The sequence below is a fragment of the Calypte anna genome, chromosome 4A (genome assembly GCF_003957555.1).
Source record: "Calypte anna isolate BGI_N300 chromosome 4A, bCalAnn1_v1.p, whole genome shotgun sequence".
Taxonomy (NCBI): Eukaryota; Metazoa; Chordata; class Aves; order Apodiformes; family Trochilidae; genus Calypte; species Calypte anna.
Genome location: NC_044248.1, coordinates 13,951,468 through 14,095,646, shown reverse-complemented (window position 1 = coordinate 14,095,646; position 144,179 = coordinate 13,951,468). Strand labels below are relative to the sequence as shown.

General features: G+C 37.8%; 2 protein-coding genes across 2 annotated transcripts; one reads left to right on the top strand and one right to left on the bottom strand.

Annotated features, from left to right (window-relative positions):
* Positions 1-7,261: 7,261 nt before the first annotated feature.
* On the bottom strand, positions 7,262-38,933 carry N4BP2 (NEDD4 binding protein 2). The gene is made up of 19 exons (XM_030449999.1): positions 38,842-38,933; positions 38,382-38,555; positions 33,072-33,414; positions 31,551-32,772; positions 30,628-30,752; positions 29,320-29,408; positions 28,522-28,598; positions 26,655-26,810; positions 22,055-24,384; positions 20,608-20,693; positions 19,858-19,900; positions 18,606-18,850; positions 18,352-18,375; positions 17,104-17,222; positions 15,624-15,762; positions 15,333-15,518; positions 12,983-13,151; positions 11,230-11,353; positions 7,262-10,413 (listed from the first exon to the last, which is right to left on the bottom strand). Exons 3-19 carry the CDS (start codon positions 33,289-33,291, stop codon positions 10,368-10,370), a joined length of 5,400 nt encoding a protein of 1,799 aa, XP_030305859.1. The 5' UTR covers positions 33,292-33,414; positions 38,382-38,555; positions 38,842-38,933; the 3' UTR covers positions 7,262-10,367.
* A 26,888-nt stretch (positions 38,934-65,821) lies between these two features.
* PDS5A (PDS5 cohesin associated factor A) lies at positions 65,822-143,910 on the top strand. The gene is given in 37 exon segments (XM_030450000.1): positions 65,822-65,947; positions 66,763-66,933; positions 96,856-96,871; positions 96,874-97,058; positions 97,450-97,536; positions 98,327-98,424; positions 98,890-98,909; positions 98,912-98,959; positions 98,962-99,014; positions 103,259-103,339; positions 104,250-104,390; positions 105,504-105,619; positions 106,350-106,444; positions 107,324-107,469; positions 112,194-112,345; positions 115,976-116,089; positions 116,721-116,802; positions 117,500-117,548; positions 117,668-117,807; positions 119,344-119,459; positions 120,237-120,342; positions 121,758-121,918; positions 124,736-124,859; positions 125,986-126,144; positions 126,391-126,459; positions 127,143-127,279; positions 128,030-128,153; positions 128,417-128,621; positions 129,124-129,238; positions 132,339-132,471; positions 133,087-133,206; positions 134,333-134,395; positions 136,530-136,675; positions 137,865-137,970; positions 140,580-140,932; positions 141,997-142,147; positions 142,710-143,910. Coding segments are annotated over 37 exon segments (4,245 nt in total). The 5' UTR covers positions 65,822-65,920; the 3' UTR covers positions 142,746-143,910.
* The last annotated feature ends 269 nt before the right edge of the window (positions 143,911-144,179 follow it).

Below are 144,179 nucleotides of genomic sequence, written 5' to 3'. Positions count from 1 at the left end.
GCATCCCTTCTGAATTACAGACTCAGTTACCAAGCTAAACCCTCAGCGAAACTCAGCTCTTGAGCCCCTTTCCAAGGCATTGCCTCTTCCCTGGGACATGTGAAAGAAGACAATACAGCTCTGGTACAGAAGGAGAGAGGTTACAGCAGCAGAGGTGCTATGCTGCTAGCAGGGAGCCAAGGATATAGCTGCAGATCCCCACTGTGAAGACATGGGCTCCATGGTACCACCTCCAGCCACCTTTTCTGCTGGCTGCCATCCCACAGCTGGCAGGGCCATCAAGAGGCAGCATGGGACGGTCACATCCTGGGCACCACTGGTGTATCTAGCAGGTAGAGTTGGCCAAGGGGTGTCCCTACAAAAGCAGATCTGTCCCCCCTGTAACAGGAGAATGGAGCTGCCTTTGGTGACAAACTTGTCTTATGCTTCAGGTGGCCACAGAGAAGCCACTGGGGGATTTGGCACTGGGCCACTCAGTTTCTGGGTGCAAATAGTGCTGAGATGGCAAGGCACTGAGCAGCTCAGACCTGAGCAGCAGAGACCTCTTGAGCCCACTGAAAACACTGAGCTGTGCATATGAGCATTAAATTTGGGTTTTGCATTAACATTTAACATCTACATTTATCCAGCTTCTTTTCAAGATTGTTATAGCTCTGTTCCATAAATTAAACTCAGGGGCTTGTGCCAACAAGGCAGGCAGAGATCTCCCCACAGCCATCTGCAACCTCAACTGCAGAACTGCTGTTTACTGCTTTTATGTTTTCCTGTTTCTCGAGGATATTCCTCTTGAGATCAGGTGGCCAGACTGTGTGCCAAAACTAACCTTCTCACACTTCTTTTTTCTTGGTATCTAATAAGCAGAAAACAGTGTGCTAACTTCTCAGCACAATTCCTGCTGTGACGCAGAGCAGAGCTGGTGATCAGGTGTGGGAAGTGCTTTCCCCCAGGGCAGCATGCAAACCTACTTCCCTTTTCTTGAAAGGGAAGTGTGCTTAGGAACTGCACTGAAGGTTACTTAATTCTCTCATGTCTTGTTTTAAGACAAGCATAAACATACGGGCAAAGTCCAGCATAAACACAATCACACCTCTGAGAATAAATTCTACCTCCTTCCCCCAAATCAGATATAAATTTCCAACATACCCATCCGCCTTATGAAGGAAACAAGATTTTTATTGCATTTGCTCACTGTTGTTATTTTGTCCTGGAGCTCTTAGGAGATGTTTGCAGCCCCAGGGAGCTCCCCCCGGGAGAGGGCCAGCATGGCAGGGCAGGCAGAGGAGAGCCCAGGCAGAGGTTGGTGGGGCAGGCAGGACCCCAGGGTCTGAGGGACAGGACAGCACTTTCCTGCCAGCAAACACTTGCATAGCGTGCAAACCTACATCTGTTTCTGTAAATTGTCTGAGTTTTCTAATTTTCTCTTCCCCCAGGGATGTTCACACTTCCATTCCCCATCTGGATATAATGAAGAAATAATCCCAGTGACTTGGCTGAAACTGTGGTTTTCTCTGTGAAATCACACCCAGCCTGAAGCTACCACTCATGGCTTTCCAGTGAAGTTGGCTTCCCACACTCAGTCCCTGACCACTGAGGGCAGCTGAGAAGCAGGAAGTGCAGATAGATGTCAGAAGCACTGAGGAAACACTGCTTGCTCCTTTTGTTCTGCTGAGGGGGACAAAGAGCTGAGCTCTGTCAGAGCAAGGAAGGGCTGTAGGAGGGAAGCAGCTTTCCTCACCATCCCTCCTGTGAGGTGGCCCCATGGCCTGCTCACCTCAGGGCTCCCTCTTCCCTGCCTTCTGCCAGCCATGCAACAGTGCCCCAGGACACAGTGACTGTCCTGGCACAATGGGTCCTGGCCCTGGCACAGCAACACCAGCACCAACACCAGCACAAGGCACCCAGATCCCCAGCTGCTGGGATTGGGTGCTCCTCCCTCCCCAAGAGATGCTCTGGCCCCTGCCCTGCACACCTTCCCATCCCACAGCAATGCCCTGTCCTGCTATTTCTGTACAGTCTGCCAGGAGAAGGAATGCCAGTACAAACCAGGGCTCCAGCAAAGTTAGATGCCACTGGAGTTGCCCTTGGCAAAATCAGTGAGATGAAGGCAGCAGCTGTTTTTCTTTGGAATGCCCTTTCCCTGCTTCCTCCTGTTTTGAAGATGGGGATAATCAGTGTGCAGTCTCAGGCTCCCCACTTCACCAGACGGTTTTCTCCTTCCTAGTTCTTGAACATGGAGATGTTTCCCCAGGAGAAGGCTCAGAATAGAAGCCTGACAGAAGTGGCCTGAATTGCTCCCATAACACTCTTTGGGGGAAGCCCCCCTGCCAGCCAGGGTGTATCAACCTTTCTGGGAGATTCTGCTCTCTGATAAACATCTCTGACTTGATAAATGCTGAAAAGCTGAAGCCCCCCAGTCACCTGTGGCTTGCCTATATGGCACTGCAAAACAGAAAAAGGGGGATAATCTGGAAAGGCAAGGACATACAAGCAATTAAGGCTACATTTACTTGACTTAGAGGTGGGAATCCAAGGTAATGCATCGTGAGTTATCTGACATAGGTTAAACACCATTATAGCTCCTGTAGCCCAGACTGACAGGACTAGCATTCCTTCATTTACACACCAAATTAACTGAATTTGTGGTGTAGGCATTGTTTTTCCATTGCTTGCTCTCCTATCCAGTGTGTACAACCAGCCATGGATGTGTAAGAAGGAGGAGAGTCCTGCTTCTCAATAGAACACAAAAATAATGATGATCCATACAGTTGCTTACCAAGGTTGTAGAAAGAGCAGTGGTCACAGCAGCACTGCCACACGTAGATGTCCTACTGCCCAAAGAAAGTCACAGCTTTCACATCCTGATCACACAGAGGATATTATCAGCATTTAATATTTTTACTATTGCTTTAGTGCTCTCCGTAGAGATGTAAGATGTCTCTTGGAGACATATGAGGAAATGTTCCCTACTCACAACCAGTACACAAATCTAGTTTAAGACCCAACACCATAACAGAGGCCACTGAACAGCTTAGGACAACAGGGGGGAAAGCAAGATGGTGGCTTTTAAACTGTGCTCCCACTCAGTCTATTTCAGCAGCTCGGGTTAGGGATCACACAGTGTAAAGGCTTCACACCGTGGTGACCTCTGGTGGCCCTGGGGCCACATGGCTGCCTTTTTCAAACTCCGAAATGTCCATCGTGGAATGGATGTCAAAAGCCTCAACTATTCACAAAAAATCTACCAGAACTTCAAGTTTTCCCCTCCCCCTAAGTCTGTAACATGGCTGTTGCCTCAGTCAATACAAAGATCTATAGCATTTTGAAAATATGGAAGCTACATAAATAAAGCTAAAAGAAAACCTCAGACCTGAGTGCAGTATAAAACAAGCTGCTCACAGGATGTGATGGATTGAAAGGAAGCTGAACATGAGCCAGCAGTGTGCCCAGGTGGCCAAGAAAGCCAATGGCATCCTGGCCTGCATCAGGAACAGCGTGGCCAGCAGGTCCAAGGAAGTGATTCTGCCCCTGTATTCAGCCCTGGTGAGGCCACACCTCGAGTACTGTGTCCAGTTCTGGGCCCCTCAGTTTAGGAAGGATATCGAGGTCCTGGAGCGGGTCCAAAGGAGGGCAACCAGGCTGGTGAAGGGACTAGAGCACAGACCCTATGAGGAGAGGCTGAGGGAGCTGGGGCTGTTCAGCCTGAAGGAGGCTCAGAGGAGACCTCATCACTCTCTACAACTCCCTGAAAGGAGGTTGGAGCCAAGTGGGGGTTAGTCTATTTTCCCAGGCAACTCTCAGCAAGACAAGAGGGCACGGTCTCAAGTTGTGCCAGGGGAGGTTTAGGTTGGACATTAGAAAGAATTTCTTCACCGAGAGGGTGATCAAGCATTGGAATGGGCTGCCCAGGGAAGTAGTGGATTCTCCGTCCCTGGAGATATTTAAAAAGAGACTGGATGTGGCACTCAGTGCCATGGTCTAGTAACTGCAGCGGTAGTGGATCAAGGGTTGGACTTGATGATCTCAGAGGTCCCTTCCAACCCAGATGATTCTATGATTCTATGTTGAGCCCTATCTACTACATTTAATTCAGCAAGACCTCTGAATCTCACCAATAGTCTGCTTTGAGTTGTTGGTGTGGATACACCAGCATTGCTCTACCTGAGCTGGAGGAACCTGCCCCAGGAGCAGTGCCCATCATGCACAGTGTACCCACCTTACAACAATGCCTCAACAGCACCTGTTGCTGTACCTACCTTACAGCAACACCTCAGGGCCTCCAGGACACCTCTGCACTGTCCCTCTGCTGCAAGATGCCTTTCCCCATCTGCTTTTGCCGACCCCTTCTAGTGTTTGCCACCCTCCCAGATACACTGGCATGTCCCTGTTCCATGCTCCCATCCACCCTCTGGCACAAGACCCCTCATGCTATACCATGACTTTCCTCATCACCACAGCAGCCTCTTGGTGCTGGTCCAGATCCAGATGCCAACCTTCCCCACAGCTTTTTCAGGGCCTGTGCCTGGAAAGAAAGCCCCCTCAGATGTGGCCTATCCACATGCCTCCATAGATCTTATCCACAAGACTCCTGGAGTTACAGAATATCTTCATGCCTCATAGGTTCTCTCACCATGTCCCTGATGTATTTGACATGGAGTTGTGGAAGAGAAAGGCTGCAGACCCAATTCAGTGTCCCAAGGGCCCTCCAGCACTCAGGGACATAGGGCAGACCAGCCAAGGGGATGGCAAAGCCTCCTTTATCCTGTATCCTATCCTGACAGAAGGTCCTGTCATTCAGGACAAATACAGGCCCTGCTCATGGGAAAGGCTCTCTGAAATAATTGTCAAAAGACAGCACCTCTCAGTTCCATGCCATGTAGAAGCCACTCAAACTGTAGGAAAAAAGAAACTTTATCTCCTGACCTGTCCTGCAGAATTAATGATGGCTCCCAATAAGAAGCTATTGATATCCCAGCTGGGCCCCAGATGCAGAAAGCCAAACATCTAGAGGGTCTTTCCCACAAGGGTTTTCAAGAAGACTGTGCCACCAGCAACACCAGTGTCACAGGACTTCACCAAATAGCACAATGTCTTTGTGTCAGTCTCTGAACAGACTGATTCACCCAAGTGTCCAGACAGCCAACCTACAAAAAACACAGTGTAGCTAAAGGAGAAACCCAAATGTTATCATCTCCAAATCTGAGTGCAAAAATGAGCTTGTCTTGCCCATCTTCAGCACATAGCAGCAACTATATTTTGAAAACAAACTACCCCACCCATCTGTAAAGTAGGAAAAAAGTTACCAAAACAATACTCCAAGTACAGCATTCTCCCTCTGAAGAAGAAAGGAAAAGCATGTGATGTGTGGTAACGTCCTTTAGTGCATGTCCCACAGAGAAACAACAGCTCTGGTAAGAGCAGAGTAAATGCTGCTGCCACCACCACTCTATGCCATTGGCAAGGGCACCACCTATTGTTGAGTTACCTGATGCATTCCACCAGCAGACACAACATTTAATTACACTTCAATGATTTGGCCTGAAAAATTCTGTTTGCCTTACACAGTATTTTTATTTTACCTCACTTCAGTTTTCAGCCTTAAAGTTCCAATCATTTCAATAAGTAAGGACAAATTAAAATATTCCACTTCTTACATGTAAATAGGAGGACTCTAAGAAATCCCCACAGCGCCATCAAGAAGCAGGCAAGCAAACCAGCTGCAGGCAGGGAGGAGCTCAGAGCTAGCCCAGCACACAGATTAAATAAAGGCATAAACAGAAGCTGCTGAGTCAGGGTAGGAGTTAAGATGGGTGTCCATGTTGAACTGCTGCCCGGACTCCAGAGAAGGTAAGTCCTGTAGTATCCATACCTCCTGTAGTATCCATACCTTAAAACATTACCATTTCAGACTGTCCCAACACAGATCTTAAGCCACACTGCCAGAGCACAGAGTCTTGTATGTAAGGGGCATACAACTGACCTGATATTCACTGACTTTGTGATCTAGTAGCTGTGTGATCAGAATCAGCCATGTCAGGCCTAAACCAGCATCTGCCAAGCTTCCTAGTGTTGCCAAAACTTGTCTTCCCTGCTTTCTGCCAAAGGAATGACCCTGCAGGAGTTAATTCAGGTCAAAGCTGGTTGCTCTCAACTCCAGGTCACAAAATAGGCTGGACTCCAGACAGCACTTTGCTTTCAGGTGTCTTTCCATGCTTCCAGGACACAACACAGGAATATCTGCACTTGCACAGAGCAGGCTTGAGGAAAGTCAGGCTTACTGCCTCTGAACCCACAGTGATGAAGCAGTTGTGATGAAGCTTCCCCAGGATCCAAGCTGCTGCTGCTGCCTCTGACCTCAGGGGTCTTGCTACACGAGGTCGAACCAGAGCAGCCTCATCTCTCCAGTGATAAGTCCTGCCCTCTCCTTGGCATGCACCACTGCCCTCACTCTCCCACACAAAGTAAGCCAGGCCTGAACAGCACCTCTGCAGCTACTTCAGGACAAAAGAAATCTGAAACAATGACCCTCATTGTCAGTAATGTGAGCATTCAGCTCCCACTTGCAACACTTAAAACCAAGCCACAAATCTGTTCCTTTTTATGCCTGCAGATGGTTGCTTCAGCTCCCTACAGATGGTATCCTGAAGTCAAGGCAAGTGGCTTTCGTGCAGAACTCCAAGACAAAATATGATACATGCTGAAACATAAGTATTCCAAGGAAAGACAGAAGGCTGTACTTGTGGCAAAAATCCTTTATTAAACTAGATTTTGTAAATTTACAATTTTTGTAAATTCCTTTTCACATTAGAAATTCTAAATGCAAATTATAAAACTGTATTCCAGTAAAAAATGAAAGTTATAGTTAACAGCAAAATCACAACTTTATACAAATAAAAAATATATTTTAAAATTTTAATTTAAAAATAGACATTTATATCTTCCAATATACTGGTCCTAACAGCTTTTATAACTGGTAGCTGCAGTGCTAGGTCTTTCCACATGCATATTCACATATAGTAATTTAAACCTCTGTATAGTTTATTTGGCTGAAATAGCATTAACAGTGGGGCTTTGGTTGGGGCTTGGGGGGGGGGGGGGGGGGGGAGGTTCTGAAAAGAACATGAATTGTGGTAAATCAACGAATTCTTTGTTACAGTGTTCACACTCTGTCCTCCCCTCAGGTCTGCAAAGAGGGGACTATTATTCTGGAAATGTGAATTGCATTTGAAGACATAAGCAGCAGCAACATAAAGTCTATGTATAATTTCCTGTATTACATTTATGGTGATCCTTCTTTGCCATTATAAAGAATAAAATTATCCTCATCTATCCACCATGTTTTGTGGCAATATTTCATAACAATGTTTACATTTTACCTTCTCAAGCAAAGCCTTCTAAAATACACATCCTGCTAAGTTCATAAAATCTTCCTTGACATTGTACATGGGCACAGCAGCAAGGTTCCAGATGTTCTAGGGATGTTCCAGGTTATGACTCGAGCACCTGGACATCATTTAAGCTGGGATTCCCAAGTCACAATGATTTCTAATAGCCACAAAAAATCCCAGCTAAACTTTGCCTGAGGTGTCCTTCAACAGACCTACAAAAACACCGTTTAAATAATATCGTACCACGTTTTATTAGAAGCAAAGGCCGAGGATATTGAAGTATTATCAAGTTATCTTGAAATATTTTTTTTAATTACTTTTGCCCTATTACTTTCCCAATCAACTGAAACCTATTTTCAAACGCTCACTTTACTTAGAAGAACAACTTTCTTCATTGCACCTCCAGGCCTTTTTTTTTCTTTACTGTAAGGTTACTGACCTGCTAGCACAAGCAGTAAGTTTTATATATTAAGAAAAAAGACAGCTTTTCTGCGTTAAAAATTGGGATGTTTTGTAAAGAAGAAAACAAATGTCAGATATTAAATGCTACCAGTCATCACAACCACATGCTGTTGAAGAATAGAATAAAAAGTGGTACACAATATAGGTATCTTAACAGTCACATATCTCAGAGTGCTGGTGGCAATACTGCTAGAAGCCATTTTAATTACAAATATAAAACGATACAGGATTTACACAATACCTCAAGATTCTCACTGATGTAACTGTGAAAAACATCCGAAAGGCTGCAAGTTCTAAAATGTAACCTACTTTGAAATACCATTTTGGAACAATTAGATTTGATGTAATTAATCTCACTATACATTATAAAAACAAATACTGTAAGTCCAGTGGTCCTTTTCTGGACAGTTTGGCAAGTAGCTGAAGGCTTGGAGATCCTTACCAATAAAAGTTTACGTCCTTTCTCTCTGAGCTTTGATCTTCTGCTCCATTCTATATCCAACCCAGCACAGCTTCTAAGCACATGCTTAAGGTTTTGTGAAAGAAAAAGGCTGAGCTGCCCTTCCATTCATAGCTCTAAGGAAAACCTGATCAGGAGCAGAAGGAAGTTCCCTAGTCCAAAAGAAAGACACCAGCTGCACTGAAGCAATTCCAGCATCTGCAACCCTGGACAGCTGATAAGTCTGAACTACTAAATGACATCTCAGTCCCTTTTAGGCATTGTCACAGAGGGTGGAGCACAGGCTTCACCACACAGAACATTGTATGGTGGCAGAAACAGCTCTGCTAGTGCTGTCTGGGGAGCACTGAGCTTTCGTATTTTACCTTCTGTTTATCAAAGCCCAGAGAAAAAGAAAAAGGTCACAATTCAGATGAACTAAGAACTCACAAAAATATAAAATGTATTATCATAGTCTATTATGCCAGTAAGAGTAACTTTGATTAACTATTATTCAAGCTGCTCTTACACTTGAAATTACCATGAAAAAGATTATTGTATCTGTTGAAGCATGACACTCATTTTTAAGTCTACTGTATCACTGCATTCACTGTGTATATATTACAGTAAATACGGATTCTCAGGAAGCATCATGTCTTTCAGTTTGTCAGCAAATTACACATACACAGTTTCTAGTGAAACCTATTTCTGTGCACAGCTCTTCCCACAGAAGTTCCTTATTACTATCCATTCATACAAATGGCAGAACTTGCACACACATACAGATTCTTACACAAATCCTTTGTGCATTCAGTTCCTCAATATAATTTACTGCAAAAGTGGTTTAAAATGAAAAAAAGCACTCTCATTAATCCTTAGCCTGTTAATATTGCTCATAACACACAACTCGTATCTGTTCTGAAAAATGCTTAACAAAAATTTGTATGCTTTCAAGAGGCAAATATTTAAATAATAGTAGTAATGCATTCTAGAATATATATCTAATAAAAAAAAAGGTTCTGATTGCTTACTAGAAACATTTGCCAAAGTAGAGATGTTTATATTTAATTGGGGTTTGGAAAGAAGGTGTTGGTCTGGGTTTATTTTTTTATGTTTTGGTTTGGTTTTTTTACACAGGTGTTTCTAGATGCTGACACAAAACCAACACAGTAACTTCTGTACTCACAGACCTTCCAGATAAGGTAGATATGGTAGTATTACCATTTGCTTTGATATTAAAAATATGCTTTAAACATCTCACAGAATATCATTATTTTCTACAAGGAAATCATCAAATTTAATACACACAGAATGAAAACACATCACTATTAGACACCTGTGAAACAGTACTTGATTTGCTCCATTTGAAAACCTATAAAGAAACACTTTTAATCCAGTAGATGTTGAAAAAATTAAGGGCATTTCCACAAAATCCTGGTATCAACGCACAGTCCTTTGTATGCAACTTCTGTCGGTATCAGAAGTTTAGAATGGAGTAAGGACAAGAGAGTTGGCCATCCCATTACAAAACAACAATGAAAAAAAAAATCTGACTTTTGAAGAAACCTGGAAATATTTAGCACTCAGCCATAACTGCATTTTAAATATCAGTAATTGCTGAGTTCTCACCTCCCCTGTGTTCCTCTGAAGGGCTTAGCATGAAATTCTGAATCCCAAAATAACTTTGTACAAGGTACTGCGTTTTAAAAGCACAGAATCCACAGCAATTAAAATGTGTGAGAGTCAAAAGATGTAGACTGGGTATGCTGAGAAGATAGCTATATTTAAAAAAGGTACTTTAACTTTCCTTTAAAACATCATATACTGCTCAGCAGAGTTCTTAATCTGCATTTCTAAGACTTCAAATCCTGTGTTCTTTTTGCAGGTTTAAAAAAGGAACAATTCCACATAAAAATTTTCTTGGAAACATGCTGTCAAAACCACTTGCTGTAAATTGAGAACATGTCTAATAAAATATCATCCTTTAAAACTGACTACAAAATACTGTTGCAGTTCAAAAAGTTTTTAGCTACAACCTAACTCCTCAGTTTCTACATTCCACTTTTCTTCTTGACAACTCTTCAGTTCAGCATGACTTTCAGGCAGCCTGGTTTTATTTCTGTGAACCTGTAAAATGAGAAAAGATGAAGCTACAACATGAACACTGTATGCAATGCATACAGCCCTCATCAAATGTATGGAAGATAAGGTTCTCAGTCAGGTATGTGTGCCTGTGAGTCAGGAAATCAGCATCATGTCCTATGGATGTGAAAGTGAAGAAAGATTTTACAAGGTCCGGAGAGGTGAAGAGCAGGAACTAGGAGGAAGATTTAGGGAAAAAAATTTAAAAGCTGCCCAATATTCTTGGTTATATCCATTCTGCTCGCCTTTCATTCCCCCCCTTATTTCAAAACATGTTTTCTTCCTTGTTTTCTGTAGAAAGTAAAAAGGAAATGGAAATGGAAATCTTCACTATTTCCAAGTCCTACCTTCACAATCACTTTCATACCTTCCTGTAAAGAAAAAGCAGCAAGCACACTGATGCCAGCCTGGACTTGCTAAACTGCAGTTCCACACAAGGAGCTGAGAGCTAGAACAGGTACTGGAGACCTATAAAAAGCAGGATTAACAACTATTCACAGTAAAGTTAGCAACCTTGAAAGGAAATACGTAATTAAACTATGCTAGATGAGTTAATACGTAGTGCTTTTATTGACCTCAGAGGAAAGGATCTAATGTTTCATAGGTGTCCCATGTAAGATGATTTTGTGTCACACAGTAGCATTAGATTTATGAATGACCAGACCTACTTTAATCTGAAACAGCAGACCTGCCTTAACCTACATTAACCTTTAGTAATTTAACAGTACTGTAAAACTAACTCCAATTTACCGTTAAATGCAGGTTAAGAAAAATGTATCAGTAACAAAAATCTAAACTCACCTGAAGTTGTGGCTTGTGAGGTATCTGATAGCTGCTGGTCTGATGCGAGCAACCCCTCCCTGACTATGGCTTCCTCTTCCCGTGATAACACAGAGATAAGCTTTACCACCAGTCTGCTGGTACTCTGCAACAGCAGGGATTGTAACAGTTAATGCTTTCCCTTCCCATCCACTCTTCTGAAAACTCTCACTAGTGACTTAGAACTTTGCTTTCTCAGGCTGGCGATGTATCTTTTACATAAACATAGCCGTTTTCCCTCTCTACTAAAAAAGATATTCTGGAAAAAAATATAGTCAAGTTTTTCAAATCTAGATTGCTTGTAGTATGAATGGTGTGATCATTTAAAAAATTGTTCCAATTTCATAGCAGAAATTTCATGCAATCTTCACTTGGAATTCACATACACTGATGTAAATTAAAACTGCAAAACTGAAAGAGGTAGGTGTAATTTAGTTTTATCTTAATGTGCATAAAGAAATAACATTTTATTGGATAAAAAAAAAAGGAAGAAGGAAAATGTAAATTCACACAGTTTTTGACATTTAGGTCACATTTATTTGGACTAATATCTGCTATGCTGGAACACGTGAATCAAGAGATTGAAACCTCACATCACGTTTATTAGGGCATCTAGCCCTGATAATCAAAGAAATTGCTCTTCTCCTAGAAACTACAGCAACCTAAATTGATTAAAGAGTTTGAAAAAGAGTAAAAATTATAAATTAAGCTGGATTCTCACAATATGCCAAGACTTGCCGGTTTGAGATTATCAGTTCACATGACATCTTCCCTCAATTACCTTCTCTCTCTCTCTTGCTTAACTTAATTTGGGTTTTAGAGTAGTTTACTATTAATTCTGCTAGCACTTAATATGCTCAGAATTGATTCCTTTTCTGTGCATACACTCTGAAACGAACTTGTTTTATTTTTTCACCTATTTATTCACCTAAGTTGTGAATGGATTGAACATCACTCCAGGACTCCTGACTTATATGCAGCCCAGGAAATTCAGCTCTAAAAAGCATTAGATTACACCTTAAAGTATACAAATGTCATTTTAGGAATAGCAAAAGATAATGCAAGTGTTTCTTTCAATGTATACCAGAGATAATTAAATTGCTTCTACTGTGTGGAGTCAGTGCTTCAAAAAATCAGGTTTATGCAGTGGTACCTTACATAAGAAATATTTCATATAAAAGCATTCCCAGGGTGTTTAATTTTATAGGGTAAACTAGTAATGCAGACAATTTATCTTTTTACAGCATGAGCACTCATGAGGTACTTGAGCACTCCACTGGGAGAAAAAACAAGCCCTCAAGCACAACTGTACACAATGACACTTATGGAAGCAGCGGAATTCTGATCCCAGGAGATCCTGCTGATAAATCGATATGGAAGTTAAGGAAAGATAGCTCAAATCCCACACTTTCATGTAAAAGGTGAAGACAATATAATAATTTTGGTTAGAATTCCAACGTAATGATTTTTCTTTAAAGATTAAAAAAGCAATTTAGCTCTGACGAAGCAATGCAAACACGACACGGGGGACAGACAGCAAAAACAATCACTGCCATGTTAAAGAAAAGAAATTCCATGGGATAACTGAAAGTAAAGCAACACAAAAGCCTGTTGTTTATTTACATGTTATTAAATTACCTTCATTCCCTCCAATACTGCCATATGTCATGATCTCTTACTAAAAAAAATTAGGAGAATAACTTCTAGCAGGCAAGAATTATTAGCTCGTTCCCACCTTCACTTTTTTCCTGGAGCACCCTGGACAAGTGATTCACAGCTTCATCCACATGCAGACCATGCAGATCCAGCACGTTCATAGGCAGCAAGGAAGTATTTGCTTTTTCAAAGATTTGCAAAGCAGCAGCATGGTTGGCTTCCTTCATCTTCTGCTCATGGAGGTGACCCTGTATTCATAAGCACAACAGCTGTTACACCCGGAGGCACAGTGGTCACTGGGTTCAAAATGACAATCCTGGCAGGGTGCTTTTAGCCCAGTTTGAAGCAGTAAAATTTGTAACTGCAACAGAACTTCTGGAAGAGGCTCAGTGAGATCTACTCACACAGAGATTTAATGAAATCTGTTCTTAAGAAACTGCTCAAATCTGGCACGAAGAAGGAATTATAACAAAAGCCTTAGAAGGCAGCAAAGGCACAAACCCATAAGGTTTTTATGTAAGCTATAAAGTTGCACCCCATGCTGGTTTTCAGACTTCTTATCCTAACAATAGAATTTTAATTTCTGAAAGTATTTTGCTAAAATTTATATGGAGCAATAATGGAGAAACTGGCTAACAGCCCAGGAAAAACCTGCTGAGTGTTACTCTTGAGGTTAATTCTTCTGAATGCATTCCATAATATCAGACAAGCCAAGGGCAAACAATTGGGGTTTTGTTTTTGGCTTTGTGGGGTTTTTTTAATAGTTATCCATTATCTCTCCCAATATTTTTGACAGAGATTTTACAACTGACAAGGTCAGTACAGTCCCTATTGGAATTAGGGTTATTCACATTACACAGTGAACAACTACCAACTATTTCCCATGAATCTTGCAGTGGTAATATCTGAGAGACTGGAGAGATAAATTATGTCTTCGAAGGTCTGTAGGACCTGTCTGAAAAAGGAACAGAAGACTTAACTCCAGGTTTTGGACTGACAAGGGCTCAAGAGAACAGAGGTGACAGTCAATTTTACACTTTCTTAAAACAGATCCTCTGAAGCTCATTAGTGTCACACCAGAAAAACTCTTAACTTGCAGAGGATTTCCAAGATAGCCTGAGGCCACCAAGCAAAAAGTGGAATTTTTTCATGAATAAAAGGTAGCTTAGTTTGCATTTTTATTACCTAAAAGAAAACATACAATAAAGTTCCTGATTGTACTTGTTGTTATAAGCTACGAACAAAAGAGAGGATTTGAAATTACATTTCTATTTTAAACCACGCAGACCTTTGTTTAGAATCTCACCAAACTTCAAGAATATACAAACCACAAAATAGCTCATTAGAAAGACAGAAAATCAGTATTTCCTACATGCATGGTAAAAATGTAAACATTTAAGAGTTATACATTATACCAATTGTGTGAAATCTTTAAGATAACCAAATTCAATTGATTCACTAATATATTTTTCTTCTGTTGGAAAGCAATTGATATTTTAGAATTAAATGTTCTATAATGTGAATTCTTACCAAACTTTTACATGCTGTTAGCTACAAGCTTGGAAGATACTTGTAACAGAATTTTTAGGAGTGATCTCAGAAGCGTGAATAGAAGGGGCTGGTGCAAAGGCACCAAGAAAGGAATGTACAGAACAGTTATAAGAGCATTTGATACTTAGAATCAAGAATAAAATCCAGCAGTAGCTGAATTAGTATATACCAAGAAACCTTCTTGAATCAAGATCACAAAGCTTGTGGTCCAAAGCCAGAAAACTCAAGACTGATAGGCAGCAGATCTACACTTCAAAATCATATAGATGGCAAAAAAGATGGCATTTCATGTTCATCCCAACCCAAGACAGATTGCAGCCTACACGACTGTAGACAGTCAGAATGAGGAATTGCTAACAACAGACAGCAACCTTGCCTAAGTTTTACGGAGGATAAAGGAAGCAAGATTCTGAGGCAAATGATCACATCTTAATGCCTATCCGACTCTAAGTATAGAAAACATTTCCAAACCCAGTTCATCGTTAATTAAGAGGAACCCAAAAGACATCCAGAGGATTCAGTGTCTGCAGCAGCCCACGTCACATGAGTGAACCACAGGCCAGACCACACGGACACAAACCTTGCTGATTACAAGCACATGGATGCCAGAAAGGGATCTATGAGAAAAGGTGTGTGGCTAAGCACTAAATACAACTTTTCATTAGGTTTCCCACTGAACCTGGTTACATTAGCTTCCTGTATCAACATTACTATTGAAAAGGAGTTTACTTGTAAGGTGATTCTTGATAAAACACACAGGCAACAATAACTGAACAAATTTATCAACTCTAGTAAATACAATGCTTTTCTTATCACTTCCAATTCAGCACTGAAGTACCTCTTTAAATTCAAGCAAAAGGCTCAATATTTATGTTTACCTGATGTGCATAGAATGCTGCCACAGACCTCATACCCATGTGAAAGGCCTCTCCAGCCTTTTTCAGACATTCTTGCCTCTTCTGCTGGTGACAAAAAGCTTCTGCTCTTAAGTCATCATATTGTGGATACTCAAAATCTTGAAATATTTCAGTCAAAGGATCATCTTCTTCCTTACTTTTTTTTGCCTGTAGGAATTTGCAATGTGGAAGCTAAGTACGCATTGTAGGGCGTTTTCATTAACATTGGGGTTCTAACTACATGTTTTTAACTACTATTAAAAAGAAAAATACCTTCTTCTCTCGGTTCTTTGCACCACTGTAGGAAGAAACTATTTCAGTTTGCAGAACAGTCCCATGAGCTATAACAGTTTTCACAGGATCTCCCTCCAGAACACAGTTCAGAAATTGTTCAGTTTGTTCTAAAGAGTAGCTGTAAAGGATAAGTAAAATCTGTGACTCTAAAAATACATTAATAGCTGCTACATTTATTCAAATGTGTATTATAAAACTTGGTATTTGTTACGGAATTAATATATACAATAAACAATAGAAACAAGGCACTAGAGTGGAATTTTCCGTATTATTACAAATAAGGGTTGCAGACTGCATTACTGGCATCAACACACATGCAGTCTTGTTTAATTGAAACATAACTGAGGGGGTACTTGAATATTAAAAGGACAATTAAATACTAAAGTAAATTGTACCCTACCTTAATCAAACAGACACTAGTTTAGAAGCAAACACTGTTTTTTGGGCTGGATAAGTTACTTCATCTTAAATCTTCTCTGGTTAGGGCTGGATAGTACAAACTAGTTTAAAACTAGCTCAGTTTTCTGAAACCATTATGCAGGAAAATCCTTATATTTCCAGTCAAGATTTGTTATTAAATTTAATGAAACAGGAATAGGACATCAATTGCTACCAGATTTCTAATACACCTTTCTTCTTTATTCTTCTTGCTGTTCAGTAAGCAGGAAGAGTGATCAAAGTAAAGGCAGAGAACACTATGAAGAGCATTTAGTATGTGAAGAACAGGAGATGGTGAAATATTTGAGCCACAGAGATGGATGAAGGATATATTTTCAACATCACAAGAGGAAATGTTTTTATAACAACCTGGGCAAGCAGAAACACTGACAAGGTGGCATGGAAACCCATAAGTGGAGGCAGAAACTCAACTGGACAAAGATGTAAAAGTAAGTTTTGCTTGGAAAAAAGTTCATTTCTCAGGAATTTTGATTTAAAAAGGTAGCCACATGCCCCAGAAAGATAATGCAGGAAAGAAAAAGAGAATGCCAGCAGGAAGAAATGGAGAGATGCTCATTCCTTCAGATCTGCTGTGAAAGTTCTCACAGCTAACATCAGGTGATGACAGTTTCCCTCTTGGGCCATTTTCTCTGAACCCACTGTTACCACTCCCACTAATTTCTCCCACTTTTTTCAAGCTTCAGCTCTAGAGCAAACACACAGTTCCTGATAGTCTGACAGAGCTCAGTAACCAGAGACATGAGACTCTCCCAATGAGAGAAACTGTCTACTCCCAAGAAAAAAGAAAACAAGTCTACACATGGAGTTGTTATGCCTTTTTTGCTTTTAAGACCAGCAAGTTTTGCCTTCATTTAGACCTATAAAAAGTGGGCTAGCTTGGAAAAAAAACATTCTTCAGCAGTAATGGTTAACTATTAACATGTAAGAGCATAACCATGCTTAACTAACTACAGAGTGTTACCGAGTACCATTTTTAGGAAGGACTTCAAAGACTTCTTACTTGTTGTCCTTGAAGATGTCCATTAAGAAATTTTGATTAATAGTTGGAAACATTGCAAAAAGTTGCTTCTCCTTTAGTTTAGCAGCACAGTCTTTCCTAGACATAGAAGGAACACGATTCTACCCAGAAGACAAAGGGAAAATATTAAAAATTCTTTATTATAAAAATATATAGTAACAGCATTGCCAATCCAACTTTATTGCTATTTATTAAGATTTTTAAAAATACCTAATCAGTAGGTATGTACCCACAGCAGTGACAACATGCCAATATCAGTCTGCCACATTGATTTGATGAGAATAAAGTAGGGACAGGTGAGCTGTATTATATATCAGTGTAGTAGTACTCAACAATCATTTGAACTCCCTCATGGCTTGGACAAAGCAAATGGAGGATTTCTTAAGAGGAATTTAAGCTTTGGAATGCCTTCCTTACTGGTCATTCTAGCCCAAAGCAAAGCTTGTGCAAAGTCCACCCCTTTATATTGAGAGTCTGGGGTTCAAATACATTTTATTATTAAACAGGGTATATTTGTTTTGGTGTATGTGAATCTGTACTGGTATAAATATTCATATTTATGAAGCCATGCTGAGAAGAAAACATAATTATAGCACAAAACAAATCAGACTGATCATTCCAATACTCAGTTGTTTTTTTACAGTGTGTTCAAAACAAAGCAAAGCTCCATGAATCCAAACTGAAAATAAGCTGCATTTGTTATTATCAGTAAGCCACATACATGCAGTTCAAAGAAAGAATTCACAAGCCATTCTTTCAAAGTACAGGCTAATCCATGCAACTTCCTATATCAGTAAAAGCAAAGCTCTTTTTCAGGACAGCTACTTGAAAGCAACAACTGTAATAAAATGCCTGTTCTGAATAGCTGCCAGGCTGTGGAGGGCAGCATTATGCACAGGCCAACCAGACAGGGCACTGGAACTGTGTGGAAGATACAGAATTAATAAAACTTTTTTAAAAATTACTATTTTCTAACAAGTGGCTGCCGCAACCTGTTTGAAATTAACCTCAAGTACTTCTTTAAACATTTCATCTATTACAAATATTGCTGGTTCTCCTTACAAAAAGTATTAAATTCATTTCAATTCACATCTAAACAAACAAGGCATAGAGCTATGTAATGATTTTTTTTGTATCACTGTCCCAGTAAAAACTGTGGAAAATCACTGATCATCTCTCTGTTTTTAGGTGAGCAATCAAAAAACAATTCAACCAAACAGAAATGCTAACCTGTATAGTGAAATGCACCATGATCTGTTTGTGAAACAATCAAAATATTACATTTGTGAGATTTATATATTAAAAAAAAATATCTACCACAAGCAAACTCCTGTATCACAGTAATCAACAATAGTAATTGGCATGCATTTGTCTCAATTTGGGCTCTAATTAGCAGCACAGAGATGAGCCATCAGATAAGATATATTCTGCTTCATTAATAGTTACAAATTTAAATTGCATTAAAAAAATGGTAGAGTCCCTACCAGGTCCTGTTTCTCCTGCATAGCTATTTCTTCAGAAATTATTTGTCTGAGAGAAACTTTCTGAATCTGAGCATTCCAGTGATCCATAGCAGGAAAAATGTCTGATGTTGCTGTTCTTTTAGTCTGTATATCATTAGATGAGCCTGAAACCCAGCCCATTTTTTTCTTCTGTATTTTACTGTCTGCATTTGGAGGTAACAGCATTTCTGAGCCATCTGTATCTATCTGCTGAATCACAGGAGGACCTTCAAAAGCAATAAAAATGAGGTGATGAAACAACTATTAGCTTATTTATATATGCAAAGCCAAAATAATTAAGATATGTTTTTCAACCCAAATGTTTTTTAAAACAATATTAATACTAAAACAGAAAACATACTGCTTTCACCTTCCTCACTTCCATTTTCCAAAGACTGTCTGATCATCCTTATCTATTTTGTAAAACATTTGCAAAACCATCAGACCACCTCACAAAATTTTCAAGCACAAAAACATACCCTACAGCTGTTAACGCCCTTGCATGTATGTTATGAGGTTGGTTTTCTTTTAAAAGAGACTTACAAGTCTGTATGTTTACCTGTCTTTCCTCTACAACTTAAGGACAAGTGTTTAACCATCTGGTTTTAAACTTCCAGGAGGTAATGCTAATGAGCACTGTTCGATCACTCAAGTGGGAAGTCTGCACTCACACTGCAATCCAAGTCTTTACCCAAGTGCCATGCAAGAGTAGTGGGGTTCTGCTGCAGGGGAACATTTCTTCTGAGAGCTGAATGACAAGTAGATTGCTAGGGATCTTAACAGGTTTTGAGCACACACATACTTCCCCCTGCTACAACTGACAACAACGTGTGAATGTTGTATTCCTGACTCCCACACCTGCAGAAATCTTACTCTGCTGCTAATTCTATGGCTGCACCTTTTCTCATCACAGAAATTAAAAGAATCCTACCAAATAGCTCTCTGATCCAGTTGGAGCTTCTCTTAATTCTCTGAATAAAATGATAGGCTTTTTAATTGCAAATACCTGGGACAAGCAAGTCTGTTTATAATGAACTTTTTTCCCAACACACACACCACTACAAGAAAATGTTAATGGAGCCAAGTGCAGTAAGTAAAAGCTTAGCTTAATAAAAGAATCCACCATTTTTTTCAGCAGACAGATTATCTGCAACCTTACTGAAGTTCTAAAGAACTAAATATTTTTACAATGCAAACTAAATATTTTTAGGAGTAAGAGAAGTATGTAACATACCTTCTGCAGACAACTTACACGATTCATCTCTCCTCCGACGCTTCTAAATAAAAATAGTAAAGCCATGAACGTTGTAAGCAAACTATAAATTCTGCAGTGAAACTTTGCAAGTTTTAGCTTTTAAGTAAGTCAGCTTCAAAACACTGACTCACAGTGTTTCTTAAAGATAGGGTATTTTACAAGAAATACATTAAAGAAAAATAATAAAAATGTGAAGTTTAAAAGATACAACTATCTTTCCAAGATCAGAATAAATTAGAAGAACATGTCCTGCTGCTACGTCTTCATAACCTTAATTAACTAAAATAAAAAATTTTGCAATAAGCATTCCAAGTTTCATTAGGCTATAGAGGAGCAGAGGTTAGAGAACTCTTCTCAACTAATGTACATCAACATGTTTTGTATGTTTTGTTTACATAATTCTTATTATATGTAAGAAAGCCAGAAATTATTTTTTGGTGAGTGGAATTTTTTATAATCCAACATTGTGGATTATAATCCTTTTTTAAAGAAAACTGGTTTTGTGATGAGGCACTCTAGACATGCAGTTTCTTCATCCCTTAAAACAGTTTTTAAGCAGCTGCGATGATTACAACATGCTGCTACACTGCACATATTTTACAAACTACTATTTTATTTTATCATTGCTCTAGCAAAGATAATTCTTATTTTATACATTCAGGCCAAAGCATAGAAGACAAATGATCTGACAAAACACAAGCATGCCATACCATAACATAATCTACTAACCACAACAGATTCTTTCCATTTTTCATGAATCACTCTTGCCAAATTCAGATCAATATGAACCACGCAATCCTCAAGAGTTAGTGATCCTTATGGAAGAAAGAAAATGCATTAATTAAAGCATTCTATAGAATCTTACCTAAGCAAGAAAAGTAGTCACCTTGATTTATTAATTTGAATTCTGGAGATTCTGTACAAACTGTCATGCCCCCCCCCCCCCAAAAAAAAACAACTTAGCAACTGCAAAGTTAAAAAAAAAAGGGAAAAAGAAAGAAAAAGTAACTCCACATAGAATTCATTATTTGCTGTTCAAAAACTCAAAGAGTAGCAAAAGCCAAGTTAGCATTATTTGTATATTGTTGAAATAGGACTACCTGAGCAACTCCACTTTTTATTCTTTTTCATTTTTCTAGAACTTCCTTTTACAAAGCCACTGATCATTTACAAGCACTGTTTCATTTATTAAACTGTGATTTTCCCCATTTTACTGCAACTCTCAGGCAGCTGCTTTGATGTAACACAACATACTTGCCACTGCCCAGAAAAACTCGCATCCCTCCTTTCAAACTCAGAGAGGTAAACCCCAACAACCCCTCCAACTCTCAAGAAAACTGAGGGAACTTTCATGGCATTATAATGACACATCTTTAAAGATCTTTCTGATATTATTTCTCAGCCTTTCAAAAATAAGAGGGCAAGAAACAAATATGTATCAAATTAAAAGGCAGGACATATTTCAGACTTTTTTTTTTTTTTTTTTTGAGGAGATGGGATTGGAAGGCAAAGAGGTCAGCAGTAAAAGCCACCAATAAATAAAGTATCCCAGGCTCTACATTAAGTAATCTTCATAAGAGAAAAAAAAAAAGAAAATAGAAAACTATCTACATATTCCTTGCATTTCCTTTCTTCCTTTTTTCATCAGTCTTTAACTTTTGTGATTGACATTCAAGCTGCTTATGGCCCCTTTCATCACAGCCTCTCAGCAGACTCATCTGTTTTCATCTGTTAAGTACAGCCACACTTTATCTTCACTCAGAATCACTCATATTCCCCTTCCCTGATTTAACTGATGCCTAGAGGTTTCTTTATTCCTAACCACTCATAATTTGCATCTTCCTCATCATCTTAATATCCTTTCAGAGTCTGAATATAGGCTCAAAGGCCTGTTGCTCAAAATGCAAATAAGCCAACATATTTTCTTACTCTTTTAAAAAGTCCAAGCATATACAAAAAGGCAGAAGGTAGCACTACTGCATTTTTATTTTTTGCCACGCTTAGTTCAGTTCCATTTTTGGATTCACAAAAGCATGCGACAGTATCAAGAGGAACTGTACAAGTCTATTCCCTAAAAATCAAGCATGAGGAGAAATAAAGAACAGGCAAATGAAGAAAGGTTTTCTTATGCAAACTGAGTTTTTTCATTAAAATGTGGATAATATTATGCCCATACCTGCATCAATGCCAACAGGCCCAAATATTTCATTCAATTGGAGGGCCAGTTCAGGAGGCAATGTTAGTTCTAGGCAATCTATATTGAAGTTTGCATGTGATTCTGGTATAGGTCTGTGTATCTTGGCTTTAGTGTCATCCCAGCTTGGAGTTTCAACTTCTCTACCATGTATCTCCCTGGAACTCCCCTGGATTTCTTTATCTGTCTCCAGTTCTTTATCAGTCCTAGGATCCACCAGAGGTGCATGATCGATTTCCAGCAATGGAGTCACTTTGGAGTTTTCTGCATTGCTTTCTGAAGAGTTACTGTCACTTTCATTATTTAATTCAAATTTTAAATTAGCAGAAGTCATGTTAGGACTGTGAGGCAAAGTCATGGGTATACATAAACCTGTATCAAATTGTGAGACTGATGGATTATTTGTATTTTCTTCAACAGGACTCTCACACTCTATCTTCTGCTTTCCTGAAATGGGTATCTCAGGGATACCTTCTACTGAACTGCCTCCATCAGTTTGAGGGGATGCATCTCCAGAATTTTTCAGTTCTGCTGAATCATGCAATGAGGCAGCAGTCAACAAGCCAGGCACATCACCATCTGTCACAGTTGCCTTGGTAGCTCTACTTTCTGCAATGCTGAGTGATGAGCTCATATCTTCTGAATGCTCAGAAGTACCAGCAGCCCCAGTTATTTGAGACATTTGTTCAGAGTCTTTGCAGTTCTCATCATAGTTTGTACCTGTCTTGAAATCAAAGTCTTTGACAATTGGTTCATCTTCTCTTACTTGAAAGCATTCAGTATCAACATCTTTGCATAATTTCTCATTGCAGTCTAACAGCAGACCCGTGGTCCAGTCTAAGTCTTTGTTACATCTTTCATACAGATCTTTCAGAGCTTCAAATGACACAGATTCAAAAAGCTTACACAGTGTATTCAGCTTTTCGGACTCATCAATATTGGTAAGTTCACTTTCTTCCACAAATGTACTTTTATCATACATAACTTGATAGGGTACTTTTTCCAGAGGATCTGAAACATTATCTATGTTTTTTGATTTGAAGCCATCTAGTCTACCATGTAACACTTTGGTAGTCTCAGGAAAAAGCATTTTCTTTTCTAATCTCCATAGGATTGCAAAGTCCTGTGACTCAGTCTGTGAATAGCTACTTCTTTGTCCACATGAGCTTGTGTCATGTCCCTCTTCTGCTGTGTTTGGTACAGACAAGTGTTCCTCTTCCCTGGGATGTGGCAAATTGTTGTTTGTAAAAGTGAGAGCTAATTTGTGATGTTTCCTCATTCTCTTATTTTGCTGGGTTTTTTTCTCACTAACAGTTTCACTAGCTACTGTTTCAGATTCGTGCATATGCAAACTCTTTGCATCTGGTTGCTCTGCAATGTTTGCAGGTGTCCCACAAATCACATCTACTGTCTCAAGAACATTTCTATTAATGTCACCTTCACTATTTCTACCTTCATCAGACTGATTTAGACTTGTCTTTCTTATTCTCCTTGACCTTTGTTGTCTCTGTTCTAAGGAGCCTGAGACAGGCCAATGTCCTATCATTTGAAATTCCAGTGTAACTTTATCTGAACTAGCTGAGGAACAACTAGAGGCTACATTTCCTTCCTCCTGTGCTTTTTCAAGGGTACAGGTCCCATGCAAGCCTGCCTGTTCTTCTTTATGTAACTCAGTATACTGCTGATTGGGAGTTTTATTTTCCTTATCACTCTTTTCAGAAGATTTTTCTAGTCTTCTAGCTCTTTTGATTCTCTGGCCCATCGTTTGTTCTACAGGCCAGTCACCCAGGAAGTTTAGTACTTGTGGTTTTTCTGACATGTCAGAAGCTGAGCTACTTGGTTCCAGTATGCTACTACTTTGTGCTGATTCTGGGTCCACACATGTATTACCCAACTGTTCAACTTCAGTTTGAACTTTGAGAAACCTGTTATTGTCGTGTTCCTCGACTCTTCCTGTATGCAAACACACAGTCTCTTCAGCTGTGGTCATATCAACCTCATTCATTTCTGTTACAGTATTTTTTTCTGTATTTTCTCCCTTTACATCTTTCTTCTCCATGGCCTGTTCTTTTTCTACAGAATCTGATAAAGAAACATTGAAGTCATCTTGAACAGTGCTGTTCTCAGAACTGTGTTCCACTGTGTTCATTTTCATTTCTTTTTCCTCTTTCTGAAGATGTCCAGGATCACAGTTACTTTCTGATGCTGGAGAAGTACTGGGAAAATTTTTATTATCTTCAGTTAATTCAAGAGGCTCCACATCACAAGCAAAAGATTTTTCTTCCTTTACATCAGAATGTGCCTCTCTCTTTCTGAAAGACAAATTGCAATGAAAGATAAATCTATTTCAAACCTTCTTTATGAACTTGTCCACATTTTTCATTTTGGGTTGTCTATTTAATATTTTCAAATTAAAGACCAGAAATGACCTTTTAGTACACTAATCATCCAGTTAAGAATTCCAGTGAGAGAACAACAAATTTAAGACTTATCCCTAAACTCAACACTACTTTCTAGAAAAGGAGCTAAGCAAAGCAGACCAGCAAAACTGGTAAGTATGCTTTTATTTAATGACTATTGCTCTTTATTGATGGCTAAATGCTAAACAAAGTTTCTAATTTAAAAATGATATGGCATGTGATTTCCTAGCTATGTTTATACCATTATCATACCATTTTTCACAATCTACTACATTCCATTAGTTATCAGTGCTCACTGCATTTTCAAATACATTAAACATGAAAAACACAAATACTAAATACAGTAAGATCTGTTTTTCTATGCCTTGTTACGGTGCTTATACAGCACCATTCAATCAGCCACTACAAAATAGTTATGAATTTAACCAGTATAGATCTAGACAAGTCTAAATTAAATATACTAAAGACCAGGTAGGGAACTCATTACTACTGCACAAAGAATTCACCTTATATAACAAAAAAAATCATCTAATACCAACACACAGACTCAAGAATAGTGATTTGTTCATATTTGGGACATTTTTCTGATAAGCATTTCACAGATTTCAAGTGTTTTGTATCTACAAGACACATCCAACAGCACATTTCTAAGATAAGAGAAAGTCACTTAATTGTCTTATTGAGAAGTAACACACAGCCATACCAGGAAGTTTTCAGAAAGCATCAGAGAGTTGACTATATGCCTTGACCAGTCGCTTCTAGAAAACATGAAATTCTTAAAAATTAAGAAAACTATGTAGTGCATTTCTTTTTATTATTTATATATATTTTTAAAATGTATTCACTGCTCAACAGCATTACTTGGGTTCTGTTGCTGTGGTGGTAAATTCCTCCTTTCACTGAACCAGCCAACACTGTTCTTGCTTTAGTTACAAGGGCAGTGAGCCCAACAGTGTTCTTGTTTCAATAGCAAATGCAGCAGGGTGAGCTAACTAGGGCAGTAAATTGACACAATCTGGTAACTCCTTGTCCTAGTGCAAATGCACTCAGTTGGGATGACTGGGCACTCCTTAAATCCACCTGGAACTCCTGTTGCCTGGGAAACATCCCCAAGATGCCTCCTGCTTGGATCATAAGCCCACTCTGAAAGTTGCTAAAGATTTCCTTACTCAAATTGTGGCCACAATGGAAAAATACTGACCAAAGTCAACCATCTTGTGATGCTTACAAATAATGATCCTAAAATGAGGCCCTTTGGAGCTCTCTGGGACTTCAGCAGATTGCTACCCTATGTCTAATGAAGGAAGCTGGTGTATCCGAAAGAAAACAGTGAGCAGTCTCCTACTTAGAATTTTGCAGCAAAAAGATTGAATCACAGTCATTTATTATAACTCAGTCTTGCAGAGATAAGTCAGAAGAATATTTCACTGCAAGTTTTTTCTTGGTGCAGTTTGAAGATCAGTAGGCACCAAAATTCATTAACATCTTGACACGGGTTAACATCTATATCTCTGTGTGTGTGTGTAAGCAATTTAGTTTAGAAACTCTGTTAAATTTTTAATTAAACCACTTTGATTATATAAGTTGTTGATCCCTGATTAAGAGTTGCTACTAATTAAATATTGCTAAAAAATTATACAACCTAATTTTGTTATTTGTTATAATAGTGTAAATCAATCTCAACTGTTGCTATTCCAAATCACACCAAACCCATAATAATGTGTTGAAGCACTACAATGAAATTCCTATATCTAAACCCTTTAGTGATAAACCATTGACCAAGTCTGGGACCAGGAGTGGATTCAGTTGCACCTTGCTTGCTCTCTGAGAAGGAGTTGAGAAAGCAAGGAGCTTCACTTGAAACCTCAGGACTCAATGGGAAGGTCTCAGTAAATACCAATTCCTCTGATCCTCAGTAAATCACTTCAATCCAATTCCAACCCATACAGGTCTCTTTCACATAGTAAGAAAGTGATCTTTGCCATCAAACTCTGTTAAGTCTGGCTTTTGTAAATCTGTACTAAAATCACCTTTTCCTAATACCTTTGTCAGGGATTCTTTAAGTGACCTTAAGATCTGCCACTCGGGTCCATGACAGATGCTATGAAGTTTGAAGTTTTAGCCTTTTGTTTGAGACTATAAAAGTAGTAAAAGAATCTAACCTATGGCTTTCCTCCTGATAAGGATCTTCACTCCAGCCAGCAGCTTCTGATTTGTCTGGGACAGAAGAATCCAATATTGAGCTGACAGAAAGGCAGAATTCATATCGTTCCAACATTCTTCTGATCTTTTCTTTAGACACACCATGAATGTTTCGCCTGTGAATTAAAAAAAAATAAAAAGAAGTGTTTCAGATTTGTATAATACAATGACAGAAGATAATAATTCAATAACAAATTTAATTATAGTAAGTTTACTAACCAGAGAATTCAGGGGGACACAAAAGCTGTGAAACAGCAATTCTTTCTGTATCAGTGCACTAAGGCATTCCAAACAGGGAATGTTAGACAAATCATGACTCCACTTGACCTCTCCACCCCACCTGGTGGTCTTGCTCTGCAATAGGATGTTTGGCTCAATCCTAAAATCTAAACCTGTACTAATAATTCACCTTCTTCAAGTAAGTATCAAAAACACACCACATCAGATTCTGACAATGATGTAGGAAATCAAAATGGGTGTGGAAGCTTTCTGAATTCAGTCTTCCTTCACTGGTTTTGCTAAAACTAAGAACTCCTTGAGCCTTGAGGAAAACCTGTTCACCTATCATTTTGGACATCCTAGTAATTTTCACTAACTTAGAACAAAAACTGAAGGTACAGGAGGAAATGTTTAAGTTCTGTTTTAAGAAAGAAAACAACCTTCCTTACCTCATTTGAAAAGTGGCCACCTTTAAGCTAGGCATTCAAATTGAGATGACAACAGGTATTGTGAAATCACAAAATAATTTATGTTGAAAGGGGCATAGTCCAAGCTCCTCCTCAGAAGAGGTACAGCTAGATCAGGTTGCACAGAGATTTGTCAAATTCTGAATGTCCCTAATGACTGAAAGTCTACAAATTCTCTAGGAAGCCTCTTTCAGTGCCTGATCACCCTTTCAAACTAAGCTCTAGTTTTTTAAGTAATCAAAATTTCCCAATTCTGACTTGCTTTTGGTTTTGTCCTATCCCAGCACAATCCTCAGAAAATATATTTTCAGTCTTCTCTATAACCTCCCAAAAGGCAGTAGAACACAACAACACATTCCTCCCTTAACTTCCTCTTCTTAAGGCTCAAAAAACTACTCTTGCTCAATTCAGTACCATCTGCAACTCTGCTGAGAGTGCACTTTGTCCCAACATCCTAGTTGTAAAAAGGACATTAAATGGTAGTGGTCTTAATATTAATCCTAGAGAAACATCAGCCTGCTCTTGGACTTGGAAACACTGATCATAACCTTTGAACCTGGCATGCAGCCAGTCTTCCAGTTACCTTATTATTCACTTATATAGGGTTTATGTCTTGTCTGTTTTGGCCCTAAGGAATGGGTGACTGTGTAGAAGGTCCCGCTAAAGAAGAGGCAAACATCAATGGTAATGCACAGGGATTTGCCCCTCCCATACCATAAGGTGCTGATTGTCATAAACTCAGTAACAGCAGAAATATTTCAAATAAGGCAACAGACCAGCCAGATACAAAACCAGCCTATTCTTACACCATTTTTGCAACACCAGGAACCCAAAGGAGCAGACACTGTGCCTTAAATTCAGAAGATTTGCAGTCATGATAATATCACATAGTATCTAGTGATAGTAAGTCTCTTTTGTACCTAATCAGAACAAAATGACAGAAAAAAAAATCATAACAGATAAAACACCATAATACATTGAAGGAAAAAAATACTAAAATGCCATTTACTATTGCAAAGATCTTGACTAGTATTTTACTGCTTCCTCAGCCATTGTACTAAGTTGTATCTTTTTAAAAATAATAGGTTTTGGGCTGTGAACTATGTATCATCTAATATGAATTTTTCCATTATATTCTTACCTTTCAAGTTCTTTTGGCTTAAACTTCCACCAAGTGTCTGGTTCTCGGAAAATGACTTTGTAATTGAACTGCTGAGCCTGAACAAAACAGATATAAACAAGAACAAGCCACATCATCCATTTCTTATTTCTGTGAAAAAGCACACAAAATGTACAGCCTGCTTCTTTAAAACTGGTTTTTTATAGTTTTTGAAAACAATTAGACATTTGGAATTACATACTTTTAGTTCAGAGTTTCACCTATGACTATGTAAAATGGAGATTTAAAAAAAATACACATATTCATCACTTCAATTAAAAATATTAAGTAAATCTGCATAACCTCAAGCAAGCTAGCAACATTTGATAATTCTAGACCTCCAAATGGTCAACTGGTATCTGTCTCATTTATGATGAAGCTAAGATCGAGTTTTCAAAGTTTCAAGTAGCATCAAACATCACTCATTAATGTGTTAATTAATGTGTTAATAATGTGTTAATTAAACTATATTCTAAAAGTAACTTGTAATTTTACTGTTCATATAAAATGAGAGCAGAATGCAGTTTCCTCAACAATTGTTTCTGTGCCAAAGAGCATAGCACTTGACTTTGTCACTGGAAACTAGGCTAGGTCAGTGCTCAGGAATGCACAAAATATGACACTGGGTAATACAATTTCCATTTAACACTTTTGGGTTTTTTACCCCAAACTTCCATGTGGAATAACAGCTAGGCTGAGAAAGACAATCTCATTTTAAAACATATATTGTTGCCATGCCGATCAATAATCCCTTTCCACACTAATCAAACTGATACTAACCAAAGTAACATAAGGCTTCATCTCCCATGCTTGTGTGTTTGTGTTGTCTATTATTATAGGAGAGATTCTCATTTCAAATGCTTCTTTGGCTGAAAGACACATATGTACAAGAGAAAGTCATATGGTTCATTTCATTATAATAGGATGGGTGTGTAACATTTATATTAATTCTCTAAATTTGTAATATTTTTAAAGTACATAATCCAAAATTATTATCCACTGTGTAAAGAAGTCTTGCCATGGCTTGTTCTGTTTCAAGGACATCATTTCAGTAATTCCTCCCCTCACATGTAAAGCCACTGAGATACAGCATCGTTTTTTTAAAGTAATGTATGTATGATAATCAAGGATGGAAAATGCAAATGTAAAATACACCAAGAAGACTAAACAATCAGTAAATTAAACTAAAAGTAACTACATGATCACCTTAAAGTGGATTTCTCTGTTGCATACAAAAGTCTTGGCTTTGTAACAGTCTTAAGATTAGTCTACTTTGTATATAAAATATGAAAAATCAAAACAATTATGGTAATTTAAATAAACAGTAATTAAATGTTTAGAATCACTAACTTTTAGAATCACTAGCTTTAGTGTTTAGAATCACTGGCGTTTTTTATGACTAGCTAGAATCACTAGGTACAGAACCATGCTTTTGTAGCTATGTTACAATACATTTGAACAATTAAAGTTATCACTGACTCACATGTTTCTTATTAACCCACTTCTCCACTGATTAGAAAAGTAGAAAAGTGATCATGGTTCAAATTTAGCAAATAAGAGAGTTGTTCTGTAGTGGGATTATTGGAAGCCACTATCAAAAACCATACTGATTATGGAAAAAAAAAAACCCTCATTAATTCTGCCTTGCCCTTATGATTTTGTTATAAATTTGTCACATGTTTACTGCTCATGAGAAAAAATAATCACGAGCCAAAAATATCTGTGTGTTATTTCTATCAACATCCTCATCACTTACTGCATATGCTCATATAATGGCTCATCTCAAATGAAGTACTTCTGGGAGACAGCACAAATTACCACTCCAGAAATGGGACACCACCCAAAATACATACTGTGATAAAATCTGAATACAAAACAGTCTTTGGACAAAGACACTGGGATTTTTAATCACACAATGGACAGATGACTTCTGAATTTGTGCTCATATTATTTTTCCACATACATATTAAGAAATATTTCTCTGATGGGATAACTGCTTGTCCTGTGACACAGGCACTGCAAGACAGGCAGCTTTTTGAACAGCACACATGCACTTAACTGCAAGCTAATCCCTTATTTATTTCTCACCTCGTTTCCTGTTCCAGTCATGTGCTTCCCCTAAGCAATCAGGATCATAATGGTATTGTCCGTGTTTATAAAAGTAATCATCAGTACTAAGAATTATTCCATCTGGATTATCCTCAAGCAAAGTCCTGTGAAAGATCAAAAAGTAAATAGCTTTTATCCCTTCTCCTTCCAAGCTCTGCTGACACATACACGCATGTAGTCACTTGCACAAAACCAAGATTATATGGAATGGAAGCAGCAAATTCAGGTAAAGGGGTGAAAATCATGCTGCAGGCAAGTGTGATCTGCCATAGTTTCACTCAGTTGCCAAATGCTGAGGATATCTAGGGGAAAGGTTCTCTAGAAGTCTCATTTTCTAATTATGGAAGTGTTTTTCCATCTATACCTAGTGACATACTTTTGCACTGACAAATACATACGCAGTCTTAATTGTACCAAATATTTCATCTGCTGGACAAAACAGTCTAAGCTCAATCTAGGCTTTTGGAGAGTTAGAAAAGAAATCAGTAATTCATTCCAAAAAGCTCCACCTGTACTACTTACACAAATTCCAACAGTGGAAGGGGAATTGCTGCCTATAAAGAGCTGGCATTATTTCCATCCATGTTATTGGACTGAAATACCTGAAATGAACTGTGACAGAAAGAACATAGCACATCTAATACTACTACAAGGATCCTCTGCTGACACAAATGCTTTTGGTAAGTGCTGGAAGTTAAAGGTAACCCCTCCTATTTCTATTTTCACTACAGGTCAGTGAGCTCAGCAGCTCAGCTCAGCTGCAATAATTATTACTCATCATGTATGGCAATTAGGGTATAAGCATAACTACTTGCAAATGTCAAAAAATTGCTTCTGCCTGCACTAAATCCTGTACACAATTATGCAATTTATTTTAAAAGCTCACAATATAGATGTTCTACCTTGCCAAATACGATTTTCCTGATCCTGGAACACCTCTGAGAAGAACAAGTACTTGACCTACAAGATGCATCTTTTTTCTCATCATGTGACAAACAGGCGGCTGCTGTGCTTGCGAGAGGTTCAATTTTGAGTTTCTATCTTGATTTCCCCATACCTTCAGAGAAGGGTTGTTATCCCAGGCATTTGAAACCACTGGAGAGGGAAAAAAAGGTCCTTTTTCCAAAGTCCTAGAGTCTGAAACAGGTCTCCATTGCCCTGGACCTACAGCCACAGGAATTACAAAACTGTTATTTCCACTGCAAGGATAAAAAGCGGGAGCCATGAGATTCCAGTCCTGTTGAAGCTGACACGATGGTGTCAAGTTACAACCCTGCTGAGTGTGCTGAAAATCAGCAGGTTCTGGGGTTTTGAAACTGAATGTTTGAAGAGAGACAGAAGGTTCTGGAAGAGAAGTGCTTTGGTGGCTGCTTAAGGCAGTCACTACCTCTTCATGCTGTTCTAAGCATCCTGAATTAGAACTTGCAGTGCCAGCTACTCCAGATTCCAGAGGTCTTTGGGAGGCCACAACAGGAGCCGCTGTCACATTTTTTTGATCCAAAACAGTATCTTGAGTTTGTTCAGAATTTCCAGATGATATTTCTCCATTTGATTGCTTATAGGCTTCTGAAGGTACATCATGTTGAACATGTATGTCTGACACATCAGCATCTTCCAGTATCTGTTCGAAATCATCTGTTGCAGCTGGGGAGTTTGTTTGGGTTCTCAGCTGACTCCTGGGTGGCTGAAAACAGGCAAAGTTTTCTAAAAACTCATTATTTGTCCCTGTTTGCTGTGGGAAAAGTAGGTCACCGCAACCTGAATCAGATTTTTCCCACTCAAGAAATTCATTAAAGCCATCATGTTCCACACAGTACTTTTGTACTACTTGGTCATTTGTAGAATCAGTCAATTCATCACTCAAGTTGTATTTCCAAACGGCATTTTCTATTAATGAATCCAGTTCTTCAGTCAGCTCCACATCAGGTGATAGGACCCTTTCTTTATCTTCCTTGGAATTACTTTGTTCTGCAGTACTTCCCCCCATTCTTTCATTTGCAACAGATCTTTGCTGATTAATAAGAGCTAGTGATGATGCTACTGAATCATAACTCAAGGTTTTTGAAGATGCTACTCCTTTGGCATGGGTGGACAGCTCTAGCAGATAATCCATAGCATTTTCTACTGTTGAATAAGGTAAAGAGAATAAAGTATGGTCAACTAAGCAAAGAAAAGCTGATGTGAATGCAATTTTTTTTTTACTTGAAGAGGGATTTATCACAACTAAAGAGACAAACAAATAACAGGTCACTGATTCATCTTTTAACACAGCTTCTTCAACTCCCTTGATCTGTGTCTCATTAAAGGCAGGCATCAATACAGACATATTGCAAAATAATAATATAATAAGCATAAAAAATATTATGAAAATATTTTCTAAAAATTATTAGAGTTAGCTGGGGGAAAAAAATATTATTATTTACCTTTAAAATCACATTCAGACAGAACCATATAAACCACACTAGGATCTAGGTCAGAAAACATCTCTGACATGCTGTTCAAGAGCTCTTCCTTATGGACACTACGCACTGCTTGTGACACCAAGTGGCTTGGGTCCCCTTGGGATACAGCAACAGCTGACGTTCTGTCACAATTGCCATTCTTTGGAGAAGGACTCCCACCAGTTTTCTTCCTTCGTGGCATTTTCCTTAATAAAAATAAACTTGCTTTTTGTTTTAGTTTGTTCACACGGAGCTGACAGCACCAAGCTCAGAAATCACACAAAAACCTCTCATAACTGGGATATGTATAACAGAAACAACAGACCTGGAAAAAAGAGAACAGAGAAATTTTAATAAAATACACAGTCGCATGTCCATGTTTCCTATTTAGGTAGCTAACAGATAAAAAAAATCCATAAGCATCCAGGAAAGCATTTTCTCAAAAACTGGCTTTTTTCTTTTCAATTTGCTGATGGATAAATAGTAACCTTATTTTCCAGGTAACTAGGTATTGAATCTGCATCTGGAAGAGAGGACAAATAAAATTAAGTTCAAAAGAGAAATCCAGAGAAGGAAAGGAAGTAATGCAAGGCAGCCAGTTCACAAATACTCCTCTGCTAACACCTGACATCATGGAACACCTATAATCTGATAAAATTCAAAAGTTTTGCTCCTCTTACAGAAGTGCTAGATAATATAACAGATCCATACCTTCCAGACATCCTTCATGGCTTCCCACCCCTATATTTTTCAGACTAAACAGCTGAAGTTCTACATTCAAACACTGGTACAGGTTGCTCAAAGAGCAACCTGGTCTCCAACCATGCAGATTCTCACCACCTGACCAAATAGGCCCTGAGCAACCTGCTTCATTCAAGGGACCATGCTTGGGTGGGTGGGTAGGTTGAACCAGTGTCTCCCCCCCAACTACCACCATAGAGCCTTTGAATACATCCAGTTAAAACATTACAGCATCTGTAATAACTGTAATTACTGCATTAATCTCATACAGAAAAGGAAAGCAATTACAGTATTGTACAGTAATTGTCATATTCTCTACTTGTACTACAATTGTACAGTATTGTACAATCTCTTTTTCTTTATACCAAATAATGCCAAGGCTCTGTTGTATTCTAGTGATGCTCACAATATAGTAATTTATAATTTTTATGAATTATTGAGAAGACTAACAAACCTTGGTAAGGCTGAGGATCTGAAGTTAATTACAGAAGAGTCCCTATTTAGTAATAACAGTTACTGATTAGGCTATGAAGTATCTGTTTCTATATAAAAGTTACTATGCCAGTAATGACCAACTCAACATATGCAGATAAATCCATGGCAGCACTTTCAAGTTCACTTGGTCCTTCTCTTCCTGGATCATTGGCACACAAATGATGATGCCAGATCAGTGCCAGATTCAGACAGACTTCTCTGTTTTTCTCCAGCAATCTCTTCCAGCAATCATGAGAAGTATCATTTAGAAGAGGGGGACTGTTACATTCCCAAGTCACAGAAATTTATGTAAGAAAACCCAACAACTCCAGAATCCCAGGAGTTTCTACCATATGTAATATGGACCTTAGATGGACAAATGTGATGGGTGTCTGAAACAATGAAGATGTCAAGCAAGTCTGAAATGTAACACAAGGAAAACAATACAAATGAAAAGGAAGAGGCAGACTTGCAAAAATAAAAAAGAAACAACAGTGGAAGATGCCAGGGAGACAGACTGAGCTACAACAATTGCAACTGGTTTTTTTGTTACACTTTTTTTTTAGTTCATCTCTCTGACCAGCTATTCTTACACCATTCTTTACTGACACAAAAAAAGTACTCAAGCAAAACAATTTTTTAAAAAAGCTGTAGCAAGTCATGTTTTTCAATACTGTATTTCTAATTGATTCATCCTCTAGCCAGTTAAGCTGTTCCTCACTGAAAGAGGTCCAGTAACAAATAAAAGATCCTGCAAGGCAGAAAAGATATTAATGGACCTTGACATTACTGAGTATCCAGAGACCTTAAGCAGAATGCTCCAAGTGTTGTTGATGTTTTAATCTGACTCTCTTATAATGATCAATAAAACACATTCTGTAGCCTAGACTTATAACAACCAGTTGCCTTACTCCACCATAGGCTACTCCCTTCCCAGTGTCTTGCATCAGGCTATGTATCCCACTATATATATTACAATGCCTTACTCTGACCCAATGGAGCCACATGCTTCTGTCTGTGTGAAACTTAATCAGTGAATTCACAGTGCATGGGGTAAAGATTATTGATGCCTAATGTGTTTATCATATTTAATCACAGAGGTGAAAAGAACACAGAAGGGAAAAAGACATCAGTCACCTCAGAACTTATATACAGATCAAAACCTTGGGATTCCCACTACATCCATGTATGCTAAGGCAAAACACAGATCCACATTTTGTCCCATCTCTCAATCTAAAGTCTTAGTATAATTGTAAAAATTGTTAAACCTACCAGAAACACAGATCAGCATTGCCTATGATTTAATTTAAATAAGGTATTTACACAGGCCAGATATTGCATACAGGTATTTTGACAGAATCTCTTGTTTACCACAATATTTCAATGAAATTCCTTGATGCATTCCTGAGCAGTATCTTCTGTTGATATTACCAAACACAATAAAATTATATAAAAACAGGTGCCTGCACACATACAAAGCAGACTGCACTGTATTGTATAAGAGATAACAATAACATGCTTAACAGAAAGGAATAATTTTCACTTGCTTTTTAAGAGCATGCCCTGAACTTCACAGAGATTTTTATCTACTGACTTGCTTTTTCAGATATTTAAGTTTCTTTTTGAAAATTGGTTCACTATAAAAGAGGAAATAATTTTGAATAACCCAATATCAAGACTTGCAGGTCAGCTATATTTTCATTGGTTCTGATAATATAATATGAAACAGTCAGTAACTTTCTGTGAAGGGTTTTTTTCCTCTAAGATTAAAATGGAGTTATAATAACATAATGATTTAGAAGAGCAGGGCTGTGCTGTAGACACTGAAAGGGAATTCTAGACAATTAGCCAGAGGCTGCAATACACTTGGAAGTTCACTAGTCAGTTCTGGATACCATGGTTCAACACACATCCAAGTAGACCAAACAGCTGTTTCATTTCAGCAGTGAGGAAAAACAATATTGCTGCTGCAGTCTCAGCTTCACCTTTAAAAACAAAATCCATGATCCATTTTGGTTTTTTAAAAACAAAATCCACAAAAATCCTCACTCACAGTTCTTCAGAAATACACACTTCCTGAAAATAAGGATCTTCTCCCACTGTAATTCAATTACCACAAGCAAGAATATGTATAAAAACCTGCCCATATCAAAATTACCTTTCAAAGTAAGCAATCTTACGAATATATTTGTCAAGTTAGTGGGCTTTAATATGATCATCTTTCTAGTTGGCCAGTGCTTACTTTTAAGCACTCATATCATACCTGATATGAGCCTCAGGTGTTTCAGTACTGCTACCCCTAGGGAGCTGGATGGGTGTATCACAGACATTCTGTAGGCACAGGCACCCGTGGCCACAGTTCAGGATTCATGACAGGCAAGCCTGTCACTACAGAAACAGGCAGGCACTGAAGTAATCTACCTAACACAACAAATTTTTCTTTCTCCTTCAACAGACAGACCAATGAAGTGTAGATGAGTGGTTGACTTGGCACAGCAAGAGGATGGGCCAAGATCTCAGTCCTTCTGAGTCTTTCAGTCCACTGAACTTTCCATTCTAGTGAAAGGAAAACCAAGCTCCATAAACTAGTTCTAAGAATGTGCTTATAATTCCCTGGGGGAAAGAAAGATGACCAATGTGTCTGTCAGTTACAGAGAAGAAGACAAATATGCAAGTCTTTTTCCCCCTTCCTGTCTGCTTTTTGCATGCTTATACTGCACTGATGAACTAACTGATGAAGCATTACAGTCTTAGGAAAATATGTAAGAAAATTCTCCCATAAAGCGTGAAGTGAATTTGAATCACTTTGAAGACATTAAAAAGCACAGGCTACAAAAAAATGTAATTTTCTAAAATCAAGCAAAAAGGCAGGAGTGATGTTTACACTAAGGCTGCATTAAATTTGTCCACTTAAATATATTTTGTTTTCCATAGCAAAAGCTAGATTTTTTCCACCAATTTCTAAGAACTGCTATATCTTGTTGAATCACACAGAATGTCTTTGGTTGGAAGAGACCTTCAAGATCATCCAATCCAACTTTTGACAAACACTGTAGTTGAAGTTTGCAGTTTGAAGAACTGTATTTTTACAGAATCAGATGAAAGCTACCATAAAACAATATTAGGCACCATCTGACTGTTCTAAAATGTCTGAAAAAACAATCTAAGTCTAAGGCTTGAGACATGTATTACGGTTTCATTTCTAGTGTAATAACGAAATGTAGATGCAGTGGCTGATTAAAGATCAGTTGGAAGCCTGACTCACCTAACACTTCTTTTACACTGGGATGGCTCCTTAGAAGCCACACGTGGTATCTTGCATTTTCAAAACATGTCAAAATTCTTGAGTGGACTGACTGCAAGTCTTCTTACATACATAATCTCAAGTTAAGGAAGAGAAAGAAACAGGTAGTGTTCAAGAACACACAAAACAAGAGAATAAATATGCTAAACTACTTTTTAAGTGATATAGGTAGATGATATCAAAGTATTCACAAAGCTTTTTACATCTTAGAATCATAGAATGGTTTGGGTTGGAATAGACCTTAAAAGGTCACCTAGTCCAGTCCTCCCCCTGCAGTTAGCAGGGACACCTTCAACTAGACTAGGTTGCTCAGAGATACTGCACTAGGAAGCAATCAGCACTGAAGATAATTTTTCAAGGTCATTATGAGAACTTATTCTTTAAGCAAAGACCAGAAAAATATTCTCACTATGAAGTATTCACCAGCACAGGTAGATGACAAGTTACCAGTATTACTTCACTTCCTTTTTTAAGAACAAGGGAAGCCTCCAGCCTTGACACAATGTAACATGCAACCAATATAACCAAAGCTATCCAATTTATAAACAATCTTACATTTTTCTGATTAATTTAAGGAATTTAACACCATACATATAAAAGTGGTTGGTTTGGGGGTTGGTTGGTTGTGGGGGTTTTTTTCCTTTTTTTCCCCAGCTACATAAGATACTTAAAACATGTTTCATTTGAATTTTCTGACTGAAAAAAATAAAACAAAAAACCAAACCACAAGTATATTTGTAATTCAAATAAAACAGTAATGGCACAGAACTTACATTTTCATCTTCAAGGAGTTGCCCTGCAGCGGGTCCCTTCTCATCTTTCCAAAAACCACTACTGATGCCACATTTAGTACAGATCTGCTGTTAAAAAATATAATGCACTCTTCTGTCAGGAAACCATGCTTTCAAACATATAAATCAGACACTAGAAGAAGTGGATGCTCCCTCCTGACAAAGAAATTATCAGAACACAAATGAAAATTGTTATTTTGCTCACAGACCATACAACTTTAAGCAAACTTTTTACACTGATATACATAATTGATTTATTAGATGATGCACAACTAACATTTTACTAACAAGTACCCAACATACAAAGCTGAGATCAAATGTAAGTTTCCCTAACAATAAGAACAGTACTTAATTTCATCTACTGATTTCTTACCTAAAAAAGCTGACTTACATCAGGTAAAGAAATAACATAATAGTAAGGAATAAAAGTAAGTTTTCTCACTTGTCATTCCATTGGGCTCTTCACCATAGTTCTGAACCATCTTGAAAAGGTTTACAAAGTCATACAGGTCAAGAAGGTTAATTCCATCACATGGAGAATTAGGCAACGAAAACCTGGTACATCAAAATCAGAATGTTAAGTACAGATACATCACTAATTTGCAATGCCCAAGCAACGCTAAAAAAAGGCACTTCTGTTTCATGGAAGCAGCTGCAAACTCTTAATCTACTCTATGAACACTGAAAATGTAAGGTCTATTCAAATCCTGACTTAATTCAAGTGTACATATTAGCCTGGATGTCAGTTTCCTGAGAACAGTCTTATGGATCATCCAATGCCCCACTCTGCATCTAACCTCATTCCACTGCTCTAAAGCATTAAGAATTGCCATCAAAACATACACAACACTTAACAAGAAATCGCTGATGAGGGTGAAAATTTACAAAGTTTACAGGTTGCAGGCAAAGAATGCAATCTACCACATTCTCAAACACATGGTGTCACAAAAAATACAACAGGAAAGGCTGAAAAGCCATGCAGGAATTTTACAGAAAACTTCATTTCTGAATATGAATTCAGCCTAGCGTACCTTGTAATGCTACATTATTTCCACTACTCAAGGTTTCTCCATTCTGAAACAGGCTCTAATAACACATACTAAAACACAAAGCAAATGTGGAAATACCCACATTTGTTCACTTTCACTTTGAAATCACATTAATGCAACAAAACAGGTAAGTATTTAAATACAAGCACAAGAAAAAAGCAAATGAAACCAAACCAAAACCAAATCATTGTACTCTTCAGTTATACAAGAAGCCTTTATTTTTGGACAGCATTCAAGTCCCCTCTCAAAAAAGACACAAGGTACAAAAAGAAAGGAAAAAAAAAAAAAGGAAATCCCTTACAGCAGATTTTTCAAAATAAGCATAAGAGTAGAAAAAGAGGCTGCTTGGGAACCTTTTGTGTTCTGGTATTTCTTTCTGCCAGAAGTCAGCAACATAACACGCCATCTAAATGCGTTGTGAAAATCTATACCCAGATAGAAAGAAAACACTTCAAGGATTGTTTCTCATCTTTTCCTCCTCCCACTCAGTGCTCTTCCCACTGCTTGTTCCAAGGGCTTTGGCTATTTCAACAGTTTTAACTAAGGTCCTCTTTTTCCCATCAAATTCTGTCAAAGTGCAAGATACTGAAGACTATGTCTCAATGCACCTGCTTTAGGCAGCCTGCTCTGCCAGGGCATTTTTCCATTTGTGTGATTTTTAAGTCTTGTGTATGACTTGGGCCAGAGATGAATTTAAGGCAGCAGCAGAAAATAAAACTTGTTTTGACTACAAAACAAAAACTTTGTCCATTAAGTGTACACATGGTTTAAGAGCACAAAACAAGCACAAATTCATCCAAAGTAGATGCTTAGGAAGCAAATACAATTTAGAGGAAGAGCAGATCCCTGTTTACTGGGAAGAACTCAAAGGCTCTTTTAGCCATGCCATGGCATGAGGAGTTGTGAATGTGCAGTGGCAATCAGCTGCTGTTTTGACAGATGACACAAACTGCTGAACCCCATATTATGCCACTTCCTTACAAGCCAGGAAGGTGCTCTTGCTAAAGACCTTCCATACAGGAGAGGGCTGGCTTCCAGATCTCAAGTGACAAGCAGAGCTCCTGGTAAGTGTACATGACTAAAGCAGTAAGGTGGGAGGAGGAGACCCACCATTAAGCACATTCTTCAGCACCAAGCCCGCTTGCCAAGAACTGCTTTTGTACTCATCTCCCTTTACTGTGTGCTTAAGGTCAAAGACTGAGATTTGTCAAAAAGACAAGTGGCCTTGGAATTACAGAATACATACATAAGCAGCTCAACAACCTACAAAAATAGAAAAGTAGGGGGTTTTCCTATTTTAAGTTGACAGTGTTCTTGCTTGGTTGTTAGGTTTTGGTGGGTTTGGTATTTTTTTCCCAGAAAATGAGTAGCTGCACAATGTCTTTCCAGTCCTAGCAGAGCTTAGAGATCAGGACCCTTCTATAGCTTCCCTCCTACATTCTTTGGTAGCCTCCCATACACCTCACAGCCCTGCTCAAGCATGCTGAAGGGTTACCCACACTGAACTCGGGACATCTTCCAGGAGTCTGAGCTCCTAGGCTACCCAGGAGCCTAGACTCCAGACAGCCCTGCAGCTCCATGACCTACACTCAGCTCCCCGAGCAATGGAACAGGCTGCAGTGAAGGATACCACACTTGTAGTTACAGTGGTTCTGCAGTTTCAAACCTGCAATCAGTACTACTGTTTAAGATTGAAGATTGTGTTCCTGCTCCACATTATAAAACAGTGAGAGAGGGAGGTATTTGGAAAGAGAAAACTTGCCAAATGGAGTTGTGACTAGCCCACACTATGGTTCCAGAGACTCTGTCCGAAAGTCAGGCTGAAGGGAAGGGAAGTGAAGAAAACCAACATGTCTTTGCAGAACTTCCTTTCACATCCTCTCCAAAAAACCTTCATACAGGCAGCATGCAACTCTGGTAATGTCTAGCTAAGAAACTACAATATAGTCTAATGCACAAACTATCAGAGGCTGACCAAAAAAAACACAAAAAAACAAAAAAACATTTTAAGGCTGAGCATGGTGCTTCTAATGAGGTTAGTTTTAATTCTGAGGTTAGTTTTAATTCTGCCGTATTATCCTGATTCTTAAGGATTTGTTTTGCTGTGGGGTTTGGTTTTTGGTTCGGTTTTCTTTTTCCTGTGACTGAGACCTGGCCAAAGGATAAGCATTTATTTTAGTGCTTGGAAAGCCAGCCAAAGGGCAGCAGGAAGAGTGAGGACTGCTTGTCAAGATGAGAAGATACTATAAAAACATTACTGAAGATCAAAGGTGATGTTTATTGCTTGGGCAGGCACATGCAGGTGGTATTATGGAGGAAGGAAAAGCAGAACATTTATTAATATTTTTTAAGGGTTTCTGCACTGGCAGCAGCCAGAGTTAGCAATAAATGCCAATCTACTTCCCCAGATCTTGACCTGCTGTAGCTCTTGATGCAAATGAAGACAGGTTTACTTTCTTCTTACAGGTGATGCTGCAACTCTGACATGGTTGGGAATAAAGGGAATTGGCTGTCAAAGACTCAGGCTCCAGAGCATGAATCTTCAGACCTATGAAGACACCTAACAATTCTTATGCAATGTCACCAGGTTTTGGTTTTGGTGCTGCCACATACAAAGCCTGCTCAGGTCCACATTTTTCCCTTGTGCATGACAACACAAAATAACTCAAAGGCAGAACTGTCTGGCCACTTTACTGCAGTACCCTGAAGGTCTGCTTAAGACCTTCAAGTCCGTGAGGCATTCTGGTGATCCTCAGCTGCCACTTCCCTCCTTACAATTTTCAGTTCTGTCATTCTAAATGAAGGTGTTTGGCACACTGAAACAAAGCTGAAGAACAAGATATTCCTGAGCTTCGGCATGGACTCAAATACAGAAAACAAAATGAGGACACATGTTTGCAGAAAGCACTTGTAAGAACAGGAGACTGACAAGAATATGATGACTGCAAGAACATCATAGCACAAGGTACGATGGAAGATAAAGCAGATTTTTCACCAAGGTGTTATGTATTAACCTGTGACCTCAGAATAGCAGCAGCCACATCAGTAAGCTGAGAAGTCATGTTGGAAAGACGAAGTGATAAAGTAGTTTGTTAACTTTGCTACTGATCCACATGCAACAGCATTGTGAGAACCACTCCAGAATTCCCCAAACAAACATACTATAGTGACACATAATACACTTAGCCAACTCACACTGATTCAAGTTGCATCATACAGTTACAACTTAAATACAAAAGCAAGACACCAAATCACATAAAGAAACCAAGATAGGAGTGAGATTACCTTGTTCATGTAGACATGCTAGGTATTGGATTTTTTGGGGAAACAAAAAAAAAAAAAAATCACAGATCAGGCCCTAGGCTGGAAACTACATTACACTGATCTATGAGGGCAATTATATTTACTTCATAAGACCAAATGCATCTCCAATGCTGAAGGCATTATGTCAGTTAATACAGCACACACCCAGCCACCACAAAGATAAAAACTTTCAGTCTGAAAATTATGACCTCATCCTGACGTAGGTACATCAACAAAAAGCTTATGGCCTCCAAATGACTGTCATTATTTACCTGATAGAGACGTAAGTCATGGATGAAACATTTAGACATGGTTATTGACTTAGCAGTAATTCAAAATTTATTAATGGTATGAGGCAGATCAAAAGGTGGGATTTTAGCAGCACCTAATGATTAACCAAATTGAAGTTTAATAAGTGATTCAATAGATTATAAATAAAATAGCAACTTATTTACAGATTTGAGGATTATAAGATCCACACTAACTTACTACAAGGCATCCTAAATCCTATATATAAATCCTATATATAAATATACACATATATGTATATATGTGTTAAACACAAAGCATGCAGACACACACAGACAGAAATATCTAGATCCTGTGAAATACACAGACACCCACACTAGTGAACACAAATGTGTATATTCAAACAGGTGGAGAGGTAGATGGAAGAGAGTTAGAATTTCCCTCTTCTTGAGATCAGAACAAATACAAAGTGTCAGCATCCCTGCTGACAAGCAATAATTGAGCCTCAAGAAGGTGGAGTTGCCTTGGCCTTCCCTCAGCTTTTTAGACAGATGGTCCTTGAGGGGTTTATGCCTATGGCATCCCAGCTCAGGGTAGACTCTGGTCATAGCAGATTGCAGTCCAGTAGAGCTCAAAGGGTCTTGCTTAGAATCGCTGTTTTATAGGGTCAGAGATAAGTGACTTTTGTCAGGTACTTCTCCATTTCAGCCCAACTCAGATGATGAAATATTTTGGTACTTTCTGCCAGTTGTGCAGGCCCAGAACTTGCTACATTTTCGAGTTCTGGTTTCACTCCCTTAGGGCCATGACCCAAGTAAAGATGTGCTAGGCTGTCAGGAGGTGACTTGACTGCCATTACTGTTCTCATGAGATAAGGGGAGCAGGAGCCAGCTGTGTAAATGGGGTGCCTTAACACTCTGGTCCTCTGCTTACAATCTATAGACACAGATGTGTTAGGTTGTCAGGAAGTAAGAGATTGTCATTATTGTCCCCAAAAGAACAGGGGAAGCAGAAGGCTGATATGTTAAGAGGACAGCTTAATGCTTTGGTACACTGCCTTTCGAAATCCATACCTGACTCATCCTAGTATGGTGTGTGGCCCAGGGAGGGGGGATCACACCAAGTAACCCAAGAGGGGAAGAGTTTGCACCACCACAACATAGATCTGTCATTTACTCTCAGAAAGTAGCTCACATGGGTTCACCTTATATGACTTAAAAAAAAAAAAAAAAAAAGTCATCCAGGTCCATTGAAATAGTGGTTTAAATGGTGGTTTGAGTAAACACAGGTAAATTTTTAGATGGAACACAGATCAGTCACATAAACCAACCCACTTGAAGCTGAAAACTCCCAAGTGGAGTCACGAGAAGAAACAGCAAGAAAACGACCTCTTCAATAACCTTGGCTGCATATCAATGTATGCATCCTCACATACTTCTGAGAGGCACTGTTACTGACAGCTAATTAACATCCCACTGACATTTTCTTAGTAGCAGAGTCTAAGAAATATAAAGGTACCAACTTCCTAAAACTAAAAAACTGAATTCACAGGCAGAAGAACTCTACTTAAAATAATGATTAGACTGATTATGTCAGCCATTTCGCATAGACTACAGATCAGTACACGGGTAGGAGTGAAAGATGAGACTGTGCAACACCTCAGAACTATGATCCCCCCCCCCCTAAGTCTCCATTACAACATATTTGGACACTAACTCAAAACAACATAATTCTCTTTTGTAAAATGGACAGTGTAATAACCCATCTACACCATAGAGTTGAACAGCTGTAAGTAAACCATGCAAGTTTCCCAATACAAAGCTAACATTTTTGTCAGGTACTACTGCAGTTTCACATTGGTAACACTAAGAACCTGCCCACATCACTGCCTTCCTCAGCTGAACTGCATTACTATTAATACAACAGAGGGAGAGTTCTTTAAAAAACAAAAACAAAACAAAAAAACAACAACAAAAAAAAGCCTAAACAAGATCACAAAAAAAAAAAAACAGGGCAATTCCACAAAACCAAATCGAAAGGCAACAGAAGAAAACCTATAAAGAAGAAATGAAAGGATTAAGATATTCTTTGATGTTGTTAAATTTCCTTTACACATTCTTCACATACTTTATAGGAATATAAACTGTTGCAACTTGTGCAACTTGAAAGTGTGGCAAACACATGACGCAGGCAAGCCCCGCCTCAGTCATGATGACTGTACCCAAATGAATCAGGGTTAAGACTCTCATTCTTACCAACATACACCATATTTAAATTTTTCTGCTCGTTTATAATTTGGTTCAGGTTTTAATCTCAACCTTCAGCTCTCTAGTCACATCCCAATACATATTGTCTCAACATTTTACTCCAGCGAGAGTGAGATGGACAAAGAATAAGCTGATTATCTTCTCTGTGTGCTTTTTTGCTTTACCCGAAATATACAAAATACTTTTGGAGGTCTAAGCTTCAATTCTATATGAACTATTCTCATCTTTTCACTGCAAGGTCCAACTGAAAGACGTGAGACAGACACTAAACTTTTTCAAGACACCGTATAAAAACATTTTGTGTTTCTTAAGAAGCTGTTCTTAATTACTTAGAAGAAGCTTTAAAAGAAGTAACGATAAATATAGGGTATTTTTCCTCTCCTTTGAAGTCAGGCTCCCCTGAAGCCCCAGTGACCTTATGGCACTCGACCAGAACTGCGGACCGCGTCCAAGGCACGCGGGAATACTACGCTAGAAAGGACACAAATAACCACACGATAAACACAACAGCGGCTCCCGACTGTTCAAAACGAACAAAACCTAAAGTACTAAAAACCTTTTGCTTTCCTTTTTCACGGGGTGGATCTATTTATCAGGGCTCTACTCTTGGGAGACGATTTTAGTGTTGAAGGATACTCCTCATCGTTTGGCTCAGGACAAACGGGCCAAGGGTTTCTACCGACTTCCCAGCCCTGACCCGCCACACCGGCCCCAGCTGCCGGCAGGCCAGGCCGGAGCCCTCCCCGGGACTACCGGGAGCAGGACTCGGTATTCCAAGAGGCCGCTGCCGAGTGCTCTTACACAGTGACGGGCGAGGAGGAAGCACCGAAGGCGCATGGCAGGCGGCCGGTGCCTCACGCCCGTACAGCCGCTCCCCACAGCGGCAGCTGCGCCCGTGGGGCCCACGGGAAGGCCCGAGCAGCGGCCTCAGCACGCAGGAGGAAGGGCCCACCCGCCGCTACCAACGATGCTCGCCCGGCTCGTTCTCCGGGTACGGGAACCGCCATGGGCGCCCGTGACCGACGGCTGAGGCCCCGGCTGGCGGGCGGGCCCGCCGCGCAGCACCCGCCCCGCTGCCTCTCCTCCCACCCGCAAGCAACTCCTCTGTGACACCCGGGAGCGGGCCCCTCAGCGCCGCCGGCCCCGAGACAAAGTGGGGACGCAGCAAGGGGTCCCCGCCCGCCTGTCTGCGGAACAGGTAAAGCTTCCCGCGGAGGCCGGCCGCCTCTCCTCCCTCCCGAGATGGCGGAGGCCGCAGCGAGCGGCGCAGGCCCCGCGCCCTATCGGGAGCAGGGGGAGGGAGAGGCTCCTCCCCGGTCCCGCCGCTTCGCGCCAGACCCCTACGGCCTTTACCTCCCGCCGCTCGGCTCGATCGCTTCCGCCGGCGGCGGATGCAGGGACTGCGGGGCTGCTCGGCGGCTGCCGGGGAGAAGGGGAGGCTCCGGCCGAGAGTGCGCCGCGGGAACACAGTGCCGCTCTCTGTCCGGCCGGGGAAGAACAGCCCGGGAGGAGGCTCCACGCCCCACTGCTCTCCTCACCCCTTGCCCGGGCGGCTCCCGACTCGACACGTCTTGAGAGGCCGCCTGGGCTGCTGGGCTCGCAGTGGGCGTGGGCAGCGCCTTCTCCCGGCTTCAGGTGTGCAGACAGCTAGGCCGGACAGGACCGGACCGCCGGCGTCCTCCGAGAGTTCACCAGCACTTGCCCTCCTGCCAAGGGATCGTTTCAGAAGGAAAGAGGCTTGGGAGGATGGGAGGAGCCGCCTCCTGCCAGCTATGGGCCGGTTCGGCCCGGCTTAGGGTAGCTCGCCTCCTCAGCGTCGGCCCTCGCCACTTTTTCCAGTGGTTACGGATAAACGTGGCTGCCGGTGCGGCCTCGCGTGTTCACCGGTGGAAGGGGTGACGGTGCGCTCTACCGGTACGGGAAAAACAAACAGTGCGAAAAGACAAACCTTGCCTGTACAGGCCATACTGCTGGCTACGGGGCCCCAGGTGAGTTCAGAGAAAAGTATAGCTACATCTATGAGCCGTGTGGTGAGGCGTTTCACATTTGTGCCAAAAAGGATGATTAACGCCCGGTGCTGCTGCCCGGTGCTACCGAGCTGTTTGTAACGTGGCAAGAGGAGAGAAAGCTGCAGACCAGAATGGAGCAGTGGATCTCCGGGCTGATGTTAAGAGAAGAAACAGCGTTGTCAGCGGCAGACGAGAGAGATCAAGAGTTAAGGAAGCTGAGGAGAGTCTGGTGGAATCTGGCATCAGTAACAGCGGTGATTTTGGGAAGAGGAAAGGGAAGAGAGACGTGCTGCTCAGAGGCTGAGATGAGGGCAGGCAGCTCTTAAATCAGAACCTGTGTGAAGCCACCACGAAGGGAACTAGGCGCCTGAAGTAGAGTTTTGAACTTACCAACACAAGAAAGGGGGCAGAGCTCTTAAAATTAAAAAAAAAAAAAAAAGAATTCAAACCAAACGCCAGCACTCTGACAACTTGAGATGAGGAGATTCTTCTGGGAAACTTTCCCATAATTTTATAAAAGTTTATTGATCTGAGATATTTTAGGGTCAACAAACAGGCATTAAAATATAACTGGAAAATTTCTGATGTTGACCCTTTACTGATTTCTAAGAATAGGACTTAATTACATGGCCATGGGCATCCTTGCCAGCTCATCCTTGTCTCCTTGCCTGTCTGAGCAAGATTACAAGCAGCATCTTCACTTCTTCCACCTTATTCGTCTGATTCCCAGGAGGAGATGGGTGCTTTCTCACCTTTCATTGTCTTTAGATACCTCCCTGCCATCTGTATTCAACCACTTCCCATCAGGACACAAAGCTTCAGGAGGACGTTGGTTGTGATTTTCCCACTGTGATTTTCCCAGGGAACAGAAGGAATGAGATTCCTTTAAAAGGGGGGAATTACCGCCCTCCCCCCGCCCAGGGGACTAAGGTTGTCTCCCAGCCTAGAGGTCCCCTCACATTGTCATTCATCACATTCAATGACGAGGTGGCATCCTCGGGCCTCATTTGTCCTTCGTTTTCCTCCAAAGGGAGAAAGAAGATGCCTGTAGCAGAGTCCTGAATCTCCACTTATTTAGCACCGAATCTTATTAACATGTTTCTCGAGAAAGACCGTGAAGCCACAGTGAGCTTGATGTTCCAGTAACTCGAACTCATATTGCTGTTTCCTTCTGGAGCCTGAAGACCACCATAACATCTAATTTTACAGTGAACTAACCCTGCACAGGTAGCTCACTGTAACTGTCTTGAGAAAACTGCAGAAAATTGCTCAGAGTAATTTCTCTTGTGGAGATCGCAGTCCTGGAGTGCTGCACATCAACTGAAAAGTAAATCGTTTTTATATGTAGGCTTGTATATATTTTGCAATAAAAATAATATTAGACAATTTGAAATTAATATTGAAAGCATTTAATAGTTTAGGAATTAAACTGATTTAAGCGTTGTTAATTTGCCTGTCACTTTGCTATTTCAGTGCTTATCTTGTAGTTACATAGTGTGCAATATTTAAATAAACAAGGACAAACATTTACATTTCTAATACAATCCATAAAGCATATGCATACTCATCCACAGGACATGCTATTAAGTTTCAAGAGACATGCTGTCATGTGACTCATGAAAGGAAAAAAAAATATATTCAGTACCCTGATACGGTACATGTCCCTAAATCTGGAAGAAAATCCTTGATCAGAATCGGTGTGTGCATGTAGCGTCAAGTCACAGCTTTGTGCATGTAACAGGAACTGCTTCCTTACTTCATGTTCAGTGTCTGAACAAGCATCAAAACCAAAATCGTTTTTCTTTAAGGGTATGATGCTGGTAATGTCTTAATCATATGTTTGGAAAAATAGGTCATGTAAATTTCAGAATAATGACTGTGTCTTTATATAAGGTTGCCAAAAAAAAAAAAAAAAAAAAGAGGAAGAGAGAAGTTTTCAGACAGTCGAACCTGATAGCCTCTCTTAAACTGCACTGCTGGAGGAGTGTTCCTGTTGGCACACGATGTGTGAAACTATTTTGTTCTTTGCCAGTTGTAGATCTTACATTATTTGACACCATGAAAATGCCAGACTAATTCGGGTTCTGGCAGATTTCTCACTACCACAGTTAACATTTTAAATAGGGATTTCAGTATCTAGATAATTATAACCACTGTAATAGAGGTTCTTTCATGTGAAATATGTGTGTCCATTTTTTTTTAATTTTCACACAGCTATCAAACAGAACACAATAATTACAGGTTATCTGCTATTGTTTTGTTGCTTGTTTTAGTTTTGTTGTTTGTTCTGTTGTGTGCTTTTTTTTTTTTAATTCCTTTATTTCTCTTTATGTCTACAGTTGGCTTGTTTTTACTTGGAGTGCCTTGAACATACAACATGTAATCTGTGCCGTTTGGCTGAAGTGTTTAGTCTGGTCTTTCACTGAATGCTTTAGCAACAGATTTGCAATTTCACTTTCTACAATGCTTCTTAGCATGTAAATGTCTTCTTAGAGTAAAAATACTCGGTATGTTCTTGCTTTTGTTGTTATAAGCCATACTAAAATAGCATTATTACCAGAATGGGCCATAAAACCAAGGAAATGTCAGTCTCTTAATATTTCTGATTATATACAGCCTAAGTCTACTCCATAAATTATGATTTGCTTTCTTCTACATCCAAATTGTCTTTGAAGGTCTATAGTTAAAAAAGATTAGATCAGTTTTTGATTTGCAAGAACAATTTGCAGCTAAATTTTTGGTTTGAAGAACATTCTGGTGTGGCAAGGAAGGCATGTTTAATTTTGTCAATTTTTAAGACTTACTTCTGCTTCCAGTAACATTTTAAATATACAACAATAAATACTGTAGAAAAATGTTGGAAAAATTTGGGTGAATTAAAAATTCATGCCTACCTGCAGTAAATATGAAATAAGTTATGTCTCCAGGAACTTAAGGTATAGTTTTTATCATTATTCAGAATTTTACTTTGTACCATTAATATATGCAATTATACCCCTGAATTATTTTTCCATCCTTCTGGGAAAAGAAATTAAAAGAGCTCTCATCTAGTTCCTGCAGAAAACAGGAAAAGTTGATTCAGTTCCCCCATGCTATAACCCTTCCTTTTCCAAAGAAGCTTTCACATTCTGTTGCTGGCTTTAGGTTTCAGTTACCATCAAGGGAAATAAAAATTGTTAGCTTTTACTATTTTTTTTCCCTAATGGATTTACCATTATGCTGACTTAAGATGCATAACTTGGTTTCTTAGAATGTCTGTGTTTCCAGTTAATATTACTTCATCCATGTTCTTGGAGTTTGTGTCCCTACAAAAGATTAACTCTTCCCTCAGTCAGAATATGATTTCCAAAGCAGAAATTTAATTACTTGAATCAAATATGAAAAAAAAAAAAAAAAGAGGGGGTGTGGGGAAGAAGGACAGGTATTTATAAAATAAATGTTTGCAGAGTAAGTCATATTGTGGTGTTTTAGGTCTCCAAAGGAACTCCACATGTGCCTTCTATACTTGGAAATATACTGATCTTCTGTTCCATGTAGGTAATGTCTCGGGTAGTTACCGGTAGGAACTGTCCGGTCGAGTATCACTGCAGTAATGTTAATTCACATATATAATTTTTAATTCCAAATTGTACATTTTTACTACATTTACATTAAAATAATGTTTTAATTCCCTTCATACAGTATTCTATTTTTATCATTATTTTAAATGGGGAAAACATAGCATGCAGAAGAAGCAAAAATCTAGATTAAGACGAGCGAAATTTCTGCTGGTTTCAATAGGATCACATTTTAGGGACCAGATCACACTAACTCCAGCATTACCACCACTGAATTGAGAAGTTATTTAACAAATTAGTACTTAGGTTTGATCAGGACTTAATAAACTATCACAGTAGTTTATAAGGTTACTGCTGAAAGTTAATAGTTGTACATTTTCAAATTTTCGTTTAATGGCATTCTAAAGCAGCATATTACTTGTCTCCATAAACTACTTGTATGCTTCATAAATATAGCAGAACAGAAATAAAATTTGCTTACTATACCTGATATGCTGAACATCACCAGAACATACAAAGATGCTTAGATTTTTGGAAAGGAGATGCAGAAACATGATGACACAAAATGCTGTAATCCAAGAAGTAATGGATTACACTTAATTGCATCTTCTCTGCAAGCAAAGAATGAGGTCATGCTTCTATAGCTGATGGAAGCCTCACTGCTACAAGAAACTTCTGAATTTGAAATAAGCTCACACTTCAGTTTTGATTTGTGGTGAATGTGATTCCTGTATTGGATGTTCTCCACTATGCTGCTTTTATCAATCTGATATGTCAGATTTAATGGATATCAAAAATCCATCCCCATCGGTTTAAAATGCAGAAGGGAAAAACAAATAATGTCTAATATGTCCCCTTGGCATGTGATAAAAAGCAATAAGCTGATTTTCATTGTAAATATCATGTTTTAGATATATATCTGTTGAATAGATATCTGTTGAATATCACTGCCTTTATTTTTAAAAACTGCATTGATCCTACCCCATAGCAAATTTAATAGCAGAGAACTTAGAGGTCAGTGTATTTAAGATATGGTCTAAGAACAAGACTAGCAGTAAAACTACATACCTGTGTAACTTTTAAAAATTAGAATTCATTTATATCACTGCAGTAATTAGGCCAAGCTTAATATTAGGGGGAAAAAAAAGTTTGACACTTCTTTAGAATCCCCAAAGCATCTTGCAAAAAACCCCAACCCTTGGGAATCCACTTTATACATGATTTTGCTGTGGCCACCTCTCAAACCAAATGCAGCAGCTGTTTCACTACACCATGCAATACCACAGAACAGGTTAGCAGACATCAATATGCTAAACAGAACTGTAGAACTCTAAGCAAGGTGATGTTACCTGACCTGGGATTTGAGTAGTAAGTGAAAGTTTACTTACTGTTTTTTTTACAAAACTGTTTTTATATGCTGATCAAGAAAGAGGATGTTTCCAAGGAACAGTATCATTAATGGCCTCCATTCATTGGTAATGCCAGAACTGTAAAAAAACAAAGGTGTCCCAGGCAGAAATCTGTCTTCAGGCATTTGTTACCACAGATGCAGAAGAAACTGGTTTTGAACAGGGCTAAATTTTTCTAGTATAACTCAAGAATTTGCATTGAGCCTTGAACATCTTATTTTCTGATTATTTTATTCAAAGTCCCCATCACAGGCAATAATTACTGAATCCAAATCACCCCATATTGGGCTTTGTCTTCACTTAGTTAAAAACGGGGCAGAGGCCCAAAGGGAAAGAGGTTTGTTTCTTTTAGTTAAAACAATATCATATCAAATGTATTAGAGGTTTAAAATTGTCTTATATTCCTACCCGTTTACCTTCACTGTGATAGCACGTAAAAACTACAAACTACTTTGTATTTGGGTTTTATCACATTAAGGTATTCCGTATCACCTAAGGTAACTGTTTTCCTTAGGGCAAATCAAATGCATTTCCTCAAACTTATTAATGCCCAAGTCACTAATTTCACTAAGTCATGCTGTGATGTAGAATTAAACACTTGAAAGCAAACCATTAATCAGAAAAGTAATTTATCAGAATTTGACATTATCAAGAAAAGTAAAAAAACCCCAACTTTATTATTGTTTTCTTTTGCCTATTTGGCTTCTTCTAGTTTATACATTTTTGTATTATATGGTTTTTGTGATGTCATAGGTTATCAATAAATTTCACCTTACTAAAATATTGGGGGGAAAAAATCAATAAAAATGTTCAGTGATTGTAAATAAAACCAATGGTGTCATTCTAGTGTATTGTTTGCTGCAATTCAGAAATTTTTAAATGTTAAAACATTGGACCTTGCTGCAGAACGGAATTTCTAAGTAGACCTAGTGTTAAGTATAAGCCTGAATTTCGGGCTACGTTCAGTCATCTATTATTGTCACTTGAATGAACAAATGCTTTTACCTGTCAAGATAGACTACTCCACTGTCTCTGTAATTCATTTACCAGAAGTTAGTTGCTTGCCAATCATAAATGATTCATAAATCCTTTTACCTCACAGTAACTGACCTTCAATAAACAGAGGATTAAAACAATATAAACATCTATATTATTTCTTTACCCAAAGAGTTTCACAGAGGCCTTATTTCCAAGTACAGATCCTACCCAGACCTGTGTATTTTACAAATTTGACTGACACCACAACTCAATGACTTAAAATTTCCATGATATGTAAGTTTCTTGCAGATAACTATGGTTAGGGTCCATTTTACTTACTCATCATTTGTTATACAAAAAGTGGCTACCTACAGCAACCCCTGTGCTTGACCTCTGTCTCAAATGTCTGAAAATTACTCCAACTGCTTACAAAAATAAATCAGGGAACTTGCTATGGTCTAAACCCGCTAGCATTCCTTTATGAATTAAATTTCACTAACTAGTTTCTAAACTTGAATAACTTGTATGCTGCGTTTATGCTGAAACAAGCCAAGAGATGGGGGAAGGGAATAGGGAGTGATGTGCCTTTAAAAACAGCTGTACTTTTCTTTAAGGAAATCCTTTGCTCCTTTGCTAGAAATGTCATTCTTTGTAGCTGTCACATGATTCAATCTAATTATTTAGACAGGAAATGGACTCCATGGCTATTTGGTTGGCCTCTGCTGAATTAGGAATAGGGCCTTCTCTTGCTTTCCTCCAAATTCTGACCTCTTTTTATTTTTTGGTCCCTTTAAAATCCACCTACCTCTTCTACTTTTTTAACATTTCACACCCTCAGTCACTGGAAATGGGGCCACATTCTTTCCCAGTGATAAAGACCAGCAACAAAAGAAACTCAAATTTAGAAAGTTGCAGGCAGCTAAGGACCACCTTAGGGTTTCAGAGACATAAAAGTCACTCCTTGTAGCACGACCTTCTACAGTTTCCAAGTTATTTGAGGACTAGGAAAAAATAAGTTACCTCGGACCTGCCAAATTCATGCCACTTCCAAGTCCAGAGAATGAAGGAGTCAGATTGTAAGACAAGCTCCACTTCACCCTGCCCAAGCTCATCATATTCAGATTGGTATCTGTAACCAGATTTAGTTCACAAACAATTCAGGATGGAGGAGAGGTGGTATCATTTGGATCTGGGCCCATCTGTAATAGATAACTTATTTTAAAAAATCCAAAACAAACAAACCAGCAACAAACTCGTTGTTTGTTTGTAAAACCAGCATGAAAGCACATTTAAGCTTTCTTCAAAAAGATGATCAAACACTGAACTCTTCCAATTACTTCATTTCTCTGTTTATATTCTCCAAAACCTGGAAGAAAGAACACACTACCTTAAAAGAACATGGAAGCATGAATAGTTTATATTTTCTATGTAGTTCTTCAGTTTCTGAGCTATGGTTTCTTTTTCTGTGCATGGTGATGGTTAGGAGTGATCAATGCATACCTCAAAACCAAGTACCAATTTTGTCTTTACATCAGCATTATGAACTTACTTGTTTTCCAAATACAAAACATATATATACCACTGAAGTACTGAAGAGAAGAAAGTGAAAAGGTTAAATACTCATCACAAGAATAAATTGCCAATTTTCCCTTCATCTATATATAGGTGGCTATTTTCCTCAGCACCATTATGCAGTTTGTGACTATGATGACTATGACTCTCCAAATGTTCTGGGACTCTCCAAATTGTTGCTGGTTATACACCTACTTTTCAAATTCCGCAGTGATCAAAGGCACATACAAATAAAACCCTATCAGGATTATATTTAAATCTATTATTAGGATTGAAACAGAAAACAAACAACACTTCCATAACTGAACCACATTTCATTTACCTGTCAACACTCCACACTGTCAGGTTCACCTCTTAGTGGATGCCAGGTTGCATCACTCCCAAGTCCAACTGTAGCTACTGTCACACATATGTTCTACCCCAGCCTCAGCAAGAAGGTAGTTACTAACCATGGCAGCAGCAAAACAGCAGGCAGGACACAGACATACAGAAACAAAATCTCCCAATATATTTTGATGCAGCTCTCCAGTTGACCTGAAACTGCCTCATACGTAGACAAGAGGCAAAAGAAATCCACACAATCTTTTGGAGTTTTAATAGTATACTCTGGCTTGTTTTGGTTTTGATTTCGTTTTTTAAATCTTGCAAGCTTGTTCAGCTACTTTTAGAAAATATTATTTTTATAGCTTCCAAATACAGAAAGCCAAAATCTTAACTCAAAAGGAGCTATTATATCAAGTAAATATGAAGTGCAGGTGTAATTAGTTTTAAGATATATACCAGAACATTTAATCGTACTGGTCTCAGAATCTCGCTTCTCCAATTCAGCTTGAATTCAGCAAAATTATATTTACTGATCACAAATAATGATATTTAAGATATGTTTGCTATTCACTCAGGACTACTTATTTAATCTTTTATGTCTGCATTCTTTGTTTGCTCTCAAGAAACTCCCTAATGCTTGGCTAGCTGCAGATTCTCTACCACGTGTGTTCATCTTTCTCCTTTCAATTTCTCCTGTTCATCCATACCCTTTCTTTCATTCCCATTTCTCATAGCCAGCAATGGGTCAAAGGACAAACCTTTTAGGAAGGAACACTGAGAAAAATAAGGGTTTGGTAAAACAGACTAAATGTTACTGCAAATTTGCTTAAATTCAGGAAAGTATAAAGTCCCTTTTTTTTTTCTATTAATAGATTATGCCAGCATCTGTGTATTTCCTTTAGTGTTACTTCTTTCTTGCTATATGAAGCTGCTTCCTTAGGGGGTTTAAGGATCTATTGCTATAGAAGTTTTCCTCCCCTTGAAGTTATTGTTTTGCTCTCTTATCAGAATCTGATAGACTTGTCAATGTATTTTTTCATTTAATTTAAATCTTTTTTAATAGTAACTGTGTGAGAGGATGCTTTGTCACAGTTTTTGAAGCAAGGATACAAGACTTGTAGGCAGAGTCAAGCTAAAAGATACTAAAAATGGATGAAAAAAAATAGTTCACTCAAGTCTTCTTCTCTATGTGCTGGATTAGAGATGGCTGCTGAGCAGATTTTGAAAGAAGTTTTAAAAATACTGATTAAATAGAGATCAATGGCATTCCATAAGCAAAAACTGCGTACACCTAAAGTGGCGACTTAAATGTTCACATGCTGGCTAAAACCTCTTTGTCTGCCTTTTTAATGGTCTCAGATAAAGAAGTTTACAATTTTTGCATGTGGTTCCCTGGAAGTATAAATTATTAGGTGCAAGTATGCAGTGTCTGGAAGATAAAAAAAACCGTACATAGATATACTTAAAAAAGCAAGTGTTTATGTGCTTGATACAGTGTAGGTCTATTACACAGAGTACACATGAGCTGCCTTGCCAAATTCAGATAGGATATAAATAGTGGTTTTAGATGTTAGCAAAATTGTAAGTGGATACATATCAGTCTACTTTACAAGCAGTAATCCCTCTGTGGCATTTAATATCATCACTTTCAGCAATCACTCTACAATTGTGGACTTTCTTATGTTCTGTCATGGAAAATTTTTTGTTTAGAAATCTGACTATTGTGAACACAGCTTTTGTATTACAAAGCATTTGTCAAGATTATGCTTTTCTCATTTCTATATTTGCTTTTGCCTTGTCGAGCCTACTTCTGGCTTTGTTTACTCAATATCTGATATTCTGTCCTCTCTTAGGCACCAATTCATTGTCTGCTTTGTTAAATACCCATTCAAGTACTGGATCAAATAACCTTCCCTGCTGCAACATATCCTGAATTTAGGAAAACATTCTGCCACTGATACTCAGTATAAGCTGCTGCTGCTGCTGCTTGATCACTGTGTTGTCAGTGAGCTCCCCTACCTGATGGCCTGTGTGGATGCAAACCTGCAGTGTGTTTACTGAAGCTGAATCATAAGGATGAAGTGGACAGAGCTACACAATCCAAAGAAGTGATTTTATTTTGTTAATTCAAATGCAAATTGCTCTTTACAAGGGTTTGAAATTCCAACCTTCATATTCAAGTTCCCAAATGGTGTAGTGGTGTAACATTTTAATGATTGTCCCCCCAAGCTGTTCACAAAACACATTGATTAAATCATCATTAGTTGCTTTCCTAGCAGCATAAACCTGTATATCAATATATTTCCTGACTTTGTTCAAAGGCAAATTGTGATGGTTCTATTGTTCAGAGTCATACCCAACCACTTTGATGTTTCCCTGAGTTTGATAAATGCAACCCCTTTTTAAGCCTTTGAATAGTACACCAGATACTATCCATCATCATGAAATGACCCCATCATTATAGTACAGCTCTGAGATTGCACATCCATTCATCAAACATCTTTCTTTGACCATAATGGTAAATTCCAAGTTCATATTCATTTGTAAAGTCTCATAAAATTCTCTTCTTTACTGCAAGCAGACATTGTATCTGTGAAAGAATCAGAAGCATCAGCATTACAAATACAGTCAATACTTTTCACAAAGGAGCCTCTTCATCAGAATTTGTCAGCACACACACGTTCTTTTTTACCAGATCATAGGACAGTTCTCATCTCCCAGGGCAGACGAAAGACTCCACTCACATTGTCTTCTCTTCAGTAGATAGCTACCATGGGCTAAATATATTAACAAACTTTCTTTTTCCTCAGTGGTACTTCTTCTAAGCAGACAAATACATGCAGAAACTTCCCTGATCTGCCTTATTCAAAATAATACCAAGCAAACATAATGAGCCCTATGCTACTATTACAGCTGCAGGTAACTGTAGATTTCCTTGCAGTCTGGGTCAGGAAAAAAAACAATCTGGGAAGGACTTTTCAGAATGGAAAAGCTAAATTTTAAATAGACTCTTTTTAAGTGATCTTTGGCTGATGACACAATGGTCTTTGTTACAACTGCTTATGCTGTGCAGTGTTGGAGAGCCAATAAAAGGCTAATGAAAAATACAAGCTGTTCTTGATTGTGCTAAAAATTAATAAAAATTGAATTTAAGGCTAACTTCATGGTTAATGGTCTAGCTACACACTGTTTATAAATTCAGTTACAAGATAAAATTTATCCAATCAGAACCTGTCCAACTGGAAAAATTTGAAGAATAGCTGGTCTATTCCTGGCTTTCCTTATAAAATCCTGAAAAAAACCAAAGACATTTCACTTCAAAAAGTAGAAAGATTTGACTGGTGAAATGCTTAATTTTCTTGCTGCAGCAGCTTATGAATGTGACTTCTAAGAAATTATTGATAGTGACTGAAAGAAAATTGAAGCTTTTGAGATGTGGTGCAAGCAAAGACTCTAGCATATCTCCTGGACAGAAAAGAAGATAAATGCTCGTATTAAATGTATTATTGGGCAAAAGTAGACTTGGTTGTCAGAAATGAATACGTGTAAATTTATGTGCCTTGGACACATCAGAAGTAGAGATGGAAATAACCTTGAGAATGTAATTACGGAGTGAATGGTGACAAGTCATCATAATAAGAGAGTAGCTAGAAAGGAGGTAGATAGATGATGCAGTAGGCTTCTGTGACTTCAGTTTCTGAATGCTCAAAACTAGCAAAGGATCAACAAGGCTTCTAAAAATTATCCTACAAAATTACCAGTATGCAGTGCCAATAAATTGATTTTACTTCACTGGCAAGCAAAGGAAATTGTTCTGTCAGGACAGTATTTTGTAAATTATAAGTATTCACAAGTACACATTTTTTCACAATGGCTTAAATATACTGACAATTACAATCTTTGTAATTTCTGAGCGTGCCTTGGTACCACATAAGTCCAGCGGCAAGGATAACTGCCTGGTCTCCAAGTATGACTCCGAATAAGGACATTTACAGCACAGGAGAAAGACCTTCTCACCAAAACAAAAAAACATTTAGACAGATTATGGGTAGGAATCAGTTTCAAAGGTGTATATCAACCATGCAGTACTTGGTCCTTGCCTTTATTCAGAACTGGTGGTACTACTCCAAAAATCATAGTTTTTTGGGGTTTTTTTTTGAGTTCTTCCATTATGGCAGCACACACTGTGAAGAAACCCACCTTTGACTCACGTGTGTGTGACCCCTCAGTTCACAGTAGATGTAAAAAACCATCAATCCTCTTATAAAAATAGGTATTTAAAACAATTAAGTGCTGTTATCAAGGATATGTTACACTGCAAAGGTTAATCAGAAACCTCAGGGATATCTCTGAAGATCCAGTGCAGCATTAAATGCTATGATTTTAATAGGACAAGCTGTGTGCAACTGTGTGTGTGTGACAGAATTAACAGGTGGACCATGACAAAGGCAACCATAAAGGATTACTATGAAAGTAAAAAAGCTAATAAAGGAAGCTTCTGTGTTATACTGAAGAAAAAGTATTTCCCAGGGTTTGAAAAGCAAATTTGCTTTCCATTGTATTTGAAAACTTGTGGCAGTCTGGTGAAGTTCCCACTAATTGCAGACGGGGAAATACAGCCCCCATTTTCAAAAAGGGAAAAAAGGAAGACCCAGGGAAATTCTGCCTGGCAAGATCACGGAGCAGATCCTCCTGAAGGCTCTGCTGAGGCATGTGGAAAATCTGGAGGTTGCTGGTGGCAACCAGTATGGCCTCACCAAGGGCGAATATTGCCTGACCAGTTTGGTGGTCTCTTACAATGGGGTCACAGCATCAGTGGGCAAGGGAAGTGCAAATGACATCATCTACCTGAACTTGCACAAAGTGTTGGACACTGTCTCTCCTGACATCCTGGTCTCTAAGTTGGAAAGAGATGTATTCAATGGGTGTACCAGGGAAGTTGTGGCTGCCCCTCCCTGAACTGATCAAGGCCAGGCTGGATGGGGCCTGGAGCAACCTGATCTGGTGGGAGGTGGCACATGAAGGAGGGGGGGTGGAAGCAGATGATCTTGAAGGTCCCTTCCAACCCAAACCATTCTATGATTCTACATTTACTGAGTTCAGAGGAACTGGTGCATTGCAGGAAAATGTGTCATTGAAAAAATAAATAGCCTTTCATAAAGCAGAGCAGAAGCCATCAATGTGCATTTGCAGTCCAGAAAGCCAATCAGGTTCTGGGCTGCATCAAAAGAAGCATAAACAGCAGGTTGAGGGAGGTGATTCTCCCCCTCTACTCTTGTGAAACCACATCTGGAGTGCTGTGTCCAGTTCTGAGTCCCCATCATAAGAAGGGCATAGACCTCCTGGAACGTGTCCACAGGAGATCCACTAAAATGCTCAGAGATCTGGAGCACCTCCCGTATGAAGCCAGGCTGAGGAAGTTGGGGTTGTTCAGCCTGGAGATGAGGAGGCTCTGAGGTGATCTTATAGCAGCCTTCCAATATCTGAAGGGGGGGTACAAGAAAGCTGGGGTGGGTCTTTTTACATGGGTGTGTAGTGAGAGGACAACAATAAATGGCTTCAGACTTGAGATGAGATTTAGGTTAGACATTAGGTAGAAACTCTTTGAGGTTGCTGGGACATCAGAACAGGTTGCCCAAGGAAGTTTTGGCAGCCCCCTCCCTGGAAGTGTTCAAGGCCAGGGTGGATGGGGCCTTGAGCAACCTGGTCTGGTGGGAGGTGTCCCTGCCCATGCAGGGGGGTTGGAACCAGATGATCTTTAAGGCCTCTTTCAACCCAAATCATTCTGTGATTCTAAGGCAGGAGTGTAGGGAGCAAGGGGAGGAAGCACTCATGACTAGGAAACAACCTGCCAGAAAGCAACCTGTTTGACAGCAAAAACTGGCTAAATGCTCTGAAGTTGAAAACAAACAATTCAGCTTTTTTGTTTGTTTTTTTTTCACTCTACCTATTTGAGCATGACTTAAAATATTTATTACTGAAGGTCCATACTCCACTACCTGGTTCTGCACAAAGCAGGAGCTTTCAAGAGCATAGCTATTATTAGAAGACAAGTGTTTTAGTCCTTTTCTAACCCACCAGATGGGGTTTCTTACTTGTTTGCTCAGTAGACTGACAAAAAAAGACTTTTTCTGCAGTTCATGACACACTGTGTCTTCATACAACTAGTTTTTGGTCATGATTTCTATCCACACTTACTGTACTAACAAAGACCTGAGGACAACCATTAAGCTGTTTCTGGAAACATGTGCATAGTTTAATTTCATCAACGTGAATTAAGGGGGTTTCTGTACTTAAAGCAACCACTCTATACTCTTTTCTGTTTCAACGGAAAGCCATTTTGTTCTGAAAAATCTTGTGCTGCATTACTTTCTCCACCAATGAAACCTCTACATTCCTCTTTTCTTGGTACTTTCCTCTAACCTCTCCTGGCATGACCCAGATAAAGAAGCATCCAACAAGACTGCCCCACATATTCAGCACCTAAATTACACTTGCAGTGGTACTGTAAAACATCTTAAACAAACAACTAACAGACTGGAGTAAATTAATTCCAATAAAAATAATGGGTACAAAAGTAAAATTCCAACATAAATCTGTCTATGTAGGGACTCCATAAAATGTGGGTAAATACTGAAGGATTTGGTATTATTAGACAGGACCACCCATTAAAACACAGGGGATCATGTGAACATGGCTACAGCTGTACAAGAAGCATAGTCCAAGTCAGATTTCAGCTGCTTGCTGAAATTAGAAGGGTGAAGGTCAAACAAGTGAAGGCAACAAACCAGACACTAGCAGCTACAAACATATCTGCAAGCAGATTTCAGGACTACTGAGATTAAGAGTGCTACAGGTCAGATTATACAAAGCTTTTATGTCTGCACAATGTGAAAATGCCATGCATATATTCAAGCTACTTAGCATCCAAGTGTTCATTTATGCCTTCCTCAATTGGGTGTGACATCAGAACCACTCACTTCATTTTAGCCTTTCAGAATTTCAAACAGTGAAGTACAAATCCTGCTGCTTCTCTTCTGAGAAAAGATGGACCATTGCCTAATCATCCCATGATTACAGAATTTGCACCTACTCTTCTCTCAACCACTTTGCTGATCATGATTTGTCTAAGACCCCCTTCAAAACATCACAGAGCTCTCTAACCGCATCTACATTAATGGTGATCCTAAGTGTGCTGTGACAGCTTCACACTAGCATGATGGCAGAATGCTCCAGCTGTGGACACGGGCTTTATCAGCAAGGCTGCACTCATACCAGAACCTACAATCACATAGCAAGCTATACCAGGAATGGAGTAATCTACCAGTAGAAACTGCACCTTCTTTCAATAGCTATGGACTCCAACACTGAAGCTGAGGAGGGGTCAGTTTTCATACTACTGACATGTGAAGGCAAAAATCTAGTGTGAACCTCTCCCAGATACTCAGCTTTCTACTTTCTACTGATGTATTTCAGGACTTCTTCTGTGTTATACCAAAAATATTTGAAAGTCACTATCTAGTAATTGCTAACTTCACTATCTTAACTCTGCAAGAGGACAGAGACATCTTGGTCTTCAACCAAGAGAACTCCAGTGGAGGGCTTCACAAACAACTTGCTCAAGATGAAATGAAATAACATTTTAATTAAATGAGCAACATATGCTTGGCACTTTCAAGTGAAATCTTTGAACTGCCACATGTAGCTATCAGTTACAGTGTACATACACCTTAGAATGCAAGAGTTTATCTTATTCTCCACTGGGAAATAAAAGTGATGAGAAGTGCACTCTAGAAACTCCACACTGCATTTGTCACTAGCTTGCAGTTAAAACAAGTTGTGGGACCTTTTCATTCTTATCCCTACTTCATGACCATGCTATATAAAAATTTCTAAAGATTGTGTTAATGTATGAAAAACTTGTAACCACAAGATGATAAGAAAAAGTTGTGACACTAGGTCACGTTAATGATATACATAAAATAACTGTTCTTCAGCAACAATAAAACAATAGTTGAAAATAAACATTAAAACCCAGGAAATTCAGAAACTTAGGTGAAATTTCTAGAATATGACACACATACTTCCATTCTGCAGAAACACAAGCTAACATCTTAGCTTTATGCCTGGGCCGTTAAAAAAACCTCAGGAAAAGTCACTTCAAATTTATATCTTGCATAATTTTTAACTAACTTACAGTATCCATTTTCTATTGCAAGACGAACCTCTCTTAGGGCACGGCGCTCTGAGGTCCAACAGGTGTTGCAGCAGAAGTTCACAAATGGTGCTCTGAGTCTATTGCCCTCAGGATTGATTAGCCTGGCTCAGTGCTACTGCTCCAGATTCGACCAACCTCTCTGCTAGCTTGCTCAGGACTGAGCTGAGCCTGTGTCTCAGGCCTCACCTTTTATTGGCCCCCTAATCCTGCTCATGCGCAGTGGGGGCCCGCCCTAATCAGGCACAGGTGGGCTTAACACAAGCTCATGCCACTACCTGGTAATTAGTGGCACCTGGTTGCCTCATTGCCTCATTTCACTACAGTTTTCTATTTAAATTGAAGACAGTTCATACAGGGTCTGGATATATACTTTATTAGTTATAGAATAATCTTCTAGGATTTGTTTCTGACTTATTGTATTAATACAAGTGTATTAAAATAAGGAATCTGCCCCAAATTAATTGTGTGTACTAGTAATTTGATTTGGGGAAACCAAATATCTAACATAGCAAATGTAAGGATAAAAAAAACCCTATTTGTTAAAAGTACAATAGTTCTTGACAGTATTCTACTTAATTGACAACAATTAAGAATTGATAGCTAGTTTGGGTTCTTCAGCTCAAAGGCAAATCAAACTGGCCACAAGTTTGGTTTAGAAAAAGAGATTAAATGCTTGGTGTTGGCCTCATTTGTTTATTAAATCAGTACAACCTTGCTAAAACTGAAACATGTATCCCACTCTTAGGGTCCGCTGTCCCTTGTGAGTGCCCCAAACCATCCATCCTTAAGCCTGGAGAGAATAATCTTACCCAAGCCTGGAAATCACAGTCAGATTCACAAGCCTTGTCTGGCAGCACACTTCTAGATTTCTAAATCATTGCCTGGTATCTCCTAAGCATTCCTTCCAGTTCTCAGACATTTTTACTATAACCCTTCTGAGATGATTTCATAGAGCCTATGGAAATTCAAGACATTAACTCCCCTAGGAACAGCACAGCAGGGAGGCAAGTAACACAGGTGTAGGTGTTACCAACATGCTATTACACCAGAAGTACCTGAGAGCTCCTCAGTCTTTGTACGTTTTCCTCCCACCCCTTGAAAATCTGGAATCTGGCATATTGCACTATAATCCACTTACCCCCTCCCCACCCCCTCACCCTCCCGTATCTCCTGCATGACAAGCAGCCCATCTCAGCCACATGCACAGCCTCTGGGGCCCCTAGACCCCCCGGGGCATGCACACAATCACATCCCTCCCCACTAGCCTGGTCCCAGTTTACCTTCCTTTAGTTTGCTCTACAGAGAATGCATTCGAGATTTTCAAAACTGGAAAGAACGATACCTCTACCTAATTCAAGTACCCAAGAATAGTCAGTCGAAGACCCCAAATTAGTTTTGATCAGTTAAATGTCATCTTTGCAGCTGTCACGCACCTTTTCTGAGCAGGGCAGGCATCTGGAAAATGCTTTCTAGCCACCTATATTTAAGACTTGCAGGGTACATAATGGAGATTCAAAACAGATATATCCCAGTTTGCTACTGACTTTCCAGACATATCCCATCTCTTGGAAACATTAAAGAATATTAAATTACGAAGACATTTTGCACTGAAGGACTTCCTGAGTTGGCTGGCAAAGGCTCCATTGGTCTGCATATTCAGGTTTCCCCTTCAGATGTCTAACAAAATCAACGCTTAAGAAACCCATCTGCCAATAAGGTGTATGGAAAATTTGGACTTGGATGCGTGGGTGCTCTTCCCCATGTGCCCAAGGAAGGGGTTTTTACTCCTGCCCACCCCAGCATTCTCCATGCCACCACACAAACCGTTTCCCCTCTTCATATTTCTCATGCCGAGCAGGCCCCAGCACCGGTCACTGGACAGACGAGACCGCGTAACCACGACCAGCCCGGTTTCCTGAGGAAGCACAAACATGTCTCTCCCCATCCCGCGCACGGCCCTGCAGCCGGGAACCCGCCGGCCCCCCTCCCCGGCAACCCCGGCAGCCGGCCCCACGCCGCCCGGGCCTTTCCCTCGGAGCCGGCGGTTGCCTCACGCCGCCCAGGAGAGGACCCCCGCGGCGCCGGGGCCCGGCCGGAGAGCTGCCCTCAAGCCACGGACCCGCCGCTCCGAGCGTTTTGGCGCCAAGCGGGAGGTACCGCCGCGGCTTCCGCACCCATCCCTACACGGGGCTGGAAGGGCTGCGAGACTTACTGGCCGGCCGCGCCCCTGCCCCGGGGCTGGGGCTGGGGGATCCTGGCTGGGCGGCGCTGCGGGCCCGGCCCCAGGCCCGAGGGCGGGCGGACAGGCGGAGGGGGGCGGCGCGGAGCCTCCTCCCGGGCTGTTCTTCCCCGGCCGGACGGAGAGCGGCACTGTGTCCCCGCGGCGCACGCTCCGCCGGAGCCTCCCCCTCTCCCCAGCAGCCGCCGCCGCTGCCGCCACCGAGCAGCCTCCCCCTCCCCCCACCCCTCCCCGAGCAGGAGCCGCCGCCGCACCGCGGAGCAGGGAGGCGGCGGGAGCGAAGCAGGGCAGCGGCCGGCGGGGGTGGCGGCGGAGCGGCGAGGACCACCCGGCACGGAGGCTACTCAATGCTGCACCTTCCGGAGCTGCATGAGGTAAAGGCGGCTCCGGGTCCCGCTTCTCTCGGTCCCCGCTCCCCCGCTCCCTGTCTCCCGCGGCCGGCGGGGGTGTATGCGCGGAGCCGGGGGGTGGGGGGAGCGCTTTGTGGGCCCGGCCGGGTGTGGGGCGGAGGTGCGAGGAGGGGCTGCGGGGTGAGGGGCTGAGGGGACATGAAGTTGCGGGAACAAATGGAAAGTGGAGAGTGGCCGGGCCCCCTCCCCGGAGGGGCTCCCGCCGCCGCGGGGGGGGCGGGTAGGGGGCTCGGCCCCGGGCGGGGGGGTCGGCGGGGGTGTGTTGTTTGTGCTCGCCGCCGCCTGCCTGCCTCCCTCCTTCCCTCCCCCTCTCCTGTTGGTTTCTCTGCCTCCTGATAGTTTTGAGGCCTAACTGTTTAGGCCTCGTCTCCCGGCTCCGGGGCTGGTGTACGGGCTCCGAAGCCCCTCCTGGGGACGGGAATTGCACACGCACCCCACCTCGGGCCGTGGCGGACCCTCGGCCCCGGGGCATCCTTCGATCGAGCCCGAAATTTCATTGTAAAACCGTCGGCTCCGAACTAAGAGTGTTGGGCTGGAGCAGCCCCGCAATGAAAGGAGGTGCCGGAGGGGAATGGAGGGGCCGGAGTTGTGAGGAGCGGCGGCGGGGCCGGGACTCGCCCCAGCGGCGGCCGGGGCAGGGGGGAGCGGCGGGGGCAGCAGCGAGGGGCGCAGCCGGCGGGGGGCTAGCCGGGGCCTTCTGCGAATTGAGGGTGAGAAATGGAAAAAGAGGGTTAGAAAGTCGTTTCTATTCCGCTGAACTTTTGTTTTCTGACCGATAGAGGCCGGTAGAGGACTGTGGAGAAGGAAAGTTTATAACCAGCAGCACCAGGATGGACTTCCCTGCTACCCAACCAAAACCTGCTGCCGACGGTAAAATCATCTACTATCCTCCTGGAGTGAAGGAGATTACGGACAAAATTACCAACGATGAAGTGGTTAAACGGTTAAAGGTGAGCAGTCCTGACCACCACCATCCCCTTCCCTGCAACTTTAGCTTCTGAAGGTAAACATTTCATCGTGGGAGAAAACTTCCCCAGTTTCTGTATAATAGATGAAATGTTTTCTTCTTGCCTCAAGACCTTTGTGGGTGTACAGCTTCCTTTCTTTTCCTCAAAAAAAGAAGTAATTTTTGTAATTCATGACTCTTCTCTTGCAAGTTCTCTGAAAGGCAAGAGTTGAAAACTTGAACAGCTAATTTGTATGTGGAATCCATCCACAGTATGGGGCAGAGACCTGAAGTGAAATCATAAATCTTAATTGTAGGATATGTTACTGAAAATTGTTGTTGGGAAGCTAGAAAGTTTTTTTTCTGGTTCCAGCACTTTGGTCAAGCTCAGCTGAGTGGAAGAAACAAGAAGATCTAGTTAAAGATACTCTTGATTGGAAAGATAGCACAGTGAAGATGAATGTCTGGACTTTGTAGATAGAATTTTAAATTTTTTCATATGTAAACCTGCCTCAGATGTTGCAATTTGATATAATTCATATTGTTTCCTTCCTTTTTGGTGTAACTGGTGCTTGGCAAAGTTGCTGGATTTTCATAAGCAAAAAGCACTCACAAACATCTCAGGTTGTTTGAGAGCTTTCTAGGAGAGTGCGGGCTCATCTTTTTAGTGTTTTAATCTGTTTTTCCACTGGAAACATGAAATTCTGCTGTGATACAGGACTATTATTTCTTACCTCCATACTGAAAATAGAGAATGAAGTTGTGCATTGATCAGACATTGGCACAGTTCATTTGGTAATGGCATGGTCTTTGGACTAGAAAGTTGTCGTAACCTGGGATTTGGTCCTGTGCCCAGGGTGGACATGTAGTAATAGTTTTTAGAAATCAGAAATATTCTCACATCTGATGATCTGTTTCCTGTAACAGTAGTGTCCTCACAAAGGCTGAAAAATAAAAATCATGGTCTTGGCTAGTCAGTTAATTAATACATTGGAAAATGTCTTACATATAAATGTGAAGAGAATGTAGGCTTTGTGATCTGCTTCCAAAGCAGCAAGGCACATGTTTGCAAACGAGCCTTATTGTCCCATTACAGTTTAGAAAATTATTGAACGGACAATCCCAGCCTAGCTTTTTCAGAATTCTGGGGGAATATTGCCAGTTCCAGGGAATGAGAGTTCAGAGTTTTTGGACAGAGGACTTTTAGCAGTCTGTATAGAATGTAGAGGGGGACAGTTTTGAGGTGCTTGTCAAAATGGGTATTTTGTCCCAGATGGACGATGAGAAATGTTGAACTGTGCCATTCCTACATAATAAGAATAATAGAATTTTGAAGTAATGCATGTATGTCTTGCTGAATTCACATGTGTGTTGGCCATAATTTTCAGGCTAAGAGCAAGTTTTTTTTGCAGTAATTTTAAAATGAATGTGTATGTAAACTGTTAAGGACTTCAGATGACCTCAGGAGTGTAGACTATCTTTAAATGGGAACCAGTACTTTGCCAGTGGATTTACCATTACTGAAACAACAGAACAAGATTTTTTTATATTATTGGTACTGCTTAAGCTGTGTTTGAGGCATTTTTTTGCCTTTACTGAAGCATCAAAAAAACCAGAAGTACTTTTCACTTTAGAACTATACTAACAAGTATTTTTTCTTTGTTTTTTTTAATAGACATTATATATAATGTTTATTAAATCCATGCTTCTTGGTACCAACTTAATTTATAAAAAGTTCTCTTTGGTATGTGGAATACTATGATGATGCAGTGCTTAGAATAGAAATGCTTGAAAAAGTTGCGGTCAGTTGAAAGATAACTTTCCATAACTTCAAATAATGGATTAATGCTAAAAGCCAGCTTTGCAGAATGTACAAATTCAGGCATGAATAAATCCTTGAAACTATTTTTTATACCTTCATGATGTGTGATCCAAAGATGCTCTGTGTGTCTCTTGCAGAAGGTGCATGTGTAATTCAGTGTTCTGTACAGCAGGCTTTGAGTCAGTTTCTGCAAATTTGCCTTCTCTTAGCTTATTGGAGTCACAGTGAAGTTAATTGGTTACAAATTTGTGCCCTTATTAGCAACATTTCTGATATCACATCTGTATTTTTGTGTCCAGACCTCTTCTTGTAATGAAGGCTTTTCTTATTATTTGAACTTGAGACGTTCTGGGCACCTGTCCAGCAGCTTTTGTGCCAAGGACTTTGTAAAAGAGTGTTTTTCTATCCTTTCCCTCCTTCTGCTTGGGGTTGTGGGTAATAGAATGTAGGCCAGATTCATTTACAGTGTTTTGATAGATCTGTATGATAACATTATCACTGTCCTGAAAATGGAAGGGTTGAGGGTTTTAAAATCAGCATGTACTTTCTGAGCAATGTAGAAAGGAAAAGCATCTGGATTGCATATGTGTAATGAATGAAACACCCGTTCAGGTGCTTAACGGAGTCATCAGTGTTCTTTAGTGTGTAAGGTTACATTGATGGGTCAGTGCCTTCTTGGAGTAGGGACAGAATGCCATAATTTCAGCTACTGAAGAGCTGATTTTAACTGTCATATACTCTGGGGGACAATTGTACATTTAATAGATTAAATTAATTTAAACCAAAATAACTCTGCATGTAGAGTTGTGGCTTTACTGTACTTTACTTACAAACTTTTTTTTTTTTTTTTTTTTTGCTAAGGTTCCTCTTTACAGTGTCTCTCTTCACATTATATAATGATTTGTTTCAGGACTGAAAGTTAAATGTTCGTCCATTTACTATGGCTTATGGGGAGAGGTGATAACTTTTATTTAGCCAAGCAATAAAGAGACTTGGAAAACAGTAAACAATTACAAGGCACTCAAGCAGTCCTTCTTCAGTTCCAAAATCAGGCTAGCAACTAAATAAAAGTTGAGAAGAATTGTACTAGTAATATTATATTTTTTCCCATAAGATAATGAAGGTTGAAAGAAGTTTTAGAAACTCAGCATCTTCTTTGCCATAGAGCTTCACAGCTATTGTATTTTTTTCAAAATTACTGTATTTTACTGCTTTGTCAAACTCTGCACTTGTGTATTGTTGTCAGTAAACTCTTAAATCTCAGATACAACTTTCTTTGGTCACAAGTGAGTATTTTCATGTAACTTTATATGTAAACCTTATTCATAATGATGACAAGATCAATAGTAGTGTGCTTAGTTGTCAGTTACACTAAAAATAGCCCCATCAATTTGAAATGCATAGAGTTTCTCAGAGACTGGTTTAAGCAGCCTTTGTAGGCAAAGCCAGAACTGCCACTGAAGGAACTGGCTTTCTCTGCTGTGTGTCTGTCTCAACCTCAGTACTGTACAGGCATTTTGTTTTGCTGCATGCCAAAATGGATGGGTGAACAGTTCTGGGCTGAAACTTAGAAGGAAGAAAAAAACAAACCTGTGTTAATTTTAGCCTGTACCATTTTCTTGTTTTATGTTGGAAGCTTATAAATGCTTGTGCTGGCATAGGGTAAAAAGCAACTACTTTCTGTGGCTATCCTGCCTTAAAATGGCACAGAAAGTCGACTTGAATGTGAAAGTTTGCAAGTGTTATCTTTTGAGGTAGTTTTGCAGAAATAATGCAAAAGCCCTCATCTCCATACTGCGTGCTTTTTTTAAGTAAAAGAAATTAATGATGACAACTTCAGATACGGCTTTGCACCAACCACTGTACAGTGTGGTGAAGTTTATGGCCACTCTTTAGAAAAAAGAAAAACACTTGGAGTGCAGTGTTCTATTTGAGGGATAGGTATCAGTGTAAGCAATGTTAATTTCTAAAATCTGTACTAAAATCTGTAAAAAGCACACTTAATCAAACTAAAAAGATACAAAATTTTTTTTAAAAAGTAGTTTCTCAAACCTTCCAAAGGAAAAGGAATGATAAATTACTTTCAACATAGAGATTTTTAACAAAGGTTCAAGGCAGTTTAAAAAACCTGTCTTAGTGAAATTAAGAGATTTATAGCTTAGAATTTATTGAGGGCGATGTAGTTTTCCTTTATCATAGCTTGAGTTAGTATTCTGTTTTCTGGGGGTTGCTTGTTTGTTTGGGGGTTTTTCCTTTTATTTTTCTATCAGTGCAGTAGTCTTGTTGCTTCTCCCATGGTGGCAGTCTGGTAGGACATTTTCTCTGAAAGTTTCTTTTGATTTCCACAAATCCACCCCCTCCCATTCCACCTCTCATAAGTTCTCCTCCTACCAGCTCACTCCAAGGCACACCTAGTGATCATCTGGAGAAGTTAGTTGTGCCTTGAAGTCGTCCTTATCTTATGGCATTTCTTAGTTATCTGATATGTATTTGTGCCAGAGTGAAACAAACACTGCCTCTCCTTCCCATTGTATTTCTGCATGTTCCTCTGCAGGTTATTAGGTGTTGACCTCTTTGTAGTTGTGCTTGTCATGTCTTTATCTTTGGAAGATTATCCTCATATCACTAGAAATAGTTAACGCTAATAATTTGTCATATTACCCACAGGCATTTTTTAGGCATCTCTTACATGTTAAAATTGAAAAAGGTTGCTTTTTTGCTACTTAAATGTTTTGGTGTAGGCTGGAGGTATGCAAGAGGGGAAAAAAATTAGTCTTTACTCACCTATTTCACTTATTTCTGCATAAGTTAATGAGCTCTTTCTAAGATTGTGTGGTTATATGGACCTTTGATTTGACCTACCTGATCCTAGATGATTAATTTTAAGGAAGCTAGGAAAATACAAAATAGAATATCATCTGGGGTAAGAAAATGCACTAGAATTTGGTTAGTTTGGGCAGGGAAAGGTGTACGAATGAAGTATATTAGATTGTATTAGTAGACACTATTTGATGACAAGATTTAGATGATAGGCATTTTTGTGACTTAGACCTCTGACTTCCATGTACTTACTTTTAGGAGTTATAAATAGTTTTGTGGAGGTCATATAGTGAGGTTAAAGAAATTATATACTCTTAATTATTCAAACAGTTTAAAAACTTCCATTAATGGCATTTAACTGCAGACAGCAGTTTCCAATGTTCTTGAGCTACTGCTGGCCACATAAGCCTAAAGCCAAATTTCTAATTTGATTTTGTTCATAGTTTAATTTTTTAATTAGTTTGACTCTTGTAACAATCAAGTTTATCATTAACTAGGACAGGCCACTAGTCAGAGAAGAAATCTTGTTCTGTTTTTTTTTTTCCAGTAGAATATTAGCTGTTTGCATTGTAAATGTCCCAATTTTATAAGTCCTTAGAGAAACAGACTGTGTAGGCTCACCCAGTTCACCCAGATGTTACTTAATTTCAGACTGATTGATGATGAGACCCTTTGTTTTTTAATCTGATAACTTTCTTTTGTTACAAGTGCATCAGTAATTAATGGCAATTTCACATGTACAATATTATTCTAATGGTTTCCTGGCAACAAGAAGATAATATATTTGTGAAAGAAAAGAAGCTCTAATTGGAAAGTGGGGGAGAAAAGAGCTTGCTGAATTAGGAATGATAGCTTCTGATGATTGACCACCAAAAAGGACATAGTAATTCAGAAGTCCTCATTTCCCCATATATTCTAGTATAAACCTTGAAGAATTATTCATTTTATTCTTTTGCTAATGCTTTTTTGTGAGGTGAAGACATGATGTTAATCATTATTTAAAAATGGGGAACTGAAGAGGTACTGAGTGGGGAAAAAAACAGAACCCAAAGAGAGGAAAGACAAACTGGCTTCCTATGCCTGATTTGGCATTTCTGAAATGTGACTTACGAAGAGACTGTGAATTCCATTGCACTGCACATGTTCAGACCAGAAGTTTTTGATTTCAGTGAAATTTGAGTGCCTAGGAGTTCTGTAAACCAGGTTTCATGGTCTCTGCTTAAGAACCCAGAAAATGATAATCGTTTTCTGTCCAAAACTAGTTATAGGCTTTTTAACAGGCATCATATAGAAACTTTGTAATAAGTGGGAGGCTAACATGCAAGTTTTCATGCTTAACTGTTTTAAAACATAGCATAGAATATTTCTTTCCTGCAATATTTTCCTTCAGTTACAGTCTTCCAGCTTCAATAAATAAGAAAGTTGGCCTTTGGGAACTATGCTCTTCTACCAAACAACCTTGATTAACTCCAGACTACGTCCTTTGTGTGGACTGAATGAAATAATGTCTTCAGGTTTGGTTGGTTGGTTCTAGGTTGTGAGTATGTCTTGTTTGGAGTTTTTTTGTTTGTTTTAAGGCAAAAAAAAGTATGTAGTCATATACCAAATACTATATTAACAGTAGGATTAAGGAGACTGTCTAGAGGTTTGCTAAGTATAGGATTACTTACCTTGGAAAAGAGGTGAATAAGAGTTGTGATACAAACATACACACATTGAACGACAGGTAGTAAATTAGGAATTTCTAGGTTTGCCCCCCTTTCCTGGAGAAAATGTATTCATTTAAATTGCAACCTAAAAAATTCTTGATGGCTAAATATTTGTTAGGGTCATACTGAAAGATTGTGGAGCTGAACTGATGTAGTCTTCAGTCACTTATAGTGACATTCTTTAATTGTATAAATCAGTTCCTTTAGATGGGTGTGCCTGTCAGTATGTATTTTTGTGGTATAATGGGGGAGACTTCTTGGGTATTCAAGTATTTTAAAGTTTGGACACAATAATCCTTGTCATGTCACTGCATTTTTACAAGGAGTTTCTATGCATAAGTTTGCACAACAGCAGGAGGCTTAGGTATGTTCAAAATCATAAGCGAAGTGATAATCTCGCAACAGAGCTATGAAGTGGAAGAAGAACTATCCTTGGGCTTGCAGATAGTATGGAGATGACTGATAGGAAGACAAATCAACATCATCTGAAGTTATTTTTCTTCCTTGTCTACTTGAATCAATTCACATTATCTTGTCTGCTTGATGCCTGTGTGCATCTTTTGCTCCCCAAAAGAGAAAAACAACAGACAAAATAATGAGCAAAACATTTGTTCACTGTATGTATTATAGTTATTTTGGTAGTTAAAGAAAGTGAACTTTTGTGTAGCCCTCAATCTGTGTTAAACATTGTTCATATATTTTTTTCCAGACTGTAATATCTTCTTAATCTCTATTGTTACCTAGAAATCTAAAACACATGCTTATTATTGATGTCACTCAAAGCAATGTGTGTTTGCTGGCTCTACAGCTGCAGTAAACTAATGAACAGCATTCCCACTGCTGTGCTGACATCAGAATTCGGCTGTTGCAAAGATGTCTTAAGCATGGTGAAGTACTGTTAAAGGTAAACAAAGATAAAGTTGGCACAAAGTATGTTACTGCTTAGAAAGGAAGGCTGAAAACTTTGTGGTGCCTAGATAGCAAGGAATAACGTAAATGTATGTTTTATTTACGTGAGACAGGTGATCCATACTTATCTGATGGAGATGTCAGCTGCAGTGTTAGGATCAGTTTTGCATCCACGGAAAAATCCATCCAAATTTACTGTGAAGCCTCGTCAGCCTTTTTAATGTCTTAGTCATTCCCAAGTGAGTTCCCATTTCTTCCTAATTGTTAGGTAATAATACCTTATCTTAAAAATTCTGTCATCTTCCATGAATAGAGCCTATCACCTTTTACTGAAACAGTATTTCGTGTAGTGGTTAGCAGTTTTAGGCCTTAGATTGTGTTTTCAGTCTTGTATTTTGATACCTTATGGTAATAATTCCTACATCTATCTCCAGGAGATTTATCAAAACTTTCCAAACTGTTGAAGCAGAGAAAAAGGTTTTTTTACTGGCAAAATGCATTCATATGCATTAGTCATAAGTCTTCCCTATTTACAAGTATTTTTTGGAACTGATACAGGCATTGAAGATGAGAGAGAAGAAGAAACAACATTTTAAAGGAGTTTGGAGAAATCAAATATTCCTGGAGTTTTTACCTTGCTTGCTGACTACAGCACCTGAAAAATGCAGACACAATGAGGAGTTCTATTTAGTTCTGGTTACTTCTGGTTAATTTACTAGTATTAGCATTTGCTTACAGTCATTAAAGAATTCTCTTTTTCTCTGCAATTGTAGTCTCTGTCTTGAGGCTTTGTATGGGTAACCTGATTAACCGTCAGAGAATAACTTAAGACCTGCAGGTTACCTTTTTTTATATATTATTTTTTAGTATTGTGTAACTTAATGATCCTTAAAATATTATCACTGCATCTAATGTGACAGTGCATTGAAGGACCAACTTCAAGCTTGAACTTACGAAAATCTTATGAAAATCTTATTGCTGTAGTTTGAAGTGCTCAAGAATTACTCTCTGGAAATCCTAAAGAAAACTTATTTGTGTTTTTCACAAATGTGATAGTGCTTTGCCTGTTCAGCTTGTTTTTCTAATGAAAAGTTTGTAATTTGTTCATACAGTCTAATTTCTTTGTTACCAATCTTCCCTGAAGTTAGTTCAAAACTTATTGGCCATTAAGTAGAGGTTTCAGAGGTGCAAAATTTGTCTAGTTGGACCTCAGCCCAATAGAGACATCCAAATTCTGTTTATACAAAGTGAAAGTGGACCAGCACTGTTAAACATTTCAAAAGCAAACAGCCTGCATGCCAGCTGAAATAAATTAATTGATCAGCTAAATCTCAGGTAGGTGTTTCAGACGTTGTAGGGGATGTGCTGCCCCCTCCTCATGAGGCTCTCCAAGCACAGCACCTGGAGTAGGATGGGCAGGGAGTGCAGGATGAGTTGGCAGTGGCCTGGGAGGAGAGTGATGGGGAACAGATCTGTGGGAAACCATCTGTCATTAATTTTGCTGCTTATGGTAAAACTCATTTCATACAGCAGCAGTAAAGGAGAGAAACAGCTAAAACAAATCACAGACTTTTTAGTACTTTCTTACCACAGAGACTGGTAGAGGGTTCTGCATGTTGTTTGAAAAATATTAATAGATTTTAACTTAGTGATGATTTTTAACAACTGAAAATGATACCTGCATTCTTTCGTTGTCCTGATGAAAACTGCTTATGCAAAATGCTGTTACAGAAAGGGAAAGACAAGAGATGGAAAAAGAAACCAAACAACTCAAAAGTAGCTAAAAATCTCCAAGGACTATCATCGAGTTTTTTAGTTAATGTTTTATATTTTTCTTACATAATTTGTTTTTCTGTTTATTTTGGCTTCTTAGAATCATGGTGGTGGTGCAAATGCTGAAGCAAAACGAATGTTGTGAAAGTCGAGTTGGACTTAAGAATAGCTTAATATAAAGAAAATTTGCAGTTTGAGCCTTACGATAATGCTGTAATGTGTATGTGAAAAGAAGTCTGTTAAAACAAGTTATTCTTTTTTTAAAAAAAAGCTGATTAACCTTATTTTTGTTATCAGTTTATTAAAAGGAAAATGCTGTTGCATATTTCTCTTTAAAGTTTTTACTCCACCTTCAAGTAGAGCAGTCAAAGTAGGCTAAATCCTGTTATTTTAATACGATTTGGTGTTTCAAATGTGTTACACTGTCAGTATTTGAAAATATATGCATGAACTTTTTTATCCAAAATTCACTGATGGTTGTCCATGCTAAAATCATTATTGAAATTTAATGAAACCATAGTAATAATTTAGTAGAAAATTATTTTAAATTAAATTTTCATAAATACAAAAATGTTCTTGTGATATAAAAGAGTAAAATCTCATACTTGGTCTCTTAACTGTCACTGACTGCAGTGCCTTCACGTGGGCTTTAATCCTAGTCAGAAATAATTTTTCTTTAAAAACTTAATTTACATTAAGCAGTGAAGAGGAATCATTCAGAAATTATGCTCCTTTGTTCATGCAATGGCATAGTGTATTGTGAAGGGAAGTGAATTCTTAAGCTATTGTAGTAGTAGGCATGAAAAAAAGTAAATTCAGTACTTATGTTTTTCATGTTAGAAATAGAATTCAGAATTCTGGGGGGAGATAGAAAAGGTACCCCTGAATGGTTTTGATCAGTGTTGATTTCTCAGCAGTGAATTGCAGTTAACATTCATTCATTTGCAAGCAAAACAAAGAAAGTAAAGGCAACATTAAAGCATTTTGCTGAAAATACATGTTTATTTAAATACCTTATTCAGTCATCCTTTGTAAATGTAGCTGGTATATGTGTCACTATTTCTGAAAAACTTCTAATCCATCTCTTTTTGAAAGCTCCCACTTCGGCTATTGCCAGTAAAATTCCAGTGGCAAGAAAAGAAGTACTATTTTTGCTTGTGTGAAATGAGTAAATGAAGGTCTAGGAGTTGCATTCGTGAGCTGTTAGTGACATTTTTTCTTAGAAAATATATGTAGAATACAAAAGTAGGCAAGGCTAAAACAGCTAAAGGGTGTTTCTGAACTTCAGCTGAGAAAGCAGGGCTGGTGTGTAACGTTTTAGTCTTAGCTTTTGTTGCCTTTTAAAGGTTAAAACCCCTTCAGTCAGATTGCAAAGTAATAAGGCTGCCATTTACTTTTGTTTTTATTTTGACATCTTTGCCTATTGTTTTTAGTTCAGGTTCTTAGGCAAATTGGAGCATTCTACTTTCTATCTAGCGATTATACTGGTTTAAGAGACATCTTCAGGGACTCTCCTACTGGCTCTGCCTCCTGAGAGATCATACTATGGAGCTGCACACCTGATTTACAAACCATTTTGAGACTCAACGGAGTCACTCCAACTTCAGTCAGTATGGTGGGCTGTGCTGAGTTTAGGTTTCTGTGTACTATCTGATTTAAACACCTGTCAGCAATTTTGTGAAAAAGCCTGGCACCATGCAACATCCCCATAAAATAAATTTTAAAACTATCCAATCACCTCAAACATCTATAAATGAAGGAAAATGTTAATTTGCTAGCATTTTTAGAGGCCTTTGTGGAGGGTTTTCCCCACTGAATTGCATAAATCTTTACCAGTCTTCTGCTCCAAAACAAAACTATGGGCAAAAGTAATGTCATCAAAAGGTGAAAAGTTGTAAGGGCAAGTAATGACAGGTTAGTTCTGCCAGTTTTGTGAGTCAGTTTAGTAATCTGAGCTGACCTGCATAGCAAGTATTTTAACATAGTCAAAAAGCAAGATAGTTTATCTTAAAAAGACTTGCATTTTAATATCTTTTTTCACAGAGTGGCAGAACTGTGTTTTGGAAGCTCCTTCATCCTGACACTGTTTTGCCTGAGGCCGAGTACTCCTTCAGTAGCAGCATCACTTCAGAGTTACTCATTCTCACTTCTGCTGCCATTGCCTGTTCATGGGGAGAAATGACTCAAAGGTTGTTTTGAGTCAGCAAGCACTCTCACAGTCGTAGAAACAAAGTTTTTTTGAAGATGAAGAGGAGAAAAGTAAAAAATAGAGGAACATAGTGACTGTAGGCAGGGAGGGAGGAAGTGTAGTTGGAAAAGGATGGTGTTGCTACACCAGTAGCTTGGAGAATTGCCTTGTGTTAAACCCTGGGATACTTCACCATTGGCATGTGTGGAAGTACAGACACTGAAGCCATCACTTTGAGCTGTGAAGTACTCTTTTTCCTTGTGGGACATCCTTTTCCAGCCCAGGAGTGTATGTGACCTGCAGGATACTGGAGTGTGGAAGTGATCCTATTAAAAACCACTTTTTCCAGGTTAATTTGTCATTTGGATCAGTATGACTTAACACAGTCACATACTACACCCTCCTTTGCTGGCAAAAGCTCTATGACAATTTGGGGTGGCAGAACTGTTACTTGGAGCGACAGCTTAATTTGCAACACTGTGTTCATTGGCTTTGACCTTATTAAATCAAGTTAGAGTTTCATTAAGATGCACTCTGAGATTGGACTGAAGCAAGTCCCACCCTCTCCTGTGCATTTTCCCCAGCTATGGAGTGAGCTGGTTCAAGAAGTAAGCTCTATCGAAAATTAACCCTGGCCAGACAAAGGGATTTTTCAGTAGTGTCACTCAATCAGTGAAATGTGTGCTGCAGTAATGGAGGGATGGGTCTGGCAGATTTGGGTTGACTCACACTGCTGTAAAAATGCACCCTAAGAAATTCTTCAGACATCCCCACCCCCCTCCAATTTGGTGAGGCAGTGTCTATATGAAGAGTATCCCTCGTTCCCAGTGCTGCAAGTACAAATGCTGTGAATGATGCACTACCCTTCCCACATATGAAAAAGAAAACTAATATATAGAGGAGAATGTTCTTTTCTTAGAAACAGTTGAAGTCAGTGCAGTGTTTTAATGTGCAAATGTGTGGATTGTGCTGGTGCCAGTAACTTTGAGCTAACCTGAATGTTGTGGAATCCACAATGACTTTTCTAATGTTTTAGCTGACAGGCTACATGATCATACTATTCATGCTACTACTTGATTGCTTTAAAAATAGATTGATTTTATATTGAAGTTTGGAATTAGTGTAGTAATGCTTAGTGAGTGGCACTTTTTTTTTAGCAATGTTTCATTTTCTCTATTTACCCCTCATTGTTTTTCCCATTGCTTAAAAAAAAAAAAAGAGATATTTCAATGTTTGTCAGGCCTCCCTAAGCCCATTCATTCACAGTTCTGCACCAGTATTATGATCATGAAATGTGGTCTTTGCTGTTCAGACTGGTCTTTTCCTGTTCCACAGTCCAAACTGCAAGAATCTTGGACTGGTACAGGCCAGTGCTTGCAAACTGATTTGTCTTTATGCCAGCCCCTTTTTTTTTTCCCTGCCTCCTAATGCCTACTGTATTTGATTGTTCTTTAAAAAAGGACTTGTACTAACTTACAGGAGGTGTATCTGTCTGTAGGGTCACATGTGTGTGCATAAATACACAGAAATTAATCTTTCATTTCCAGATAATCACACATTCACAAACAAATTGTACTACCCAACAGATAGGCACCATAAATAGCTTTCACCCCCCCAAGCATGAAATAATAAAATGCAAGTAGTAGAATCTTTCCTTGTGTCATCCCAAAGCCAGTATTAACACTCCACAGGGCTCACAGAAGGGACAGACCATGATTTTAGTGTTGCATATGTTGCATTATGAAGCCCTTCCAGAATTATTAATAGAAAGTGAAAAGCCTTCTTTAAAAGTTACTCATTAACTCGTTTCTTACTCTTCAGGGCCTGAGAGTTGTGCAGAAGAAAATGCTAAGGACTCCTTGATAGGCTAGAAAACCTGCTTCTGTTGAAAAATGTTTGAATGTAGTTTTGTTTATTCTCTAAAGAGAGAAGTGTTTACAAAGAGCTTATACTTTTGTGGAGGTGTATTGAAATTCTGTATGCATTGAAAATCTGTAGTTGCCAAACTTTAGCCAACTTTAGAACTGCATTTCACCTGGTTTTCTAGTACTTATTTGTATATAGGAGCTTCTGTGAAAAGAGCTTCATGAGAATGTTGCCAAAAACTGCTCAACAAAGTAGTGTGGATAACTTTGATTATACAGATCCTTATTTTGAAATAATTTGATGTCATCTCATGTTACTGAGTGGCTTTGTGGGTTGTTGGTTTTAGTTGTTTCATTTTGTGGTATTATTAAAGCAAGTAGTTATTTGTAAACTTCAGTTTAGAAAGCTTCAAAAGAATGCATGAGAAATGAATGTGAATATACTTTGCATGTATTTACTCATCAGTAGTCTCCTGTGAATTCGGGGTTGAGTCTTTCTGTTTTTAAATACATTCTGGAGACTTTAAATGGGTCTTGATTCAGTATCTCTAATTACCTTTCAAATCCTTGATACATTAAAAAAATGATGACTGATACTGTTAATGACCAATGGATGAAATGTTTAGAGGCTTGACCAGCACAGAGAAATTTGGGTACATTGATTCTACATGCTAATCATGTTGCAAAGGAAAGCTAGGTGGAAGCTATAGTATCAATTTCACTAGAAGCTGACTTTGTGCTGTCTTCATTTAGACCAGCATGCATAAAAAACCTGTCATACCAAAAATGAAGGGCGAGATGCTCTGGTTTTCCTGGGCTGCTCTGAAATTGCTGACTGGGCGATACTGCTCTCTTACCCAAGAGGGGCAGTAAGCATGCAGGATGCAAAATGCTTAAGTTGGAGGAGTATATTCAGTGATGGGAAACTACTTTTCTACCTCTTGGCCTCTCAATACCTGGCTCACAAAGAATCAGCTGTGTTCTTTACTGTGTCCAGTTTTGGGTTCCTCAGAACAAGACAAGGGGCTGCTGGTGAGAGTCCAGCTGAGAGCTGCAAAAGATTATTAAGGGGCTGGAGCATCTCTCTTATGAGGAAAAGTTGAGAAACTTGGGTCTGTCTAACCTGGAGAAGACTGAGAGGGGGTATTACCAATGCTAATAAATACCTAAAGGGTGGGTGTCAATAGGATGGGGCAGAACTCTTTTAAGTGGTGCCCAGCAACAGGATGAGGGGCATTGGACACAAACTGGAACACGGGAAGTTCCATCTGAACATTAAGAAAAACGTACTTTGAGGGTGACAGAGCACTGGAATAGAATGCCCAGAGAAGTTGTGAACCCTGAAGTCTTCCTTTTGACATCTGAAAGCAGCTCCTAAACAAATTCAAAACAAATGTTGTAGATCTAGTGTCAGCCACATGTAGATGGCCACTGTGATTTTTGTTACCCCGTGATTTTAGCACTATCCAGATAATGGCTGTGTGTGAGCAGTCAGAGCGCTGGCAAAAGACAGACACTTAAAAGCTGAGCAAGGCAGTTAGTTTCAGGTAGTTTCAAGGAGGCATTTTTCTTCATCCTTCAGATTTTTTTTGCTGGATGTTTCCCTTTAGTACTAAGATTTTTGGTCCATGGTACAGGACAGAACTTGCCACCAGTGAGGACACTCCCAACAGCACCTTCTGGCCTCTGTGCTTTGCTAGGAATTTCAGCCCTGTCCAGGTGGCAGCTATTTACTCTCAACATCTGGAAGAGAATTCTGTAATTATTCTCATAATGAATTTATCAGTATTTTGGGACTGATAGAAATACTGAAGCATTTTCCTCAGTGTAAGTTACCGGGGCAGCAACTTGTCTTCTCCTGTGCTAATTTCCCATAAATTTAACAGTCAATTATTACATCCCAGCCTTCCCTTTAACTTGCTAAATGGCCTAATGCCTGAGTTTTAGGCACTAAAGATTATAGTTCACAGCTTTCGTTTCCTAATCATAAATCTCAGCCAACAGCATGTTTAGGATGTTAAGTAAACTCCTGGAGCTATTAAAGGCTGATGCAAACCCCAATGATCTGTAGGCCAAAGTGCACTTCTGAAGTCTTCCTTTCTGGCTATGAAGATAAATTGCAGAGTGTTTTGAACTTCCTTTTTGTTTGTTATTTTAAGCAAACAAACAAACAAAAACCACAAACCACACCCCCAAAACAACACAAATTAATTCACGATAAAATAATACACTGTTGCCTTTTTATTTTCAGGATGGAAATGTGAGAAAACAAGCATAGCAAGATACATTCCTCACTCAGTTTGGTATGACATTTCAGTATGATACTGACCTGCATGTTATGATCATGAGGGTCATTTAAAAAGAAAATAAAACACAAAACCAGCAGAAAAACAACCTACAGAACATGACTGAAACTGAGTTTTGTTCTGTTTTGTCCTTCAAAGGGTAAAAGCAATGGAAGTTCCTGTATTTTAAGTCTTGTATAAGCCAAGATTAAGACAAACGTAAGAACTTTATATGGGATTCAGGACCTGAAGGCAATAACTATCCAGTTTGGAGTATTCCTAGGTTAGAAAAGTTAGATTTTGTGCTTATGTATGCTTATGAAAGATCAAATGGTTTATTTGACAATCACCTGGTCAGCTAGTTGTCATTGCAGAGTTCCTATGTGGGAGATCTGCTGTGTACTTTCCTAAGTAAGATTTCTCCTCCTTTTTTGACTCTCACAATCATTGTTTTTTGAAGTATTTTTTTATGTTCCAGCTCTTTTTAAAATCTTCAGCACATGCATGTGAACTGCTGTTGTGAGGTCACTGCAGCTGAGCAAGTGAAGTTGCATCTGTGTTCCATTTTTTTTTTGAGTCAGAGAAACAAAAGCAAAGATGAATTTTAAACAATGAGGCATTATTTTTGCACGTGGCTTCAGGCCACTTTAGTCCCAGTACTCTTGATGCAGTGTGTGCTGTCTTGTATGTCCTGGGCAATCATAATTACTTAGTCCAAGGCTTTCTGCCTTCTCTATAAGCTTCTCAGATGTCCCTTTGGTACTGTCTCACAGCAGATGCAGGCATTTATCAGATGACCATATCCTCTGCCAGTGGGTACTTAGAATATGTTGGGCTTGGGATACAGGTTAGTTGTTTCAGATGTCTAATCTTATAAAAGAAATAAGTTGTATATTCGAGCTATTTTAAGTGAAGGCAAAAATTACAGTGCCATGTAGGCACTGTCTTGAGATAGTTGTGTTGTATTGGTAAGACTTACTGAATAAGTTTTAAATAACTCTACTATGAGAGTCTTAGAACAGTAAAAATCAGTGGGTAATAAAATAATAAAATACTCATAAATAAAATACTCTTAAAATAGTTGTGAAAGAGATTTGGGAGGCATAGCCTTAAGAAATGGATTGACTTACGTTGGTTTGCACTTTTGGGTTTGAAATTTCTCGAGATTTTTCATAGACAGGGTAAGTGATTTTCTGGATGAACATGACAGGGTTCTCAAATACAGAGCTACCATATTTCAAGTGCTTTAAATATGTCCCACCTTGAGAAATTTGTATGATTCATGTTTTCAGCAGTCTTTATAAGAGTGTTGCTGGCAGCTATTTAAATTATATTTAGTAAAGTGATGTAATTAAATATATCAATTTATACATTAAAATATAAACAGTATATTTTAAAAGTAAAAGTTAGATACATTGACTTTTCAGCCTTTAACTTTGACAAGTCTGCCTGATTTGAGGTCTTCCCTTAATAGTTACATGGGGTGGTTTTGGTTTGATTTTTTTTTCAAAAAATACAGTATTTTCGCTTATAAAATTGAATTTTTATACTAACTGGAGAGTTTCATAGTAAAGCAGAAGTGAATGTAGAGGTTAAAATGGGAAAACACTTCATGATGCAGGCGATGGGATTTGACTTAGCAAGAGTGGTGTGGGGAATCTAATGGTGTCTGATATCTGTAGCTGGAATGGTCATAGCATGAAGTCTTAATCTGAAGTCTTTTTCTAGCAAAGAAAGGAAATTGCAGTGCTCTCTATGATTTTTGTGACATCTTTGTTCTTTACTTTTAAAAAAGTCAGATGTGTTTTGAAAACAAAAAAAAAGTCTTAGCAATAGCACTTCATATCTGATTGCCTGTTTCTTATCTGGGCAAAATCAGTAGCTATAAAACTGATTACACATGAGGAATGTTGAGGGACAGGTACAGAAGTTACAGGCATATTCTAGCTATCCGCAAGGCAAGATTTAGATGGAACTGATAGGCAAAATGGTTGCAGAACTCTTGCAAAGGAAATCGGGAGTTACTTAAAGTTCTCAAAATATTAGAGAATTCCTGTCCAAGACTGTATTAGCCTGAAATGAAAATAACTGTAGAAAAGTAACAAACTCACCACAACTCAGTAAGGTGACATACTGTTTTTTAAAATAGCACTGCTACTTTAGAAAGGTATGGTAGAGCTCTGAAAAAGCAGTAGTTTGTTTTTCTTAAGCAAAAAAAAGTCTAAATTTTGGAAATAGTACGTATCTTGGATAGGGAATAGTTTTTTCAATAAGCTTGCTGTATATATAGAGCTTGAAAATACTATTAAAATGCTTAGCAAAGTTATAGCAAAGTGAAAACCTATGACTGGTGTTTGGATGTAACATCAAGATTAATCAAAGAAAACCAGATATGAGATAAGGGACATGAATGGGCAAAACTGCTTTTTCCTGTCTTTCTTTTCCTCATTCTCCTGTCTTTGTATTTTCTTTTTTAAATTTTCCTTTTCTTTTTGACATAGGACTGCTCTTTACTTCCATATCCAAAATGGAAAAGTCTACATTCTTGTGTGAAATACTGCACCATAAAATGAACAGTAAAATAGTAAAAATAACATCTTAAATACTGTCACATAAAGTCCTCCAGAATTATTTCTGTAAGTAAATATTCAATCTGAAGTATTTCCACACTTTTAATATTGAAAATTATGATGGTGATATTGCAAGTTGAATTTACTGAAGACTTTTCATACTATTTTTTGCTACCTACATTGCAGTAAAATATATGGTCTTGTCATGTTAATTTTCCAGACTTAGTTCTGAGAAACCAAGTGTCCTCCATATGATCACTGTGTCTTCAACATCAATTCTGTTGCTGAGCACTGTGGATTTGACTTTCATGTCCTTATTTCAGCAATATTGGGAGTCTCTTTTTTTTTTTCTTTTAGTCTCCCGCCCCACTTTAAATGTTTTTTTTAAATGGAAATTTTAATTTTTTTTAATTATAATTATTAGTATTTTAACATGTATGAGAAGTCAGTCTTTTAATTTTTTGTCATTCAGAGTAAAATTATTTAAACTTACTGAAGGAATTCTACCAATACAATACTTTTCATGCAGTAATTATACATAATTTTCTTGTTCCTTATTAAAGAATTAAGTAAGCCTTACAGCCAGGAAACCACTGTAGATACGTTTCAGATCCAATTTTTAATGCACCGTTTCCCCCTTTGCTTTAAGAATTTCCAAAAGCTTTATTTTTAATGGAGCTGCTTAAAAATAAAATGTAACACCAGCCTCACACAGCGTAAGCAATTTTCTGCATTTTGATGTCAGTCCATTCTAGAGTGACCTATTTTGGGGCTTGTTAGCTGCTTAAAGAGAAAATATTTTTTTCTGTAAATAATGTATATAATAGTGCTCAACAGGTAGCAAAATTCCCTGGTGAATTAGTGCTTCATTGGAGAAAGCTATTCTGTCTGAACTGAAATTTTTTGCAGAGTGTGTCTGATTTGGTAGGTGCAGTAGCTGGTAGCACCCCCAGCTGCTGGATGACTTTTGCTACAGTGAGATGAACAAAAATGTCCATGGCATCCAGTGCATTTTGGGGAGCTGTCTCTGGTTTGATGTTTCATTGGTTAGGGATTTTTTGTTGTCAATGCTGGTTGTTAGTGACAGTTTTATTGTGAAAGATCAAAAACTTTTTATAGTTTGAGGGTTCTGATTTTTTCCCAGCCTTTCACATGGGAGTGGATACCCATGTCTTCTGCATTCCAGATAATGGCTGTTAGTGTGACAGCTCAACTAAAGCTCCTGTAAATGACAGACTGTGGTGGGTTGGCTCTGGCTGGATGCCAGGTTCCCACCAAAGCCACTCCTATCACTCACCTCCTCATCTGGCTGAGGGAAAGAAAATACAACAAAAGGCTTATGGGTGCAGATAAGGACAGGGAGATCACTCTCCAGTTACTGACATGAGCAAAACAGACTGGACTTGGGAAAAATTAGTTTAATTTATTACCAATCAAACTGGAGCAGGATAATAAGGAATAAAACCCAAATTTCAAAATACCTTCCCCACCCCTCCCTTTCTCCTGGGCTCACCTTCACTCCTGATTTCTCTGCCATCCCTCCCCAGCAGCACAGGAGAATGGGAATGGGGCTTGCAATTAGTCAGTCAGTCAGAGGTTGTGTTTGCTGCTCCTTACTCCTCAGGGGCAGGATTCCCTGCATTCTTCCTCAATCTAGTATGAGGTCCCTCTCATGGGGTACAGTCTTCACAAACTTTGTGAGTGTGAGTCCTTGCCATGGGCTGCAGTTCTTCATGAACTGTTCCAATATGAGTCCCTTCCATGGGGTGCAGTCTTTCAGGAACAGACTACTCCAGCATGGGTCCCTCGTAGGGTCACAAGTCCTGCCAGCAAAACTGATCCAGTGTGGGTTTCGCTCTTCATGAGTCCACAAGTCCTTCCAGGAGCTTGCTCCAGCATGAGGTCCTCCAGAGGCTGCAGGTGGGTGTCTGCTCTGCCATTCATCTCCGTGGGCTGCAGGGAAACAGTCTGCCTCATCATGGATTTCACCACATGCCTCGGAGGACTTTCAGCTCCAACACCTGGAGCACTTCCTTCTTCTTCACTGACCTTGATGTGTGCAGAGTTGTTTCTCCCACATCTTCTCACTCCTCTCTTCAGCAGCAGTTGCAGTTTTCTCTTCCCCCTTTCTTAAATATGTTACCATAGAGGTGCTGCCACTGTCACTGATGGGTTTTGCCTTGGCCAGTGGCAGGTCTGTCTTTGATCCAATTGGCGTTGACCCCATTGGACACGGGTGAAGCTTCTGTCAGCTTCAGTCGTCCCTGTAGTTCTGCTACCAAAACCTTGCCCCACAAACCCAGTACACAGGAACCCAGACAAAATTCCTCAGTGCCATTTCATCATTAGGTATGGGTTCATGCTGGGGTTTCACATGAATTGCCTCAAGAAACCAAAAACCAGTGCTATGGCTGAAGGTGTTTTCTTGTTCAGCTTGTTAGCTTGTGCTACTGAGCGCTATGACGGTATTGCATGTAATTGCCAGTGACTGAACAAGTTCAATGAAAGAAACTTTAATTTCTTTCTTATGTCACAATCTGTGCAATCAGAGCTGAAGATCAAAGTGCAAATATTTTGCAGAATTTTCTGCTTCAGTAGAGGTTTTCAGCTCACCATAATTTACAAGATTGCTGAAAAAGAAAAGCTGTGTTTTCTTAGGAAAAATATTCCTATTTTTGGTCTCATTTATTGGCTGTGTTGGAACAAGCAGAAGGAGAGCATGATGTGCTTTATACACCTTCCCTTCTGGATGACTGAATCTGGGAGACTGTATGATGTACCATGGAGGCACCTACTGCGGTGAAATAGACGTGGATGTAGTATTCCTCAATTGCTGAGCCCAACAGCTTAGGTGGATTAAAGTGAAACTCACACATTATTTTGTTAGGAGAATTGACCATTCACTTTCAAAATGAACTTCCTCATAGTAGAAAAAGAGAATGTCATGCTTTTCCAGCACCACCTTCTCTTTGGAAGAATTATGACACAGCAGTGAGCTGCTAAAGAATCCTCTCTCTCATCTGGAGGCTATTATCAAAGTACTTCATATGGAAATAGAAACTCCTTCACTGTGGGGAATATGCTTTTAAGAATTTTTTCGGCTTGCCCCAGCCATATATAACACTTGCTAGTATACCTAGGGAAAAGTACTATTTAATGAAATGCTTCTAACTGATGATGTCTTGAATTATCATTAGAATGTTTAAAGAATAGGTTCTTTTTAGTCCCTCTGCAAATGCTTTTTCTTATATCTATATATGTGGAAGCAGTTTCTGGAAACTTAGAAGGCTTTCAGTGTTTTAATTTATGAACCTTCTTTAGAGTACTTAAACAATCATTGGATTTTGGCAGGAAAATTGGAAAGAATTCTTCTATAAGACTTTCCATTAATAAAGACTAGATACTACCAAAGACTAGATTGCTTTTAAAATAAAAATTGGTGCTGTTGCACCACACTCAAATAATGGATGTATAAGAGGTGATGAGTAACATGAATATGAAGAGATAATGTGCTGATACGTAGGTGCACTGTCTCCTCTCGTTATGTGAGAAGAAATATACACACATTGTTAGAACAAACTGTTTGATCCACAATATTATAGCTTGTGTAAAACTAGGGTAACAGAATACCTGGAGGATTTCAATATGACCAAACTAACTATGTATCTTAACATTTCTTATATTGAAATGACTTCAAAATGTCTTGGGTTGAGTAGCCAAGTATTGTCATGCATCAAAATAAGAGTGCGAACAAAAAGTAGATGTAAACAAATAATTTTTATTTAGCAACGACCCATACAGTCACTCTGCACTCCTGGAAACCTTTTAGCTGTTTAGGAAACAGGAAACACAATGAGGTGATTTGGTTTGGTTGGTCATGACCAAGGAGGATTTTACAGAATTCCCATCAAGTCAAATAATTTAAGTGAATGGAGTGAATCCTTAGCTTACTGTCATAAAAGCAAGGTGAGGTATAGTGAGAGAAAGGAAAACTCCTTGCTGACTTTATGAACTTTTAAAGGACTTAATCAGGGAAGGTTGATGCACCAGTCTAGACCACTCTGTGAAATCTTTCACTGAATAGTTTCTCTCAAAAAATCTAATTGAACTTAATGGTGCATAAGGAGCCAAATGGTAAACACTGAATATTATGCTTCTCTTCTATAAATTAGGCATGTGTGCTCATTTGAATAGTGTGCTCTGTGCAGTACTCCAGTTCTAATGAACATTTGCCTTCAAAGGTATAGGATAAGGATGTGGTGAGAATTGTAAGAATCTGGAAGACAGTGTAGAAGTGATAGTCTAACAAGGTAAATGGGGAATCTCTGCTGTTTCGGGTCATGATATTAACCCAGGAAATATGTAATTAACTTTAAAATAATACATCAGATACAGGTTTTACAAGTGACCATAACAGCATGCTTTAGAGACCTCTAATGGAAAATGATCAGTGATCACGTTATGCTTATGCCAATTTCTAAAGAATAGAGGTAAAGGTACATTTCCTGGGGGAATAGTAGGATTTGGAAATAGCTGCCTGTTTCAGGCATGATGTACATGCCACTAGTAAGGTTGAATTCATGTCACTAAGTTGTCTTTTAAGAGATTATATCCCAGAAGGCTAAATTAAATTGTTCTTCTCTCCCTGGCCTTTGCCACTGAATTCTGTCTACCTTCCTTTCTCCTGGTTCTGGAACATATCAGATCTGTCCACGGTCTAACTATACCTTTCAGAAAACTATCCATGACTTTTTCTGAGGAGTTTTTCAACAAGATGAGTAAGTTGAATTGACTCATGGAGTTATTTAACAAGTGTTGGGACCACTGCAAAATACACAGTGGCACTTCATGGCCAGAAGCAAGGAAGGATCAGTAATGGGGAAGGGAAAAGGAGATGGTGGCATCAGCAAGTTGTTAAACTAGATGTCCATCATCGTGTGGAAAGAAAGCCATAGCTACTGGGAAGGGGATTTGAATAGTGTACTGCTATGACTCCTGGCTGGCAAGCAGGTCTGAGTTTCTCTCTATGCTCCATCTTCCTTTGTTATTTTTTTACCCTATCAAATATGTATGGAACTGTAGCAAGATCTCCAACCAGTCAGTTAAATTAATGACAACAACAAGACTTCACAACAATCCATCACCTCCTTTCCAGTTCATTGTTTTTATTGTTCACATGTACCTCCTGCTTAATTTGTGCAACTGCTTCTGTCTAGCTACAACACTGAAAAATGTGAACCCTGAAAAGTAATTGTTTGCCATAAAGGGAAATCCTGTGAGAGGACAGTGCTTCAGAGCATGTGCTTCTGTGGTTAGAAAGTAGCCCCAGTTCTCAGGCTGGAGATGCTGCTGGCTTGTTTCTACTTACTTCTACTTGTAGTCTTTTTCCAGTGCATAAATGGTACTCCTGTGTTTATGACATATTGAGAGAGAGGAATTTGGCTGTTGTCTTGGTAGTCTAAGCAAACCACTCTCCTAGTGTCCCCTTTTGAGACTCCTTTAGTAGCCACCTTCTGTATCTTTTTTGTTTTGAAATTATTATTTTTTTTTTTAAATCAGCGGGGGTAATCAAACCTAAGTGATGTGTTTCAAATCAACTTTTAGTATTTTTAGCATTTAATGAGTTGTATTGCTGTTTTTTCCTTTCCTTGACTGGAAATACTTCTTTTGTCATATCCTGCAATTGCATTTTCATTGTTTTCATGCACATAGCTTGTTGGCTCATGATCTCTTTACAATTGCTTAATAAATGTCCATCTTTCTCTTCTCCTGTTTTTTCTAATTGATAAGCACTCAATAGCACAAGTTTTAAGCATATGACCACTGGGCAATTATTAATTTGGGTATTTCTGTTCTCATATAGTATCCTGTCCTCTATTGCCAGTCCCTAACTGTTGTCATTCCGCTCCATTACAGTTTCTTGTACTACAGTCTAACAAGGTTCTCCACCAATAAATTGATTTTTAAGATTAATTAACATTTCTTACACATAGTTTAAAGGTTTAGGAAGGGACTAAGGAGGCAATGTTGTGTTAAGCTTAATCTCCTCCAAAATCCTCAATTTTCGTGTGGCTCAGTGTGGTGCAGTTCTTGACAGTCAGACAAATTGCCTGTCCTGTTCTTCCTTGTCTGAAGAGCTGATTATCAGAGGAAGTGTGTCGGGTTAGCAAAGTAATTACTTTTTTTTACTCTTACCCTGTTTTTCTTATGTGTTTGTTCAGCCTTTCCCAGTTAGATTTGTGTTATAAAATTCTGTTAATGTCAGCCTGTTGGGTATCTTGGCAGGATTCTCTTTCTTGGTTATGAGGTTAACAGTTGCTAATTTTTGGCCAGTTGGTATCCTTGTTTGGGTGTTTATTGGTGTCGTGTTGATCTTTTATTTTTGTTTCTAATTTTCATTTTGCCTTTTCTGGTGATTGTGGCTGATGGACAGGATTGTATCTAAGGGAGACCAAGACTCTAATTTTTCATGATTTAGAGGTATTTTTTTACAAATACCTGAACATTTTGCTGTTTTGCATTTAGGTCTTAGTGAAAGAACATAATTTATTGTTAATAGCTAATGGCAAAGGTCACACATAATGCTGCTTAAATCTTGCAAGGAAAAACTGTAAAAACGCTGATGGCAGAGCTGAAAACTGGAGAATTTGTGTGTATTTTCAGTTTTCTCAATGTCTTTCTCTGTGCTCTGGATAAGTCATCTGGGCTCATTTCAATTTGGGGAAGTTTTACCACCAAATATTTTTTGTATTTAATCTTAATATTGAAATTAACTTCTAATGCAAATGGTATCAAATTCTCTAACCTGTTAAATTTATTAATTTGGTGATTGCAAGGTTAATTTCAGATTACTCCGTATCCTTTGCTGGTCTGTTTTCAGGTCAAGGTTGGTTAAATGTTGCTTCAGTGGAATACTATATGAACAAGCTGTTGTAAGAACAGCAGAACAACTGCAACCTGCACACACCTTCCATGCTGTTGTAACTAGCTTGGAGGTTTGTGGTTGTCCTGCCAGCTGCAGTAAAGCTTTCCTACCTCTGCCTGCTTCTTCCTCTCTGCAAGCACTGTTTGGGGCTTTTCTCTATCTACACCGATTACTCTGTCCACTCCTTGTGTTTATGTAGCTCTCCACCCTATACTGCTGGATTCATCAGTGTATTTCCTGGTTCAGAAACCACTCACCTAAAACTACGTGGTCAATAACCACAAACCAGGATCTGAACAGCAGAAGTTAGTGTTCCTGTCTGAGGCACAGGTCTTGCACAAGCGCTGCATGTGTCTGAGTCACGTAAGGGCAAGCTACCCTGCTAATTTACTGTCTGAAAACAGACTGCAGAGAAACCGTATATGAGGTGTAAACAGACTGTGAACAGCACTTTGGTAACATCTGGACTGTGTTTCAATGCAATGCAAAGGCTGACAGTCTCAGAAGAAGCTGCAGGTAAAATTGATCTTGCCTCGTTTCAGGCACCTGGTCACCCTGAGATGCTTTCATGGTCAGCGTAAAGAGTTCCAGAGAAAAACTGAGTTAACTTCTATAGATGTCATGAAAGGCTTTGGTGCTTAAATTCGGAGGCAGTCTGTGCGTTTCTTTCCAATGGATGAGCCCACAGTGACTGACTTGTACAGTGCATGATTTTATGCAGTCAAATGAACACATCCCTGAAAGCTTTAAATTGTTCAATTTTCAGTATGTCCATAATGTGCTAAGAGTGACTTGTTCTCTACTCTTTGAATTAAGACAGTTTTCTGCCATCTCCAATGTTATAATCAGAGGATTTCACTTAAATGTCTGCAGAGCCTGGGAGGGTAAAATGTTGGACTGGTAATTGGAATGTCAAGGTATTGTGGTAAAATGGCAACAATGAAAATTTCTAGAATAGTTATAACACTTTAATTTTGGCAAGGGAACTGAAGTACCAGGATAAGTGATAACTTAATGGAGATGCATTAAATCAAAAGCAATGCAGAATGACTTTAATTGTAAATGTCAGTAGCTGTGTTTTGTTTAAGTTTACTAGCAATTAGTGTTTAAATTGAGGGCTTAATTGTTTGGAAAAGAATGGATGATGTTACATTATATTTTTAAATAATACTGTTCTGTCCTTTTTGCACAGAAGACTGTAACAGTTTTCTGTGGTGGAAGCTAAGAGTCTGTGGGGGTTAGTGTCAACAAATATTAGTGCTCCAGCTAGGGTTGTTTTGACTGTACAGCAACACTTCAGTTAGACAATAGTGCTGTAATTTGAAAAAGTAGTGAGTTCCTGTCACAGCTGAATCACTTTTTCCTGGAATAAAAATTGGCTTAGCATGATAGTAATTAATAACTAACTCTGAAATAACTGCTTCGTTCTGCTGGAGAAATATTTATGTAATTGTTCAATCAAAACTTTGGGAAATTGAGACTCCTTTTAGACCTAAAATGAAAACCTTAATATAAAGAGGAATTGGGATGGAAGGTTGGTTGTTTTGGGGTTTTGTTTTTCCCCAAGTAGAAAAAGGGTAGTTAAAATGGACATGTTGGTTACAATTTGCTATAATAAAGTACCTATAATATGAGTAATTTTAGTAACGGGTTTTCTTAACATGCAGATTCATATAAAAAAAAATGAATCTACTATAGTACTATATATAGTACTATTGTACTATAATCTGTCTGGCAGTAGCACTTCATGTCTCTTCTCTGCAGTTGTATTTTTTTCTTCCCTGTGATGCTATGAAATACTAAGCACAATCTTGAATTTTTGGGGGCTTGTTTCCTTTGTCATATTCCCTCATTTGTTGCATTTGTATATATCATTAGTTACAAAAGTGGTTTCCAGTTTGGGTTTAAAAATCAATGAACTTGAAATTATTTGGACACTTAATATACTGTATATATAGTTTTTCAGTTTCATTAGCAGATTGTTTTAATAGTTCAATTTATATCTGTCTCAATTAGAACCAGTATTGCAGTGGTATGGCTAAAAAAATTTAACTGTGAAAATCTTTCTGAACCAATAGTGAGCAGCTCTTTACAAGATAATTTATTCATAAGATGTTACCAAGATTTCTTAGACATCCAGACTGCTGCATTTTTAAATTTTTCTCTGTATTTTTTTAAAATTTCTCTGCGGAAGCCCGTAATTTGTAAGAGAACATGTATAGAGGAAAAAAAAATGTACAGTGAGTGGGAACTATGACTACAATAAACTTTAAGAAAGATCTTTGGGAAAGGCTATGTAAGTATGCTTAACTTTATATGTTAATATTTCTATCAGTTCTATGTATCCCAAGTAATACCAGTCCCAGGTGATAGAAGTAACTAGCCCTCTGTATCTTGTTTATGTATTACTTTCATTAGTCATATTATAGTGTATATTTTGTGTACCCCATACATATTATTACTTGTATAGCTTGGTATCTGGGATCTGAGGTAAGGACCAGTGCAGTATTCTGTTCATGGTTTTGTGTACACTGTAAACAGAATGTCATGCACCAGAGATCTCAGTATAAAACAAAAAAGACAGCACACAAGTACAAGCAGATATGGGACTATAAAGAAACAATGGAGGAAACATAACATCAGTATATTAAATAACATATGCAGTTTGCCAGAAGCCCAATTACTGCCCAGTTTTTGTTTTCTAATAGAAAAGAAATTTCAAGGAATGCTTTGCAGGGAAATAGAAGGAGGTTTTATGGATGTTTCCTGCCAGTTCCTTCTGAATGCCTAGGAAAGGCTGTAAGGCTGGTGTATTTTCAAAGAGGCCAAAGACTAGTTTGATTACTATAATACCTTAATATTGTAATGTTTTGTTAACAAAGGGGAAAGCTACGTGAATTTTCACAGTACCATGCTGCCTTGTCTTGTCTGGTTTTGACATTCTTGTCGCATGAGCTTGAGAACCCAAAGAGAGTTCTGAATCTAGGAGAGTATTCTGGTTCTGAAGTTTACAGTATGCATAGGGAGAAAGGAGATGGGGCTTACAGGAAAGAGGAAAAGTTCATTTATACAGATTATCTATACAGTAAAAACACTGGAAAAAATTTTAGTAGGACAAGTTTATATGGTACAGATGCATTTATCATCTCCAGATGATATCGTCTCCAGATCCACAGATATTTTAGTTCTTTCTTTGCAGTTTTTAAAGCTTTCAGTAATAGTTATCTGAATTCCATGCTGCAATCAAGGCCATTATTCCTTGTCCTGCTGCCAGCAGCAGAGTGTGGTGTGATTTTTTGGTTTTGCATCATGATGGTTTTCGGTGTGTGGTTGTTTGCTTGTTTTATTCCTTTTTTTATTATTCTTCTTTTTTAAGCCTTCTGTATTGAAAGATTCTGCTAGGTTTTGAAGTCTATGTTGGGTTTTTTTGTTTGCTTGTTTGTTTCTACCTTCCTATTAAAAGGGAAGGAGAGGTGCATCTGTGCACTATGAAAGAACATACCTATGCTGTCAATAGAAATGTTTGTCCTGTCAGCTAAGGCTTCCAAAATACAGCTTAAGAGTAATTTTAAGGAAAACAGCTAATCGCAGGTGGAATCTGGATTCTTATCGGGCTGTGACATATAAAGTATCTCATATTCTGGGTTGATTCCCTTCTCTCCCTACCCACCCCCACCCCCTCTACTGAGTTTTTTGTTTTGCTAGTGAGTTGCTTCCTTAAGGAATGCACTTTACCTTACAGAAGTTGAAGCAGATTTTAATAGCATATGGTGTGAAAAGTTCCTGTCGAATGTTAAGACTACTAATTTTTAAGATCTGGAGTTTAAAACTGGGTTTCAAAAATTGAAGGAGGTGGTAAAGACTTAAAGCTGTGGTTTTATGCTGGGGGCAAGGACATACTATATCACAGAGGAGCAACCTTGTATCATTAGAATAGCAGAAGAACGTGTGAAAAAGGTGTGATTATTAGCTAAATGGGCTCACTCTCCCTGTGTGTTCTACTGTTAATATTCTAAAGGAAAATTTGATTTACCAGTCTGTGTTTTCTCTGTACCTCTTTAATGCGTATACTGTGCATGTAATGGGTGTAGTAAGTCCTCCTGGAATGCAATATTGCTTTCCTTCATAGTATTTATTGTAAGGATGCTCAAGTGACATGGAAGTATGGGACACAAGGACTGGTTTGACAAAGGTCATATTAAGAATGTGAGGCACATCTCCCAGTTCTGTGTTAATATCCAATCTGTATGCTTTAATAAACCTTATTCCAAAAGTAAGTGCATCTTATTTCTTCAGGCTTTTGCTTTCAGCTTTGGCAATGATTATTATTGAGAGATGTTTCCATTAACTGGGGTTGTAGAATGCTTAATTTTGGTGGCATTTAGTAGATCTGAGCTGCACTAGAGGAAAGAAGGAAACCATGTATTTGATATTTTTCATTATATAGATAAGGCTATAGATACAGTTTTCAGTGTGCAGAAACAACGCATATCTGCAGTGTTACACATTTTACATAAGGGATTAAGTTCTTATCTGATATCTTCTCTGGTACCCAGCAATTCTTGATTTCTGTGCCTTGACACAGTCAGGATAAGACTGGCCTCTTAAGTCCTCTTAGTGTGGCATAGCTCTTAAGAGATCTGCATTATGCTGTGGGCCCTGTATATGCTAGGCCAATTGCCTTGTAGCCCCCTTGTGCTGTCCCTGCTGAAGCAAACCCACAATATGAGGTGCTCTGGTGATGAGATGCTGCCATCTCCCACTTCACCAGTGTGCAGCAGTTTCTGTGCTGCCCCTCAGGTTAAGATTGCCAAAATAATCAGAAGCTGCAAAGCATTTTTCATTGTTTAGCTGTAGAATAGCAAGTCCAATAGGGCCTTCAAGTATCAGACTAACTTTTTTTTCTCTGTCATGTTGTCCTAGAGGAAAATTAATAAACAATAATTGTAGTAGAAAATGTGATTATGTAGTGGGACATGTATTGGTAGCTTTGCATCTTTTAAAAATAATTGTTTAGTAGTTAGAAGGGACTCAAATGGGTGTTTTTTCCTGCTTTTCAGATGGTGGTAAAAACCTTCATGATATGGACCAGGACTCGGAGGATGAGAAGCAGCAGTATCTCCCATTAGCCTTGCACCTTGCATCTGAATTCTTCCTCAGGAATCCTAATAAAGATGTGCGCCTCCTTGTAGCATGTTGCTTGGCTGATATATTTCGTATCTATGCTCCTGAAGCTCCATATACTTCCCATGACAAACTAAAGGTAAAAATGCTCTATGAAATAAAGACTTTCTTCCTACCTCATTTTTCTAGAGAGGAAAAAGTATCCACCACTACCCCCCCACCCTAAAAAAAAAAAACACCACCAAAAAAAAGTGGTTTGCTCACATTTATACTAACGCTTAATCTTATTAAAGAGATGCTGGTTTAGTCCTGTGACTCAGTGTATTGCTTTAAGTTCCAGAGATGTGTAAAAGGAACACTAGATAACCAGTGTCTGTGTTGGTGATAGCCTTCTGCCAGTGCCTGGAAAGGACAAAAAGATTTTCTTATATCATGAATTTTGTAAATGTGGGTGGTTGTCACTGCTGAAGGGGCTGTGTTTTTACTCCTGCGGAATCAAGCTTGTAACTGCTTAATCATCTTTTTGACAGGACATATTCTTGTTTATTACAAGACAACTAAAAGGCTTGGAGGACACGAAGAGCCCCCAATTTAACAGATACTTTTACTTGTTAGAGGTAACACGTTATTTGTAACTTTTAGTAGATGATGTTTGCTTTGTAAGTCTAAGAAATGTAATCAGTCTTTTTCCAGTGTGCCAGTATGCCTGGAAATTTCTTTAATGAGTCAGAATAAAAAGTTCAATGAATTGCTTCTTTTAGCAGTTAAAAATTCTGTTTGTATTTAGGAAATTCATGCAGCCTGTGATTAAGAACATATGATTGTAGATGATTGGTATTTTTTAACATTCGGGCCTTTATCTTATGATTCTATGCATTTATTTTTTTTTTATCTTGCACTCTTACTTCTTGTACTACCTCATCAATAATTTGAAGTGCTGAAATGCATTTACATTAAAATGCAAATCTGCTTATATTTGTGATGTCAAGAAATACTACAAGATTTTGGTTTAAAAACATTAGAAAAGGCCTACACTTGTCAAGAAATGTGTATTTCGAAGCAGTATCTTGTTTGTAAACCTTTATTGATGTTTAAAACTGTATTGTTTCATAGCACAAAGAGAAAAGCCAAGAATCATGGACTTAACATATCAACAATTTATGTCAATCTGCTTTTATTCGTAAGAAATCAGATGATGCTATATTTAGGTTTTCTCTGGATGTATGTTGTAAAAGCTCCTTTTGTCAAGAGCTCTTTATATGCAAAGCAAATACCGTCTCTTTCCCCAAAGGGTTTACAATCTATTGTAGTATTTTTCCTTAAATAGGAAAAATGTATCTACCATTGTTATGTTTATGTGACTTAATGTCAAGTTGTAATATCCTGAATATTCTATTTTTGTTTTAGAATTTAGCTTGGGTTAAATCTTACAACATCTGCTTTGAGTTGGAAGATTGCAATGAAATTTTTATTCAGCTTTTTAGGACTCTTTTTTCAGTTATCAAGTAAGTAGAATTACTTCAATTATATTAAACTGTCAAAATATCATCAGTTTTGGGGGGAAGACTGAATCCTTGCATAGTCTACAAATGAGTATGCCTGCAAAGATCAAGTTGTTTGTTTCTCCAAATGGGGAGGTAAAGGAAAACCAAATGAATGCAGATTACTGACACTATGAAGTGGTGTGTGTCTAAAAGCAGCATCTAAATTAAAATTTCATCTCCATTTGAATCATTTATCTACATCTGTAGTCATTTCTTTTTTGTTTCACTTCTTAAAGAAAAGGTAGGGCCTCCCACGTTTTTGAAAATTCCTGTAAGCATGGAAAGGCATGTCAAAGTTGTTTTGAGATACAAGGAGTGTAAAGAAGGGGAAGCTGGAGAGTGTTTGACATTGTTTCTTAGCAGTACTGTTAATATTTGTCAGGGTCAGAAAATTTTAATATTGTTAATATGCTTTTTCAATCTTAGTAATAGCCACAACCAGAAGGTACAATGCATATGCTGGATTTGATGAGTTCTATCATCATGGAAGGCGATGGAGTACTCAGGAGCTGCTGGACTCCATTTTGATTAACCTCATTCCTGCACACAAGGTCTGCAAATTAAAATACTATAGTATTATAACATTATAACAATTTTTATTTCCCTCTTGTTTATCTCTCCACACACTTTAGCCATCATGACTGCTTTTTTTTTTACCTAGCCTTATAACAATGGATTTAAAATTTCCTTTGGAAATTATTTGGTACTGTTCATTATGTTCATTAGCTGTGTCCGGATTATTCAGAATAAGGACATTCTGCCTACTTGCTACCTCAGGAACTCTGTATTGAAACAAAAATAAAGTGTTTTCAAGCAAATGTAATAGGAAAACATACTATCTTAAAGGTGGTGGGTCCTAGTTTTTGCATTTATTGTTTTGGTGTTGTTTATCCATTGGAAAGATGTGAAGTTTGGGAGATTTTTGGTTTGGTTTTGTTGCGATTTTTTTCCCTTTGAATTCTTTTGTTTGTTTGTTTGTTTGAAATTTAATAAGGAAAAGAGGGAAAGGGAAATTACTTCCACAAGTCTTCTGTGGTGACTTGCTGCTCACCTTAGGTTGACCATCAGGCATCCCTCTACCTCCCTTGTGGTTTGGGTTCTTCCCCCCCCCCCCCCCCCGTGTCTTTTCCCTTTTTATTATCTTTCCCTGATTATTATCTGAAGTGTAGTACTTTTTTTTTCTTTTGCAGTTAGTGAGTAGGTTGTTTTGCTGCCCCATATATTCTTCTATGAGTTCCATAAACTTTCTGCCCTCCAGAGAGTTCAGCATCCCTTTAACTCACTCACAAGGAACACATTCCCACTCACATGCCCCAGGCCCTCTTTCTAGAGGAGTCTTATGAGAGCCCCTCTTACCAGACTGCTGCTGTCACACGGATGTTGTCTTAGCCCAGCTACACAGCTACTTCAACAGGTTTTTCAGAGACTCCCACTTCACACTGAGCTTCATGAACTGTGACTGATGCTGTCCTTCTGGATTCATTGTGTGGTTTATAATCTGGTCATTGGGTCTGCAGCTGAGCTTTTGAAGTGCCTTTACCTTAATGGCTAAATGTAGTTTAAAGGAGAATAAACACAGCTCCTTTAGCCATGAAATCTAGGATTTGAGGTGCAGACTGGTGTTGCCTTGCACTGACGGAGAATATTCCCTTGCTGAAATGCTTGTGCTTCTTACTGGAAATTGTATTTATTAATTTAAAATAATGACAAAATAAAAACAGCTCCATCCATGACTACATAATTAAAGCTAAATTAACACTTGAAAGCAGGGATTATTCCATTGGTTACCTAAAGAGGGAAAATTCATGGAAATGTAAAGCATAGAAATGTGGCCATTGTCATTTACCTGTGAAATCTCAGCAAGAGGTGTATAAAAGTATCATCTGAGATCAGTTTACATTCCTTCTGTCATGACCATGAGATGGGAAAATCATATTGTCACCTAGTTTTTAATGACAGCAAGGACATGATGTCTTATTAAAACTGCTAACAGGAAGGGAGGCCTCTCATTCATAACAACAGAAGGAGAGTATTTTGAAAATATGCTGTTCTTAGTAAAACTAGTATAGTATACTATATAGTATACTAATTTTAGTATAAACAACTTAGTAAGTTGTTTAGAATAAATTACAGGCAGTAGAGCTCATGAGTGGAAATTGAGTAGGGGGGATATGTATGTCAGGTTTTGGGTGGTGCTAGCATGTCTCTGAGGATTCAAAGATCCAGTAAACCTTGTACCTCTTAACAATGTGTTGTGAATTGATGTAGGCAAAGTAAAAGTGAGTGTTATCCTTTAAGATGAACATTGCTAGGTTGATCATATAATTTTGCTGAATGAGGGAAATTCTTGAGGAAGGCTATGATAAAGAGGGAAGTAAACAACATAACTATTGGATGTGTCGCTTTAGTGGACTGATGGCCAGTCCTTACTGGCTCTTGGCTATCATGACTGAGCAAATAATACACTGTAGTCAGTGTTTAGTATCATTTGTGTCAGTATTTTGGCCTATCTAGTTTGTGTCCTATAACACAGAACTTCAGCTACTAATTTTCCATGATATTTAAAATACAAAAAAAAAAGCAGAAAATTTTTCTGTCTGTTCTACCGAGCAGAGTTTGACTGTGGTAATTATGTTCTCCATTCATGAACACATGTCCTAGAAAAATCTGTGATTATATTAATTGTATATCCTTTGGTGTGTGAAACAGAAGCATCCTCACTTGAAAAGCACAGTTTAATTTTCTTGTGGAGAGCTAATAATAACAATACTTTTTTGTCCCTGAAAAGCAATTGAACACTAGTCATTCTCTGCTATGACATGATAGAAGTATCAGTTTGACAAGACTGTTTAAGCTTAGTGGAAGTTTGTCCTTGGAAAGGATCTGAAATATGTGGTTTGGATAAGGTATTGCATTCCTCACGGGGTTTTGAGTAGGTTTTGTGTTGTCTTGTTTTTGTTTGTTTGCTTGAATTGTGTTTGTTGGTGTTGGGGTTTTTTTTTGTTTTGTTTTTTTAAGATGCCTTACATTGCATAACAGTACTGCAATAAAAAGATAAATATGCAAGTACCTAGACAAGAAATAGTCTACCTCAGCATCTAAGTTACATTCATTTGTACCTCTGTTATCAATAAAGTGGCTTTACTATACATTACGGTATGGTATTTCACATTTTGCTCAGACCAGCTATGGCATCAAGCTGTAGTCCTTTTTATTAACTTTAAAACTGGTGCTATTTAGTGAATATTTTTTTTTTATACTCTCCATGTCAGGGTTATTTTTTAGAAACATATTTCATGGATTTAACATGAGTATTTTCCTCTGTATCCTCTGCATCACGGTAGATCGAAACTGTCAGGGTTTTTCTTCTAACAGATTGATTATTTGTTTTTTATTATTATTTATTAATAGTTGTTTATTTTATCAATATATATATATTTACTTTTTAGACTGTTTTGGTGTTTGGTTTTTTGGAGGTTTGTATTGTTGTTTTGGTTTCTGTTAAATGTTTTCAGTTTTTTTTATCTGAGTTGTTGAATTTTTATGTTTGTTGGTTTTTTGTTTTGTTTTTGTTTGGGTTAGTTGTTTGGTATTTTAAGCTCTGGTGTACCTCTTCCAGGAGTAGATTGGAGGAAATCTTGTATGTTCTATTGAAGATCCAAATAAAACATACTGTCTGTATAAGGCTGGCAGTCCTTTAGTTTAATACAGACATACCTGCCAATAAGATTTTAATCATGGTCTGGTTTGGAGAGAAACTGTTTTGTTCTGAATTTAAGAGCTTATACATATCTCTGTTCTATAATGAGACATCAGTTTAGTGCCATGGTGACTGAGGAGGTATTTAAGCCTTTGGCTGTTTGTTTCTCTTTACTATCAGTTGATGAACTGTCTTTTGGTTTGTCATCTCATCAACTGAAAGAACACAAGGGAGTCATTCTCAACATAGACTTGCCAAATACTGCCTTTCCAAGAATCAGTCATCCTTAGGGTTTATGTGTATTTTGTCTGCAGTCATTTGTAATTTTCAGGGCAGTCAGCTAATCCACCTTACTTTTTTTTTTCTTTCTTGAAAACCCTGCCTCCAAACTGCATTAATCCGTCAATGAGATGAGATGTTTCATCTTGGATTTGTGCAAATTTGGATAGTCACATTTTTCAGACTGTGCAGTTATATTCCTTATCTTGCTCAAGACTTGGAGAAACTATGTTCAGATTTGTTATGTTGCAATCAAATATTTATTTGGAAAGTTTGCAGCTCACTCTGCAGAAGAGCAGGTGATTTCTGTGAGCTATCTCAGAGCATACAGTGCAGTTCATGCAAAAGTTAGCATGCAGATTTTCCCTCTAGACAAAACTGAACTTTGCTACAGGTTGTAGTTTCAGTGAATATGTGAGGGGGAAACAAAAGCATGTTTAAATAGGACGTTCATTTTTCAGTGCCAAAGTTCAGTGCATGTTAATTATGCAAGTATGCAGGTGTGGTAATGTTTCTTCAAAAATTTTTATGTGATTGCATGTGAAAACTTCTCGTAGACATGAATGTAAAGCTAAAGGTAACAACTGAAGTGCAGAAAATGATGGGTTTTGGGGTAGATTTCTTTTATGTGTGTGAAAAACTAGTTTTAAGATTTTCCTGATTCTGTAGTTGTGGATTTAGCATAACTGAATTAAGATAGCTTTCAGAACAATTAGCTTTGTTGTAACATATTTTCCTTAAGTCATGATCTTCTGAGGCTGTGAGAGAAAAGTAAATAAGCTAAAATAGTTTGTCTCTTTAATTTTTTTCTTTCAGAACCTTAATAAACAAGCATTTGATCTTGCAAAAGTCCTGTTGAAAAGGACCGTCCAGACCATTGAACCCTGTATTGCCAATGTATGTGAACAAATTAATTCATGTTATCTAGAAGTAATAAGTGGTCTTGTTACTGCCTTGATTATTAGAGATTTGTTTTTTAAAAAATATTGTTTGTAAAAGTAACATTTTGTAATACAGCTCCAAGAATACCATTTTCCAAATAGGATATTATTAGCTTGGTTATTAAATGAGTATCTGAGGTGATTCAAGTAAGTGAAGAGGAAATTAATTTTTACTCGTTAGCTAATAATATGTAGATCAAGCATATTAAAATTTAATTTCAAAAATCATTCATATTTTAGGCTACTTTATTTTTTTCTTGTTAGATCAGTAGCAGTCATACAATCTTAGCCCTTTCAGGGTTGGAAGGGATCTTTGAGATCATCCAGTTCCAAGCCCCCTGCCACAGGCAGGGACATCTCCCCCTAGATAAGGCTGCTTAGAGCCCTGTCCAGCCTGGCCTTAAAAACTTTCAGGGATGGGGCTTCCTCTGGGCAACCTTCTCCAGTGTCTCACCGCCCTCAGGGTGAAGAACTTTCTCCTAACATCTAATCTTTCCATCTAAGAAAATTAAATAGAAGATGCTAAAATTTTTTTCTCTACTTCCACTGGATAATTATGCATTTTAGAATAAAAATTGTTCTGTTAACTGTTAATTTTGCTGGGGAGATGGTTATTGATATTTTAAATTGTCAATTTACTATGAATTAGTTGATCCTGATGGAACTAATAGAACTATGAAGTATGTTTGTTTATAACTTGCTTGAGCTAAAACTGTAAAGGAAAAATGCTTTGATAGACTGAAAAAAGTGTATTGAATACCTTCCATTAGAATTAAAGTATTAGTGATATTACATTAGAAAAATACTTAAATTAGTACTTACATTAGTGAATGAAGATATGCTAAATAATGTTGTTTATATTTCAGTTTTTTAACCAGGTTCTGGTACTGGGAAAGTCTTCAGTAAGTGATTTATCAGAACATGTGTTTGACTTGATACAAGAGCTTTTTGCCATAGATCCTCACCTACTGCTTTCTGTCATGCCACAGCTTGAATTCAAGCTAAAGGTAGGTTACAGTGTAGCTTTGGACAAGTAATAAAAATTGTGTGAATAGTAAAGAGTGCAGAGCTCTTGACTTACCAAGTGTTCTGCTGAGGGATAAAAAATTTATATCGCTTGCAAGATATTTGTATTTATCAGACTTAAAGATTAATGTAGTATAAAAGCACAGACACTGAGAAGTTGTATCCGATTATGTGCTTTCTGTGCTTGTGAATGTGTATTATGCAGAGAAAATATATATTAATTATAGTGATAAATTCATATGACTTACTGCAAAAGTTATATATATCTAATCTTTGCATTTGACTTGAAATTTATAAAGTAGTTAGGCTTTAGTTGGCTTATCTCATAAAATGAAAGTGCATTAACTTGAATATTGATTAGCAGAAGTTTCTTTTGTGAAATAATGTTTTAATAATAGACATAGTATATGCAAGTATTTTCTCAGATTTGTCATAGCCAGCTAATAAGTCAGCTGACTGATTTTGAAACTTTGGAAAGTATTTATCCTTATTTAGGGGATTGGGTTTTTTAATATCAAAGCTCTCTGTCCTTCATGTGATTGTAAATGGCAAGAGAAGTAATTTCATGCATTTGCATGTACATAAAGGGTGTGGTGGCAACAAACAAAAATAACTAAGAAACAGATATCTGGTGAAAATATATAAATCTTTTATTAGTGCACATCTACTTCCAACGTCTTAATTGGTATTTTTTCCACACACAAAATAATGTCAAAGTATGAAAAGCAAAATAAGATTATCTCTCTTTGGAACTGTTAGGAATATATATTATTCACACTACTGTGTGGGGGACTTTTTTTCTTCTCTGAAAGAGAAGAAATTTTCAAAGCACAGCCATCTATTCAGTGGCATCTATTCGGGGGCTGTAGTATGTTAACTCAATATGTATGTATTTTTATATATACATATATACATACACATATATATATTGCTTTTGTTCACCTAATAATCCAGTTAGGGAGACTGAGGATTATCAGAAATTATTTCAAAATCACTTTTTAATGTTACTTAAAATAGAAAGAAAAGGAAGCCAGAAATTATTAAGATATTACAGGTAATGATTTACAGTTCCTTTTTCATATTTTGATTTTTAGAGCAATGATGGAGAAGAGCGTTTGGCTGTTGTTCGACTTCTGGCTAAACTCTTTGGTTCCAAAGATTCTGATCTGGCCACCCAGAATCGTCCTCTTTGGCAGTGTTTTCTTGGGCGGTAAGAGAAACAGGGATTCTAAATTTCTATTATTTTTATTTTGAATTTTCTGATAGTATATTGTCTCTCATTGTGTTGATGTAACTGTATTTGAACAGGTTTTGTTAAATCTTTGAAGCATAGAGTTGCATACAGTTACATTTTAGAACAAAGAAGCCTGAAAGACTGCTCCTATATTGCTTTCAGCCATGGGAATATAAGTTAGATAGATAACACATTACATACATAGCAGAAATTACACAATAAGTATCCCAGCACTGTCTGAAATTTCATATTGTTGAACTGTATCTGCAACTGTATCTGTCCTATATACCTTTTTGAGTGAAGAGATGTTTCCTTTGCAGTAAATGGAGGAATATTTTTGTTTTTAAAAAGTGCATGTTTTCAAATGGAATATGTTATAAGCAATTTGTATTTTTATAATTTCATGTGTGTATACACACACAAACACATTACTGACAGCATGTGGAGAATTATGTTCAGAAGTGAAGGGATGAAATCTGTTGGGTCAACATTTCATCTACCTACAGCATAGTCATCCTTTAATTTTAGTCCTGACTTAATTTCACAACAGCATAAAAATTTGTATGATGTGTACATTATGGAGATAAATTCAAAACATTTCTAATGTGTTGAGGAATATGCTATCCACACATGTTATTACATAGAGAGTAATCTTGATTTGCAAGGCTAATTAAAAATTAACATTCATAATCTTCTATCCCTCTAGGTTCAATGATATCCATGTCCCTGTGAGATTAGAGAGTGTGAAATTCGCCAGTCATTGTTTAATGAACCATCCAGACTTAGCAAAAGACCTCACTGGTGAGATGCTTATTCGGGGCTTAGAATAACTTAAGGAATGAGCAAGGAAGAATGCCATTATCTTTATGTGGCAGTGTGGTTATAAAATATATAAAGTCCAGTGCTTGATGCTGGGTGGAAGAGCTAACTACACTAAGAGCTAATTGAGTAATTACTTTCTGCTGAAGACAAGCACTAGTTACTAGAAAACAAGAAGTATGTGACACTGTGTGACTCTGTCAGGGTGAATCTTTAAGAAGCTAACCACTGCAGAATGAGTTTTAAAGTAACTTCAGATTCTAATGAAATTTTTGGCAAGTCAAGCAAATTTTGGTGCAGCATCTTGTTTTATTTTCATTAAGTCAGTGCATTCCTCAGTGCTCTCTTCCACTGAGTTTAGAAAATGCTAACTATGCAGTTTCCTCCTTCACTTCAGCATCAGTTTAACAATGACCAGAATTTCAGGCACAAATGAAAATACTGTTCTTTTTTGATACAAGCTAACCTGCAACAATTGTCAGTATTTTTCATTTAGTATTTACTTCTCTAGCTCTTTGAAAATAAGTCTGTGCTATTTTGATTTCTTCTCACTCTGTCACCCACCTTTATTTTCTGTATATTTTAATCAGCTTTTTTTCCACTTCATTGCTTTTTGCAAATGAGGTTATTGTAAAAGCTATTTACTTTTGTATTATTCTTATTTTTGCAGATGCATAATTGCTTTATATTTAAGAAAGAAAATGCTGGAACAGATGTTTCCTCTGGGCAGTTGCATGTTTAGTAGACTATATGGTTCTGATATGTGACTGACGTTTAATTTTTTTAACATTATCAATGAACTGGAATACGTCTTAATCTACATTTGAAAGCCAAGCTTTTAATTGTTTCTGCTCATAACAGAATATTTGAAGGTTAGATCACACGACCCAGAAGAAGCCATTCGACATGATGTTATTGTTACAATTATCACTGCTGGCAAGAGAGATCTCTCTTTAGTCAATGACCAACTGCTGGGCTTTGTAAGGGAGAGGACGCTAGACAAACGGGTGAGTGGCAATAAAATAGCTTCTTTTCATAAATATCTGCTTCTAATATAGTTTTGTAAAAGTAAAACAAACACAAAAACCCAAAGCCCCAGAAACAGTGTTGTCAAGTAAATGAGATCATTGAGTTATGTGGAATACAGTCATATTGTAAGAACATAAGAATGTTCACATATGCTTAAGCCAAAGGTCCCTCTAGCCCCATATAATTCTCCTAGTGGTCAGTTTTGGCTTCCAGCAATCTGTGAGTTAAGGATTTCTTTGATCTGTTTCATCATGTTCATCATAGCTTTCAATGAACTTTGTTCCATTAATTTATCAGATTCTTTCTTGAGCTTACTTGGTAACTTTAAAAGCATCCATGGCATTTGCATCAGTAAATTGTTTCAGTATATGTGTGGAAAAAGTAACTTGTTCATTTTTAAATTTATCAGATAATTTCACTGAGTATCTTGTAGTGTTTATATTAAGTAAAATAAAAAATATTTTTTGGTCCAGTTACGATTAATAAAAGCATATAGCATTATCTTCTCCACTTCTCTGCTTTCCAAGCTAAAGAATCACCTGAATAACTTCCACACAAATTGATTATTGCACACATCTGGTCCTTCTTGTCTGGTGGTTCTCTGTCCTGTTGGAACCAAGGTGGCCAGACTCAGCCACAGTATTCAAGGTGTGCACTGTATTGTTTACATGCTTCATGATAGTGTGCTGGGGTTTTTTTATTGCTTTCTTTTGGTTGTTTTTTGTTTTGTTTTTCTTTAATATTGTGTTTGTCTTTTATGCTGTTTCTGAGCACTGAGACCACAATTTTGGAAAACATCCATGTTGACTTATTGAGCTTTCCTGAACAATATCAGATGATATGTTGCCTGATACTGTACATGCAGAGTTAATGCAGCTGAGAAAGCCTGCATTTCTGTAATTTCATATTGTAACAATTCAGTAGCATGAGATTTGCCTGAAGTTCTTTATTAGGATGTTAGATCTGACTATCTCAGTTAATTTGATACACACTGTTCATCTTGTTTTCTAATAATTTTTCATATTTTAAGTGTCTCAGACTTCCTGTTAATTTTTGATAGGGCTTATCCTTTCTATGACCTATGTAATTCTAGGTAATAACTTTAATTCTTTTAAACTAATTTTCTTTTTATGGTCTCCTTTTTAAATGAAGACATTACTGTAACAGAATTTGAGCAAAGGGTCTTGGTTTTGCACCATGAGAAATCCTAATTTTGAGTATGTTTAGTATTTTAAAGTAACTCTTCAATTAGTTGTGTCTGCAGCTTGACCTTGCATTTCTCAGGATGATTTAAAACCACTTTCTTTCTTCTCAGCCATTAAACATACACATCCAAAAATCATATATGAGATCTAAAATCTTTAAGTATAAGCACCACTTCCACTGGGACTTCCATCTAGTCATGGGATGGTTGGTACTGTGTCTTGCACAGAGTGCCTCTGTTCTCTTTTAGCATGTCCCCATCAGTAGAGAGGCAGTCACTTGGATAGCTGCAATACTCATTTCTGAGGAGATACAGCTTTTCAGTTCGTGTAGCCTTAAACCCAGTGTGGTACTTATGTTACTATCTTTCACTCCTTTGATGGCTTGTTACATTTCAAGGTTAGGTGCCTTTTCAGGCTCTCATTAGCGAAAAGTAACTTTCCTTCTAGATTATATTTCTCTTCTAAAAATCTCTGAAGCAAGCTATAATGAAAATACATCCCATGGAGAAATTAAAATTGAGAAGTGACTAGAGATGAGTACAACAAATACTTAACATTTGAAGTAGACCTTAGCAAATAGCATGTCTTTGTAAATATAATTAGTGTTATAAAGTGAATATTAAGGACTTGTAATTTTTTTTTCTTTTTTGGAGGAAGGGAACAATGGCATTGATATGTCCATGTAATTTACTTTATATTTTTTGTGAAGGTTTTTTTACCATTCAGATACCTGAGTTATACCTATTTTAATGACTGTTTTGCTTTAATTCTGTTCTTCTGTGTTGACGGCATTTAGCCTTTGTAGCCATTTACCCTTTGCTAGCCAAATCTGCAGACTCCTAAGTGCATCAATTTGACTTCGTCTAATTCTTCTGAGGACTGCAAATGAGTATGGTGATGACTATAAAAATAACAGCTGTCCAGTAGACTGAAGTAAAATGCTTATTCTTTAAATACACTAATCTGTCATTTCAGTTCTGCGTTTTTTCTTTATAAATCAAAGTGAAATCAAGAAGACTTTAAAATCATGCTGTTTTGCTGTTTATGTCAACTGTTTGGGGTTTTTTTTTGTTTCTGACCATATTTTTATTGGTCCACACTATTGGGAGAGAACCTTTTTATGAGTAAAAGTTTTTGGCTAGTAGACACTACTTTGGTTTTTTAAAAAGCATCCTTAGCTAACTGTGTATGTATGGGCATTTGTACAATTATTACAGCTATTAAAAAATTAAAAAAAATCCCAAGCAACCCCCTCTCCCACCTATAGTTCTCACATCTATTCCTATTGGTCCAGTTGGAAATCTCTGAGTACAGATGCTTCTTAGCAAAACTTGGGTAAGAATTGTGAGGAATTTTCCATTGGAGCACTGTCTGTAGGGTGTTTCCAGTTCTTCACATTTCAGAATAATTAGATTCAGGAAACATTTAAAAATATTTTTTAAAAAGAGTTTTTGAAAGTAGTTCAGGTACTTCTAACTTTCCCGTTATGCTGGGACCTGAAAAGTTAGAGGAGAAGCTTTTTTTATAGTGTTTTTTCCAGATGAAGGTAAAGGATTTTAAGATTTTAATATTCTTAATTCTGTGGAAGAAATAGGTTAGCTATTCCAGCAGGTAAGAGATTGGCTTGAGCGTTCAATAACAGTTGTTTTTTTTTTAAACTCAGCTCAGCAGTCTTCCCTGAAGGAGGTTAATTATGCTGGTTAGACAAGGAAGCTAAGACTGTCAAAATTCTTTTCTTAATTAAATCAGGGTAGTAATTCTGTTAGCTGTGTTTATTGATCGCCCTTTAAAACGCATTATTACATTCTCCTTCATTTTCATTTGCCTTCGTCTTTTGCCCTGCTGTTGAACTTTAATTCTCAGTGCCACTCTCTGCTCTCTACCTGCTGTTCTGTGACTTGCTGCCATGGTCTCTCAAAGCATTCTCTGAGGGATTCTGTCCAGTGTCTCCCATCATCTCCCTGAAACTGCCTTTCTGCACATGCTCTGACATGACTACACCAATTTCAGTCATCAGAAATCTATCAAAAATGTAAACCTCCTTTCCTTGTAATCTTGTTAAGTGCTCTGTTTTCATTTTAGATTACATTTTCTAGAATACTTCCTTGCAATCCTTCTCTGTTCTCTTCTGACAATAGATGCTGTCTTGCCTGTCTGAGGAAGCTGGCACTTATATTGGAAGGATATATCTGAATGCAGAAAAATATTAATACTTTTCTGAAAATGTTTCTCTTTCAGACTTTTATTCTCTTTAGAATGTGCTTTAGATCACAGTGGATGTGAAAAAATGTCTATTTATATGTAAAATTTTTCTCTCCTAGCAAAACAAAATATTATACTGTATACTGTCAAAGACATTACTATCTTGAGCTGTTACTTGTGTATTTAATATTTAAGAAATATGTAAAAAAATACATGTTTGTGGTTTTTTCCATCTTCTTTATGTAACTTAGTCCAATAGCTAGTGGTGTCCAAGGCTGTTGTGTTGACATAAACCTTATTATCTTCAAGATTTTTCTTTTCTTTGCCTGTCAGAAAAAGGAAGACACTGAGTAAATCCATTAAGAAATTAAATGTTCGCTATCTCGCTTAGTGTTACTAAAACAAGCCTTTAGTTTTACAAGACTGAAGTGTCAAACATAGTATTTATATTTATGCTTCATATGGTGAAATGTTAATCTGTAGGATTCAAGGTCAAAATGAGGGAAAACAAATTTGTTTTGAGGTTTTCTGTGTAAATCATCAAGTTGGAGAGACTATTATATAAATTAATCTTCAGTCTGTCCTGGTATCATTCCTTTTACAAGTCAGTGTAGAAGAGGGTACAGATCTTGCCTGTTGAACTGTTTAATAATGGGACACTTCGTGAGGGGATAAAGCAGTGGCCACTAAAGCAGGGATGAGAACCTAGGAACTCCATCTGTGGATATTGTAGTCTGTTTTTTTCCTGGATCCCTGATGTCTTAAAACAATTCTTGCAAAGCTTCAGCAAAAACAGCCTCTGCTGCTGCCTAGGAAGGTGGCCTAAGAGTTCAAACCCTAGCAGGTTTTGCTAGGCCTGAGCTCCCTGTCTCCACACGTGTGCTGTAAAATAGCATAAGGTTATGGGGAGAAAGATTGGTGTTTGTCTTAATAGATAAGTCTTCCAAATCCTGGCTCAAGACAGCAGTTATTCAGGCATATATGTTAAGTTTATACTCATGATTTTTCTACTGACTTGCTCCCAGGTTTTCCTTGCTCAGCCCACTGCTGGGTTCCTTTGTACAGACAATACATAGTCTGCATAGTACAAGGAAGAAACCTCTGATGTAAGCTATACAAATTCTAATCTTGAGGCTCTAAACAGCATTTTCCAGCTTTTGAAGCATTTAAATATATGAGGTCAGAATGTGGCTGTTTATGTCTTTCATGCTTCTACATCTTTACTGTATTTTGTATGCTTGATATTTATTTATATAAAATATTCTTTACCTACTTTTTGTTTCTTCCCCCTCAAGTGGCGAGTCAGAAAAGAAGCAATGATGGGTCTTGCCCAGCTTTACAAGAAGTATTGTCTTCATGCTGAGGCTGGAAAAGATGCTGCAGAGAAAGTGAGCTGGATAAAGGATAAACTTTTGCACATATATTATCAAAATAGCATTGATGACAAGTGAGTCAATCTAAGCCTTCCTAATTTTAATTGTGTAGTGATAAGAGAGACACTGAAAATACGTGCTTATCCTGGGATACATTCTGTGTATGTGGCTTTAAGTATGATGTATTTAATTATAGTTATTGAGACATCTACTAAGATATTCAGGATGGTTGCATTATCTGTTCATGTATTCATTTTATTTACTGACGGAACTAGATCTGTGGTGATAGTAGATTGTCATTAACTAACAATTGTGTGGAAAAAAAAATACAAAATTTTGTGTTTACCCAGTTCTTGTTTGCTTTACTGCTTTCCAGGGGCTAGCATGTTAAAATCCATTATTTGAATACATCATGTGTGTACACACCACAGTACATGTACAGACATCTCCTTTTGATAGGTTGAGTGGAAAAGGACCCTCTTGGTAGAAGAAAAGCTGAAGAACTATCAAGAGTGTTTTCCCTGTTCCCTAGTCTGTCCTGCTTTGTCATTCAGTCCCTTTGATTTTTTTAAACACCATTTTTGCATAGGGAAAAATATTTTGGCCAAGTGAAAGGTAGTTTTCAACTCTCACTATTATTCTTTGTCTTTAACAAGGAGAGCCAAACTGTGAGATCACACAAAGATAGAATTTCAGCCTAGATATTTAATACAGCAGACTTGCAAATTTCTTTATAGTGCTTCTTACCATCTTGCATGTATCAGGCTGCTGCCTCAATAAGTTTTGTGATCTTAGTGACTCTGAATGAGCTAATACCTTCCTTCAGTTGCCACTTAAAATAGTGAATTCTTACTATTGCAGTGATGAGGGCTCTCACTTTGTTGATCATCAGTGGGCCAGAATTACATATTTGATCAGTTGCCGCTTTATTGGAAAAAAAAAAAAAAAAAAAAAAAAAAAAAGAGAAAATGATATGGTTATGAGATTGCACACTCAGAAATAGAAATGATAATGAAAGTCTGCTGAAATAGAAGTATCAAATAGTGAAAAATTAGGACATCCTCACATGTTTATACAAAACTAACTCTGCATATGTATGTGCATCAAATACACTTTAATTTGCTCTGAGAGGTTTGTGTTTTTTCTAGCATGTTCATGTCTTGCTTTCAGTAGACAGGCTTGTTAGTGAGCAGAGAATGAATCAAAGTTTGATAATCAATGGGGCAGATGTTTTCGCTGTTCCTGCTCACAGGAAATGCAGAACACTGTGGGAAATGATGCAAGGAATCTTTAAGGAAAGACTGTTCCATCAAACTGTGTTTCTCTGTCATGATTTCTTCTGAAAGTCTGATTAGGCCAATGGAACTGGTGCTAGCATGAGTAGGGGTGGATTGTATATGGTTTATTTTCTGGAAATCCACACTGAAAGACTGATGTCTTGTTTTCTGGTGTTCTTCTAGTTCAGTTTGATACCCTCAATTTTAATTCAGATTCCACTCATTTTTAAGGCTGACAAGTTCTTGCTCAGTCACACCCTTGGGTTGGTTTCCTCTTCTCGGAGTAGAGAAATAAATGCATTTCAGTATTATCATTATTAGAATTAGAAAGTTAGTACTTTTACCACCTTAAGAGCTATAGAAATACTATGATCTTTTAAGACAGGATCCTCTCGTTTCTTTAAACATGGAAGCATAGCACAAAATTACGTGTCTCTGGCCTGTTTTCCTTCTGTAATGAGGGAAGAGGGAAAAAAAGTAGTAGTGAACAGCTGTCTGAGCCTTGGAGCATTATGCAGTTTGTGCAAGGGATAACATAGAATCACAGAATTGTCAGGGTTGGAAGGGACCTTCAAGATCATCCAGTTCCAACCCCCCTGCCATGGGCAGAGGTACCTCCCACTAGATCAGGTTGCTCAGAGCTCTGTCCAGCCTGGCTTAAGAAACTTCCACGGATGGGGCTTTGACCAGCTCTTGGGGCAACCTGTTCAGTGTTTCACTGCCCACATGATGTAGAACTTTTTCCTAATGTCTAATCTGAATCTACGTACCCCAAGGTTTAATCCATTCCCCCTAGTCCTCCCTCGACCTGCTGGCCGTGCTCCTCTTGATGCAGCCCAGGATACCATTGACTTTCTAGGCTGCAAGTGTACAGTGACAGCTCATGTTGTACCCCCAACTAAACAGTTCTTTCAAAAGATAATAGTGCAGTATGACACAGTATTCAGGCATGAAGTGAAATAGAAAAAATTTTCTCCATACATCCTTAATTCAGTCACTTTGTAATGTTTTTGTTTTAACTTTGATGACTATTGATGTGAATATCTACTCCAGACAGAACTGTAAGAACTGTCACCTGTGTGCTCAGAGCTGCTTTGTCTGACAACAAATGCTTAGTAAATGGAGCAAAGTAACCACATGCTAAACACTACCCCATTGCCCATTCCTGATATACTAGACAGTGACTTTCAGAGGAAAAAGATGTGTCCCAGAGGTATTTCCTGTTTGTAAATATTTACTCTGTCATGGGCCAGGGAGGGCATGATACAGTCTTGCTGTTTGTATTGACATCTTTTCTAGAACATGCATCTGAAGTATGATATTCATAAATTAGTAAGATAAACCTGATGCCCTCAGTCTCCTAGTATGTTAAACAGACATGGAGTCCCCCGAGATCTGAAGAGTCTTGCAGAAAATACTTGGCCTTATTAGTTATAAAATGTACAATGAAAGCAAGAAAGCCAAGTTTTCTTTAATACTAACAGAGGTCCTTGGGAGAGTTATATCCATGTTCATGATCATCCTCTGCCTTGCCATCATGTCTCTTGGATTTTCTTTGAGCTTGAAATACAGTGGATTTGACCTGTGTTGCCTTCTGTGGTCTTTGTAAGAGGCTCTCCCAGATCACTTATTAGGAATCATAGTGAGAGAGATTGTAAATTCAAACACACAAAGTTTTTATCCATAAATATCAAGTTTTATAGCTGAACATTGTGCAGAGCTACCATTGCAATGGATGAAATTAGTGTCTGAATGTTCTTTCATTTGGGGGAGGTGGACTGTAATTATATCAACTCTGTAGTCATGTTTTGTACTTCAAGTTTTGTATTTTATATAAACTTTAAATATGTATTACTGTCCTTTTAAAAAGATAACTGGAAAATGTTTTTGCTGGATGGGTTTGCTCTCACTTAATTTTCCTCTTCCTTCCTTTGTTGTGTTTTGGTGTTCCTTCTCCACCTTTTAACACCATTGTTTTGCTTCTTTTCTCAAACACTGCAATTTTATTTTAACTTTTCTCTTGATGTCACATGAGATATTTATTTCTCCTTTCCCTTCAGTAAATTTTTGAAATCTTTCTTTATTTGGGATTTTTACTGTCTGCGTCTCTTACCCTTATGTATGAGAGTGAACAAAGGGATATTCTCAAGAGCCTGGAGAAAAAGGAAAATTTGGATGGTTCCAAATAAATCAGTTACTCCCATTTACAGGTGAAAATGACAGTATGTGGAAAAGCTTTAGAGAAGCAGTTCTTGCTAATTTTTCTATCAACTGTTGAAGGGATCTTTACAGTTAAGGAGACCTACTCTTTTTTCCTCTCTGTTGGAATCTAGTTTCAAAGACTTTGAATACTTTTTGTTCTTTCAGCTTGTCTGAAAGGTATCACCACTTTTGGAAAGACAAATTTTGTCTTTTTTCTTCCTGCAGGTTACTGGTAGAGAAAATCTTTGCTCAGTATCTTGTCCCACACAATCTGGAAACGGAAGAGCGAATGAAGTGCTTGTACTATTTGTATGCTAGCTTGGATCCAAATGCTGTTAAGTGAGTATAGTTTGTGCTCAACAAATACTTGACTTTTCAGGCTTTTCCAACATCTATATAGACTTGTATTATCACAATTTAAATAGAGATATGAGTGAATTATACTTAGCATTATTTGCAACTGTATTTCAAAACATTTAATTTCTATTTTCAAATGCTATATGTCCATTAGAGAAAAAGTTAGTATGGTATTTGAGAAGAGTGGCTTAATGCATTTGTTTTCATCTACTGAGAGCAGTGAAAAGTTAAAAATGCTCAAGTCATGACTTCTGAATTTGGTCTATGTTATTAGGGCCTGTGATGAAGTTATCTATAACTGAAATCTGGTTGATAGTAGCCTGGTTTTTATGTTGAAAATGTTATTTTCAAGATAATGTGAGTGGGACATACTATGGCTGTCCCACTATGTGAAATTTTTCGAAGTACAATAATGAGAGAGGTGATGTTAAGTAGGAGAAGAAAATCAGTTCCACTTTGTGTGGAATGGTTATGTTTTAATACTTGGTAGGTTTATATTATATCCAGATGTTGCACTTTAAGATAAATAATTAAACAGTCTTGTTTACTATTACATCCAGCAAGCTCTTTTCAGGAGCAAATAGGTAAACTTTTCCAATTTTGCACTTTTCAGAGCACTGAATGAGATGTGGAAGTGCCAGAACATGCTAAGGAGTCATGTACGAGAACTACTGGACTTGCACAAGCAGCCCACTGTACGGTTATTAATGCTAATAGTTGATCCAATGGACCTGGTAGACTAAATACTGTGGTTTTTAATATTATTTTTTCAGTGTGACTGTATTACTGCTCTGTTGATTTTGCATATGTAGACAGTGTTCCATTCTGTATAAGTAAAGTTGCTTCCAATAATGCTTAAAGGTGGCCTCCTTATGTTGACCATTATTTTATATTATTCATCAATAACTTTGGAAAAAGTTAAAAAAAATTCTTAAGATTGTTTTTGTTTTCACAGACCTTTTTTGTTTCTCATTTGATTAACACATTTAATGAATTAATATGTTGTAACATAGCACATTAAGGGGTTTTGAAAACAAAAGTTTTAATAAATTTTTACTTCAAAACATAACTTCAAACTATGAGATACTTTAAAACCCTGAAGTAATGCCCTTCTAGTTAATGTGGAGGTGGGCTTGGGGGCTTTGGGATTTCTTCCAGGTCTTTTTCCAATAATTGTTTTTGGTCGGTTATGTGAATTAGTGAATTTCTGCAGTTCTTTGATGCAGCAAGATTTTTTTCCCGTTTTTCTGTGTGTAGTAGCCGCTAATGATACCATTACATTAGTCTGATGTTTGTTTTTAATACAAAAACACCAAACAGCTTAAAGGTATGTTTTATAAAGGAGAAGTTGCTGATATGTTTGTTTTGTTTGTTTTTTGCTTTTGTCCTCAGTCAGAAGCAAACAGTGCTGCCATGTTTGGAAAGCTGATGACCATAGCAAGTAAGTGTTACTAAGCTCTATAAACTGTTCCTACAGCATTCCTGAGTATTGCATTTCTTCGAATCTTGGCATACCAAAGTGGCAAATTATTTAATGTTAAATTGTGTTTAATCATACAGAAAACCTTCCAGATCCTGGAAAAGCACAAGATTTTGTGAAGAAATTCAATCAGGTTCTGGGTGATGATGAGAAACTTCGGTCCCAGCTTGAACTGTTAATTAGCCCTACCTGTTCTTGTAAACAGGCAGATGTCTGTGTGGTAAGGAAGTACAATAGCAAACTTCTATACCTTAAATATTTAAGCTTAAAGCAGTTACTCAGAGTTAATGATCTCTTTTGGTTTCTTAGCATGATTTTGATGTATTTCTAATTTTCATAAAATAGCTTTTTGGTTAACCTGTAGAGATTGTTGAAAATATAATTTATGGTAATGGTCTTGCTTCCTAAGGAAATATTAGCATTATTCCTTTCTAGGGTTACAAGCATCAAGCATAAAGTAGTTTAACTTTTTTCAAGTATTTGAAAAATATATTTTCTTTCAAGTATCTCCCTTATGGTAAGAGTTCTAAACTGTCTTCTGACACTGATGAAGATTCCTCTGAGTACAGTCAAGCCACATACTATAACATCTGCCTGTCATTATTTTTATTCCGAAAATGTAATTTTGAAATAAGTCTTTCTCCCTTCACTTGCTCATCTATTTAACCTCTATGATGAAAGTTCACCTCTTAATATTGAATTGGACTTTTCCAGAGATTTACTATCACAACAGACTTTTTTTCATTATGGTCCCAAAATAACAAGTGATTTAATTGACAGAAATCACAATAGAGAGCATCAACAAGCAAACAGGCTTCATGGGTTTTGTTGCACTGAAATTGTCTAGGGAGGACAACAAAATGACCTTGAGAATGATGTCCTAACCAGTTGATTTAGAGAGTATGTCTTCTAAACTAGTAGATTTTGCAATTTGGGAATGCGGTGATTCAAGTTCAAGAGAAAGATTTCTTCCCTCTTTGTCAAGATAATTCAGCACAGCAGGGCAATTTCCAATAAATTTCCAATAGTTTGTAGGGTCTGCAGCATCCAACATTTTAGGAGAAGAAAGATGAAGTCATTTTTTTTCAGAGATTTTTAGACTTCTGTTCAAAATAAGAGATCATCTTATTCACCTTCTGCTGGATTTGCAGCTGAATTTGATGTTCTTGATACTTGGGGCATTCAAAGGGGAAAAACAGATTTTTGGATGCAAAACAATTGTAGGCAAGTACATAGGGTCTGCTGGAGCCAAGGTAGTGTAGTGCTTCTGCACATCTGCAGTAGTGTAGCTTTTAGTGCTGTTTTTTTCATTGTTGCTTATGAAATCTCACACATGCAATGGATGACCTGCAGATCATGGATTACTCTTGCCAGCATGGACATTTAAGTTCTGTCTACATTGCACTTGGCTCCCCCTTCTCTTTTGTGTCTGTCCTGCAGTTCCTTAAAAAAAAGTCTGAAGAAGTCTTATTTGAAATCTAATGCAACTTATATTTGATTTCAACTTAATGTGGTAAAGAAATATTTGGAGATAACAGTAGCCACCTTTAAAATAACCTTCACTGTATTATGTAGTCAGTCTCAGTTAACTGAGAGGTCTTGTCAGTGTTAGGTTAGTGGTTGGATTTGATGATTCTGAAGGTCTTTTCCAATCAAGGTGATTTTGTTAAAATAAGTGGTTATATTTAGCTTATTCAACAGGTTAAGAAGCAACTAAAATGAATATAATTCTTGTGTGTATTTAACATCCTTGTAGAGAGAGATAGCTCGGAAACTTGCAAATCCGAAGCAGCCAACAAATCCTTTTCTGGAAATGGTCAAATTTCTTTTGGAAAGAATTGCCCCTGTACATATTGACTCAGAAGCCATTAGGTAAGTTTGAAAGATCATACTAATGCATTAATTATTTCAAAGATTACTTAAATGACCCCCCCCAAAAAAATATTTTCATGGGATTCAGACAAGTTTGTCATAGCAGGAAATAGGCTTTTTAAAAACAAAACATTTTATTTAGATGTCTTCATTTCCAGCAGCCTAGAGAATGCAATTTGTTTTCTTTTTTGCAGTGCTGTCTGGAAATTATTTTAAAAATATGGTAATTCCCAGTGAAACTGCTATTTGTGGGGCTTAAGGTGAAAATTATGGTCATAATTTTCATATGCTTAAGTGCCACACAGTCTTCCATATAGCAATGGAATTAATTAGCTTTTGTGGGATTGTGCAAGAGAGTGCTTGGATTCCTTTTGAGACTTGTTGGACAACATAATTGCATTCTGAAACTCATGCAGCTATGTGTTGATCTGAATGCTGCCAACATGATGGGGTGTTTTTGTTGCTGTTATGTTTTGGTTTTTTCCTGAATAATTAATTTTGCACAAAGCTAAGTCAGGAGGAAAACAAATAATGGAATAGCTTGGGTTTGTTTGTGTTTTTCCTTAATGATACAAAAACTAAAAGCCAAACACCACAACATCTCCCTCCCAATGGGCTATTGCCTTCCCAATGGGCTATTGCCTGCCTTCTGCTTATTGCCAAAAACAAATAATGTTGCTGGTATCTCAAGTCTTTTACGTTGTTCATAGTCCCATTAATTTGCTGCTTTTTGCTTTTTTTTTTTTTTTTTTTTTTTTTTTGTAACTTTTGTTTCAGTGCACTAGTAAAACTTATGAATAAATCCATAGAGGGGACAGCAGATGATGAAGAGGAGGGTGTAAGTCCTGATACTGCTATTCGTGCAGGACTTGAACTTCTCAAGGTAATCTACATTCATGCAGCTATAGTTTGTAATAGAAGGGACAAAAGTGGTAGGACTAATGAATTAATATTAGCATGGTTATAATATTAACATGGTTACTGTTTAGATAATATTTTAATGTATGAAAGTGTTTGGTTATTAGTATTCTCTGGGAAAATAATGAAAGAGAGGTTTTGGAAGAATTATGTTTTGAAAAAGGTGCCAACAGCCTGAGTACACATATTAAAGCAGAAATTGAAGCAGTTTCTGCTTAAGGAAGTCATACAGAAGAAGGTGAAGTAAAGTGAAAGGAAGAGAAATGGGGAAAGTGGGAGAGGCACATTGTTTGGGGCCTGTATGATACTGGAAGGAAAGCAAGCAATGAATGCAAGAGCCAAGTTGTGTAGAGGAAAAAAAGGGGGGGGGTGGGGGAACTTGTGTGGTTATGAGAAGTGGCTGGGGGAGAAAGAAGGATTTGAAATAGCTGGAAACATCTGTTATGGATTTGGCAGTTCACTAATGAGATTTTATTTTCAATATGTTATGAAGAGCAGTGCAAAACACAGGAGGGAACAGGTTACATAATCACTGAGACCTTTGAGAAGTTTGAGTGAATGAAGTGGAGTTTTTGAGACATATCAAACCAAATTTGGTAATGGCAACAATGGTAGAAAGAGTTATATAGAAGTATGCAAGGAAGTAATGTCTGTTAACTAATGTAGCTCAGAAGAGAAATCTCCAAGGTTGAATGTTTTGTTGCTGTGATGTGGATGTCTCTGAGAATGTTATTTCACCCATTGATACTTATGCAAGTAGGCCACTCTGATGGAAGAAACCAAGATAAGATAAATCCAAAGAATACACAAAATACATGCAAATTTTCATTGTTCTCCCTACCTTACTTTACTATTCTTGGTACAGTTTTGCTTTGGGATAGCCTTTTGTTCTCTTCTCTGCATGATTAGTTTCTTTTTTGATGTTTCTCCTACTTAACAGAATGTGTTATTTCATTAGATTTAGATTAAATGGACAGTAAATCTATGTATTCTTTGTAGCTATCTTAACCTTTTTGATTTCTTCTCAGCAACTTCTGTTTTTGGAGAAATCAAGATTTAAGTTAAGCGGAAAAAAAAGGCATTCTTAAGTGTGCTAGAATGAGTCTTGAGTATGTGTTCATTTTGATAAATGCTTACATTTTAAATAATGTGCTATATTATAAAATATTTGGAGAAGGGGAGGACCTAAAGAAAAAGCATAGATGAGTTAATTTGAAAATGCCTATATCACCTTCTCCAAAATGAACATAATTGAATGTCATAGTGTCACATGAAGATGTAATAGCTATTTATGCTGATGGTAATGCTCATAAGCAACCATAATTTTTATGATTCATTTACCATTAATAAATATACCTTTGTTTTAATGTGTAACTACAGGTTCTGTCCTTTACACATCCTACCTCGTTCCACTCTGCAGAGACCTATGAATCTCTGCTGCAGTGCCTCAGGATGGAAGATGATAAAGTAGCTGAGGCAGCCATACAGATTTTCAGAAACACGGGTCACAAAATAGAAACAGACTTGCCACAGATAAGATCGTGAGTGTATTTCTTTATGTGCAGTTTTTCCCACCTGGAATTCTGCATCTTGATAGTTTATTCAGTATTGCACCTAAAGTTACTTTATATTCTTGTAGATAAGAACAGCTTCTCTTTTTCCATTTTGTATTCCTTCACTACATTTCTGTCCCTTAATGTTTAAATTCTGCATTGTCACATTTTTTAGTATTTATTGAAGATGTTATGTACTTCTTAAAAATCTTATAATAGATGCATAGAATCCAGCATGTAGTATGTTTCCCAGGTTACAAAATAAGCAACAACAAAAATACAGCAACGATGTAATTGCCTGGCATAATTTCTACTCATGTCTGTCCTTCACACATTTTTTTTATCTTTGTAAGGAGTAAAAATATAATCTCTGATGGTTAACAGCTCTGTTTGTTGGGAAACAAGATCCAAAAGCAGGCATGAATTTCCAACAAAGCATAATTGTCTGTCTGTAGATTGTCATTGTGCAGTTCATGCTTTAACTGCTGATTAAAGCTGTGTAATCTACTAGGTATCCACAGACTATTTAAAACCTTGTGGGTAATATCTAAAACCTTAAAATTAGCCTGTTAGTAACTAACTAAGCATAAGTTTCAAGTTCTTATATATTGAAATAGTGTATTGGGTATTATTATACTAAAATGCATACCATTGTACACCTTAAGTTCTCAGTGAAGTTGAGATGTAACCTTAGTGATTGTCACAGATTTGAATCAGATTTTGGTCAAAACAGAATTGTTACGGTTTCATATGAGACACATTTTTAGACATCTGTAGAGGTGGGGAGAAGGAAGACCAGCAATCCCCATTGTCAGTATAGTTGCCAGTGTAGTCCCAACTGTCCGTAGTTCTCTACTAGAGTTCAGTCAAGACTGTGCATTGCTGGAGTGTGTCACCTTCTGTCACAGAAGCCTGGTATTGCTGACGTTTCTTTTGGCTTCATGCCTTAGCCAGGTATTGCTGAAGAGCAGTCTCAAATAGCCTGAAAATTTAAACTGACAAAACTGAGGTCTATCCCTTGGTATGGTTTGCAAGCAGGTCAGGTTAATGTTCTGAAAGTTTAATGTTCTGAAAGTTTACACTGATGCAAAGAAAAAGAAGTCTTAGGAACAATAGATGTTCAAAAATTCATGTATTCATAAATCTTTATCATAAATGAGGGATGTAGTAGAATCATAAAATGGTTTGGGTTGGAAAGGACTTTACAGATCATTTAGTTCCAATCCGCCTGCATGGACAGGGACACTTTCCACCAGACCAGTTTGCTTAAAGTCCCATCCAGCCTGGCCTTGAACACTTCCAGGGATGGAGCATCCACAACTTCTCCGGGCAACCTTTTCCAGTGTCTCACCACCCTCACAGTGAAGAATTTCCTGTGGGCCCCCTTCAGGTACTGGAAGTCTGCTTTAAGGTCTGCCTGGAGCCTTCTCTTCTCCAGGCTGAACAGCCCCAGCTCTCTCAGCCTGTCTTTATAGGAGAGGTGCTCCAGCACTCTGGTTACCTTTGTGGCCCTCCTCTGGACTTTTTCCAAGAACTCCATGTCCTTTTTATGGTGTGGGCCCCAGAACCGGACACGGTAGTCCAGGCTGGGTCTTACAAGCAGGAGCAGAGGGTGGGAATCACCTCCCTTGCCCTGCTGGCCGTGCTTCTTTGATGCACCCCAGAATACAGATGGCTTTTTGTGCTGCAAGTGCACGTTGCTGACTCCTAATCAGGAAGGTAGTTTGGTTCAAGTAGGTTAGCCTATGTAGGCTAACTGTAGGTTAGCCTATGAAGCTTATTTTAACTGTAGATTTTACTGAATTCTTCACTATTTTTGTTTTTATTTAATTCAGTTTGTGGAATCTTGGCAGAGTTGAGAGGAGACATTCTACTTTAGGATGTGTTATTATAGGGGTCTTCAGTTTTGGATTTTGTGTGGGTTTTGAGAAAAATGAGACTTCATTCTTTCAACCCTGTGAGCTCTCCTTCCACCTCATTGCCCATTTGGATTATGCAATGTGTCATTGAAGGATGAGTACTAAAAAATCCATGTGCTGAGTGCTGCATTGCTGCTGAGGCTTTCAAGAAAGGAATTTTTAAAATAGATTTGTGTCAGATGTTTTCTAGAGAATTATGTTTTCTTGTGTCAATTGCTGACTGAGTTCTGTGGTAAACCTCACAAGTTTCATGTGTCTCAGACAATGACTTCTCAGGGGACAGGTCTGTGTTCCAGCATGCTCTCAGGTGTGGAACCAGACAGTCCTACCAACCTTGATTTGGTCTCTCAAGTGGCCTGATCAGCAGAGAGATTCTGGGGAATTCAAACGTAAAAGCTCAGAACAAAGTAGTTCTCACTTGAGTATCCATTGCAATTAAGACCCCAGTTAAAGCAGTAAAGGCTTATAAATACACTGATGTTTAATGGTTTAATGGTTATTCCTGGCTTTTAATAAGGTTTTTTTTCCCTGCCCTGTCACATCCAAGCTTGGATAATATCCCAGGAGTTTACCCTAGCTGAACCTGTCAGCTTCCCCTCATCTTTCATTTTGTTTCCTAAACAGTCTTATTTTGATCTTTACTTTCTTTCATGTTTGGTTTTTTTCCCTGTGAGCTTTTTTATGCTTAAATATATAGAGTCAGATGTTCAAGTATTATTACTACAGTTCCGTCCTGCTTCTAACTTTATGGTTATGACTTTTCCTCAAAAAACTTACAAGGAATCCTTTATTTGTGAGATGGTGAGGTTAGATTTGTATAGGTGAAAAGCTTTATATTTTATAGATTGCAAATTGCATTTTGAAGTACTTTGTTTAATGTTCACAGAACACTAATTCCAATTCTGCATCAGAAAGCAAAAAGAGGCACTCCTCACCAGGCAAAACAAGCTGTTCACTGTATACATGCCATATTTTCAAATAAAGAAGTGCAACTTGCACAGATTTTTGAGGTATGTCTTCTTCATTATTAAGATTTGTTTCTGTTCTTAATTGATACTGGTCATAAATGTTAATTGAGTTCATACTGTCTATTAACAGATAATTTATGAGGTAGGTAGCCTACAGGTGCATGGTAGTAGAGAGAAGTCATTCATTTTACAATAGCAAATATTAATGTTTGTGTCTCAAAGTCATGGTTTTGTAATATTCTGATGTCTGATAGAGAAGATACTCCTTTTTGTCTACATAGAAGTTAAGGGGAAATAAGCTAAATATGCTGGAATGATCCACACTAAATCCCATGAGCAGATCGTAAATGAGATATAACATCCTCTCTTCAAACAATTTTAAATTATCATGCTTTTAAGTTCTTTGCACATACAGCACTTTCTCACTGGAGACGTTACTACTTGACTGTAAGTTCATTTAACTTAATGCTCACATAATTTATTAATTTAGAGAAGTTGTAAAACAAAAAGTCAAACAGAGCAGAGAGGTTATTATTTCTCACTGTAATCTCTTACATAATATTATTAATTTTAACTTGTAAAATATCTTAGGTTCTTAATCTTGGCTGTCTTTGAACCTTTGCATAATTCAAAGGTGTAAAAAGCTTTGAATTCAGCTTTTGGAGTTTGATGTCTACTTCAATTTATTTGAGACTTCATGTTCTCTCCCCAGTACCAGAATACAGTATGAGGATAATGGTCATACAGCAGCACAGATTTATCCTGGTGACCCTTACCTGTAAGGGAAATACTCATCACCAATGTCCCTAGTGGTTTCCAGGGTTTTCTTTAACCTACTGTTACATTGAAACTGCAATGGCAGAAAATAAGTTTTCACAACTTGTGAATAGAAATGAGAGGTTTTCCCATGTCTTCTACCTTGAACGTGTTTCACCATTAAAACAGGAAGATGATAAAAAATTTGTTTTGCCCTTACCTGGTGACATTTTTTGGTCACTGTTGTTAATTCAGACATACTAGCATTCTGTCTCCATCTTGATTTGCTAACTTTATTAATTCTTATGAAAAAACTGTGAAACGTAAAAGTAATCCATTGGTAAAATAAATTATTTTTAGGCATGCTAGCTTACTTTAGTTAAATCTTGATTTATTTTTTTTCCTTCCTCAGCCTCTTAGTAGAAGCTTGAATGCTGATGTACCAGAACAACTTATAACTCCATTAGTTTCATTGGGTCATATTTCTATGTTGGCTCCTGATCAGTTTGCTTCTCCAATGAAATCTGTTGTTGCAAATTTCATTGTGAAAGATCTCTTAATGAATGACAGGGTAAGATTTTCTTTTTTTTGCTAAACCCTTACTATTCAGTTTGCCTGTTGTTATCTCTGTGAGGAACTGAGCTTTTTTGGTAAATGAGTCACTAAGGGAATGTTCTATAAATTGCTAGTACAGTAATAATTGCATTATAAAATATCTTTTTGTTAAAGCAAGCTTAGTCTGTGACATTTTCCATTTTTACTTCTACATTTTCTGTATGGATTGAACTAGTTCTTAAACTTAGATGAATGTCTGTAGTCAACAGGTGAAAAAAATGGAAAATTGTGGTCTCCAGATGAAGAAGTTTCTCCAGAAGTACTAGCAAAGGTAAGTGATCTGCTGTCAGTAACAATGTGAATATCTGAGGTTAAAGATTTACTTTTTTTCCCAAATTGTGCAACTGAGGGTATTAATGTAAATCCCTTTGAGTACTTCTATATGAGTTTCCTTAGAATATGCAGTGTTTGAGAGTTTTTGTGGATTTTGCATGCAGTTATAGAACTGGTAGAAACTATGCATTTTGGTGTCTTCACTTACCAATATGAATTATGCTGAATCTTGAGAAAATGAAGATACTAAAAACTTTTAGTTTCCTTTGCAAGAAAGGTAATTTGACTTTCCTGACTGTAAAAAGATTTGATATAAATTGAGGCCCTGACGAATTTTATGCGTTCATCTTTTATAGGCTGTTTACTGTGAATCAAATTATGGCCACTTTTAGAAAACTTGATTTAGTTGCTCTTATTTTTAATCATGTAGCAAGTATCCTCCATCCTTTAGATGCTCTTGTGAGAAGGCACTGAACCATAGTTGAAATGTCCTTATGCCATAAGGACTGCTGCTTCCTTCTTCACGCTATAAATATTTACTGCTTCATTCTGTTGCTTAAAAAATGTATCTGTTTTAATAAATGGGAGTCTTTGGAAATGTCAGGTTGACAGAGTTAAGTTTCTAGTTCATTCTCAACTTTAGGAACTCAGTTCACGGTTGATTTTTTTCATTTTTGATAGGTGCAAGCAATTAAACTTTTGGTACGCTGGCTGTTGGGTATGAAAAACAACCAGTCAAAATCTGCAAATTCCACACTCCGGTTATTGTCAGCAATGCTTGTCAGTGAAGGAGACCTGACAGAACAGAAGCGAATCAGGTCAGATTTTGTTCCTTTCAGGCTTCCATCAATTTTGTTGCAGAATTTCAAGGAATATTAGTTGCTTTTGAGCTTTTTCAAAATTCTAAGGTGAGCACAGAGTTGGGTAATGGATGATGGAAAATGGATCTGATTAAGTTTAGTATTAGGAGTGGAATGGCAGTATAAATATATGCTCGATGCCTCCTCTTTGTTTTAATTTACTAATACTCATAACTCAGAATCCTGTTGGTATCTTGGTAGTAAACATACTAGAGAGTAAAAAACATGCAGGAATTTAAGGGTTGGACTTGATGATGTCAGAGGTCCTTTCCAACCAGCCTGATTCTGTGATTCTGTGAGTATCCTTGTGAGCATTGAGACATGAGGTTTAACACATGAATTGGGTGACCTTGGGTAGAGTTGTATGTAATTTTCATTCTGAGGGTGAGGGGAGGAAAGAGAAAATTGGTGTCAAAAACGTTTTTGTTTAGAAAGTGATGTGGAAACAACATGGACTTTTCTCATTTCACTGTTTTACTGGTATCAGTATTTTGGGGGGAAGCAGAGCACCTTATTTTCACGAATTTGGTTGTGTTAATGTAGCTTGACCTGAAGCTATAGAAATGTGATTTGATCTGACAGAAAAAAAACTTTGGTGGCTCATCAATTTCTGTGAAAGGAAGAAATACTGACATGCAAGTAATTTAAGGATAGTTGTGGTAGGTTGTGTTTTGTTCTGATTTTTTCCCTTCTCTCATGTTTGTACAGTAAATCAGACATGTCTCGACTGCGATTAGCTGCTGGTAGTGCAATAATGAAGCTTGCACAGGAACCCTGTTACCATGAAATAATTACCCCAGAACAGTTCCAGCTCTGTGCACTTGTCATTAATGTAAGTAACTGCATTTAAAATTAACTGACTCTTAATTGAATTCACAGTCCTTACATCTGAGCTTTTGTTGCTGCTGTATTTGAGTGTTTTCTATTCCTTACTGCAGCTTTCATAAGAGTTCATGAAATTTCAAATATTTGCTGTGCTGTACCTCTTCATATTTTTTAAATGTCTCCTCATAATTCCACCTTGGAGGCTTGCTTTCTTTTTTTTCTTTAAAGGCAGTTTTTTATGATTGTACTCTTTGTTTTATGTTGCTGTAGGATGAGTGCTACCAAGTGAGGCAGATATTTGCCCAGAAACTGCATAAGGCACTTGTGAAATTACTGCTCCCTTTGGAATATATGGCAATCTTTGCTTTGTGTGCCAAAGACCCTGTGAAAGAGAGAAGAGCACATGCCAGGCAGTGCTTGCTCAAAAACATCAGTATACGAAGAGAATATATTAAGCAGAATCCTATGGCTAATGGTTAGTATTTCAATAAAACTGTTACAAATACAGTCATCAAATACTAAATGGAAAAGAGTAATAATTAAAACTTGAGCAAATTGCTTTTTTAAAGAAACATTGGATAATAATTTGTTTCCATATCTTTATATTAGACACATTCAAATCTAAATTTACTTGAATTTAGCATAAGCATAAACCATAAAATACTTTTCTATACATTGCTGAGAATTATATGTGTAAAATACAATGCTGTTACTGTAGTAGTTGTTTTACTTTATAAAGATTTTTTTCCTGATAGTTTAGGCTTTAGGACTGTCTTCCTGAACTAAGATCAAGTAGTTCTGTAGTAATAAAATTTTTTTATTTATTTTTAATGATTCATTAAAAGTAACATTTGTAGGAAGAAAATTAAAGTTGAGGTTTTACATTCCATTAGTTGAGAAAGTTATATTTTTAAAAAGTGTTTCTTGTGATGCATGTGTCAGTAATAGGGAAGTTATTTATTTTTTTGTTACTGTAGAAAAACTTCTATCCTTGTTGCCCGAATATGTGGTACCATATATGATTCATTTACTGGCACATGATCCAGATTTCACAAAACCTCAGGATGTTGATCAGCTTCGTGATGTCAAAGAGTAAGTGCCATGATTCTAGAACTGTTATGCTTAGAATTTTTCTGTGCTTAGAATAAACTGATTAGGAAGAGAAACTCTTTGTTTTATCAACAGTAATCTTGCAAATGGAGAGCACTTTAACCAAGTGAAGAAGGCATCAACAACTGTTTGGCAGCATATTCTGAAAGCCTGTAGGTCACACCATAGTATACCAATTTTAGTGAGTTGTCAAGGCTTCTTTTAATGTGAGCTAGTGATTTTTGATTCTTTTTTTGTGCCTAGGAGTATCTGCAGACTTTATTAACAAATGCCAAGATGCCAAGTCATGTCAGTTTAGAAATTTTTGAATTTATAAAATACAGAGCTTCTCCAAGACTTAAAAATGCAATGCCACTTATAGTGAGTCAGATTCCTGCTTCACTGGAAAATTTTTCCTCCCCTTATGTTCAATCCTACTAGAATTCATGCTAAGCTTGCTGCTGAATTATTATTTGCACTGTTCATCTGCAGTGCAGTCTTGGTGCTTCTTAATTTATTCAGCACAGATTATTGTACACAAGCCTGTTATACAGAGGCTTGTTCTGTACTGTTTCCAGTCTGAGACCTTCTTGTATACCTCAAAAAAGCTTTCATACTCAAGTATAACTTTTCTGTTCCTTTGTGTGTTGAATTTTAAGAAACAGTTATATTTTAACACTTTTTAAAAATTCTTATATCATACCCTCCAGCTTTAGTTTTAGTGCTTTGGATTTGTCTTTTTTGTTTGTTTGGTTGGTTGGTTTTTTTGGTGGGGGTTTTTTTTCCTTTTTTTTTTCTTTTTTCTTTTTTTTTTTTTTTTTTCTTTTTTTCTTTTTTTTTTTTTGACTGTGAGCTGTTTTGGTATTACAAATAGACCAGTTCACATCTTTGTTCTTTTTGCACCTTTACCTAATAGAGTCCAAATCTGATTCTTTTGTTAAATGAAAAACTTCATTTATTCTGATTCCTGAGTTACTTGACACACACCTGATCAGAACCTGGATTTAGTGAAGATTTCTTACCTAATTAACAAGTGTGCATTTTGTCCCAGGACTCCCTGTTCCTGGCAGCATCTGAAAGCACTCTCCAGCATGTACTTCATCCAAAATGCATGGAACAACTTCTGATTTGTGGTTGTTAATGCTTTCTCTGAGAAGTGCTTTCTAGTGCACAGTGCTTTTTTGGACACCCCTTGTATAGCTGTCCTTTGTTGTCAAATTTCCTCCCATGTTTGTCACAGGCTGGCTGAACTAGCCAAGGGACTGCTCCAAACAAAGAAATACTCTGTACAGGAATTTTGGCAGGAGTACTTCTGTGAAGAGTCTTCTGAGATAAACCCAAAACATTTTTCTCATATAATATAATACAGTGTTTCTTTCACAAGTAGTGAGAGTCATAGTATTGACTCTAAAACATTAAATGTTTGTGAACTTGGAAAAGAAGACTCATAGGCTGTTCTGTAGTTGTCTCCCTGGTTCCTCTTGGTTTTATGTGGCCTAAATAAAGTCGCATAAGGAACTTGCTGAGCATGTATTTGCTTTAACAATGATCTGTGCTATTTCTTCTTAGACAGTTTTTTAGTCTTGTCCCGCAAAGGTATATTTGGGTTTGGTTGTTTGTTTGGTTTTTTTTTTAATCTTTAGACATTGTCTTTTTCTTCTGAATTTATATAAAAAAAAAAAACACAAAACTGAAATGGATAGAGTGATCTTGCTTTATGTGACTGTGTTGTTCTGGGTGCACATTTTTCTACGTTAAATCCCCCAGTTCTGGAAGCGTCTTGTTCAGGGTTGATAATGATTTGTTTACTTTCTTGATTTACTGAGGAAATCAAACTATTGAAGTTGACCTGTGTTAACTGGAATTAGGAGAGTAAAATTTGTTCTCAGTAGTAATCTTCAGATGACATGATGTTTTGGAGAGGCAGGGTCAGTGTGGTACATTATTAGTCCTGTATTCATCCCATTTAAGTTCTTTAGATTAGTGAATAGATAGTTGTACAGGTATCTAGCTGATTGCATTTGAGTTAGAATATAGATGTCTTATTTTGTTTGAACACAAACTATTTTAAGTGTTTTGATGGAATACAACCCTCTCTTTCAATTTTTGAGAGAAATGTTCCTTCATCTCTTGCATTACAATCTTTAATTTGTGTAATTTAAGAAGACTGAGGCTTTTGTGGACAGAAAATTCTAATGTTCAGTCATCCTGGTTTTCTAGTTTTTTATTAGCCTCTTTCTAGAATGTAAGCTTTCTTCCAGAGCTTCAGAATTCAATTAGCTAGTGGCAAAATTTGCATTTCTGTAATTCACCTATATGTCTTTACCAATTAAGTATTATTTTACCATACTATGACTATTGTTGACCCTCAAACCATGTGCAGCTCTGAAGCTTGATAGCAAATCATAGTGTAGATGGCCTAGTTGTACCTTATGTATCATACATGAAAAATTCTTAAAAAAACCTTTTAGTCAAAATATAGTGGGTTCTCCCTATAAATAAACTAGACTAAAAGAAAGAAAACTTGGAAAGCTTATTCCATGATGTTTGTCTGTAAGGTTTTATTTTCCTCTCATATGGAGCATTAGCAAGACTCTACTAACCTCTTCAGTTTTGGATCTCCCCTGCTGTGTGAGTGCCAGTGTTAAGCCATGCAGTGTGGGTAACTCTCTAGCAGCAGTATAATTTGTTTAAGCCTGATTTGAGTACAGTCATGGAAGAACATTGTTGATAAGGAACACAGACATAGCCCAAGGCAATCATTGCAGAATTCCATCTAGATGATGGTAACAACAGAATTTTTGCTTTTATTTATATTTGGAAATGAAAAAAGTTGATTGGTTGGCCACTGCTTACAAATATAGCAGAGAAGCACACTAATTTGTCAGATTTATTCCAGAGTACGATTAAGGCTCTGTGTGTGTTCAAGGTCTAGGCTCTCTCTGCATCTTTGGATGATGTTACCTGTTTATGATACCTTCAAATTGATTGTGGTTTCTTATGAAAAAACTAGTACAGCTGACATTTTTAAAGACATTGTTATATGAAGGAGCTGCTGTGGAAAAGCTGGAATGTAATTTCCTGCGGTTTTATGGTTTCTTAGGTGCCTGTGGTTCATGCTTGAAGTTTTAATGACAAAGAATGAGAACAATAGCCATGCCTTCATGAAAAAAATGGCAGAAAACATCAAGCTTACCCGAGATGCTCAGTCTCCTGATGAGCCGAAGGCCAATGAAGTAAGAAATGCAGTTCAGATAAGTGTTGGGTGATGGGCTGAGAGTTTCACAAGCAGTTGTTGAGCAGGATTTGCAGGAAATCTGAAAGCACTAGCTCAGACATTTTTATGGTCTTTTAGAGAGAGTGTTAATTGCAAGCATACTCTGTATGTTGCCAATCTCATTCTTTCAGAATCAATTCAGCACACAATACTTAATGAAGAATTTGTTAACTAGTCCTGTTTCTGCCTGCCTTATTTTAACTCCTGCTGCCTAGTTTCCCTACGTAAGTGTGTTCTGCTGTTGGAGAAAGTACTGTTATATGGCTACCATTAAACCTCTTAGTTTCTAGCAGAGATGAGGAACCATTTATTGTGACTTGATGGAGCAAGAGCTTCTGTTGTACAGCATAGGCATGTAAAGTATTTGTAGCTTTTATTAAATAGCATCATATGAAAAATGGGGACTACTGTATTTCTTTGAAGAGTCAGCAGTATGGTTAATGATGCAATTACAAAACATGTCCTAAGTGGTGGTTATTTTAACACAGAGATTAAATTCTTTAAAGAACTGTTTTCTCTGTACACTGTAAAAACAGTAATTAATTCCTAAAATATACTTTTCTTTTTCCTTCAGAAACTTTATACAGTATGTGATGTAGCGCTATGTGTAATAAACAGCAAAAGTGCTTTGTGCAATGCAGATTCACCAAAGGACCCTGTATTGCCAACCAAATTTTTTACACAGCCTGAAAAGGTAAATTTGTTAATATATTTCTGAAGTTATAAGAGGAAATACTTTGTTTTTTATAATTGAGAGCTGATTATCTCCATAACATAATAGCATGAGTGAGAAAATGTATATATTTTGTCCTTAACAATTGAGTTTTTAACATTGGCTGTATGCTATGTTATCTCTGCCTTATGAATGTGTGCCAGAAATGTTTGTAACCAGATGAAAGCTAATTAGAATAAATACTGATATGTTAGCATGTATTGCTTGATGATTTCATTAGTGTTCTACAAATGCATCTGAATATATGAGAATATATATATATATTATACTTGAGTATCTGAATTGGAATGCAAAGCATACAAAAAGGGAATTATTTTTTGTTGTTCATGGTATCTTTGTATCTGTCAGCAGCTGTTTGGCTGTTCTGCTTGCTGTGCAAGTTGGTCCTCTTATTGCATAGTAATAGTCTCGGGTAGGATAGTGCTATTGCTGGCTTCAAACTACTGTTCTTTAAAAGGTGTACTTCTAAAAAGTGTAAGTGGAACCAAAGTAATTCTCCAGACCAAACCTGATGTTTTGGTTTGTTTGTACAGAAGAACACATTTTTACATTTTTTCAGTGTCTTGTATTGTTAATTAACAGCCTTTCCAGTCTGTTTAATAAAAATTCAGTTTGTTTATTTAACTTTTAAAATGCCAGATGCCACCTTGACAAGGAGCTGCTGTCTGGGATAGCTGCCTGCATTCAGTTTATGTTTTGATCTGTGTAAATTGTACTCAAGAGTGACTAAGGTAGCAACTTTAAACTTGTTTAAAGAAAGCAGCACCTCTTTTCCTTTCTTTGGACTTCCTATTAAGAAGATGAAAGTGAAAAATAGGGCAGTTTTGTTTCACTTCAAATTACTCATGTCATTCAAGAAGAAGAAAAAAATTAATACCAACTTCAGGTATAGAATACTGCAAATCTTTAAAATGTTACTTTGACCTATCTTTATTAGATTCATTTGTCAGGTTGCATGGTGCAAAATATCTGCAGCACTTGATAGTAGCATCTAATTTGAGAAGTCAGTCCTGTATATATGTTTAAAACAACAACTGCAAGATTGAGACATCCAATAAAAACTTTTTTTAAAATTACTTTTATATAGGATTTCTGTAACGACAGGAATTACATTTCAGAAGAGACAAGGGTTCTTCTTTTGACAGGAAAGGTACTGTATTTTGACAATTTGCAATTCTTTACATGTTCCTTGTATGTTTCTTTTTGTTTTATTTTTAATGTCCTGGTATGCTGTATGAAGGGTTTGTGTACAATAATTTATAATTCTTCTCTTCGATGGCATAATTACTGCATTTAGCATACTACCTGGTGAGTAGGTAACACCAAGATCGTTGCCTGAACACTTACTGAGGCATAGCTTCTTGATTAACTACAGTTTTTCACAAAACTACAGGTTTTTCCTTCATTCTAGTTTCTGGTTAAATTATGTTGGAAAGCTTTGTAATCTAGCTCAAAAAATTAGCATTTTTTAGTGGAAGAATGCTGACAGACCTGTAAAATACAGTATAAATAATGGTTTTAATATAAAATTAATATTCATTTATCAATTTTCATGTTCTGTGTACCATGAGCTGTTACTGTATTAGTTTCTGAAGTCTTCAGCTGGAGCAGAACTGTGTGATAGTTGTTCACTGTAACAGTAGACAAAAATGGGCCCCTCTGTCCGTAGCCATTATAATTTAAAAATTGCTTCTTCTTACACTGGTTTTTCATTTATATTGAAAGTTTCTGCTATCAGAGCAGTTCACTTGGGTGAGGTTTGCTGAGCTGGCAGAATCCTGCCTCTCCTTGCTTCATGTTCCCTCTGACCCTTGCCTGGATGCTGCTCAGTGAGATGAGTTGGCAAGGTGTTAGGGAAGGAGGAGGCAGACAGAAGGTGACCTTAAGCAGCAGCCAGTACCAGAGGGGTGTTAAAAGTAACCTCAGAAGAGTGTGTGTCTGTACTGCTGTAATAGTTTCACCTTTGATAATATTCAAATGTAATCAGTGAAGCATTGGTAAGTTTGAAGCAGTTTTGTTTGGTTGTATGCACTTAATACATTTCTCTTCGTATAAGGCATTGAGCAATTTATGCAAAAGTTATGTTAACTAAAAAATCTTGCTTTTTGAGACAGCCTTCCAGAGAGGGACCAGAACAAATGTATTAGGGAGAGCGTGCAAGCCTAGCTGCTTTCTGCAGTGCCTTCCCCCTCACGCTCCCCCAACTTTCACAGTTTTTTATGATGGGAGACTGGAGTGCATCTATGGCTGTTGGTTTTGATGTCTGCTTAGGGACTTGTTCACGTATATAATCCCTTCTGGTTTTGGACATCCTAATGCTTTGCCTTCACAGTCTCTTGTGGCAGTAGGTGCCAGAACTTTGCAGCCTGTTGGTTGTGCAGAAACTCTTTCATTTCTCCCTTAAACGATTTCTCTCTCCTCTTAGTTGCACCAAATGCATCCTATTTTTTATAAAATACTCAGTAAAGCAAATAAAACATTCTAAGAGTAATATATTTAAGTAACTGCTATGCAGTATGAGCACTAGGATGATGCAGCTACTGAACATGTGCTTCAGTAACATTGTTCCTTAAGAGATTGTTGCCTTTTTTGCTGTCCAAATGTTTTCCAGCATCTGTGGTACCTTTCTCCTGCCTGCTCCCTCATAGCTTCAACACATGGGAGTTCATCTTAATTTATTAACATGGTCTCTGAGGAAATGTAAAGTAACATGAAGAATGTGCCATGCCAGTTATGAAAACTTCCATGACTTTTCTCCAGAGGCAAAATAAACTTCCTACTGCCTACCCAGCCTGGCCAAACCAGTCAGCATACACCAGTCAGATCTTAAATACTATATCCATCAGAGAACACCAGAACAGATAGATGATGTTAAACATTTTTACATTGGCTTTCTGTATACATTTTCTATTGTTGTAGTAAACCTAATTCTGCATTACATGTTGGAAAGTCTTTCCCAGAGGTGCTTTGCTTTGTAAATATGGGATGTTGACACACCTTTTCCTCTAATGCTGTCTAATATTATGGGATTTGTTAGGATTTCTTTACCTGCTATCCCTTCAAAGTGAGAGAAAGCAAGGCAATTGATGAAGTGCTGTTAAATGGTGAGAAATTCAACTAGATAGTGTTTTTTAAGTGAAGATGAGGTCTGTAGCTCTAAATTTATGGTATTGTGATTAAGACACTTAATCCAGAAGAAGTATTTTAAGATACTTAAGGAAATATTTTAAAAATTAAATATGTATCTGAAGTTCTCATTTTTAAGATTAAACATTTTCTTTTAGCCAAAACCAACTGCTGTATTAGGTACAGTAAACAAACCATTATCTGCAACTGGAAGGAGACCATATATTAGAACTACAGGATCAGAGACTGGAAGCAATATCAGTGTGAACTCTGAGCTGAGCTCTTCTGCAGGAAACAGATCAAGGTACAGGAGTTTGAAATTTTGTTCATAAACTGGTTTTAGTTCATGTTCTCTTGTTCTTCCATGTTTTAGAACAAGAGATGATTAGTTGTGTGTGCCTGTATGTTTGAAGAGTGCCTTGTATTTTGTTCAGTTTTTAAAGTTAGAATAATTCTCTATAAGTAAAATACCTGTCTACTTTATGGGGGGAGGGAGATTTAGCAGACAAAAATTCAGTACAGTGTTTAGGTGTGGCCTTGCAATAATTACATATAATACAAGAGAAGAGACACTATACTGTCTGAAATTTTGGTGGTTAGTATAATAATATTGTTAAATCAGAAAACATTAATTGAATTGAAACTCATAATTAATACTAAATAGATATGCAACTCACATTTTTTATGTATAAGTTAGGATTAATCCTGATTGGTAATAAGAAACATTTTTGATGTAGTTGAAATATTTTGACATATTTAAGTTTAAGAACAATTAAAAAGAGCTTGCTGAAGAGGACCGGGATCTCAGTGGAAAGATCCAACATAATACTCAGTCTTTCTTCTAGCAAGGGTTACTTTTATGTGGATCCAGAATTTTTAAGTATGTCCTAAAGCATACTTCAGCAGTTTACACTTTCAGATTTTAAGGTTGTTTCATTTGTTTTGGAATTTATTAACTGCCTAACATAAAGGGTTAAGGAGAGTAGAGAAAACCAACTCTAGTTGCTACATTTCATAAGGCCAAAGGAAATTACAACTCGGTTCAGAATTTGTTGTCTAAGTATGCATAATATATGTTGTAATAATCATTATTTTTTTAACTTTTGTTTTTAGAACTATTGTATGTTTGTGTAAATTAAACTGAAGTTTGAGCATTTCTGGTCTTTATTTTTCCTTGCTACCTGTGTCAGTATTGGCTTTTTCTATCTGGAAAAAGAACACTGTTTTTTTTAAAGCATTGGTTTGAAGTTTGCAGAAAGAATTACGTGGCATTGTATCTGTGATAAGGGGTTTGGCTCAGTTCCTAGCCAATCCCTTTCTGATCTTTTCCAGTTCTGGGAAAGAAAATACAAGTGTGAATGCAGGCAACTCTTTTTAAAACTTACTTAGCCTGGCTGCAATTAACTAATTAATTTATTTTTTAACTACTTGCAAAATTTTTCTTCTACTGTATTGTGTATTTTGTTTTTATTTTGTCTCAATTATGCTACCAGGGAACAAAGCTCGGATATATCAGAAACGGGGGTCAGTGAAAATGACGAAAATCCTGTGAGGATTATTTCAGTCACACCAGCGAAGACAGAACCTGTGAAAAACAAGGTGTGTCTGGGGAATTTATGAACTGTATCTCTATAACAAGCTTGGTATTGGGAGTTTATCCAGTACACATCACTGCAGGTGGTATCTGAGGAACTGGTAATGTCCAGTTTCATTTCATGGAGTTACATCACTTTCCTAGCTCAATAGAAGATTCCTTATTTTCAAAACTGTTCTTTATTTTATCCAGAGTAATAAATAGAGCTCATGTGCTCAAAAGCAACACAGGCAAATCAGGGACTTCATTCTTTTTTCTAAAATTCTCCAAAATTCCCACCTTTATTTTATGTTTTCCAGTATAACTAACAGTAAGGCTGTAATTCAGAGTCACAGTTGACACCTGTAGCTTTAATTTGAGATCTTGCCAGGAAAGTTCCAAGTGTTGTCCAGCATGAAACAAACATCTAACTTTTGGATTATGTCACAACTAAAATATTCCTTATACTTTGAGGATTTTTAATGCTCTCCCTGCCCTCTCCCCCTTCCAATAGAGGAAGAAGATGGTAAAAAACAAAAATGTTATAATGATTTTTTAATTTATAAAACATACAGTTGCATAAAGTTTAACAAAGGTCAGTGTGAAGTCCTGCACCTGGGATAGTTTTCACTCAAGCAGCAGTACAACAACAACAAAGGGGATCTGCCTGCCTGGCTGGGGGGTAGGTTGGCTGAGAAGGACCTGGGGAATCATCCTAGTGGAGACCCAGTGGAGCAGGAGTCAGCAGTCAGGGCAAGCTGGGTCCTGGGCTGCATCAGCAAGATTGCAACCTGCAGACTCGGGTATTCATTAGGCCACACCTGGACTACTGTACCCAGATTATTGTGTCCTCCCCAGTTCAACACAAATACTGGAAAACTGGAGAGAGCTTAGCAGAGGGCCACAAGGATGATACAGGCTTGGAGAAGTTGATGTATGAAGAAAGGTTGAAAGTATTCAGCCTAGAGTAGACAAGCTTTGGGAGCATCTAATCAGTCTTTTAGTATCTAAAATATATTTATGGAGAAGGTGCAAGCTCTCTTCCCAAGGCTGCATGGTGACAGGACAAAAGGCTACAGGTAAGCAGTGGCTGCAGGGGGAATTTTGTGGGGAAAATTTTAAAAACTGAAATAGCTTTCCCATAAAGGTAGTGGAAAGTCTCTGTTCATGGCTTGGCTTGTCAAGGACCCTAGGTAACTCCTGAGGTTCTGCTTTCAACAAGAGGTTTGATCAGATGATTTCCAGAGGTCACATTCAACTTAATGATTCTAAAATCCAAATAGATTTTTGTGATTATGTAGGAATACATAGGTGGTTCATGCTGTGCACAGTTTAAGAAGTTACACTCAGTCCCTTTTTTTATTAGATGAAATTGGAATAATAAGCAGGTGGTTTGGATTTGTGTCATCACATAGGTTAGTTTTTCCATATTTTTTTTAAATAATATCTATTCAAACCTATGAGCTAATGAAGAAATAAAAACCATTCTTAGATTTCTATGTATGGTTTCTTTTTTTCCTCTTTTGCCCCAGAATACAGTTTTTCTGAAAAATTAGAGAAAGCAAAGGATTTGTGAGATAAATCTTCAAAACTGAAGAAACTTGAAACATGACATGAGCTGAAATTTTCAGAGTGCCAGTCTGTAAAGTTCTTAAAATAGAAGTTGTAAATGTCTGCTGTGAAGCTGCTAGAACAGTAATGCAGATTACAGAGACCGCCTGACTTATTTAACATTTAAGAAATAGTGGAGAGTATTGAACAAAAAAGTTATTTATTCATACCTGGCACTTGTATGTGGCCCTAATTTGTGTGTTTGAAATTGTTCAGCCATCCAGCCAAACTTCTGCCCTTTTCTCGGCCCCTCCTCCTAAGTGTTTTGGAAGCCAGTGAAGGTCCATCATCCAGTTTCCTCCACTTTGTTTCCATGTGAATCCCATCTCTGTAGAGATGATGTACATTGCCACCACTTCGTTTCACATGTACAGACACCAATTCATGGAATTTAATCACTTTCCATTACCTCGTTCAGTGTAATGACAAAAACATGCATATAGCCCATACCTATTCAGACACAACAAAGAATGAACAAAGACAGCAACTTTCATTTGTGGCTAGATCTTACCTTTTATTCTCTGCAAGCCTTGTTTTTTTTCCTTTGGCTTGTATTTAAGGTTCAATAATCTGCACCTATACTGAAGATTGGTCTCAGAATTTGCATATTTTGAAGTAAATATCATTTGCTGTTCAGGAATCATTAGTCTTGCTCCTCAGTTCTCAGTTGACATTTCTCCTGTCAGTTGGCAAAGAGGGAGTGAAAGGAGTTTGTCCAAAAGAAACATGATAGAAGGAGCTGGGATTATTGGTCACACTGTAATCTCACTTTCAACCAGCTGAAAGATACGTTGTGTACATATGTTAACATTGCACACAGTCTAGAAAATATTTTTTAGAGGTTAATGTCCAAAATGCCATTTTAGTAGAAGTTTTCACTACATCTAAGCTCATGTCATGTGCTCTTATAAGAACACTTACTTTTTGTTTTATAAAGTCATGTTTCTGTCTGTGAGTTGCTATTTGAGTTTGCCTTTCAGAATCTTTGGGTTTTTTCATCACATTCGTGATTTTTATTTTCCAGGAGATTAATTCTGATCAGGCTACACAAGGAAACAGCACTGAACGTGGGAAAAAAAGAACAGCAACAGCATCTGGAACTGAGAATATTCATCAAAAACCAGAAGAAAAGAATGTAGATGAAACAGGACCATCACTCGCAGCAAAAACCAGAAGAGGGCGTCCAACCAAACCTGAACCTCAGGGTACCACTGCAAAAAATGAGGAAACAAATAAGCCACCTGTGAGGGGAAGGAAAAGGGGAGCAGTCAGTCAAGAAAGTCCAGGGAGTCTAGAGGCAGGTAATGCCAAAGCACCAAAACAGCAAGACACAGCAAAAAAGCCAGCAGCAGCACAGAGACAAATTGATCTACAAAGGTAAAAACAAACAAATGATAAAATACTTGGGTGGGGTCAGCCATCCTATCTCCAGGTAGACACAATTATTGCAGATCCAGCACAGTTAGAAGGCACAGCTAAACCTCAGTGATCTATAAACCCCATTCCCCATATCACGTCATGTTCCATTTTTCAGAGTAACTACCAGGGTAGCTGGAACTGGAGAAATTAATTTGGTCAGAACAGGATAATCCAACCTGTTCTTAGCAAATTTTAGTTTTTGTCTGTTGCAGCCTGGTTCCCCTTAGTAGCAGTTGTATGTGAAAAAACCTAGAAGTTGAGTGTGCTTCAGTGTATTCATCAGTGCCAGGCACACAGGAATTCAAGTGTTCTGCTTCAGTTCATTGATAACAAAAGCTTGGAAAAAGAAAAAATACCACCTTTAATGAACAGAACAAACTTAATTCTGACTATGATTCTTTTCTGATATTTTGGGTCTGTACTGGTTTAATTTACAGTATTTTAATATATAACTTAATTATATAGAAATCAGAATTTGAAACCATGTGAACTAGAAAACAGCTCTTGGATGATTATTTTTATATATATGTTCTAGTATTTAAATGTGTTGATTTGTCTTCCAATATAAGCAAAATAAATACATAAACAGTGAGAAATTTGTTTAGCTGCATCTCATAAAATAATAATTTTAATGCAAAAGTGTCCAAAAGTTGTAGAGTAATATGATAACCACCAGTGTACTGGAAGAAATCACAAATTAATCTAAAAGAAGAAAGAATCATTGGAGTGGTTTCTTTCTAAAGATTCTGTAAATTAAAGATCTTGCAGAGAACCTTGATCAAAAAGAATTGCTTTTCCCTCTCACAGCAAGGTTCATAACACCAGTAAATTGTTCAGTCCTTCAAGAGAGCAGTATTTGTGTACCACCTTGCAATGTGTGTTTTATACAAATTTCTAAGTCTTTGTAACAAATTGCACTATCCATAGTTTATAATAAGCCACTTGTATCAGATAGCTTCTTTAAAATGTGATACCTCAGTCTTTCTTGAAAAAAATACCAAAATATTGTTAACATTTTTCAGAAGCCAGGTGCTTGGAAGTGATGGAGATTCACTGTTGGAGCTAGACTCAAGTCCAGAGTATTCCCAAAATGCAATGGATCTTTTTAAGGCCTGTGGAAGCAGCCAGGAAGATACTGAGGATACAGAGATAGCAGAGGGAGGCTTCCTTAAGGTGTAGCAGGCATCTTATATAGGACAATTCTGTGGTTTTTAATTGTAGTTTTTACAGTAAGGAATCAAATCTGTCTTCTAGAAAAAATTATGTAAAAATAGCTGGGTCTGGTAGGGTTTTTTGCTTTTAAGTAGACATGTACAAGTTACTGTAAGTATTTGAAAAACATTTGTAGTGTGTTAAGACAGACTGTTTTTATGAACTTGGGTAATTAAATGTGATTAACTAGAAAAGGTTGCCATTCTTATTCTCTGATTCCAGTGAAAGCTGTGGATAAATGTATTTCTGTTTATGCTGAAAAACACAGCATAATATTATGCTCAGTTATGGAATGATTGTTATTCTCTTGGTGTATTTACAAGTTTATCAGTAAGGGAGTAAGGAAATTCAGTTGTATTCAATTAATTATGTAATTATGTATTGTGATACACAGAATCACAGTATAAAGAGTGTAAAAGCTGAAATGTAAACAATATAGGTAAGATTTTGATTCAGAATCAGTTGTAATTTCCATGTCCTTACAATTAACTTCTATTTCTTTTTCTCCCTCCACCCCCACAAGGTAAAAAGAAAACTTGCTCGAAAAGGGAGGAAATGAAGGCCAAATAAAGGCATGCTCCAAGCTTCTGCAAAAACTAGGATTCAGAAATTTCCTGCACAGGAACTGAAATTACTTCAAAACACACAGCTTTCAGCTCTGAAACAAGAAGGAAAACTATGCTTCCCTTTCACATGAAATTAATCCTTCTCAATGGAAATGTAAAGCAGAAACTCTTGAGAAAGAGGCTAAAAGCATCTGTACTTATTTCCCCAGAGACTTTTTTTATGAAAAGTCAATAATTAAGCAAATTGCTTAACACTTGGTTCCAGTTCCTGCATTCTGGAGTTTAAAAGTGTATTTACACCATTAATTTTCATGCTGCATTTTTTTTTAAAGAAAGTCAGAGGAGGTCCTTACACTGACATTGAAAATTCATGATCCTAGAACCAGGTATTCCCATGTTTCACAGAAAAAGTAGAAGTCTACTCAATGGATTTTAAACAAGACTAGAGGAGAAAAAAAAAATCAAAAAAATTTTTTTGCTTTACTTTTGGAGACTGTTTTATGTATAATTCTTTCTGCCTGCCTACTTTTCTGCAAAAATAAGATGTACAGATTTCAGTTCCCTGCTATGAAAAGTCATGTGGTGGCAATTTTATAAATGTTGCTTTCTGATTTTTATCAGAGTGGGAAAGTAATCACTTAAAAATTATTAATTTGCAAGTAGACATTTCATTTTTTTAATTTTCCCTCCATTTTAGTTTAATATAATTTGCAATAAATGTACATATTGATGTTTGTTTTATAAAAACATATATCACTTTTAAGTGTTTTTACTCCTGCGGTTCTGTTGGAATATTCTAAATTTTAAAGGAGTAAAGACAGTCCAGCATTTGATTTTATAATGTTTGTCACCAGATTTTTATTATTGATGTAAAGAAAAAAAAATCAATTTTTAAAATAGTTGGACTTCGGCAGCTTTGTAAGGAAAGTTGGAAATGTTTAGGATTGCTCTCAATTTTAAGCATTGTGCTGATTGGAAGTAAGTCTGTTTTGCATTTTGTCTTCCTGTCCAGGCTCATTTTTTAATGTTTATTTTAGAAGATTGTTGCATCAATACTATGTTTCCTGGCATTGTTCAGCATAGATACAGTGTACACTTTTATGTACACATGATCATATTTAAGTTTGTTGCATAAAATAAACGCTTCTAGGTGTCATGTGGCAGTCTTTTTTTTAATTCTGTTTTTTTTTATTTTTTTTTTCCACAGAAAACTATTTGCTCTATTTGTGCATGGTCTTGGATGTTCATAGAAATGCTGCATTGAGCAAAGGAGTTGCAATGCAGACAGTGAGGTATTTAAAAGGTAGCTTCTTGAGGTGAGGTTACAGTCTAAAGCTGTATGGGAAGAGTGGGGTTGGTCTCCAGAGTGGCAGCAAACACTTGGCTTTGTTCCCCTGTGCCTCAGTTCCGTTTCTCTTCTGCAGATT

Excerpts from the sequence above, each read along its gene's own strand:
- N4BP2 (XM_030449999.1), bottom strand. The coding sequence starts at position 33,291 with ATGCCACGAAGGAAGAAAACTGGTGGGAGTCCTTCTCCAAAGAATGGC. Across the intron at positions 32,773-33,071 it reads GTCTGAATGTGATTTTAAAG|TAGAAAATGCTATGGATTAT; the intron begins GTAAATAATAAT and ends CTTATTCAACAG. Across the intron at positions 15,519-15,623 it reads CAAAGAACCGAGAGAAGAAG|GCAAAAAAAAGTAAGGAAGA; the intron begins GTATTTTTCTTT and ends AAATTCCTACAG.